Source organism: Pithys albifrons, chromosome 3, assembly GCF_047495875.1.
Source record: "Pithys albifrons albifrons isolate INPA30051 chromosome 3, PitAlb_v1, whole genome shotgun sequence".
Classification (NCBI taxonomy): Eukaryota; Metazoa; Chordata; class Aves; order Passeriformes; family Thamnophilidae; genus Pithys; species Pithys albifrons.
Genome location: NC_092460.1, coordinates 59035927 through 59180105, shown reverse-complemented (window position 1 = coordinate 59180105; position 144179 = coordinate 59035927).

Here is a 144179-nt window from a genome sequence, read left to right as displayed (position 1 = left end):
TTTAATAGAACTGTTCCATCTGAGTTTTGAAGAGAGCCAAAACAAAGAATCTAACTAGAATGAGAGTAATTGTGAAAATATAGCAGGTTATCTCTCCATGCCAGCATCACATCCTCCCATGTCTGTGAAACACGGAGGAATACATGAGATGGCAGCTTTTGGTAGAAACTGAGGAGCAGGAATGGTTTAATAGGACAGATAAGAAGAGAAGCTGAAGATTTGAATTGTTTGCTGAACTTACAGCAACTGACATTTTAAAGAAAACAGATTTTGTGTAAAACCTCTTTTGAGGATGATAAATATCGAGTAGTGATAGCACAAAGAGTGTCCTTTAAAGAAGACATTTTCCCTGACAACTCCCTGCTTGTCCCACCTTTTCCTTCACTCTAGCTTGCTTCTAATGTCCTACTGACATGGTGACCTCTCTGACATGATTTCTTCTTGTCCTTCTAGGGCAGAAGTGAGCTGGGATGGGGAGTGCATGTGCTTTGTGTTCTCTCTGTCTCCCTAAGTGCTTGGATGCATGCATGGAGCCCACTATGGATCCACCAGCACTGAGGTAAATGTTGATACATCAAGACTAAAAGTTAAGGGAAGAGTTCCAGACCTTACTGAAGCAGGGGAAACAGTTTAATTCCAAAAGTAAGAATAAATAATATATTAGTTGAATAATTAAATTTAAAGAACCATTAAGTTACTAATCACTACAGCTAAAATCTCAGTGTCAGATCTCAGCATTCTTTGATAAAGGCAAACCCAGTCTCAAATTCAGAATTGTTTGTTAAGACATTGTTTGGAATAATGTAGTGAGAAGATTTTTATGGATAATCTTAAAATTTGGATTAGTCATTTGAGTAATAACTTTGCCCAGTATTCAAAGGCAGATCACCATTCCAAGTCTATGGGAATTTTGCCTGTGTCAGGCCTCAGTAAAGATTGGGAAGACGAGCCCATGATGTTGCTATTAGCATAAAATATCCTTTGGATTTTTTACAAACCCAAACCAGAATTTATAAAAAAAAGGACACCATGTGTTGTATTTTGTGGTACTAAAGGCAGTGGGTTAAAGGAGGTGTTTCTAATAAAGCTCTGCCTCTAGCCTGCTTACAAGGCTTTAATATCTCCTGCTATGAGATAGGAGGATGTTCAGGCTGTATCCCACTGGGAGCTTACACGTGGACCTAGAACCCCTCTGGGGAGACTTCTATCTTTGCCTGAAGCTAATTAGAAATCATGTTTTCTTAGCGAATTAAGGACAGTGATAGCCACTCACACTCTAATCACAGTTAAGCCTAATGGACAGCCCAGGATAGGTAGTTACCTAAAGTATGCACCCTGCAAATATTTTGACATTTTTCTCCATTTCACATTTACCACTGAGCACTCAGCAGGTGCTCCCATTTTGGAAAGGAAGTGTTAATGCCCTAAATCATCCTCTTATTCTGGTTAGAACACATCTCATTGGTGTCTCACCTCTGGGAAAACAAAGACAGCAAATTCAGGTTAATGCTTCTGAAGACTGGGAGTATTATTAAACCAGACAAGCCCAAAACACTGACACCTACAATAATATCAGGAGAAATTACCAGATACCTTAGAAATACCCCCATGCATCAAAAATAATCTACCCGTAGTTCCAGAAAAAAAGCCTAAGAATAATGTTTGGAATTATTTTTCTCATGTTTAAAGGGTATTTACTTGTAAAATTAAATTAAATACATTTTGTGGAAGAAGCCTGAGTAAAAAACTGAATGTTAAGGCCAGAGGATTGAGGAAAAGTGATTTCTGTTGTTACTTCTAGCTGCTTCCATTGAAGACTAACACTTTTTCAATACTGAGCTGAGTGTGGTGCATTCTCAACACAGACTGAGAAATCCCCATTATCTAACTCTAGGTGCCCATATTTCAGGTCCTGGGGTAGATCTGGACTACGTGTACTTGTCTTGAACCATCTAAAGAATGATAAAGGTTTTCACAGCATAATTTATCAGCTTGTTTCAAGTACCTCCCTAATGATGAGATGTTTCACACTTTGGAAAAAGCTGTTTCTCTCCATTGATTATAAAACTCTGGGCAACTCTTTCAGTTGTGCTCTCTCACTTGTTATTTATTTCTCATCTATTATCAGTTCCTTTAGGAAATCTGGTATGTAATTAATGATACAAGGGTATAGAGAGAACTGATATTCAAGACACAGCTGTAGAGCTAAATATCAGCTGTGCAAACATACCTCACTGTAGGTACTGTGGGCATTTATATTTACACCAACTAAGAAAAAATGTCAGGATGATGTACAGCACAACTCAGAGCCTCAAAGATTTCCGGTCCTCATGAGAAATGTACACCCTAATAACTTCTGTAAAGTACAAGTCTATTATTCAGAAACTTTCTCTTTTGCATTTAGTAGCTTATTCACTTACAATGGATTTCTAGAGTTTAATTCATTACGCTCTAGAATCTAGAAACAGCTGAAAAGTAAAAAGCATGAAATGTTTATTAGCTATGTTGAATTGCCTTTTTATAAAATAAATTTACAGTATTCCTAAAGACAGATGTTCAACATTGCATTACTAAATGGTTCAGTTCCCAGAAAGGATTTACTGATTTATGTGGTTCAAGGTTAAAGAAATCAGCAAGTAGTAATCAAACATCCATAGGAAAAAGGTAATGGGCTACAGCTGACCTTTTGCGCCATGTGTTAAAAAAGCAGTATATCCAGTAAACCAGCACAAAAGTTGTTTAGAAACATGCTCTTTTTGTATGTGAAAAGAAAGGTGCAGGTAACCTCAAAAGAAAATAAGTGTCTCTGAAACTTAAGAAATATTCACTCCCTTGGGTTTCTCTCTCTCTTGAGTAAAGTCAGTATTGTCCCTAATGAATAGATTATTAGCTTTTTGTGTCAGTTTTAGGAAATAATATGACATGCTAGTCATGAATTGCATCTTGGTTTCTTTCAGTCTTTGGGAAATGGACAATGAAATGAAAATCATTATTCAGCTTAGGATAGTACTGTGATCTGTTCCCTTAATCCCTTTCAAATCCCTCATTAAAAAAAAAAATAAAAACTCTGTTGCTCCACACTCACCAAGTCACCTCTGTAGTTTCAGTGTCTTGGCTAGAGATGCATGATTACATCCTCCTAGGTGAGGTGTGCAGTGGTTTAGTCTGTTTGTTTTGGTGGGTCTTTTGTTTGTTTGCTTTGGTGTTATGTTTAATTTGTTTTTCTTATTGTACAGATGCTAGTGTTTAAACTTATTTGGATGAAAAAAAGTTCACAAACATATCATACTGGTATCCTTGGTATTTGGACCTGCTGCAATATAACCTTAAGAAACATTTCACAAATAAGAATTAAACCACCTCTATAATGTTTCCCTGATATTTAGGGGTAGCATTTGACAACAGAGCAAAGCAAGAGGTGGCAGCAGATCTCATCTTTACCCTCACAGAGTTGATTTTGACATTCCGTAACCTTGACTGAAAGAGTGGTTCTGTGTACACTTTAAACTGGCATAAAGTTACTGCTAGTGAAGGGAGCATTCCCATCTTCTGTTTACACCTGCATTTTCTTCCCTTACTGTCTTAGCCCTTTGCAGTGTCACAAGGGCTGGTGTAGCTGAGCAATAAATCAGACTAGAGAATGGATCCAGTTTGTGAGGAAAATGAAAAGTAATGTCAGCACAGACCAGTTCCCCAGTTCAGCTGGCCACAAATGCATTTACCATTCAAAGGGGCAGGGAACAGGAGGATGGGGATAGCTTGTGTGGGGCACTTCTTTCAGCATTAAGGACTTTGAAATAAAACTGAAGACAGCTACAGCCAGAGGTTCCTTATAACTTTATTAAAGTTGATTGAGTGCAAAAGATCAATTCAGAATGTAGATCTTTAATCTTAATGAGAAAAGGAGTATATCTCAGTGCTCCCCAGTAAAGCATGCCTGCACTATTTCCTAGTCATGTGAAATAAATAAGTTTTTGAAGATCAAGTTTTTGTAGCTCTGATCTCTACTACAACTAGTTTGTTTCATCCTACAGTCCATTATTTCAACTCTTTCACTTGTGAATAATTCTTTTAGAGTATTTATTTAATTGAATTTTTTGCCAGTGCCATCATTATTATGATTAGAAATATTTTTTTATTAAACACAAGTTACTTATTCCTATTCTGCATTTTGCATGGGAAAGGTACCCTTCATTAATTTCAACATATGAGTTTTCAGTTTTTGTTCAGTAAGAAACAACACTGAAATCCAAAATAAATGGAAATTTCATGTATGGTGAAATGAAGAAAACTGCAATTTAATTATAAACAAGAAAAAAATCTGCCAAGATTTCTTCATTTATGTTTTTGATAATACTCAATAAATACTCAGTTTGGGTTAAATACAATTAGGAGACTAGGAAACTCTTTTTGTCATCTTCATCAGCTAAAACACTCAAAGACATCCCAAGAGAATTGAGACTCTGATTGAGGAAAATCCACGAAGAACCAAAATTTTTTCATAGAGTAAAGCTGGATAACATCATAGCAACAGGTTCATATTCACCTGTTCAATGAGAACGTGCATCAGTCTTTGGGCTTGTTTATGCTACACCTCACACGCAGGTGTACACACAAATGCAAGACACCATCATGTTTACATGCACAATGTGGTGCATTACTCAGCCCACAGGGATGTTATGACAAATCAATAGCGATGAATGATTTTCAGTCTTGATATGGCAGCTCATATGATTTCAGATAAGTTGGTGTTTGACCTTAAAATGATGTTGAACACTTTGTGCCAAGGCAAATAAAATCACAAAAACACTTATAGGTAAAAATACAAGATGCAAAGAAATGGCCTCCTGAGTGCTGGATTAACCTAAAAAATATAGGAAGAGAAAAATATTACTTTAGATAAAATGGAAATAGATTTTTCCAGAGCTTTTTTGACAAAATCAACAAAACTCAAATGAAAACAAAACCATTCCAACTCCCTCCTTCCAAAAAAATCCAGTTAATTTTCAAAAAAAAAGGATATTTAGACTTCAAAAAAATGTAATATGTGCCTTAAGAACATTATGAAATTCCAGAAACGCTTAAGACCAAGTGGCAATCTGACACTTTCAAGTATTTCCTATCCATTTTAGCCACCCCAATTAATCAGTTCCTCAGAACAGCCATGAATATTCAGAGCTCCCCAGAAACTCAGCTTTCAGAAATAGATTTATTTTTTATTGAAAAATCAGTTTGCTGTTGAATCTGGATCACATCTAAAGTTCTCATCAGTGTAAATTTGATTTTGCAACCCTCCAATATGTTTTTATCTTCATCCATTCAGTAGGAAGGGAGAGTTTGAGACAAAAACTGTATACACTTTAGTTAAAATAAATTGTTACTTTAAAATAGAAAAATTATCTGGTTTTATTTTGCATTTCATCCCACTAGTTAGGAGAGATATAACTAGCTTATTGATGTCATATTATTGGCTGTTTATTAAAATATGTCCTTGTGTATCTTACAATCTGCTAACTTGTCTATTACCTTGAGAAGTACCTTGACTTAGTAATAGATTGCACTGTTCATTGACTACTTTAATGCATAAAGACAATCCCCAAAAATGGATTTTTAGTGAGAACAGTCACAACTAAATTTTTTTCTTCCCATTAGCATTCTGAAGTCACTGAATGCTATACTTGTGAAAAATTAATTTATTAGAATAAACAATTTATAAAACCACTATCTAGATTTTTATAACTTCTGATGACACCTGTTTGCAATGTTTCGAAAAGTTGCTGTAAATGTGGAGAAGCACACTCAGCCAAACAAACCATGACCACACACACCCAAACCAAAATATATCAAATTTCTTTTAGATTCAGTCTTTGGAGGAACTAAGTAGAATCTTCTCACTTAACCTCTGTACTTCTGGGCTGTAAGCTTTATTTCAATGAATAAATGTTGTTCTTCACATTGAAGGGAATAGCTGTTTTTCCCATTCCCAGTAATTCTCTATGACCTTACTAAATATCAGTTAGGAGGAAGGGCCATTTAACAGTAAAATTAAATAATTTATTAAATAAAACAGTTACTGCAAAGAAACAGTAGCATAAAATCGCAGATGGTAGGTACTTTCCTTCTATGAAGAATGAAGGCATTTTTTTCTTTTTGTCAAATATATGAATATGCACATTGTACAAAAGTCATACAAATATATAGGCATGAATATACATATTATTTTACCTATAAATTTCAACCAAGTTATTAATAGAGTCACAAGGGTTTGCAATGTACTTTTCTACAAAAGCTAAGTGAAAATCATTCCAAACCGTAAAAAATGATTGAGATATTTTTGTCATGAAAATGGAGAAAAGGTACTCATGAATTGATTCAAGACAGTACTATCATCAGCAGATAACTTGCAGATTGGAACAGATTGTCTGTCTTCTCCTGAAGAGATGCAGGTAAGATGCTGTAACCTAAATTATCTGTCTCTGCCACCCACCCACTTTCCTGCTATAAAAAGCATTGAAGATGGATCAGGCTGTGAAGGTCACTGGAGGATAAATGAGAAAAACTAATGGATGTGTGGAGCCCTGGTGTCTATAGGGTCTGCAAAGTGCTGGGCTGAGAGTGTTGAGGTCTCAGCTTCTGGCTGATGGGGCAGGAAAATTTATTTGGTGGAAAAGTCTCTAAGACTTTTCTCCACAACTTTCTCAAAACACATACTGAATATTTAAATGCTTTGTTGATGACTTCCAATGACCCTTCTCTCCATACCATCCAATTACTATGCAAAACATTGCACTGCAGTTCTCTAAACTGCCTGTAGTGTGGGAAAACCTTTTACTGGATATATTTATGCTAGTGCAAAGTGGTATCACTCTGAAAGTGGAATCCTGGTTGTTCTGAAATAAGAGTCAAGTCTCACATGGCCTTCATATAGACTGAATTTCACCCTGCAGACTACACTGAGATTAATTGTTCCTCTTTTTGTCTGGAACAACATGATCGGCAACTGTAGGCAAGTTACAGTCTTATCTTTCTTGCTTATCAGACAAATATAGGCATAGCATATATTATACATTTCCTTTCTTATTGTCAGTTTGCATGCATATTGACAACATAGTCCTAGCACATGATAGCTTTTTAAGCACATGTTTAAACATAAGCCAGAACAAAGCCAATTCTCAAACACTTTGGTGAACTAACATCTTTAAACACATCCTCATGGCTATTTTTTAATTTGGATGTAACTTGGCACGCTCTGTGTTCGAGAGGGCCAAATTTCAACTGTTCTGTTACATTTCCCGCCTTTTAGAGCAAAATTATTTTCCTGCGGTCTTGATGCAGAAATGAACTGACTAAGATTGTATTTCCAGACAAAATTGATTCAAAATTGATTCAAATTCTGTCAAAGACATGGCAGAATTTGTCCTGATATGAAAATCTGGACAGTTGCATAAGAGAATAATATTTAGATGAATTTGTAGTTCAATTCTGCTTCTGCCATTCATCTAAAACCAATAAAATACAAGATTGTTCATGGAAGCTTGTGGGAAGGAAGTCAGAATGTGAATACTGCAGCAGCATGATTTTTGTCTGTCTTATTTCTTGCTTAGATGTCCTTATTTATGTTCCTAGGTGTAGTTTAACTGAATTCAACTCCAAAGGGAGAATAACAGAATCTATTTACAGACATCATCTGGTTTGAACAGTTATTATGGAATAACCATTCTAGTCTACTTTGCTTTGCATAAAAACCAGTCAGTCTTATATACTGGAGTAAAAATGGTTTTGTTTCACATTTCCCCTTTGCTGATTGAGCTTTCTGTGCAGAGTTGTTATCTATGTGAATCTACAACACTGAAAAGTTCAGTGCTTCAGAAGAGTTTGAGACTAGGAAATCTGTGTGTCTTTTATCCTCTGAATATGATTAATGATGCTTTGTGTTTTGCAGGACATTATTAAAAACAGAAGCCTATGACTTCATTGTCTCTGAAAACGACTTTGAAGGTGGGGTCAGTTATTCCACTTTTACATTTCTTTGTAAGATTAAAAGAAAGTAAAAACAATTGCATTGGGATGGGGGAACCTCACACAGATGTAACAAAGCAGGATACACACACGTTTTCAATATGCTTCTTCCAATGAAAATTCACCTCATTCATATGATACTGCTGGTAAGCAAACACTAGTGACAGGCAAATCTAACCATCAGGAAAACATACTGGGTTCAGGATTATCTCAAGTACCACATGCTAGAATTGTTGAAAATGTTAAGGAAAGAGTTCAGAGTTTGATTGAGAAAATTACAAGTAACAGATGTAAATTTTTGGTTGTATTCCTGTACATTCAGTGATCGACAAGAAAGTTATTATGCAGAACTGAAGCAAAGTGTGAAACAGCAAGAATTTACGTGAAAATATTAGTAAGCTTTTAAATGTCAGTACTTTTTTATTTTTTCCATAAAACACACTTCTTTCACAAATTGAATGTACTATACCTTTATAAAGTTTATATGCAGTATTGTTTAATGTGCTGGAAATGTTAGGTCTCACTTTAATATCTAAACAGGAAATTATTTGCTCTTTTTGCACTATTCTGTTCATCTGTGATTCATTATTTTATTGAATTTCTGCAATGCAAGGGCATTTTTTTTTAACTGATAACTCCACCTTTCATGAATGTCAACAACATTCCCACTGTACTGAAAGCCCAAAGGGGGAGCTGAAAGCCTCACATAAATTAATGGTAAAATTCAAAATTATTTCAGCAACACTGAGGTTTTGCTTAGTGAGGCTGGGAATATGGTTGCAATAAAACCACCGTCACTATGGCCATTGACAGAGGAATGACTGTTATCTAAGACTGTCGGTTCTCTGCTTTCTGAGCACTCATTCAGAGAAGTCACTAAAAAATTATGACACTTTGTCAGCCAGGTCTGTTTTTCAGTCTTTAATTTTGTTGTAAAAATTGGTCTGTTGAATGAACTTTGCTGTAACTGAGTAAAATAAATACAAGACTCTTATTACAAGCAGTAAATTTATCTTGCATATTATCAATGTTACTTTTCTGAGATCTTCCCTGACCTTTTAGTGTTTCATTGCCCTTAAATAATGTTGTAAACAGGCAGCAAAGTAAAATAAATTTTATTCAGATATGGTCAATGAAGGTGTGGAAAATTCAGGAAATATTGCATTGAAGTTTCTTCTATTTGGATCTTCTCTGCTTTAACCAGAAGACTTTTTTGAACTGCCTGGTTAAACACAAATCAAAAATGTGTCCTGTAATATGATTTACTTTTCCATTTTTTAACCATCTAATGATTTTAAAAAGGGATTCAGATCTCTGACCATTAGTGTCTCAAGAATAACATAAGGAATCATTATTAAACAGTTCATACTTACACTGAAACTTGAGAATTTCTTTAGAGTTAAGTCTTGAAAATCAGTCAGAACAGTGCAGAATAGGAAGACCCTTTTAGTTTCTGTGCAGTAGAATAACAAAGAATTGGTTACTATTGGAAGGATGATTTTACCAGCTGGACTTCTGGAAAATGGGATTATGGTTCTCACATTTGCAGAATTTTTGGCCCATGTGATACAAAGATAAAAGATAAAGATTAAAAAAAAAAAGAAGAAAGGAAGGGAAATTTCACTGCATTTCATTTCACACTGAAATGTGCATCATGAATCTTCATATTTCTGCTGAGGGGTCCCCACCAGCCTGTAGATGTCCCTACAGTGTAGATTTAGAATTGCTTTATTGCATCACTGCAATAAGACTAGACAGAAGGTAGATTTAGATAGACCCTGTTACATTTTTCTATCAATAGAGAAATGTCTGAAAAAAAGCAGCACAAGAATATTTTGCCCTGACACATATATATTTTCTTAAATAGGAGAGATGTAAATGTTTTCAAAAGGAACAAGCACAAGGAGGTGTTATATTTACCAAAATGTAAAAAACAAATGGGATATTTTTTTTTTGTATGTAAAGGATAAATTTTCTATTATAAGCAATGGTTTTATTATATAGTCAGAAACATGTGGCAGCATATGTGATATTGGCATGCTCTGATACTTATAGATATTTCTTTTGCACACACAACTTATATATAAGTATGTAAACTAAATAAAACACATACATGAACAGAAAAGATTATTTGCTTAAAAGTCTAACATAACTGTGTGATTGTAATTCACTGATGGATTATGCATTTACTTAATAATATAAATCTGAAGAAGTCTAGTACATAATAGAGCTAATCTTGTTTCAGTTTAACCAAGAGCAGGCTCCTGTCCATTCTTCCTGGATTCTCTTCATAATCAGTTTCAGAGAATTACTGTTCTAATGTTACATACATCTCGCTGGTTACCAGGCCACAACCTGACCTTAAATTTGTATGAAAAATTAAGTGGAAGGCAGACGACTGAGCTGTGGTTTCTTTCAGTTTCATATCATTGCCCTTGCATCTGGCCAGGAGGCAGCTGCCTGATACCTTAATGTCACTTTTAAGTTTTACACTGAAAAAGCACTAAGCAGGGCTTACTCAGAGTCATTTTTCAGCCAATTCTTCTTCCTGGAAATGTGATGATGTGAAGACAGACAGAGCTGAGGGAAGAAACAGACCAAAAACCATCTCCCTCACTCTATTATTACGAATCACCCCTGTTATAGAAGGAAAACTACACATACCCAGCATGCTTCAAAGAAGGAAAATGATGTGACAAAGCCATGAAGTTAAATTAAACAGATCTGATCTATACAACCAATTTCATGCCTGCATATTTTTCCTTTTAATTAAAAAGTAGCTTGAGACTGGTCTTACAGTATGTGACATCAAGTTAATATAGTAAATCAGAATGTAATATAGTAGCACAAGTGTCCAAAAGAACTTCATAGCTTGAATTTGGTTTATCAAGTTAAATGAATTAAGGATTTTTTTTTTTTTTTTGTAAGGCTAAGGTAAAGCTGCCTTATAAATAACAAGCATTTTGATTTAAAGTTTGTCAATGTTTCAAATGTGTGTCTTAAACCCCAATTCTTTAGGATTTTAAAACATTTGTGTGTCATTAAGTACATTTTAACTACTCAAGGTAGCATGCATTGGTTCCAGAATTAGACAATATGTGACTTAAAGAATGAGACTTCTTGCTTGTCAGTTCATGTTTTTCTCTTTTGTAATAAGCAAATTTTACACATCAGAAATGAGTGCAGTGAAGTTATTAAACAACACATTTCCTCTCAGCCCTCAGTGAGACAGATGATCTGTCAAATAACCATATGGTATTTATGAAAATGTGGGCAATTAACAGGGAACAAAATATTCACTGCTGCATCATTGATGCATTAAAAATTCCTTTGCAATTTATGGAGGAGTATGGTGGGAGACTATTTCAGCCCAAAACCACTTTGAAGAGTGATAGAAATGTTCTCCTATGAGCATTTAAACAGAATTACTGGTAGACTAAAACTACAGCAAAGTGATAGAGATTCAGGATATTGGCAATTGATATGGGAATATGATTTACCTATTCAGGTAAAAAAGGCATGAATTTCTATCCTATTATTAGCTTTGAGAAAAGGTATTATCCTTGGTGTCCCTCTTGCTCCTTCCTTTGGCACAGACTACAGACTAAAGAAGAAAAGGAATCCAGAATTATTTCCTTCGTATACATACACATCATCAAAAAGTATTATGGCTCCTAAAAGAGAGTATGTTGGTAGCTGTGGATACTAAGCTGATGGTAAGGTCGAAATTCTGCCAACTTTCAGGCACTTCTATACCTGAGTTAATGATATCAAGTCCCTCCTCTAATTAAAAGACTAAAATCAGAACCCCTAAGACAGGGTTTGCCTTATTTTAGACTAAGCTCCTACTTCATCGTGGAATGAATATGGCCCATGTGTTCCTGCCTGTCTCTACTGATTTGCATAGTCAAAATAGATCCAAATCAGACAAATCAAGGTCCCAGAGATACCCCTTAACATCGGTTTTGAGGAGACAGGAGATAAACTCTTCTCATGTTGTTGTTACTAGTCTCTGCCCAAATTATACTGTTACACTGAAAAATCTGAACAAAATGCTTTTACAAGGTTTTTTACCATTCCAATGAATGGTAATGAAGTCATCTCAATATTCAGAGAGTGACAAAGCAGTTAGGTTCATTGTTTCTGCTGATGGCTATCCAACTTCTGAAGGCTCTGGACAAAAGATATCTTTGTCAAAATGTCAGCACTCCCTCCCTTCAACTATTTTGCAAGAATTCATAATACACTTTCCTGACTTTCCTCCCTCATCCCCTCAAGCAAATCTAGGGTACATCTCCCCAATAGCTGACTAGTTATTTTTAAAAGAACATTGTTGGGGAGATAAGTTATGATGTAACAGATTGTAAGTTGTAAAGATACAGAACTGTTTGCATACCATTTCTATACAGTATATAGAACACTACTAACACCAAGGACAAGCCAACATTAATATGATGCCACAGACAACCTCATGTTGCTGTCTGGGTCAACTGTAATTATTATTGTAGGTATAACATGACACAAATCCACGAAAAGGTTTACTATCTCTGGTTATGCTATAGCTCTTCTGGCCTTTCCCAGTAAAATTTTAACTAGGATTTTTTTTTTCTCCCGAGCTATTATCTAGCTCATTGACTTGCAAAACACTGCTGACCTTCACACTTTCTCACATATCAGCATGTATAACTTTTAACTGATCCAGCTGAAAACAATACAAATGCTATGCTCTGCAGAATCACTGGCTAGCACTGGGCCACTGACGGTGAACTCAGTGATCACCCAGTTAGATTAAAGTGCAGTCTTTCTGTTTTCTTGTTCACTCAGGGCAACCAACATTGTACGATGACCTACTTTAGCTTGTAATACACAAATAATTAAGATGATTCAAAGTGAAAATACTAAAGCAACAAAACTTGTTCTTTCACTAAACATCCACATTCCTTTCCAATGTATGTGTTACTGAAATCTGAGGAATAGAAAAGGAGATAAAATGTGGATTTGATTAAAAACAGTGTTTGTTGCTTTTTTTAGCAGTTTGGGTATGAAAAGACCTCATAATCAATAAGTTCCAGAGCAATGGTTACTTATTAAATTCATTCAGATGCAGAAAAAAATACTGAGATTATTAATATTAACACTGGGCAAGAGATCTTATTTAGTTGCTAGAAACCCAGTTTTTAACATTGTGGATTTGGTTTATGTTAGTGTGCTTGTTAATAAGAAATTCAAATTAGTTTCATCTGATGCCAGGAAAAGAACATGTTCAGCATTGCTGGGTTACACATATGTGAGGAATAACATTGCTGTTTTATTATACTGTGAAATTACTACTCACTGTTATGGAATAATAAAAAATATATTGTGGAAAGGGTCTTTATGCAATTTCGAGCTATAAATGATAGGTATGTTTTATACTGTAAGCAGCAATATTCGCTCTAAATGTACACCATAAGCACTTTAGTTAAATGAAGGAATAGTCTACCCAAACTCAAAACCATATGCTATGGCTAACGCCCTTTGGAATTTCCAAGCTGACTTTTAGTGTTATTATTCCTATTAAGAGCATTAGCAACGGATAACAGGATTCAATGTATTATAATCTGATAAAGTATAATCTGAGAAAGTAAATTTTGTTCAGAGGAGAGATAGAGACTTTAATTACTTCTATTTATTACTTCTATTTATCTAACTATTTATTTAGAAAGAAACATATTATTGTTTCATTAAAACATAATTTAGTTTTACCTGGGGAAAGTAAGCACTGGAAACACAAATTAAAGAAGATTTTATTATCCTCAGTAAACTCAATATCCTATATTTGAAAGAAAACTGAGTAAGGTTTTGGTAATTAAAATTTGTATTACTTTTAGTGTAAAGGAATAAACTAAGTATTGTATAAATATATAGCATTCAGAACATATAAATCACTAAAATTACAATATTATTTCTAAAATTTCATTGGCAAGATATGTAAAACCAGAGTAAATTCTTTAACATTTTTTAACATTCAGAGAAAATTAAATTTAATAGAGCATGCATACTCAATGAATAAACACTTATTAGCTTTATTACACTCAGAGAAAAGATAAGGAAAGTTGCTCTAGCAAAACTTCTTAATAGCTGCAAAATGCTCTATCTTCAGAGCTCATAGAAATCTGGTTAAAAGTTTTTATAAAAAATTTCATACAATTCTGTTTTAAATAAGATTTTGTGGAATTTTATGTTATACAAATTTCTTAACAGATTTCATTTTTATGCATTATGTTATATCTTTTCCTATCTAGTTAAATTTCACAAATAATGTGAATTTTCCAAGCACTGTATCCTTTTCATTCTACTCAGTGAATTCTGAATTGAAGAGGAAGTATTCACTCTGTTTCAAATACAGCTTAACAGCTCTGAGAAAGTGGAAGTACTCTTGATAGATAGGATTTTCCTTATATTGTGGTAAAAAAGAAACCCTCACCAGATCTTTCTACAGAATTAAAAATTGTTCTATCCAAGTGGTGCTCTGCCAGAAACATAGATGTGGCCTATAGAAAGTGCTTATCACTTGTGAAAGTGTTGTAAAACTCTGTTTTCTTAAGGGTTTGTAGGGTGGGTTATTTTTGATTCTGTATCTCTTTATAAATTACATAATTTATTGGTAATAACAGGATAGCATAAGCTCACAGAAATGTTCATATCATCCTGGTCTGCTTATTATGAATTTTACTTCAGGTCATAACTTAGCTTCATTTGGTTAGTCACAGTTAGAATCCCCCACTGAGGTACAGAGGCATAGACAATAAAAATGGTAAATGTGACAATGTCAACCCTCTGCTGGTGTTTTTTGTCATGTAGACCTGCTTTCTGAAAGGTTAGATGACAATGTATGAATACATACATACATACACATATATAAGCATATTTACCAAAAAAAAGCTGAACTATCCATCATAAGCTAGTTTGTGTTCATCTTTCTGTGACTTTAATTATATCAGTGCTTATTGCTCAATGGGAAATTTTTGCAAACAGAAGGTTTTGAAAGAAAAATGTGTTAATCTCAGTGGGCAGTGCCTTATTTTCAGTTTGATGACTAAATATGACACATGGAAATAAAATGTGTAGTCTTGAAGTTAGTCTAGTAATTTTCTTCTCTAGAATTTATTTAATTAGACTGTCAAACATTTTGACCATTCAGTTAATATTAAGTTTTATTCTGTTTTTTAATTTACAGTAACCAATAGTTCCTTACTAATAGTTCCAATGTTTCCTTGAAAAAATGCAATCTGCATCTAGAGATCCCTTTAAAATATGTTTATTAATATCCAAAAACACTAGGGAGCAAAACCTAAATTATCAAATTCTTGGGATTAAACATTAAAAAAAAGGTTTAGCAGATAAAGGAAAATAGTTGTGAAATCATCCAATGTAGTTTACAACACAGAGGAAAATTGGAACCATGAAAGTTCAAGGTTCACTTAGAAAAGACTTTTACAAAATGAATTATTTTTCTAACCCTATGGACACACTGTCCTCTTACATGAAACACCTTTTCCCTACAGTTCCATTCAGTAAGAGGATTTGAGATCTGCTCACTTCACCAAGTTTCCTACCTTCTTTTTTCTTTTCTTTTTTTTCCTCAAGAAGCATAGGTAGAAGGGTTATTCTTTCTAGGATTTGTTTTTGCAGACCTCTTATCCCTGGAAAGCCACTTACAAAAGTTAAATCAAAATAAAAGTTGTGGGGGTGTCTGTGTATTATTAAAATTTGGTTAGAAGTGATCTATTAGCCATAAATTTGAGGCCTAGCTTAATGGACTGAAATGTTTCTTTAAACACACTTATTTAAAAGATTAATTTAAATGTTTCTTTCCCATCAGATTAACCATATATCTGAATAGTCTGGGTATCCTGTGGAGCTATTTGTGTACTAGTTAGTGATGACTGACAGGACTACCCAGTGTGCCAATGTGCCTCTTGTTTTGGTTTATCAGATAACTGGTGAAATGCAACACTGATGGTGTCAGATTCCTATTTACAGTATTGTTGAATAAACAAAAACTGCATAGGATTGTTTGGGTTTTTTCATTCATTTGAATTCCTAATTTGATCTTTCTTGTAATGTCCCTGTTTCCAATTAACAGCATTTAAGAGTGGCTTAACTCTCTTTTTGCCTTTACCAAAGAGACCTTAGTCAGTTTTACATGTAAGAGGAGCTTTCTACTGTAGTTACAATTTATGCCACAGAAACATAAAAATAAAAGCATACAATGATATTTTTTCCTTTCTTCCAAGCTATTGGCCACCTTAACAGAAATAATTTGTATATGAGAACAATTTAATGCAGTGTGCAGTGAAGTTTTACTGTGTGGAAAGATACTTTTTGTAGTGTAAAATAATTCAAAAGCTGCCTCTAAATAGCTCAAATAGCTATATTGACCAAAAATTCCAGCATGGGTTGGAAATTCTCAGTTTTGAATCTACAAAATTAGGAGCATTTATAAATTAGTTCATTTTACTAATGAAATTAGTTCACCTTACTTTAGATCAAAGTAAGACAAGTAACCCAAAGAAACCTGAACTTAAATTAGCTGCACCGGATTTCCAGCCTTGGTAGATAGAGAGACATGAACTCCCGGAGAACTTTCTTTTAAGAAATGTCTTTACAAGCTCTATTACTTAAAGACAGCTTGAGACATGTTCTTCATTATTTTCCATTTATGATATCATTATTAAAATATAATGTTTGGTATTGTGTATGCCCAAGATATCACTAAACTTCTATCAGAATAAGCAATTATTCTCCAAATTTACACATGCATAGAATTCTTATCCAACAGATCACTAAAGTTTACAGAGGGGCAAGGTTCAAGACTACTGAAATTTACTGATGTTATCAGACTTCTCTCCTTTGTTGTTTTGTCAGTTCCTCAGCTTCCATCAATAATACTTATTAAAAATAAAAAGAAAAGCCTTAGTTATTACAGAAATGGAATCTTACAGATATAATATCCTCTACTAGGAATTACTGATAATTTACTTTCATGCAATCTAGGTAGGATAAATAAATTTTAAACAACCTGATACTTCAAACTACATTTATCCAATAACAATAAAACATCTAGAACTTATGAAAAAGGTGAAGTGCTTTCTTCTCAAACTAACAACCCAATGACTTTAAAACGAAATTCTACAATTTCCATTAATTTGCATTATTTTCTCCTGAAATCTGAATATAATTAAAGTACGAGTCTAGTACATAATGCAGAGTGACATGAATTGAAAACAATCCCTTTGTATTGTAAATACTGCAATGGTTAACATGATGATGGAATGAAATAAGTAAGAGGACTACTGCTGACCTATTGCAGGCAGGCAGGGTGGGGTTAGGATTAGTTTTCTGAAGACCTTACTGAATTCACAGTTACATTTTTCTTATAAGTTAGGCCATCAACTGACATTCATCTCAAATTTCATGTGTTCCAAAGGAGTGGTGAGACATTAACTCTTCTTTTGTGATGTAGAAGATATAACGGGTTGCCTTTATTGATACATGTAGAGTCCTCACATTGAACATCTTTAAAAGAAGGTTGAGATACCCTGGAGCTGGGTATTTGTTGCGTCATAAAAATATGCATTAATAGATTTACAGAACATGCCAAGTTGGAAGGGACCTACAGAGATCATCAAATCCATCTCCTGACTCTGCACAGGACAACCCCAAGAGTCACACCATGTGCCTGAGAGTATCATCCAAATGCTTGAACTGTGATCAGTTCCCTGGGGAGCCTGTTCCAGTGACAAACCACCCTCTGAGGGAAGAACCTTTTTTAATATCCAGCCTAAATTTCCCTTGACACAACTTCAGGCCATTCCCTCAGGTCCTGTCACTGGTCACCACAGAGAAGAGATCAGTGCCTGTCCCTCCTCCTCATGAGGAAGTTGTATCTGCAGTGAGGCTTTCCCTCAGTCTCCTCTTCTCCAGGCTGAACAGGCCAAGCGACCTCAGTCACTGTCACATGGCTTCCCCTCAAGGCTCTTCACCATCTTTATTGCTCTCCTTTTGGACACTCTAACAGCTTAATATCTTTCTTATATTGGGATCCCCAAAACTGCACACAATATTCCAGGTGAGGCTGCCCCAGTGCAGAGCAGAGAGCGAAAATTCCCTCCCTTGACTGACTGGCAATGCTGTACCTGATGCTCCCAGGACACAGTTGGCCCTCCTGGCTGCCAGGGCACTGCTGACTCATTCAACTTGCATCCAGCAGGACCCAAAGTTCCCTTTCCATGGCACTGCTTTCCAGCATCTCATTCCCCAGTCTGTACAAACATCCAGGATTGCCCCATCCCAGGTGCAGAATCCGGCACTTTCTTTTGTTGATTGCCCAGTTCTAGCATTTGTTGAGGTCTCTCTGCAGGGTCTCCCTGGTTTTGAGGGAGTCAACAGCATCTCCTGGTTTTGTGTCATCTGCAAACTTGCTTAATAATCACCTCCAGTTCTGCATTCAAGTCATTTATGAAGATGTTGAAGAGCACAGGGCCCAAGATGGAGCCTCACTAACCCCACTAGTGACAGGTGACCAGTCTGATGTTCCCCGATTCTGTGCTCGACCCATAAGCCGATTGCTCACCCACATCATGATATGTTTATCCAGCTGGGTTCTGGACATTTTGTCCAGAAGAATCCTGCCAGAGACAGTATCAAAAGCTTTACTGAAAATCAGAAAGATTGCATCAACTGGCTTCCTTTTATCAGTTAGGTGGATTACATTGTCATAACAGGAAATCAGATTTGATAAGAGAATTTACCTCTCATGAAGCCATGCTGGCTGTGATCAATTACTGCATTGTCCTCCAGGTGTTTTTCAATACTTCCCAGAATAATCTTCACCATAACTTTACCAGGCACTGAAGTGAGACTGACAGGCCGGTAGTTTCCGGGGTTCTTCTTGCCATTCTTGAAAACTGGGACAATGTTTGCCAGCTTCCAGTCAGCTGGGACTGCTCCATATTCCCAAGACCACTCAAAATCATCAAGAGAGGTTTTGCAATTACATCAGTCAGCTCTTTGAGGATTCTGGGATGATTCCCATCAGGACACATAAATTTTGTAGGGATCCAGCTGGAGCTGCAGATCCTACACAATTTCAGTGTCAACTGGGAGTTCATTCTTGCAGTCATGGTCCTCCAACTCAGGGCACTGAGACTCCCTTGGTTTGTCATCTATTTTGAAGACAGAGGAAAAGGAAGCATTAAATATCTCTATGTTTTCTCTGTCCCTCTTTGTGAGAGTCTTTGTAACAGGATGATGATATTTCTATACTGCCTATTGCCAATAATGTATTTGAAAAAATTCTTTACTGTACCCCACATTTCTGGCCAACTTCAACTCCGCCTGAGCTTTGGCTGCATGAATTTTCTCCCTACAGCAGCAAGCAGCATTTCTGCATTTGTCCCATGCCACTTCACCTTTCTTCCATCAGGCACACTCCTCCATTTTCTACCTTATTTCTAATAGAAGATTCCTGCTTAGCCAAGCCAGCCTTCTGCCTCACCTGTTGGACTTCCAGCATTTGGAAATTGCCTGCTCCTGTGTCCTTAGGAGGTGAAGTTTGAAAAGTGACCAGCACTGATGGATCCCAGCACCTTCAAAAACATTTTCCCAGAGGACTTTAACTATTATTTCCCTGAGCAACCTGAAGTTCTAAGTCCAGAGTTGAGGCATTGCTCGCACTTTTCCTTCTGTCAACAGAGACTTTAAACTCAATCATCTCATTGTCACTTAGGCCAAGACAGCCACCAAACTCCATTTCACTCACAAGATCCACTCTGTTGACAAAGCAGCAGAGTGTCTTTCTGAGTCAGCTCCCTTAGTACCTGTTCCATAAAGTTGTCATTCAGGTTTTTTAGGAATCTTCTGTCTAGAGTTATGCCAGCTGTGTGATGCTTTCCATTAATTTCTGTCAAGTTGAAGTTCCCCATAAGGACAAGGGCAGTTGCCTTGGAAGTTTCCTTGAGTTCCTCAAGGAATAATTTGTTGGCATCATCATCCTGGCTGTGAGGTCTATAGCAGAATCCCACAATGACATCCACATTTTTTGTTTGCCCCTTAATTCTTACCCAAAGGCTCTCAACTGTGCTGTTGCCAACTGTGAGCTCCATACATTCTAACATTTTTATTACATCTCAGAGGACTCAGTTCAAGATACTTGAATAATCCCTTCTATATAAACCTTTCATGACACAGGCTGCACCCTCCACTGTGTTTCTTTACTTTGCAAGTTTACTCACTTTTGAAAAATGCTATTTCAGTAAAGCAATAAATGAGATAATAGGAATCTTGTAATATGCCCGGAAGAAGTATCAACTTAAGCTAGATTTACTTATACATGAGTTATTTTAATTCTGTCTTACATGCATGACCATTTATTGTGACTAACTCTTGTGGGTCATCATTGGTAGGCAGACAAGCTCAATGCAGCCACTCATTCACTTACCCTACAATGGCATGAAGGAGAGAAATGGAAGGTCAGAAGGGAGAAAACTCATGGATTGGCATAAAGACAGTTTAATGGATAAAGCAAAAGCTGCATACATAAGTAAAACAAAATAAGGAATTCACTCACCATTTCTCATCTACACCCAGTTGTTCACATATGTTGAGGAAAACAAGGCTCCATCAAGCATAATGGTTTCTTGGGAAGACAAATGCCATAGTTCTTCAATTCCCTTGTCTTTTCCCCAGCTTTTATTGCTAAATACAGCATTATGTGAGACTGAATATCTCTTTGCCATCTGAGGGTGGTTGTTCTGGCTGTGTCCCCTCCTAACTTCTTGCACTCCCCCAGTCTCCTCGCTGATGGAGTGGTATGAGGGACAGAAAAGGCCTTGACACTGTGTAAGTGTTACTCAACAATACATAAAACAGTAGTGTGTTGTCAACTATGTTTGTAAAAAATCCAAAACTTAGCACTATATGTGCTGCTATGAAGAAAATTAATTATCTGCCAGACAAAAGCAGTGCAATAACAAAACAGCATCACAGAAGATAAATCTCTGGGGAAAAGAACTAAGAAATCTTACAAAGTTAGGACAAAAACCAGAAAAACATCCAGAGACCTATGAAAAGTTCTCCAAAATACTTCAAAACTGAACTTTAATCCACATCAGACAGAACTAGACACAGGGTACCAAATGGCAATGACAGCACAAGTTAATATGCTCCTCATGTAACATAAATTATGGAACATAATCCAAAGATTAAAGTATTCTTTGCTGTCCTCTATTAAATTATAGGATCTTAGAAAGAAAAAAAAAACAAATAAAGCATGACTTCAAAAGGGAAGTTTATTTGCAAAAAGAGGAAGAAATAATTTTCTAAATATATAGGAAGGAAATTTTGGGCACATTAAGTAAATCATACCATTTAGTCACCTAACAGAGTACCCTTCACACAGTACAGCTTTGACCTAGTTTAATTTCTCTTTCTTTATATAAGTTGTCCAAATAAAGTGCAAACTTATTAGCTGGGGTATAAGAGGTACTCAGAAGTCTTAATCCCTTTCTGAATTGCCCGACAGGCAGAGTGGGGCAGAAATTTTCAAAAATGAGAACTGTGTCCACATTATTGATGTAGTAAATGTTCATATGGATTAACTAAAGAGGAAGAAAGGAAAAGTATAAAATGTTTCCTTACAAATCAGAAAACACTTTAAAACTTCCATGACAGAATATGAGTCAAGTTGAGTCACTTCTGTTCTGAAAATGCTGCTCTGGGCTGAGGTGAGCAATGGTGGTGCCATAAAAATATGGTAACTGATTTTGTTTTAAGATTTAATTTTCTAAGCTCTAATTCTTTGAGATTTCCTTTAATACCCAAATGAAATTATAAAAGGAACACTACAGATAGGCTGTAAGAACTGTACTAAGTAGAAGTGTTTCGATGTAAGTTTGAAGTCACATCTGAAACATTGTTTTCCTTGTGATTCTTTTGATGAGACAAACCTGAGTAACTACAAAGCCTGAAAACAGGACTAATTACTGATTAGAAACTCTCCATAGCTTATATATGTAAAACTAAGCTGGTTTGTAGTGAAACCCATTATTTCATCCTTTGCATAAAACATAAGGTTTATAACAAAACTATTCTGATTTTATATTTGAGAAAAGTTATATGTACAATGGGAAATTTTAAGTAGCAGTTAGTAGTAGGTGTTTTCAAGCCATTTTCTTCTGAAGATGCCAGTCATCTGCAATGTATATCTTTCTATGCTGCAGGAGTTGTCTTTTCAATCCTCTTTATACATCAATAGTAATAGTTTAATTCTGTCAGAAATTATGGCCAATTTTACAGTACTTAAAAAAAATAAAAATAGTTATCCTGGAAAAAAAAATTCTCCTGATTTTATTTGGGCTCTGACAGTCAACCTAATTTCATACTAAATAGCAAGCTTAGAAGACAGAGGTAGGAGTACTTTAGGTATGTAGGATGTTTGATATCCCACATATTGCTACATATTCATGGAGCAACAGCTAACATAAGGACCAGATGATCCTTAGTGCTAGTGCATTAATTAATCTGAGGATCCTTCTCACTTTGGAATCATATATTATCTGTAGTGGGCTTATACCAGCTCCAGGATTCCAAGACCTGAAGCAACAAAGGCTACTTCAGGTTTACAGGTCTGCTAGATTTAAGACTGATAAGATCCTGTCCTTTTAGTGACGTTGCACAGGTTTGCCCAATGACTTCAATGAGAAGCAAGATCTGGCTTCATATTTTCTTCTATTTTTAACTGTTAATTTGCCATATCAAAGAGACTGCAAATATGAACATGACATGTAATAGCACTGAACCCTTTGAAGACCACAAAATGATTCTTAAGGGGTTAAAGGCTCCCCACTTCTGTCTTCTAGCCACTAAAATCTGCAATTACAAAAAAGGTCTTGATCTCTGGAAACCATGCCTTGTTAAATTTCCTTAGCAGACAAGATGGTACTGTGTAGCATTGCATGTGGTTACTGTTAGTCACATCCTTGCTGTAAGTTACCATAGTGTAGCTAAGGTAATAAGATATGATAAATGGCAGCATGGCAAGTCTTTCTGTTTAGTTTCCTTTGGAATATAAAAACTATCTAAGAAGCTTATGCTGCTTTTCACTAGCCATTTGTTCATGGATGAAATGAACAGCAATTAACCTGAATTTCAGCTGCACTGACCTACAAGGAGAAAATGGATGATCCTAGGGAATTGCAAGAAACCTATTAGGGACAAATGGAGAAGAAAGGCAGAGGAAGACACTGCAGAATGTGTCTTGGATCATTTATTTGGATACAACTACTTAAAAAATAGACTTAAATACTTCCCCCACCTCCACCCCCTAAAGTGAACCCTGATTTTGCTGCTTAGGCCCATAAAACTCTAGCATACAGTGGCATTTGCCCATGAGGTAAGATTTTGCATTTGGGTAAAGCCAACGGCAACAAAATTATTTGATTGCTCTGCAGTTCTGACCATCAAAAATAAGATTGTAAAAATTGGAAATTGTAACTCTCCTCTATTTTTCCAGCACACCTACAGTTTGCACTTTTTGTTTTGATTTACTGATGCTAGTAGATTTTGTTAATTGCCCTATAAATTGCTGTTATTCCAAAGCCGTTTTGGATAAAAGGAGGAGGCTGAAGGGTATGATAATTTTCATCTGTAAGAAAGAGGAAAATGCACCGTACTTCCTAATGATAGAAAATTAGAAATATTTCAGAACCTTTCCCATAAATTACAGAACTACCTGCAAAAGAAATAGCTGCAGGCAAAAAGTGACTTCAGTGATTATTGGGATCATGGGCAAAATGTTAAAACCTCCCCATAATTCAATTATATTCTGGTTCTTAGATACAGCAATATAAAACAAATAAATGACAATTATTAAGGGAATGGGGTTTTTTAATCTTGGTTTTAGAAGAAAACAACGAAAACATTTTGCTATATTTATTTTCAGACTGCAGTTATATAACCAAAGTAGGCTTAGATTTTACAAAATAATGTGAAAGTAGAGATGAAACTTAATAGAAAGATATGAATTTTCATTGATAATGACTGTAATGGAGCAGAAATTTTTTACAAAAAAATTCCTTTCCAATTCAATAAACTAACTGATATAAATAGTCATGCAAGATAACAGCATGGACATCCTATATGATTTAGTTTACTTTTTGGAAGACAAATGGTAATAATGTAAACATAAATACTAAAGAATTGTTTCTATCACTGCTGATGAATCCACAGAAAATTAATAGTTTCTTACTGAAAACCCTATTCTGTTATTTGGAAAAACAAGCACCACAACTTTGAAAAATGAAACAAAAGGGTACAAATAGACCTTGAAGAGGCATAGTGTATTGTAGAAGTGTGTTTTAGGTGCTTTCTCAATTTTTCTCTTCATTAATTTGGAATTTGTTTTCTGTTAAAGTTATTGCTGAGTGCCATCATTTGTTTCGTGTTTGCCTGTGTAGAACACCAAAAAACCCTTATAAAGGGGTGATATCTTGGCTGTTGCCTCCACAGTTGATTACAGCACTCAAAGTTTTTGGAGATGGGATTTCTCCCTAGTTCTATTTTCAAAAACAGGCAACACCATCACTATTAAGATAAATGACAAGACCACTGTAGTCATGTAACATGTATAAAACGTGGAGAACACTGTTTGTAAAGTATCAACTGCTTTAAAATGGTTGCGTAGGTGTAAAATTCAACCATGTTAGAATAGATTTTTAAAAACGTGAATTTTTCAGTTCTCTTTCCTTTTCCCCATTTTTAGCTAAAGGTAAATTCAGTTCAGTTTATACATGCCACTTATTCTACTTGTTTTTACCCTCATGCAGCCATTTCCTTTAATGAAAAATGAAAGGTCCTTGTAACTTCTAAAGCTGAATAAAGTTGAAAAAGTTGAAAAAGTTACAGTGCAAATTTTGTATTTACTGTTCGGCACTCTGGGAGCTCCTTGAAATTGGAAAAGGCTTTAAAAGTTACCAACTGGGGAAAATGCAATAGAAGCAACCAAATTAGGCATTCCAAACAAATATAAAGCATAGCACTTTACTAGTGAAGCACTGACCATAAATCGGTGGGTCTTTGTTGTCAAACTTTTCACAACTTTTGCTATGTTCAGGAGTAACTTGCCCTTTGCAGTAGCATACCTGTACCTCCAGTGGTGCATGTCCCAGGATATAGGATATAGTCTGGACCATGTACTGAGGCAGAAGTCAAACCAACAACTCCGGGCAGAGGAGGTGACTCCCCCACCCTGTCCAACCACCTGCCAGTTTACTGACCCTGGCCATTCAATCCTTCTCCTCTCACTCATCCCTCATCCTGCCAAGGTTACCTCCTTGAATGGATTCACTTCTCCTAAGTCCTAGGCAGAAAAATGTATCTGCTAAAAACAACAACTCTGTTGACTGTGAAATTGGGACCAGACTAGGGGCACAAATCATTTTACATGGAACAAGGAGAACTAGAACAGTATTTCTGGCTCTATCCATTTTGTACAAAACTGTTGATTTTTTTCCCACTACACAAGCCTCAGACATTCACCATCTGAATACTTATCTTTTACACCTATACTACAGGCATAGAAAGATTTCCAGCCTATACCTACTCTTCTCCTTCCTATGAATTTTTTTTCAGATACTGAGAAGGTATTGATTTTCTCAGTTGCTAACATAGCTGTGAACAGTAATAACCTCATGGAATGTTATACTCTTTCCTCCTCTCAAGAGTTTCTGATTATGAGGAATTTTCTTTGGCTGGAGCATGCATGAATCTTCAAAATATGAACAAAATATTACCATACAGAGTGTCGTAGAATGGTTGAGATGTGTGCCCTCTGCACTCATGGGCTTGCTATAGTCAGTGCATCATGTACATCGAAGAGTTTTGGAACTGCCTTGCTGGGGATAGCCAAGAAATATTAAGCCATTCATAGCTGCAAGAGGATCTAGGCAGAGGAATGTGCTTTCTTGCAGCCCTTTTGCAAGGCAAGAGATGGGAATTTAACCAATCTACTTTTTCTGTTTCCTGTTCTGAAAAGAATAATATTCCTGTGGTGATGTTGAATTTATTAAACATTCTACAGTCATCCTGAATATCTGAGTAGAATTTGTGAAGAAAGTGGTTCTGAAATATTTAATGAAGAAGTTAATCAACTAGGGTCATATGGGATTTTTTTGAATTTTTGGTTTACATTTTTAAAATGTGATTTTAAAATACAGCAAATCTTATCCTGTGTTTAATTTAGTTGCATGAGAAATAAGCTAAAATATCCCACTTAATGTCATCTACCAGTGTATTTGTATGAGGTCAATCTCTGTATAATATGCATACATGAAGAGTCACTGTGTGCTAAAGTCAAACAAATGCAGAGGGGAAAAAGGTGCATTTTAGTCAAAAGCTAAGTTGCTGCCATTTTATAAAAGTAAAATATATAAAACATTTTAGGGATTACATTGAAATGTGTTTTCTAGACAATTATTTCCAGTCTCAGTAACCATATGGAAGCAGAAAATTATTTTAAAAATGAAAATATGATGGTTTACATCACCTGCATAACTTGTTTTGTTCTCTGCCTTCAGGCTTCAAAACCTGCTTCCCATACTTTTCCCTTTCTTTAAAAATAATGTACATCAGCTTAATTTATCCCAGGTCCCAACACAAGGATCAGATTTTAAGCATTTAATGCTGTGGTTTCAAATCCAATTTTACAGTGTTCATCGTTTCAGAAGTGGCAGAATCCAAAATGTGGTTTAAGAAAAAAAAAAGGAAACAAAAAGGATCAAGTTGTTTAGGGAACCCAATCATTTCTTTTAAGGCAGAGTTTTAGTATGGACTTATAATCTGAAGAATGTTTCTAAAGGTGTTAGTTAGGAATAATTCTCATTTTAAGAACTGTTTCTTATTGAAAAGAAGAAAAATTTTGAAGGACAGCCTTCTGTGTATGTGCAATTTTTTGTGTACTTACTCTGATGAGCCCTACTGAAATTAGTGCACAGGAAAGCAGTACTTCAGATTACGAGAAAACCAAAATCCATTTGCATACAGAATTATTCCTCTACTGTTGAAGTATGTAGAAATTGGTATAATATGATTCTTCCTCCTCATGTGATTGTCTGAGCAGTTTTGACTATATTTCAGGATTGATATTATTGGTAGAATACAGGAGCATCTCTTCTATTTTGAAAGTACTGTTAGCAGAACAAAAAAAAATAGCTGTTTCAGGTAATATCTGATGTCTTTGTGGCATGTACCAGGGAACAACTTCTGCCATCTGGGCCTATCTGCACACATGAGTTCACTTTCTTGCAAGTCAAGTCTACTATCATTAGGGGATTACTCTTTGCATTTCCATTGTCTGTAGGGTGCAAGCCCTATACTGAACATCCTAAGCACAGTAAATAATACCATCAAGGACTCATTAGGTAAAAATAGGCAATGCTGCTTTTTTTGCAGGTAGTGTTTTCTTTGCAAGTCTCTCCATGCTCCTTAGTGAGTAGCAAATGCTATTGAAAGGCTTAATTCTATAGAGTTCAAAAATGGATCTCTTACTGAGAGTCAGTGTTTTTCTACAGGACAGACAAACAATGTGCAGTAACTAGTTTCTCAGGTCCACACAGAACTTATAATTGATGGAGTCCGGGGGAACTTGCTGAGAAAAACAAGATCTGGTGTAGGGCTTTAAAAATTGTAAAAAATGACACCCAAATACAAGACTGTGATTGCCATATATCTGTGTAACAGTAACACAAAATATACATTTTAATGTTGCACACTTTTCTTCTCTTCCCAGAAAATCTTGCTCTCCTTTGCTTGTGTTATTTTTTTCATGGAAATTCATTGCTAATTATAAACCAAAAAAAATTTAATATATGAGATGGAAATTGTGTACTTAAAATTGACCATACAGATTTTTTTTAGGACACAAAGTTGTCTGTTGGAGGAATTTTGGTTTTGGTACCTTAGTTGAGTATAAATAACCAGTTGGGGTACCACTGAGGCTCTAGGCATAAGAGTGAAGCAACATCTTCTTTGGAACCATTGTAAAATTACTTGAATTTACTGTCACCTCCTCAGAGACTGTGACAGAAGACCATGAAGATAACCTGATTTTGATGTTAGAAAGAAGATAAAGATGTAATCGAAACAGAAGGTGAATTACCTTCTTCTCCAAGAATGGACTCCTATAGGTCAAGGTTCAGACACATTACTGATGTATTATGACAAAACTTACACTGATACTACTTCTAGGGATGTTTGAATGATGTTTGTCACCTGGATGTCATAAACAAGACTTTATTTTCAAGTGGGTGGAGAAACCTAACATCATCCTTTTTGACATAGCAATCCCTTCTAAAGTATTTTAAAACAAGAGGGTTTAAACTGTTTTTTAACTGAATTGTAGCTTGTTGTTTATATGCAACTTCCCTGTATTATCTTTTCTTTGTAACGTATGTGGAATGCTAAAATTCCTTCCTTCCTTAACTAAGTGTAGCCAAAAATAGCCTGGACATATGATACTGAAGCTGCTCTTGTGCTACCCATTTAAGTTATGTATCAAGTCTAAATTTAATCAAGGCCACATTTTATTTATGTATTTCATGCATTAAACTCATTTAAACTTTTAGTCAGATTTCATTAGGGGAAATACTACCGCACACATCATGCAGTAGTAAAGCTAATGTGCTTCAGGAATTTGAAAGGATTTAGAGATCAGAGGGTCTGATTTCAAAATTTCTTTTTCTTTTTCTGCTTAGTGCTTGAAGCAGGTCTGTATGCTGCACATAGTTTGTTTCCTAGGACACTAATACAGTCAGCATGGTCTGTACAAATGTGTAAACACAGACATTCTCTGTAATCAGTGTGTTTGGTGTCTTAAGGCAAGATTATGTTTTTTTAGGAAATGCAATTTATGTTAAAGATTAAATTTCTTCTCCAGACTGATAACGTCGTGAGGTTGAATGAGATCATAAATATTGTGTCCTGACTTCTTGTTCTCCATTTCAGATCTTCATTGCCTTTTTCAGTGTCTTAGAAAAGGGGAGCTGAAAGAAATGTATCTATAATGAGTCACCTTCACAAAAATATAGCCTACAAGGTCTAATAATGTGCAAATAAATAAAAACTAAAAGTATGGACAACTACACTAAATATCTCTCCTAATTAACATTGCTCTTTCATTTTTATTTCTTCCAATGTTAAAAAAACCATCCCAACCAACCACACAAAAATCCCACACATAAGAAAACCATAACGTAGCCTTAACTGAATTTAACTGTTCTGCTTTTTCAGGTCTCTTTTGGTCAGACTCTCCCTGATGCTTAATCACCCCACTGTCTACAAAGGTGAGGAAACTTCATGTTGTATCTTTTATTTTAACTTAAATAGATTCATGTATATATATATATTTCGGAATCATAAGACAGCTTCATTTTTCTGTGCTGGAAAAAGGAAACATAGGAGAAAATAAGAAAAAAAATTAAATAGGTAAATAACACATACACACATGTGCTTTTTCAGGCAAAGTAATTGTATTTTATTTTAGTGTGGGGCTTTTTCCCTCCTCGTGCAATTTCACCATAGTCCTCAAAAATGAAATTTTATCATTTTTGTATGCATTGTGTCTTACAGTGCTGAAAAGCCTGTACATGGCAAAGCTTTTGTGACCCAGAGCATATTTGAACTAGTGATTCAGAGATGAAAGGTTTCATATTCAATTCCCAGTCCCATGACTCATCCAGTTCCCCAGCATAATTTTGGTTTGGGAAAGAAATTTTTGAATTATGAGTGTGTAAAGAGCTTTCTGACAGAAGTGCAATTTAAAAACAGAACGGCCTGATTTACAGATATGTTGAGCCCTCTGGGTCCCATTGAACTAAGACTATGCAACAGTCAGAAAAGCAGATCTTACTTAGCACCTGCCTTCAAAATACTGCACAAAAGGTAAGCATATTGCTGCAGGACCTAGGATTTGTGATCCCAGAACCAGATACAAGGGCAGGCTTGGAAAGGAATGGCTTTTGTAGCGTCATTCCTTCTCAGCCTGCAAGGAAACCACTACAAAGGAGCTTTTGAAGACTCTGGACATGTGGTGTGTCCTGAAGGACTAAGGAGTCTGGGAGCTCTGCCTTCTGACAGCAGAGGGTATGATTACATCTCTGATCTCTAATTGTATTGCTTTTCTCCTCTATATCTTTTGAGGAAAAAGTATTCTTTGACCCATAACAGCAGTTCTTACAGTGGAAATACATTTCCCTCAAGTCCAAGTACTTTGTTTCTCTGACAGAAAGTTTCTTTTAAACATGGAATCAAATAATGAGAAGGTGTGTGTGTAAACCTAGGGCTGCACAAAAGAAAGTAAGCCTCTCCTCTCAGGTATGTTATATTGCTTCAGTTCTCAAGCCAAACTCATCAGTGTCATGCAAGTCAGCTCACCCTCAGAACAAGCAGCCTCTCCAAGTGGGTAGTTTCAGGCACTCATATTCATGCTTAGATCTGCTTCATATTATTTAAAATACTCAAATCCTGCCTACCTTAGCAGTATGAGCACAGCTTGTGAGAGCTCTGTGCTGTGGTTAATGCAAAGCCCATGTTCATGCACAGCCAACAAAAGCAACATAATTGTTCCTGTAGGTTTTAGATAACCTCTTAGCAGTTGAACTCCCTTGTGACTACACAGTCATACCAACCATTATTCCTCACAGAAGAATTTGTGGAATGTGGTAGCTAAGTTAAAAATAATTTTCACAACAGTATTCAGGAGACACGTTGCCAAGACAAAGAAATAATAAGATCAGAGAAGTGGGCAAAATAACTTGTTTGAGGGATCTCTGCTAACCAGAATCCTTATCAGCTCTTCACCTTTTTGCATCTTAAGCGCCCTAGGCAAAGTTTATAGTGCTTTTATGTAAGCAGAAAAGCAGAGGCTTTCCAGCTAAAATGTAAAGTAAATTACTTCTGGCTTGAGCTAGGTAAAATATGCTTCATTATAAACCTGGATTAGTGAGTACAGACATTATAGCTACTACAGTAAGTTGCAATGGAAATTCTTTACTGGTGTTACTGGGCCTGTTTGGTGAAAATGGATATGTAATTAAACTGTATTGTAGCTAAGAAAGATGTATAATGCAGTCAATTAAAATACAAACAGAAAACACATCAACAGCAGCATTTTATGTACCTGTGTCTCTCCCTCACTACCACTGAATGGCACAATACAGTCATATTGATTTCACATAAATCATCTGTCCTCGAGTTGAAGAAAAGACAGCAAAGTTTCCTATAAAGAACTAGAAAATTCTTATCATATCAATATGAAATTAGATAGTTACAATTTTTCAATAGAAGACTTACTAAAGCACCTTGAAAATACAAGGCTTTCAAAACAGAAGGAAGGATTTGAAAAATTCTGTGCCTAGTCTCAGCTGCAGAAGGATTACATCTTTGGGTCAAATTACCAGTGAAGGTAGAAAGCATTACTTTTTTACCTCATTGTGGGCAGAAGATTTAGATTTCTGAGGAGGTTCTGGTCAGCCCGATTTTGTGTATGCTGGAACTAAGTGTGCTTTTTTCAGGTAGAACACAAATATAATTGTGAGGTTTACAACAGTTTTAGACAAAACTATTACTCCTTCCCATGGTCTTTGGAGGAGAAAGCAGTTATTTTCCAGTTTGATCTGTATTCAAGCACTATTACTACTAAAAGTGAAAACTGTGAAATACCTTGGGCTGACACTGGACTATGCTTTTGCTTTCAGTAGAAATTCCAAAGGACAGGAGTTTCTTGTAGATGTGTATTTTATATCAAGCAGTTTACACAACTTTAATGCACTTTGCATTTCAAAAACCAAGATACAAGCTTAATGAATATTTTTCAAAGCTGGAGTGTTCTTTTCCTCCACTGGGTGTCACCATAAGGCAATGACACTGATTTGGAAATCTCAGCAAAAAGTTTGTTAGATCAGAGATTTTGTATTTGTTCTGGAAGGATGCAGTGGGATAATCATTCTTGATAATTAACTGAAGAAAGACCCACCCAGTCCTGAGATCTTCAAAATGATACCGACACCCCAGTGAATACGAGAACAGACCTGAAAGGGTATACCAAAGAAAACCCACACAAAACAAACAAAAAGCCCAATGACCTGTTTCTAAGAAATAATTTAAATGGATTTCAAAATTCCTTACTGGTGATCATGAAACAATCAAAGAAAAGGGTCTTCATGAAAGAATGAAGGCTTCATTGAAATATTTCATTTGGGAACAGCTGGATTTCAGACATTTCTAGAACAGTTGCTACAGGGAAGAGCATTTTATCTGACTTCAGGGTAATAATCATAATTTCATCTACTTATGTAATTTCAGCCATTCCATTTAAACTCTTATACCCAAGGTGTCAGCCATCTGTCATGGAGCAAAAACTTATGGGAGTCTCAGGTGGGATATAGACCAAAATCACAGCATTTCTCTCGTCACATGGAACAGTTACAGCTGGATCTGATTGTCATCTATGTGACCTGTGGCTACATTTCAGAGAGAAAACATAAATTCAAAAGAAGGCAGTCAATAACCATGTAGTTTTTTTTCACAAATTATATTCTTTAAGGAATATTTTAAAATAAATTCCTCCTCCCTGGCCTACACCCCTGAAGTGTTTATTTAATTTGGTTTTTATTCCTCTTCCTTTTTTCTCAGTTTTTTATCCCACACAATAATGCTTAATGTCACAATCAACAGTCTAGACACTAATTGGTTCTATTAGTTAAATTTTTTTTGTTATTCTGGATGCCTAGCAATAATTCCTCCAGTGTAAAATTTGAGAAAATAGAGAATTTTGGAAAACTTTCTCTACATTCAAATACTGCCCAGAATGCAATTACAAAACACAAAGACAATTTTTGTGGTTTGATTCTTTGCCGAACAATTTTGGTCAAATTAGGAAATTCAGGAGAAGGAAAAAATAATGAAAACATAAATTTAAAGGCTGGCACTTCCATCCCACATTGTTGTAGCACTTGCTTTTTCCGTTGTTTATATTGAAGGTGAATAAATTGTAAAGATGAAGGCTACAAAACTAAAAAGTAAATGCTGTTAAACTAAAATGTATTTTAACACTCTAGATGTGTTCCCCTAGACTAACAGTAAAGCAGACAATATTTATTTGCTATTTATCAACCTTTGAATGGAAATATACCACTTTAAGTGTAACTTCATATTTTCTTCAATCTACCAATCCTTTTTCCTATGAGGACCAGGTGTTGTGTTTTATTTCTGGGAACAGGAGTAAATATTTTGTGAAAACTGTTGAATTTTCATCCCTATGTGACCAAACCAGACTTGAAAAAAAGTGTGTGTGTGTGCGTGTGTGTGTGTGTGAGGGGGAGTAAAGGAAAAAATAAGGCAAAGAAAAAGAATGGAAATTCCATTAACACCCAGTAGGTCAGGACTCCTACCTGAAATATCAGAGGCTTAATATCTATTCTGACATTGGTTCCCTTCCCTCCAACCACTCAAAAGAAGAGCAATTCCTACTCTGTTGAGGTTTTATACATACTGTGGGAGTATACATTCTAAAGCTTTCAGAAACAGTTGTAGATATCTGTCTCAGGGGATGGCCAAGCAGAATTGCATCAGGAAAATGTCACAGAAAGGACTCCACCTTTCAGATGAACTCTTCAGCTTTGGGCTGGGACTTTGTTCATTAGTAATTTGTAGGAATGACTATAATTTCTATTATTCTAATTGAAATTGTAAGTTAGCTCTTTTTTCCCTCTGTACTAGTGAAGAACAAGTGTGGACAACTTGAGATTAGATGATGATTCTTATAATTTTTTTGAAAGGATCTGAATGCTCTGCATGTACTTAACTAGTAGAAGGATATCAGATTACTCTGCTAACAGACTTTTTATAGTGAGGGTTGAGCAAGATCAAGGGAAACACAATCAACACAAACCTTACTTGAACAATTCCTCTGGAAATATCACCTTGTTTAATTTTGGTCAAATTTGACATTCAAATACTTCAGAATAAATGTACTGTTGGGAGTGTAGTCAACCAGACTTTCAGATTAGAATGCAGGTCACTGCTGGAAATTTGTAAGCATTGGAATTTCCAAAGCTACGCATTTGATGTTTCAGTTATTTGCAAATTCAGTGACCTCAAAAATACCATGCAATCCATACTAATGGCAAGTGAATGGGAACACAAAGCTACAAATAACTCTGGACTATGAAGGGGTTATGGGAATTTTCTTTAGGTTATCATGAAGTCTGAGCATGAATTTTATGTAAATTATGCTAGAAGTCACAAAAAGTAGAGAAAATTTAGGCTGCTACACAGGATACATTACTGGTACCAGGCTACTTGTTCAAATAATAAAATCACCTTTTTTTTTTTAAGTTATTCAGGTGTTTTTACCTCTAGTGAAAATATTATGTGTACTGCTACTTGAAAAGAAATAAAAGACAAATATGGGTTGCATATTACATCAGGTTATTTTAGACTTCAATGAAAACTCATCTTCCTGATTAAGAGGGTAGAAGCATTAAGAAAATTTCCCAGCCTGATTGCTCTTGAGTCTTTCTGGCAGTCACACTCCAAACACCAGACTTTCACTTCTGGGGAGGTCCCTTCACAGTGACTCCCTGCACACCCAACTCACACACAGTCAGACCAGGTTTTCTGGCCAGTTCGACTCCAGGTTTCCCATAGCAGAATCTCAGATGTCTCATTCCTTAGAGCTGTTGATTCGTGGCACAGTAACACAGAAACAGCCCCAGCTGGTGCCTCTGAGGAGGAACCCTCAACAAAGGAACCCCATGGCTTTTATATCCTCATAGTCTACCTGAGCACTAGTCTTGCTCTTCCTCTTGGTTTCTCTGTTCCTGATGTGTCTCCCAGTGTCCACCCACCTGACTGGCACCACAGGTCTTCCTGCCTATTGTTAACCAAGGGTTGGAATTTCACAGCCTCTTGTCTTGGGCTCCCACCCAGAGCTCAATCTGCATCTCAATCTGCAGCTTGCAAATACCTGCACCAGATGGATTCCTCAACGGTCCTCTCTTTGTTTTAATTGAGCATATCATTTAATATACTAAAAGGAAAAAATCAAATTTTCGAGGCATTTATCCCTTGCCCTTATAGACAACATTTTTTTACAAGTAACAAACATAATGATTTAGGCTAACAAGTTATTACTCTAAGGAAGTCTTCATCAGCCTCATGCTTCCATGTGCTCTGTGCCAACTGCTTAACATCAGTTTGGAGAGAACCAACTTCTTTTTCTTTGATCTCTGCAGATCTGTGCTTGACTCCAAAGCCACATTCTGAACATGCTGTTTGAGGTGACTGGGCACATTGCAGTTCTTGCAATAGTTTTCAGTCAGACAATGCGTTTTGCTTTCAAAACAAAAACAATTATAAAGCTTCTGGAATCTCTTAGTCTTAGTATCTCCAGGCAAAAGCTTAAAACTGCTTTTTGTAATACAATACTAGTCTGTATTCTGCCTTGAAAACTTCTACCAGTTTGTAAAATGAACAAACAAGACTACTAAGTGTTCCTGAAATATCACAGAACTCTATCTTCAGTAGCCAGTTATTGAAGAATTTATCTCACTTAACATACATAAATTTATTTGAAAACAAAGATAAAAAGATTTGTTGCTAAAGCTGGAACCTCATCAGTTTAACAGTGGACAGTGAAGCTTGAGGTTTATTATTGCCTGCAAATTCCATGATGTCAAGACCAGAGGGCAGCATCACACATTGGAGTGATATGTTCTTTTTGGAAGTAACCAGAGGCAGTTATCAGTAATTATGTCTGATGCTAGGAGCTGAACAGAATTCACAGAATGATCACACATTATATACAAGTGTAGTCAATGGGAATGTTTCTTGGGATTTCTGTGGAGATTTTTTTTTGAGTTATCTGGCCTTTGTCCTAGTGCAGAATTGTTCCACAGGGTTTTTGCCTTTGTTCTTCAAGGCACCAAATGCAATAACCCTCATGTGAAAGATGATTGTGCAAAGAACCAGACTGACCCAGGCTGACTGATTATTCCTGAGTACTCTCTTGCTCATCAGAGAACAACAGTGGTAGCCCTGAAAATGTGGTTAGAACAAATATAAAACAGTATAGCAAAGTACAATACAGGAGGACACGTTCCAATTTTTCCAGTGGTTTCCAGTGGACATGATGTTTACCAAATTCCCTAAGAATGAGTTAGTGGCCTGTCTAGTAAACCTCTTTCCTTGGGACATCCTCCAAGGACAGGCTGAAATAATTCCAGGCCATTTACAACATTAGGAGGTTCATAACAAGGCCTTTTGGCTCCCTACTTGAAGAAGCTCTATGAAGAAAACACAGGACTCTGAAGAAAGTTGGATGGTGTGTTCTTGAGATAAAGGCAACAGTTGTGCTCCTTCTCTCAAAGATGCATTTCTGAAGAGGAGGAAGGTGCAATTTTTTCTTCCTCATCTAATTAATGAGCAATTATGACCTTCAAGTAAGGATTTATGTCCTACTGCCCCAAGTAAAAGAAGTCTGGCTACATCTGACTTCTGGTTTCTCATTCTATGGTCATCTGATGATGAGGTGAATCAAATGCCCTCTGAAGATGAAAGTTCAGCGTTGCTAAATTGTTGTAACCCTAGAGCTCAGACTTTGGGTGGTGATCTTTGCTCGACCTTAGCTACATGGTATAATCCAGCCACAGAAAGATTTCTGTTTACTGGTCATGAAATCGTGATATGTACAGCCACAGGTGAGCATGTGCCAGGTGTTTCACTGCTGCATTTGCTTTCCCTTTCTCTTCCTTGTAAGACACAGTTCCTTATGGTCACCCACAGGCATCTGTTATATAGTAATTTATTTACTTTATTTACCATCACTTGCAGCGTTTTTGTTCCCACCCTGAGAAGTTTTCTCCTCCGTCTCATGGAAGCAGTTGTTTCCACCTTGTCCTGAGCATATATATCTTTTATCTTTTTCACTATAACCAAGGCTAACCATATTGAACAGACAGTGAATACTCTGATCAATAATTTTGAAGAAAGATGGCTACAATGCTTTGGAGCCAAGCAACTCCAAGGTTTTGTCTTCTGTGTAATAGCTGCCAAAATTTGATGGTGTGGATAGCTAAGGAAATTAGTATCAGGTGTTTGGGGCCTTTTAACAGAATAGTGTAGATGTGGCCTTCATTGCTCTGCCAAAACATATATCTTGCCAGCAAGTTTGCTTCATGTGAACCATATCAAAAATACTTTCAGATAAAATGTAATGAAAACAATTGACTATGATATAAAAGGCTCTAAGAGAGGTCATACCCCAAGTATGTGTACTATGCTGATAGGCTGAAAGCACACTAGTCAAAAAGTTTTCAGTCAGAAATGAAAACTTTGTTTAGTTATAAAATTTTAGTAGCTGCTTGCCACATGATTGGAAAAAGACAAAAGCATACTCAATGAGGGGTTACAGAACACCCTGTTGTGCTGTTCAGTCACTCCTCTTTTTCTCTAGTGTTTTTGATTTAGCAAGACATTTACATTGACGGGTCAGTGTTTTGCTGAGCTGAACCCTATATTTCTTATATTGACAACACACTTCATAATTAAATGACCTGCAAAACAAAGCAATTGCATGTACTACCTGGACTCTGTCACTGAGGGTAGCTTCACCGTTTCTCACCAAGATTATTACTTAGAAATACATTTACATTCACTGTCATCATGAAACCGAAAGGCAAACAATAACTATATATGCAGGTGTCTGTAAGCTCAAAGGGCTAAAAGTTTAGACTGCTTCTACAGCTAAGTAAAAACTCAGAGCCTCACTGACAAAACAAAAAGCCTCCTCACTCTTGAAAAACTATCCAGACTACATTAACTCTAATTTACTGTCTCTAAAATGCATACTCAAATTTCGGGCCACTGTTCTTAAAATAGGTATGTAAATGTAGACTCCTCGACGATTTGATCACCTCAAAAGAGCAGAGCATGCTGAACACTTCACCCTTGCAGCCCACGCCTGCCTGGGTGATGATGAGTCTGTCACACCGACGATGAGCTGTGCTGGAACACAGTGCCATCTAGCGAGCCATGAAAAGCGGACTCAGAATATGGTCTAAGAAAATCAATATAAGTTATAAAAATTTAAAACAAAGCTAAGAAAAACCTAAAGCCCTTCTTTCTACACGAAAGGAAAGCTTGTTTATGGAAGCCTAGCCTTCATTTTTTTTCTTCCAAAAATGTTCCTAATGTCTTAAAGTTATTAAATGTAATGATCAATTGGCACTTAATTGAACTGCAGCAAAGGCTTGTAAACATTTAGTCACGTACTATAAAAATAAAAAAGTAGTTTTTAAACTATTAATAATGTTCTTCTAAAGAGTTATCTTTCAAAGATAACAAGAAGAGTGGATTTGGCTGTCAGAAAAACTACTGTTGCTGTGTCTGACCCAATCCAGTGATTTATTTACATGAAAGTAACAAGATAGATTAAAATAATGCCCTGTGTGTTTAACATGATCACTGTTCTCCCTCACTATGGTAACATAAGCTCAAATTTTCCTGTGCAATGTGCTTTGGTGTACTAGGAGCTATCTGTAAGATGGTATCTAAATCTGTCTCTGTGCTTTTCCTCTCCTGTTATCTGTGTTGCTCTTATGACATTTCCCTTGGTAATTTCCCTGAAACTTTGTTTTACTCTTGTATATATGCCGTCTTCCATGTCACCATTATCACGCCTTGAAAATCTATACCAGCTAAAACAATATCCCCTTGGGAACCTTCTCAACAAGAAATCAATTATTTGAAACAAAACAATGCCAATCAGCCTTGAGACTGCCCAACCACAATGACTTGTACACTCAGTATTTTCTCTTGAAAATCATAGATTACTTTCAAAAGTAGGCAGTCTTCTAAACATAAAGCAACCCAAACCAAAACAAAGCAAACAGGGGAAAATATAGCCTCAGGTTCATTTTTGCTTTCATTTTGTTTTATTTGTGGCTTTTTGTTTGTTTGATTCATTTTTTGTTTGAGAAATTATTTAAGACTATGACAAATCTTTTTAAAACACACATCTGTGATGATCCTTCCTGTTAGTACCACATTTGAAGCATTGCAGATGAGAGATGTTTAGAGACAACATTTCATTATGTGAATCTAGAAGTACCTGACAAAAAAACCATAGCTCAATTGTCACAGATACAATAAGCAGAGGTCTCTAATTTACATAACAGGAAGTGGATGAAAGCTTGCAAGATAAATTTCAAGTTCCTCCATTAGTGCAAAAGACAAAACACAGTAGGTTTTCTTAGTAGAGGTTTAGATTTAAAACAAGTGATCTTGAGGAATCATCACATCTGTACAGAAACCTTAGTCTCAGAATTTCCTGGGCTTTGGAGGTGCTCTTTCTACCAAAACCAGACTTTGCTTCTCACAAGGATCTAACTCTATCTTGAAAGAGTCTCTGCTGATATGGGGGTCCAGGAGAAAAAGAAGGATTCAAACAGCTCAGGTCTTGACGTTCATATTCTGATTATTGGCAAATTCCCTAATATTTCTCCACCTTTGCAGAAAAAGTATTATCGTGATGCAGGTGAGATGGAACAAACAATGCAATTATTTGCTAGGAAATTTTTCAAACCCCATAATGTTGATAAAATTGTTCTAGCTTCTATCTATGCATGTTTACCTCCAATCAATAAACTCATGTTCTTCATCATGGAATGCAATCTGTATGTGAGTTATATAGAATAATTATAGATCTGATTTGTTTGGGAAATATATTCTTTCTCATTTGTAAAAAAAAAGTGACTATTTGTCTGTTTTCTTTGAACATTTAGAAACATTGTTAGATCCCCGGATGTTTTCATCAGCTGTGCTTTTTGGCTGATGCCGTGAGAGACCCCACAAAGCAGGACTCTGAGCCAAGTTAGTATAGGATAAGATAAAAAGTCCTTTAATATCAGGTCTATGGCCCACAGGAATACATGATGACATGCACGTGCCCTCCCAGGCTTTAGTTTCTATGGGTTTTATAATAGGATCTATCCAATCATTACTTTACACATCTCTTGGTCCGGCCCCGGTCCCACCCCTGTTCCACCCCTCCAGGAATTTGGCCTGGGGTCGATGAGACCCTCCTCTTCATCATTTTCCTCTTCCTTGGGCTTTTGGAGTTCTTCCAATGTTCTGATTTCTGGGTCACTCTGCCCCAAGTTTATGTTTCATTCTGCAGGCCTTCTGATAGTCTTCTGCTCATTGCCTTGAAGAGAGTCTAAACAACTAAAATAATTTGAGCTCCTGATAAATGGCAGAGGTTATGATGTATAAACAATGAACTTGGGCTGCCAGAAATATTAACCTACTAAAAATCTACTTTGCTACAACTACTGTGTTCCTAAAATCTACAAAATGTGAAAGTCAAAAAATCAAAAATCCTTCCTGCATCAGGGGGATGGGCTTGTATTTTTTTCAGGCATACTTTAGTCACTAAAATGGAAACCCCAAATGAAAAATCTTCTGTAAAATAGAAAAATTACCAATCTTATAAGTTGCTAGCACCTTTATGCATAATTTGGACCATGCTATTTTTGTTAGCATTTTTGTGTCCTTGAAAGTGCGCTAGTAAACATAATGTTATAAAAGTTCTGTGGCTTCATAATATCAGGCCATATGGTCATATCTGAGTGAAATGGGAGAACTGCTCTGCGAGACCTGGGCAAACAAAGCATGGTTTGTCTGTACTTTGATCCAGTTTAGCAGCTTTGACTCTCAGAGAATCACGCAGAGAGATCTAAGAAAAAATGTTATTGCTCTTCTAATGTACTTTCACCAGATCTAGACTCATTCCCTAAAGCATTCTTTTAATGTGGCTAGGCATTGATTCACTAATTCACTGATGCCTATTCTCTTAAAACTATGCTTTCTTACATTTGTTCTCTTCTGGTCATATTTTATACTTACTAGGTCTCATCTCTATTGAAGCTTTAAGGGCTTCTAGTTTTTAGTATGGTGACACAAAAATGACATAATGCCCTCCTAGTAAAGCCAGTTACAAATATAAGGGTGATGAGAAGAGTCAAGTTAATTAACATATTTAAAACAGTTTTCAAAAATTTAGTGTCTGAGATCAGATTCTTAATACCAATGACTGAAATCAGTTCACATATGAAACTAAAGACTACAATGAACAACCATAACACTACCCTGGGCAATTTTTGTGTGGCTTGATTCCTTATTATCTCTTGTGCATTCTGATGAAATGAGATTATATTATACTTTGCCTTTGATGAGATGTATGGATTTCACTATTGCAAAAATCAACATTTACCCTCTCATATGGCATTATACTGATTGAAGGAATTATACATAGGAAGGAATTCAGTGGAGTAGGAATGGGTCTGAGGTATATTTATGGGTATTTATTTTAGATTAGCTCTAAACTAGTGCTAGACTAGTAGGTTATATGATTATTAATAATTGGAACCTATTAGATATGATGCTGAAGGTTATCTAATTTAATATATAGGTAATCATTGAGGACCCCTCAGGACGCAAGCTCAAGCCACAGAAGGCAGCAACATTTAGGAGATTCCTTTTTGCAACACACCAGTCTGAACAAGAATGCTAATATTCTCAGAAATATCCCAATACGTTCCATTTAATTCCTATTCTGAGTGTGTGAGAAATGTGCACTGATTTCATAACTACTTGCAATGGCAAATACTGGAAATTATGCTATTATGAAGTTAGGTCTTTGCCTAACTTCTTAATACAAGATTCTTCATTACCATGCTAGATTATGCAGAGGATGAAAATAAATATTTTGCTGTGTGGGACTTAAGAAACAGAATTTTAATCCAAATTAGTGAAGAAATAAAATTCTGTAGCAAAGAGGGAATTCCATAAGTGCTACTGAAATGTGAAGTTTTTTAGGTATATCGTCACTGTATAATTTCCAAAAATACATGACTTTAGTTCTAACTAAAATATATTCATTGCAACACTTAACAAAGTCTCCTATCTCAACCAGGTGCAGTAAACAGGACCTAAAGATCCTATTTGTAGGAATACATTTTGAATCTACTCAATAAGGTAAAAAATATTGAATTTATTTAAATTTATGCAGAATTTTAAATAGGCAAAAAAACTAGACCTCAATAAGATTTACAACTTCATTTTTAAGTGTGCAGTTCCTAGATTTTATTTTTGTTTTGAGGGATGTGTATGGTAGTTTTCTTTTTTCCTTTTCAAAAATATTTTGGTACCTTTTCCTTCAAACCCACACACATCATCTCTACATTCCACATCACATAAAACACAACATTTTAGAGCATCCATAAAAAAACAATCTTTTAATCAAATGATTAAATTATTTATAAGAAATGTAGAAAAAATCTATGCATTTCACATCTGTTATGCACTCAGCAAAATGTACAATAATGTTTCACCTGCCACCTTGAAAATAGGCTGTTTTTCCTCTGGTACATCCAGCAATGAGTTGAGGAAACATCATGTTGACAGACAGCTTGAGGGAAGAAGAAAATGAGCACTGTTCTTCAACAGCTCTCAAATTTATCTTTGGCAGCAGAGTAAGCAGCTACAATCTAATGGCATCTTGTGTAAGTGAGTTTACAAGATATCATTTTTAGGGATCATTTTCCAGTTATAAAACACATAAGGTAACTAAGATTTTTAGGCAGAAAAATTATGATTATTTTTATGCATAACTCTTATGGTTTCTCTGGCAAAATAAGTTTCATTAGCTTTAACTTTTCTCTTTTTGGAAATGTATTCAGAGCTCATAACTGTCATAAGTGGCCTTTGTGAAAGGCACAGGATGGGAATACTCTCCCACAAATTCTTAGAATATAGCCACTTCCAAAACCTGCCAAATGGGCAAATAACATTTCCCTTTTTTTTTTTTCAACTTTTGTCCTTAGACAAATAACATTCATCATAATTAATGCTGAAAATCATAAACCACCGTGGTACTAGAGACTGTGAACAGTGCTACACAACTGTACATGCTATAAGCTTTGTGAGTTTTTCAGTAACAAAGTGGTGAAAATTTATTTAAAAACTATTTTAAGATGTGAGAATTCTTATTTAAAATATTTTTAAAATATGGAACTGTGTACTGGTAATATTGATATACATAGCTTTTCAGGATGTGTGAAAGGATGTGGCAATTTGTGTATTTTTTGGATCCATCCTTTGCCTCTATGGCTGAGAATAGAAGTTACATTGATTAGCAAAAAAATTCTGAGAGCTTTCACCTTGTTTTTGTTGCTAAGGTAACCATTTCCTTGGCATCAATGCATCCAGCAGATCTGTCTTACTTTCCCGTGAGCTCTAACAGAGGCAGCATTGTGAATGACATTGTGGGGCAAAAAACCACAGAGAGAAACAAGGAGGAAAAGATCAGCAAAAGTAGCTGAAAGTTAATACAGGGATATTGCCTAGTTGAATTGAACTAAGTCTTTTTTCTGTGTGGCTCAGTTAGAGAGCAATATGTACAAGTAAAGATTGAAGGCTCCAATAAGACTATGGCTAAAAGCCAAAAAGAAACAGAAATCTCCACATCAGAAAGCCCCAGCCACAACACCCACCCCTTGTCCTGCCCCCCACTCCCTCCCAAATAAATCAACCAAAAATTTAAAACTAAGAGGGAAAGGTGGAAGCATGTGGTCTGGATACAAAATATTAAGGCAAAGATGTTGTGTTTCCTCATTTGTTTCAGTCTAAAAAGGTACCCTTATATTGAATAGAACACTTTGTTCTACTGCTCCCATCATATAATTTACCTGATGCTATGTCATATGGGGTATTCCAGGAGAATAAAGTCACTATATGTATTTATTATCATAAATTTACCTTTTGTTGGTCTTTATGCAGATGAAATTTATTTCTTAATTAATTTCTGCAATGTATGGCACAAAACCAAGTAGGGAGAATGAGGATACAGGTAAGTGAATCCATTATTCGCTCTTGCTGGTTGACTGTATAATGCCTCCTCTGTGTCCTCTTCCAGCACTGTTCCTTGCAAATAACTTTAACTCTGCTAAAAATGAAGTGAGCAACAAGCAGGATACACCGAGCACCCCATTTGGCAGAAAGCTGGGTGACACATGAAAACCTGTCAAATAAGTCATATTAGTAAGACTGAAGGAAACCCCAAGTGGCAAAATGGTTGATTCTGTAACATAGTAGTGGTATACAATTTTTTTAAATAAAAGAAAAAAAAGGAAAATTGTCAAAGACAGTGGTATGAATCTAGGCAAGAGAAACAGTAAAAACATCATTGTCACCTTACACAGTTACAACAGCCAACCATGTCTGAAGGCTGTTAATAGTCTTCGTACAAATTTTTGTTCAAAAGTCGGGCAACAAACCCCTTTCATTACAGCTAGGAATATTTATAGTCTTAAAATGAAAGTTTCACAATGATTATTGGCATGAAAATATGAAGATACTAAAGACGGTGCCTTCAGAAAGTGAAGCAATTTACCTATCCAGTCATTAACTTATTACTGCATATAAAATATCCATATTTTTCTGTAAATTTCAAGCTTAATTTTAGTGTTTATGAACACGTAATGGTAGACATGGACTTATTTACTTGTGGATTGTCAGGACCTGCAAGAGCGAGGCTGCACCATAGAGAAGCTGAGCTGGGAGCCTAGGGTGCCCTCAGAAGTGCAGGGAGGTAATGCCCATAGCCAGGGCCCAGGGGAGCAGAGCAAGGGAGTAGGGGCAAAAATCTCACTGACACATTGTCAAACAAAGGAGAAAGCTCCAAGGTCAGTTCAGAAAAGTCAAATGGAAATTTAACAGCAGACAACAAGACTGGAATCAGTACACCTGCCATAAAGCTCAGGCCAGACTGGCCCTGAGCACTGACAGACCTCCCAGACCAAAGAGTACATGGGGTTCTGAGGTCAGTCCAGGGAGCTGAGCCTATGTGGGCTTTTAGAGCCCTGACAGGGGTTAACTGTAGAATGATTTGGAAAGTTTCAATTTATTCTACTAACATTGGTAGATAACAAACCAGTGTCTTTTTTATTATTGGAAAATACATCAGAGCTAACCATGATACATGACTTCAATAGAAGTGTTTAATTACACATAATTAGCCAAATATAGGCTCACAAAAAACTGTGGTTTGCCCTCACAGACGGAGGATACAAAGAGACTGGGGATTTCTGTTCCATATGCAAACCTAAGAGCAATAGTGAAGGTATCATGGTGACTTGAGGAGAAGCCACAGTGACATTAAACATTCTCTCTCAAACCTGCATGCTCCAGAGTGCTACACCATACAAAAATGAGTTCCAACTCACTGCAAAACAAGGATGGATAAGTAGGACTGGGGAAAATAGTAAAAGTAAAGCACACAATGCTTCAATTTTTTTAAAGAAATATTGAATCGACCAAAATCAGACACCTACTTAAACTGGCTCCATCCTTGGCACTACCAATGGAACAGAGTAGGTTTCCATTAATGGTCATGAGGTCATAAACACCTAGTTTGTCCTAAGCACCTGGGTAGCTACACTGGAATGCCCACATGAAAATTCCCAGCTTTTGAGTCAAGTTGAAAGTGATTGTCATATCTCAGTCTTCACACTGAGATTTGTTTCTCCATAGCTTTTGGCTCATTTTTGGCTAAGTTGTTTTTATGTTTTCAGCAACTCAACACAAAATAGACACAGAACATAGTTTTAAATTCATAGCTTTGGTAAGATTTGGACTAAGGTTCAGTTTTGGCTCTTATTATCGAGGTATTATTTGCGGCGGTCGGAGGTGGCAGAGACAACTCAGGCAGCAGTTTGATCAGAAGGCTACATCGAAGACAAAGGACTTTATTTTTAGTTACAGTTTCACTTTTATCTACTCCTGTATATAACATTCCGGCACACTATTGGTTAGTTAGTTCACCTAACATACATGGAAACATTTCACTGGTTACAAGGTATCACACATTCTACAGGTGGTTCTCTGGTCTTTAAGTTGCATTCATCAGTTACCTCAGACCTTAGGAGATCCATACACACACAGTCATCCCCTACACTTTATCTTCAGCAATTTCCCAGCTATAGCAACTTCCTGAGGAATGTGTGTGTTTCTGTTCTATTTACTTGTAGGCTTCATCCAAAAAAAGCTTAAATCAACCCTTTATATTCTGGATTTGTGTGAAGAGATAATGTGAGAATTTTCTCCCACCTTGCATTAATTCATATACAAAGCAAAATACTGGAGCTGTAGGATTTATGCAGTGTTACTCCTTTACTCCTAAGTAAATGAAAGATCTTAACCTGAGAAAATAATCTGTATGAAAGAAAGAAACTCCTAGTCACACAGATCTCTAATGTTCATTTGCTGATGATTATGAAAACCTCAGAGAATATATCTAAAAATATGAGGCTACATTTACAAAGAAGGTCTGCTCTATTTCATATTTCTGCTTTAACAATTCAGATAAGAGCATTTCATGAAGTCTTCTGTTTATCAACAATCATCTTACATTTTTGGTATCTGATAAAGTTAATAGTACTGGTTTGTTGTGCATTTCTTAAGTCATAGATGGACAATGTAGCACTTATCTCCAGGCCAGATGTTTTTATATGAAAATTAAAAATTTATAAGATAGTAATTTCTTTACCTGTCACATGAGAATGGCAATGGGCTTAGTGAGAAACAAAAGGCTTGCTGTTGAAGATATTATATGTTGTTACTTCCAACACAAAATGTCCTGGTATCTCTTTCATGCCACCAGTAACCAAAGCACATTTCAAAAGGCTCAGAATAGAGATCTTCTTTCATATGGGTGGATTTGCTTAGAAGATTTTGCTTTTTATTCCAAAGCACTCCAATCATCTTGGAATATCTGCAAGGTTTAGCTGAGGGACTCAGTTGAAGAGAATGAATTTTAAATTAAAGAAATGAAACAAAAATCAAATAACTACACATTTGATTTTTAATTCATAGTTATGTGTAGCTCCTTAAATTGGCATTGGAGTCCTCATGAAAAGAATTGTGAAGTTCTGAATGAAAAAGTGAAAATACCATCACTGATGTGCCCATTCCTGTACAACCTTCAACTGAAGATCTAAGACAATTTATCCTGGCAAATATATAGCACCTATGAAAAAAAAAATCTGCTGGATTCCTTCCATACATATATGGAGCATAGTAATCTGCTTAGGTTAGGGTGTGTAGTTAGGCATTTGTCTAAGTTTACAGAGAAAATCTCAGACTGAAATACACAATACAACAGTATTTTATGGCCCCAAAGTGTTTTCCAATTTTTGAATACTCCGATTTCTTCCTTTTCCTCATTCCTCTTTGAAAGTAGTATAATAGAAGATAGATGAAGAAAACATAAATAATCCCAAATAATGTTCATAATAAGCTTGCAAATGTGTGCATAATACTTTAATTAGTAAAATTCAGTGGCCTTTGCAGATAATTTGTATATAGGAAAAAAAATTAAAAAACAGATCTCATAAAAAATTCTAGTTTTTTGAAAACAAATAGAGCATTTTTGCAACTGACAGCAGGAAATCTGAGAACTCACTCTTTCTAGCTGAAATATTGGAGGCATGAAACTGATATGTATTTCTGAAAATATCTAACCCAAACTTCAATATATGGCAAGGGAGTTTCAGGTTATGACATATTCCAAAACAAATATTATAAAAAACAAAATACATGCAATCTCTAGATAAGTATCTTCTCATTCCTTCCTACTATACATGCTGCCCTGATGTCAGCCAGAATGGTGAACTAGTTAGTTGTGACGGCCACAAAGTGAAGGAAAAGAAACCTGTCTCTTTCCATTTGAATTACCTCCTGGATCCTGGCTGATGAAAACCAGAGACATCAGCCTCAGAATAGTGGGGAGGTGCTGCTATAATTCAGGGTATTTCTGAAAGCTGCTGTTCTTAAAACTGAACATTAGATTAGAGAACTTCAGTAATAGCTACAAAATGGCAGTTTGAGGAAGAATTTTACACTCTCTGAAGTACCAGTCTTGCAGATGATGCTGAGCCCCACGGGCCACAGTCTTGAAGTAGCCTTCAGACCTTTTGTCCCTCAAATACAAATTCTTTGATGGCTCATCAGATGATGTGTAGTGAAACATGTCTCAAAAATATTGAAAGAAAAAATGTATCTACAGTTCTATATAGAATAAAAAAAAAATCTTTCTAAAGTCTTCTTTTGTTCATCTGAGTATGACTTTGGTAAATCTCCTACCCATGTAAGTAGAAAAACAGAGAGGAATACTAACACATGACTGCTTGAAAAAGAGTAATGTGTCTTGAGTTGGTTGATTGTTTAGTTCTTATTTGTCTCTGTTTTTTATACATTGACTTGAAGTGGCACTTTTCAAGGAATAGCTATAAAGGTAGGAAGTTGCCATTTTCCTCTGATACCAATATATGTTGGGAAATGTTGCTTTGAGAAGTGTTCAGTAGTGACAGCTGTTACAACCCACCCCTCAAGGCGGAAGCAGCTTTTGGTTTTTGCTAATAAATCCCTTAGGGTGAGTTAAAGTAAATCAATACTAGATGATCGGTGTTCGCACACACACGCGCGCGCGCGCGCGCACGCACACACATATGTATATATATGTACGCATGTATATGTGTATATATATATATGTAGGATTTATTTTAGAATAATTTGGTTGCAAGGGAAAACAGGTATGGAGCCATTTTGGTTGTGATTATCTACAGTAATATGGCAATATAGAAGCATATAAATATCATCCAAGAAAATATGTAAGGAAAAAGAGAGAAACAAAAAGAGAGAGGGAAAAAGAGAGAAAGAATAAAAGTTTATAGGCACCACTGAGAGGCCTTTGACAAATTTGTTCACTGTTACTGTTGTTAGTGTCTTTGTCAGTTGAGGAGTGATGGGGGAAAGAAGTTTGATGGGTTTATATACCCACGAAATCTTCCTGGTGCCTCTTCTGTATGTGTGAGGGGTGGTTGTTTTGCACAGTTAGGCTGGTTTCACAGAGAGCTGGAGGTGCTGTTTTTTTGCAAAGTCATTATAAGCTTGGGGTGGCGTTGCTTCAGATATCCCTGCTAAGAGCGACACCTTCTCCAGGGTAGTGGTGGGTGTGTGCACACAGGGACTTCCTTTGACATGACCTGGCCAATGGTAGATAAAGATCATACACCCAGAGAGTTGCTACTGCTCCCCTTGAAATCAGCATCAGGCACCCAGAGAAGCACCACACACCTAGAGACTTCACCCCAGGGCCTTCAGAAACCTAAGCTTGTAGGCTAACTCCTCCTCCTCTCAGCATTACCTTCAATCCCCTGGTGGGAGGTTTGCACAGCTCCCTATGGTGGCAATGTTTTAAGGCAATTAAAAAAGTCCAATTCCTCATGACAGGCTTGACCACAACTACAGGGAGATCAAAAGTGAAGAAGGAGGGTGAGGAAAAAAGAAATAATCATCTAATTTAAAAGATTTGTATGGTAACCACATCACTGACTTATAAAACAGGCAACATGATGGGAGAGCAGGCTTAGACATAAAGAAGCTGTATAGTAAACTGCTCTTTCCCAGCAGAGTGATCTTAGTTGGATGAAACATTAGTAATCTAAACTACACCTTACTATAAAGAAGACTGAGTCTTTAAATAAGCTGTTCTCTTAGTCATCAATTAAATCACAAAACATCTAAGTTTACTAATTGACATCTTTGTCAAATAGTAGTTTAACTATAAAGCTTTAATCTTGACAATGGCACTTAAAACTTTTAACTCTGGTCAGAAGTGTGTATGTTCTCCTCACTTGCTAATAACACTTCCCTTAATGAAGGTATTTCCTTTTCTTAAGTAATTTGCATGTTTGACCTTTTATCCATTTTTTGTATGCACTTGAGAGAAATATGTTAAAAACAGTTTTAATGTTTGTTTATTAGCAATTTAGTAGTAAAATTCTAGAAGATTAATGAATTTCTAATGGGAAAAGAAAAAAAGAAGAAAATTAAATATTCTTTATACCTATTTAGGTATATAAATATGTTTTCTTTGGTCATATTTCTCTGAACTCTAAAATATCTCAGAAATTTCATTCTTTTGTAGAATGCATGGGGTAATAGAAATATCATAGCCTTGATGGTATCCATTATCTTCTTGCTACATTTTTCTATCATTTGTTATTACTTTAAAATTATTTTATAGTATATTTGACTGTATTTTGCATTTATTCAGTAAAATAACAGAGAACATACTGCTATACAATATATAAACAATATATAAATTTCTAATAATTAAAAATATAATGTATTATTTAAATTTTAGTAGTATATTACAAAATTTCTATCTTTTTAGTTTGATTTTCATTACCTATTGTTTTCAGTGCTGAATAAACAAAAAGTTATTATAAAGGCAAAACCCGAAACTGATGGTGCTTTCTCTTGCAAGGTATTCTGCTAAAGATAGTAAAGTTTGGCTGTGTCAAAATTCCAAGGTTTTGTGATATTACAAAATGTTTGTAGCTGTTTGCATTCATGTTTGTAGATCAACATCTAAACAGAAGAAAACATTTCTACTGGAGAAAGACGTCAGCACAAGAGTCTCTTCCAAATCATGTGCAGACTTGATGAAGTGTCCATAGCAGAGATCCTCACCTTCCCGTCTTTCAAGCTTCTTACAAGGACACAACATTTCTACAGTCTAAAACAGAAGGAATCTTCTCACTGTTAGATAAAGGGGCTTTAAGGAGGTATAAATGCCAGCACCAAGAGGGTGCTGCAGTCTCTGCTATCACAACTTTCTGGCTGAGTTTAATCTGTGTCTAAGGGACCTGTGCAACAAAAGATGGCACCGAAGACCAGGCTGTAAATGCAGTATAGCAGGACAGAGCCCTATCCTGATTAGCTCTGTTGTGGATCCCTCACTCCTCCACAGTCAGGAACTCTGCAGCAGCTCCCATGGCACAGTGTGGAAATATATCTCTTAGCTTCAGATGAGGCCCAGAAATTGTGCAGGTTACTCAGCTTTTGGAGTTTCAAAGCATGGACACCATTATTCCCACAAAAGAAACTAAGTTCAAATTTTCCACCAGTCAGTAGTGCTAGAAATCATTTTACCTATTTAACTCCTCTGAAGCTTTATAATACCCTCTTAGGCATTCTTGACTGAGGAACTTGTGATTGGAAGAGTTGGGAAAAATGCTTCCTTTGTTTACTGTAGAAACTCTGGAAGTCTTAACTCAAAATTGAACAAGGAAGAGATAAGAAATACCATGAGGTAAAAATATTACAGGGATATTCAATTTATTAAAGATACTATTCTTGTCATTACAAAACCCTTATCTTAAAAAATCTTTCCATTTGACTAAGCTTCACTGAAGAGTTTTGGATGAAAAAATAGTACAAGAACACAGTTTTTTGTAAATGTTAATGGTTAAAATATTCACCCAGTATCCAAGAAACAATATTTGGTTCACTCTTCAGTTTATAGAGTAAGCCTGCATATTTCTTTAGTTGAGCAAATTTCCTAGCTACCACAGTAAAAAAAAAAGTGCTCTGGCCTCTACTGTTAACGATGGTGCATTTAGTTTAAATACAGATTAAGGAATGGAATTTGTATGCTTCAGTAAACTTGGTAAACGAACAGTTTACTTTAAAACCACCAGACAGGAGAATTTTTTTCACTTTTGTTCACAATTATTTCTTCTGAATAGAGTGCAACCTTTCTTGGGACATGTCAGGATTGTTCTATTTCTATAGTCAGTATAAAGAGAACAAGTTCATGGTCATCATATGACAATAGATAAAAATTTCACCAAGCAGTAGAAGTAGTATGTCTCCAAAAGTTTTGCCCTTTTTCTTTCCTTGTCTTCCTCCCTTTGCTCTCCTCTCATGTCCAAATTTTAGCAGAAAAATTGGGTTCAACTGGTGAAAAGAAGAAATCAGTGGATTGTGAAATCAGTTTACATATCTTTAGACCTGTTTTTCAAATTATGAAGCTAAGATCAAAAATCCATATTAGTGAACATTACACAAAACCATAAATACCTATGCCTTTTCCAAATGATGTTTTCTGTTATCTGTTCAGCTGTGAAAGAAAGAAAACAAAAGCAATAAATTTTCCTTACATATCACTTCTATTGCATAAAATGGGAAATTACAATACAGTTTTGGCTACTGTACACATAATACGTGCTGTATTCCAGCATCTTTTTCTCACATTGACTGGCTTATTTATGAGAATCAGAAGGGAAAAAGTAAAACCAGTACCACTTCCCCAAGATCCTCATCCTCAAAGCAAAGACTGTCTCAGACTCAAAAGAATGGAGATCTCAAAATATCTTTGATATTCCTGGGTCTTTGAAGTGTTGGGTAGTGACTAGGTGGCCATTCCATACCAATGAGTTATTGCTTTGACCTGACTTGGACTCCAGATACACATCTTTCTTCTTTTTCATAGTTTTCTGAAAACTTGCACTTTTCAATGTTTAATGTATGATCTAAAGTTTGAGATGATGGAAGTCTGTCACAGAACATTTTTATTTCAGATCTGAATACTTCCTCTACTATAGATCACTTATGCAATAAGTCTGTTAAACCAAATTTCTTGTTTCTTTTTCAATTGTATACCAATTATATTTCCTATTTGTGCTCTGCATCCCGATTTACATTGGATGCACTAAAGTGAATACATCAGAAGTTGTGCCCCTGGTTAAATAATTCACAAAGTTGTAGGTTTAATGACACAAATACTAAGTACAAATTTCTTCTACTTTGATTCCTATTATAACACAACTGACTGTAAGTCTGGAATTAACTTTTTTTAGAGTTTTGCTTTGAGGGTGTTTCATTTTTGCAATTTCTTTCTTGACTTCCTAGCACCTAGTCCAATAAAGAGACTTTGCCAATAAATAAGATTTTCTTTTTCATAAATGACAAGTATTTTGACCTTTTTTCCCCTGAAATATCATTATAAATAAAGTATTGTCTGGGCACTTAATTAAAATAAATTTGGAAAAAAAGATAGGTATTAGCTTTTGGAATTCTGTAAAAAGCACAAACTCTTTAATTAGATGTTTTTGAATATTCTATCCAGGTTTAAAGACATAGTTTGTTGACATTTTTTAGAATCAGTTTTTCAAACATTTATTTTCTTAGTGTGCTTTAAAATTATATAAATTTATTAGTGCAGAATTTCTATATAAAAAACTCTTGAAAATTTGAATTGACATTCAATAGTGACATTTACCATAACAAATGCTAAATGTAAAATACGTATAAAACATTCCAGATTTCTATGAAACTATTCAGTTACATTTTTTCTTCTTAATACAATTATTATTCAAAGTAATTTTAAAAACATGAAACTAGTTTTTCTCATTTTTCTGCAAGGAAATAATTCAGTTGTTTTCAAAATCCTTTTGTTGCCCATTAAAATTAATGTTCTTGTGGCAGTAACATCCACAAGCAAGCTTCAGGTAGACAGAACTGTTCTTCTGAACATTCTACAAAAAAACTATTGACCAGCTCACGGCCCTAAGAAGGTGAATTAGATTTTTGTTTAGAGACTACACAACCATATTACAAGTTTCTCTAAACTTTCCCAGAAGAAATAACAGATGTTTTCAGAGCCACCCCTAAGGACTCTGATGCAAAGGAAAAAATTCCTTTCCCAAATACATTATCATGCAGTTGAATTCACATAACACACTTTGACTCCACTGCTATTTCAATGTTTTATTTATTTTCAGTTTGTTTTTTCTGCCATAATTGTGAGCACAAATCTCCTTACATTTTTAACAGAACATCCAAAAATAAGAAAAGAGAGCTAAGATCTATTAAGTGATTTGATGGTTACATGAAATCAAACTTATGGCAAAAAACAAACCAGAAAAGCAAACCTAGAGAGATGAGGGGCTGATTATATCAGTCAATGTATTTAAATATATTTATTTCATCAAAGATAAAGTAGAAAACTGAACTATTGGATTGGATAATGTGGTCATCAGAAGAAAATATGAAAAATATACTAATCTATATGAGAATAATATCCTAGTATTGTTGTATGGCATCTAAAATTAAAGTCAGAAACTTATATATTTGTGTATGAATATCTGTCATGAAGGTTATTGCTAGTAAATATGTCAGGAAAGTAAGAAGTGGATTCTATATTTCTTGGTGTTTCAACTTAAAATCTTGTGATTCTCTGGAAGAAAGCTAAACACTAAATATTGACTTTGGCTGAAATTCTACCATTACTAAAGAAACCAATCTATGTGCAAGATTTAAAGTTCCTGATAGGACGGTGTATGTTTTTCATAGAATTTCTCAACTTTTAGTCTGGTCTTCCCTTGGGAAAGTCTTTCCTTTAGCCATCTTTCACTGCAGGTTTTGAAATACTCATTTTCTTCCTCTAAGTGAACAAAATCTTGTCACAATATTCTTTCATGTGACTTTTGTTTACATGCCAGTAAACTATTTAAGTAGAGGAATATCATTATTTACCTAATTGAAACCTAAGACATAGAATCATAGAACAATTTAGATGGAAAAAAGTCTCTAAGGTCATTGAATCCAACCATAAACCTAGCCAAATCAACCACTAAACCATGTCCACAAGCACCCCACCTGAACTGCCTTTTAAACACCTCCAGGGATGGTGGCTCCACCATATCCCTGGGCAATCTGTTCCAGAGCTTGATAACCCCTTTGATGTAGATTTTTTTCCTAACATCCAATCTGCATCTCCCCAGGCACAATGTCAGGCTGTTTCCTCTTGTTCTGTCACTTGTTACTGGAAAAAGAGACCAACATCCATCTGGCTACAACATCCTTTCAGGTAGTTGTAGGGAGCAATAAAGTGTTGTATGTGTATAAATTTATGTATATAATGTGTGTCCTTAAAATCTACTCATATAAATGATTTTTTTTTAAATTTAAGCAGTAGTCTTTTTACAAAAGCTAGTTCCAGGTTGCTCTTATTCTTTAGTAATTTTTGAACTCTACTGTATGAATCTTTAACAATTTATAAAATATTTGCCATGTTATTTGGCAAAGATATAATTTTATCATTTATGCATTAAAAAGAGAATGGCATAAATCTAAAAAAAGGTAATATAATGAAGATGTAGCTATGCTCTGGCAGCATGCATTTAGTATTTCAATACATAAACCTGTTGGCTGATGTAAAGAATTTTGAAAACAACCTAGAGTCTGATTTTTGTTAATTCTAATGGACACTTATATCCAGGTATATGAGAAAACACACTAGGATTGTATACTCTATTCAGCTACTGAGGTTTATCCAATTAAGAAACTATCAACACTGGTAAATCATATAGTGTTTTTTTTTTTAATTTTGAAAGATTTTCTGGATATTTTTTCATTTCTGGAATAAAATACCATTAGTAAATTTTACATCAAATTTTTTAGGCTGTTTCATGAGAACTTTTGGTTTATATAATGTCTTACCTACAAACATCTTAACAAACGTCATATAAACCATTCCTGGAACAAATAACTTACAAATAAAGTCTGAACTGAAAGAAAATTAAAATTTCTGTTTCTTGGCATTTTTTTAAAACTGTGGAAAGCTTACTGCATGAAACCTAAGAACTCAGTTGGAGAAAACTGTTAGTTTTCAATGTGTTTTTTTCAATGACCTTTGAAGGTCTCAGAAAATCTGATGTTACCCTTACTTGGGAGGGCCAAAACTTAAATACTTTAAGATGAGTGCAACATTCAAGATTATTCCAGCTTTGTGGAAGGAAGTCAATCCCTTTCTCATATGTAGCTAGGTACTTTGTGTATGCCTGAGACCTAACATGATAATTCTCTGTTCTCATTTGCAAACCTATCTGTAACTTATCTGCTGTTAGTGCCATCACTAAGCCTGACAGTAACTTTGTTTGCTAGTTATTTTAAGATTACAGTCCCATATTTAAATTATTTACTCAACATTTTGAATCTTATTTGGTTACTCCTCGTCCCATTATTTTCTGCTTTCATATTGCTAATATTTCCTTGTTCCCTTTGCTTGTTTCATGTTCCCTGTTCTGCTCCACATTCTCTTTAGTATAACATTGTTTGCAAATCTAATTAAAGTGTTTTTTATCTGTTCCCCCAGACAATTAATGGGTATCTTAAATATTATGGGGTTTGTTGCACTCTCCTTGCATACTTTATTGCAGATGTCAGGTCTAGCAGTTCATAATGTATATGTATAGCAGTTTCTCTGTTTGTTCTTTGTGTAGTTTGCCTTGCAGGTAAATAAACACTTTAAAATCAAAAACTACTTGAAAACAACAATTTTTGGATTGTCATTGCTTAACATTATTAGATTTCCATAACCCAAGTATCCTAAGTATGGTTTCATGTGCAGACTATGCTACAATTGAACACAGTCCTTGTTGGAAAACATAAGAGCTATTTCTTCCCACCACATACATTCAGAGTCCCAAAGCATTCCTAAACAAAATAGGATATGATGGTGTAGAGAAATGATGAATGTTTTGCTCCAGCAGAATATTCCACGCAACAGTTCATAGTAAGAGCATTTGGAGTCAGAGAACCCTATAATTAAATTCAGACAAAGTATGCTATGATGCATATTCAACATCTCCTTCAAGGAGAATGTATATTTAAAATTACTTTTGTGCAATATTTAAGATGCCATATTCAGCTGTTTGTTCACATTTTTATTCTGTCATCAGGGGACAATAAATCTTAATTATTTTAACTGTGAAAATTGATTAGTTCTACTTCAGGCGGGAAAAGATAGATTTAAAATGGTGTCTGACTGTGGCACTAGATGGAGCTATCTCTTCGAAATGAGTCAATTCTGTTGGAAATTCAATTTCTGTTTCAGGTGTATCATACTTCAAATTATCATGTTAGGTAGAAAGGAAAAGCAAAGGGGAAAAGAATAAAGAGGGGAAAACCCCCAAGATATGAAACCAAGTAATATAACTAAATAATTATAAAAATGATTCCAAAATAATTTCAATTTAATATATTATTTTAATACATTGAGAATTTTTTTCCACAGTGGTAATTTTTATCAAAGTACTACTGAGAACTTAAGGTCTGAAGTAACATTGCTATCCTTTTAGTAAAATGAAATGCATTAACAGCTGGTTGCTTTGTTACAACTGATGCACTAGCAATATATAATTTTACTATCATTCCTCTACTCATCACAGAGGTAAAATGACTAATTCTTTAAAAATTTCATATTTTGTTCACATCTTCAATGTGGTTCTATGCTGCAGCTATTACTCCTTGGAAGTTAACAACTCAGTGTAACTTCTCCATGCTCTCAGTTGAAGGCATTTGGTTTTCAGATCATAAGATGATGTGGAAACACATCATCTAAAGCTAGTTCCATTAGAATGAAAAACTGAGTATTTGATGGAACTTTTCTTGCAAGAGGTTACTAAAGTTCGTTAATTAAAATAATTGTGAAAGATTCTTTATATTAAAGTTCAAAACAATTTCTGTGGATTTATGGAGCCTTGGAAGAAATGACTTTTAGCGAGACTCATGCAAAATTTTCTGTAGGATGTTTGAGTTTTACAACATACTGTCAGAAGGATAAGACCAGAAAAAAGAAAGCTGGCTAAGAAACAAAAAGTATGCACAGTAAGACTGGCTTTCCCATGGATTACACAACCCCCTCCTTTTTTTTTTTTTCTTCTTTGAGCTTCCAAAACAGACTTTCCACAAGCTGTGCCAGATGTCTTTCTCCAGTACCACATCAGCACTTTTTGAATCCACTGAATAGTAAGACCACACTCAGCTAATACTGAGTGCTATAGCCTTTAAAAAAACCCCAACAACAAAGAAACAAAGAAAGAAAGAAACAAACAAACAAAAAAAAACCAACAAAAAACACCCAGGAAAGATAAGGAAACCTGAAGCTCATTTCTTTACATTCCAGCCAACAACGGATGTACCATGTAATGAAATGCCCTGATTTTCACGAAGAATGTTTTTTCTTTTCTGAAATGTCTAAATATGTCTCCTGTGCATCTTCCTTATCCTGTATTATTTCCAAATAGGCCGAAATTTCCCATGGCATTGATTTATTTACCTTGGAAAACATTTTGTTAATCACTCTGTATTTCACTGTCCATCTTCATGGTTACTCCATAGGTAAAATGAAGTACTTGAAAGGACTTTGGGTTAGCAGTGAATGAAAAGGAACAAGCAATATACGTTTGCAGACCAAAAAGGTTATCATACCCCAGGCTGCATGAAAAGAAGTGTGGCCAGCAGGTTGGTGATTCTTCTCTTCTCTACACTTGTGAGACCTTGCCAGGAGTACTACATCCAGATTCAGTACAGAACAGATATGGATTTGTTGGAGTTGGTCTATAAGAGTGCCACAAAGATGATCAGAGGAATGGAACATCTCTGCTGTGAAGAAAAGCTTAGAGAGCTCAGTTTGTTCAGCCTGGAGAACAGAAGGCTCTGGGGACAATTTATGTGGCCTTTGAATATATAAAGGGGACTTGTAAGTAAGATCGAGAAAGACTTTTTACTAGAGTCTTGTGACAAGACAAGGGAAGGGACAACTAATTTTAAACTGAAAGATGGTAAATTTAGGTTTGATAAAAGGAAGAAATCCTTTACTGTGAGGAGAGTGAGGTACTGGAATGGGTTGTCCAGAGAAGCTGGGAATGCCCCATCCCTGAAAATGTTCAGTGTCAGTTTGGGTGGCAGGGTTGAACTAGCTGATCTTTAAAGATCCCTTCCAACCCAAAACATTCTATGATTCTATTATTCTAAGTACGTAAGTTTGTAATTTAGTTATGATGGCAATCCATCATGGGCACATGATAGCTCTCAGTCCATGCAACAGGATTATTAGATGTCTAAATCAGTGCTGCCTGGGAAAAATGGGTGAACCTGAACTAGCAGGCTTGGTGAATATACCTTGAAAGTCCATTTAATCCATATTCATATATTTGCTCAGTATCTAAACTTCTAAGAACAGGACAAAGCAAAACTTATTTATCTGAACAGCATAGATTTTAGATGAACATTGTTGTAAGAAAACCAGACCAAGATATGTCTTTCTTCTATTTACTATACTAAAAGAATACATATTTTGTCTTTAATACAAGTTGTTATACTACTATATACAGAAGAAAGTAAACAATGATAGTAATAACAATAATTTCAACAACAGTGGACATTAGTGCCCAGCCTAATCAATATCTAACAAATACATGTATGCTCTACATTTTTGAAAAAAACATGGAGGCAATAGATGTAAAATTTCCAGTTATCATTCATAATGCAGTGCTCTATCCAATGATAAAGGAGTGTAATTTCCTCTGTTTTGGAGTAAAGCAAAATATGCTAAAATATTTATAAAAGGAAAAACTCCACAGAGTTTGATCAAGTCTGTTTGGAATACTCACAGCCTTCATCACTACAGAAATCATGAAATTATTTCTAGAATATACTATTGCCTTCTCTGGCATATTCTAATATGAGATAGAGAAAAAATCTGCATCTTGCCTCCAGATGAATTATGGTTTGTCACATTACTTGGAAAAATAAGACAAAATTTCAAGAAGATGCTGAAGTTCATTAATAATGTGCAGGGAGTGGGAATTTTAATAACACAAAGAACAAATTTAAATTTCACAAATGGCTACCACCTGAATTCTGGGTCCCAAATATAGTCTGTCCTATTTGAATACTCATTAATAGAAATTATGAAGCAAATTCATGAACTTAAAACAACATCAAAAATTGTTCACATCCCTGACAGTTGTACTGAAAGCATAATGCATGCTACTGACAGTCCTGCATATATAAACTGATTACATTTATTTGCATTTGTCTAGGTTGTCTAAGATGAGTTAAAACTGCAATACAAATTGATTTTGGGGACTGTTCCATCTGCATCAGTGTCAGCAGAGATCTAGATTTTGGTTAGCACTTGTTAGCAGATTCTTGGAAGGTAGCCTATTGAAAGTTGAAAGGGAAAAAAAGGAGATGGGTAGGGAAAGCTTAGCTGTACTGGAAACACAGATGAAAGCAGTCTTGTATTTTCAAATACACTGTATTTTCTGAGAGCAATGAATAGCTCTCTGAGAAATAAGACATTTGTGAGAGTGCAAAAAGGTTTCTTTTTTTTGTTGCTGTGACATTAACATAACAAACTTTAAACACTGGAAGTAGGTTAACAGGATTAATGTTTAGTTTTAAGCGATTAACAGACTATTTGCAGAGCAGTCATTTCTGGTATGTGAGAAAAAATGAAAGTATAATGAAGTCATGCATGAAACTGTTTCTCCTTGAGGAACTGACTTTTAATTAACCATTTAAATAGTATGTGATGATTAAAATACAGTGCAAATCACTCAAAATTCTCATCTCTTTATACTCAGATATTAAATCGGTTGCAAAGATCAGCATGGTTATCCCAGTGACTGGCACCAGATAAAAATCTGAGTACTGGTGAGATTTTTTTGGTTCAAATTCAAAACTGAAATGACTGGGTTTCTTGCCAAACCCTCTGTTAGAAGTACCATAAATCAGTCTTGGAGCTAAAGTCAGTTTTCTAGGGGTTTTGTGTAATCAATACAGATTTAAACATGTAAAATGTAAAGTCTTATGTGCAAGTAGAATACAAAATGGAAACACTAGATGAAGTAATGTAACTGGTATTAATTCTAATTGGGATAGAGAGGTGCAGCATATATGGAAGGTAGAAAACAGCATGAAAATAATTAGCACTGTTTTAAAATAGGTGATTTTTTTCCCTTTGCACATTTCTATGAATTTCCTCCCCTGCAGTGCTTATACCACTTATTTTCTTACAGATCTCTTACAATTCATACTGTAGCTGTATGAAAGAATTCCCAGTGGTGCACTGAAGCTTTTAGTTTTGAACTTTCCTTACCAACTCAAATGAAACAAAATTTTCATTTTTTTCCTCACTTAGTTCTTAAAAAATGTAGTTTTTAGAATGTCACCATAATTGTTTCTAGATTATCCATATCTTCATTTCCCTCCCTTTTTTCTATACTGTCCTTTAAAATTTAGTGTGAGACATCATCCTCTTTAGAAAAAAGAGTTAGTCTGCTAAGTAGGTCCCAAATAACTATATTCCATTTTTTCCAGGAACTGTATTATAATTGTCTTGAATATCTGTGGCTGTCTATAACTATAAATGAACCAAAGCCAGATAGAACTGTCAGATATTCACTGTTCTGGCACTACAAAAAGTTGGGGTAAAATAAAACCTTCTTTTTGCCTTTTCCATAATTTTTTAAGAGCTACGGTAGTACAAAGTGAGCAGGAATTTGTTGTCTTTTCATCCCAGAACTGAGGATATTGCTTAGTTTCCACACACAAAACTAGCTTTAAAAATAGGAAAATAAAAATAGAAATTGAAGCTTACTGAAATAGTTGAAATAAATTATTTTTTACTGAATCTAGTAAATCTTTTATTACATCATTAAATTTATGTAAATTTATGGTAGAATAGGAAAAGTGCAAGTTAGTGACCTCAATAACTAGCACATTTTCAAACAATTATCCAGATGAGTTTGTTATAGGCTAGTTATGGAACCAGCTGAAGCAAGTCTCAGAGATCTCATACAGAAACTTATAAAGTATATATAGAAAGTATAAAGTCCAGAAAATTTGAAAAAAAAGAAAGAAAGGATGGGATGAAATTTTTGCAGCTCTCCTAAGTAAATAGACATCATGCAACAGATGTCTGCACTGAGTGTGAGAGCAGCTGATGCCACCTGTGTATATCTTCTAACACAAAAAGAAAGATTTGTAAATGGTAGGAAATGCTTAGGAAGTGTAACCTTATCTTTATAATACATAACTTTTTGATTTTTCCTCCTAGTCATTCCTTTTTTTTTTCAGTATCACATCTATGTACAAAGAGGGAACATACTATATTTCTTACTTCTATACTTTCACATGTGCAAAGATATATCCCCTGAGCTGCCTAGTGAGTAACAATAAAAATCCAGCTCTTTCCTGTTTTCCTTATCATACATTCTTGCCTTTAAATTGTTCTCTGATCCCTCTGTTATTCCTTGAGGTCTTGCATGAACATAGCCTTTTTTATTGAACAACTTTCCTCAAATGTTGCATAACTTCCTGTGCTGCTTATGTTTTACTTTCTTTACTAACCAGAAGAAAAGGATTATGCTATAGGTCATAATGACACCAATCCAGTTTAGCCAACCCACAGTTACATTTGCCTTTTCCACCACAACATAACATGTGCAAGTTCAGATCAGTTCTTGTGCAATCCCTGCTCTACCAGGGACACAGACCTTACCAAGACAGTTTGGTAACTACTTTTCAACACCATTTAAGTGTGTTTGTGTTTTGAACACTATTTTTCATTGATTTCCCATTTTTGCAAAGTCCTTATAGTAAGTTCATATTTTCATGAGGGCTTCTGAATATTTCACATAGGGCAGAGTCTAAATATTTATTGGAGCCTGAATATTTACAGCACACCTCAAGGCCTTTTAGCTTGTCAAAGAAGGAGGTCGGATTGGTTTTATATTATTTGCTCTTTAAAATCCATTTTGACCATTTCTTATTACATGGTTACCCGTTAAATATTTGTCTACAGCCTGGTTATCATTTGTTCTCATAGTGTTAGAAAAATGTAGGTTTGTAACTCTAACGCCATTCACTATGCCTTTCAAAGGTAGACATGTTAGGATATATTGCAGTCTAAGTTGTACTTAAATAAAATACTGAGTTTTGTTGTCTACCTAGAGAGGTATCCAACTTTCTTATTATTTGACCTGGAAGTTTTCAGTGTCTAAATTTAGGAGCCTTTACATGCTCATAAATGCCTTCCTGGAGTCACTCACAAAAAATTTCATGTCAAAAAACATCTGAATATTTCTGGGACGATTTGTTACATTTGTTGCTGGAAAGCATTTCACTTCTCTTTGAATATTCACTACTGTCATTAATCTGCCCTAGAGCCTGAACTCAGGGTTATGTGAGTATGGCAAGGCTTTCCATGGCTAGTTCTCCACCACTTCTTGGATTTTTCTGACTTAGTTTTCCATTTAAGAGTGTTGCTCAGGCAAATCCTTTCCACTGTGCCTGCACATTTCATCCAATTTGACAGGCAGATAAAACTGTTCAGGTGAAGAGTTCCTGAAAATCTCTCTTTTTAGTATCCATAAGAGTCTCCCATAATGACCCATTCATATATAAAGATCCACGCTGTAGATGCCTTAGGTCAGATGAGATCCATATCTGTCTTACTTGCTGGAAATAAATGCAGAGATGGCTGTGAAAAAGGAGTCTGCTAAACCCAAACAGTTCAGATCCCCAGATTGGGAATGGTACTTGTTTTATCTGCACATTTTTTTTCATTTAACCTTTTTTGATTTTTTTAAATTTTATTGTTGAAAATTAATATGACAATGTCAACTGGAAACGAGAAAGAAGAAACAAGTACCTCTTTCAGGAAAGGATATTGCCTATTTTATATATTAAGAATATGTCATAAAACTCATGTCTGTGACCTTCATGGTACTTGGAAGAACTTATAAAATCACATTTCACATTCATCTGAAAAACTATCTCTGTTTCAGTGGGTTTGTATTAGAGTCCATGGGTGGATTTACTGAGGTATTTATTTATTTATTTATTGGCTTATTTATATGGTTTCTGGAAGACAGTGTGTGCTAGGGCTTTGAAAAAAGCTCATTTCAGTTCTCAGAAACAAAAAACCCCTGTGCTATCTATTTAGCTTTTTTTTACTGTATTGTTGATTTAAAAACTGTTGTACTTTCTAATCTCTTTTATGAATGAAATAAGTTAATAGGGATGGGATACGTACAGTACTTTGAGCTACCAACTATTAAAATCTCCCCAGAATTTTACTTTTGTTGTTGACTTTGAGACTTGGACTTGGAACATAGGACTTGAAAGAACAACTTGCATGCAGGACTCAAAGGAATTCTAAATAAGTGTGCCAATGACACTAAATTGGGAGGACCTGTCAACTCCTTTGGGGGCAGAGAGGCTCTGCAGAAGGACCTTGATACAACATCACTAGCTGGTCAAGGGAAGGGATTGTTCCACTCTGCTCTGCACTGGTACAGCTTCACCTTGGATATTGCGTGAAGTTTTGGGCAACATAATACAAAAAAGACATTAAGCAATTGGAGAACGTTCAAAGCAGGACCATGAGGATGGCGAAGGATCTGGAGGAGAAGGTGTATGAGGAGTAGCTGAGGTCACTTATTTTGTTCAGGAGACTGAGGGGAGACCTCACTGTCGTCTTCAACATCTGAACGAGGGGAAGCAGAGAGGCAAGTACCAATCTCCACTCTTGTGACCAGTGACAGAACTGGAGGAAATACACAGCTGTTAATGGAAACAGGGGTCATATGTTGAAACCAGTTAACTTTTGTGAAAATTTCAAGGCTTTGGTTTCTGTACTTTCCAAAACATTCTCATAAGCTCTTTTCAGAGCCAGCTGATATATGCCTATACAATATCTAAAGAGTAAGTTAGAAAGATACATTGTGAAGATGTTTCAAATAATTTATAAAGGAAGAATACACAAGTGTATATGCTATTAATTTCCTGCCCCTTTTAGGCATACCGACTGAGTTTGCACAGAGATTAAATTATCTTCAATAATTACAACAATTTCATAGAATTTGTTCATACATGTAAGCTTATTCTGCCCTGTCTATTAAGAGTTGAAACAAATTTTATAGCACAGAAATTTCTCATAAGCTATTCAATCTACATACAATATTTTGTAATAGGAGTAAAAAAATGTTCGTTTGTCTATTTGTTTTAGTCAGGTTCCAGTTTAAATTGTCTATGGGGAAATAATAATAAAAACTAAACCCCAGAAGCTTTGTTGCTGCAAAGCAGGGACTGATGAATAGCTCAAATTTCTAAAAAACAAACATTTGTGGACATAAAATACTTTTCCTCACATAAATCAGAAAAGGTCATAAACACAAAGCTCTCGGATAGAGAAGACAGAATTTATTTGCTGATTCATCCAAAACGGAGATGCAAATATACAGAGTTTGTATGCTGGCAGGTAAAAGCAATTACCACAATTTAGGATATAAACAAGGTAGTAATATGTCAGGTAGTGAGGGAGTAGAAGGAAAAAACAATCCTAAGAGCATTTATGTATTTTTTTAGGTGAGGGTGACATTTTTTTTTTTTTAATTTTTTTGTTAGTGTTGAAGTTTGGATAGTCTGTGATGATGAAGACAGTCCTTTTTCCAGTTTAAATGGGAGTTATTTCTTGAGGGATTCTAACAGGAATGCTCATTTCTTCATTAGATCTAAGAAAGAAATGCCCATCTTACTATGGTGTGGTCTGTCTTGGCACAACTAGACCTAATGTTTCCTGTGTGTGTCCTAGTTCAGCAGGAGGGACCAGCTAACCCTGTGTGGGGGTGATCAAAGCTGTGTATTCTACCCCCTCTATTCATTCCCCAAGGTCAATGGGCCATTAGCAGCAGCTGCCCAGGGAGCCATTATCACCTTCACACCCAGCCTGAGGGGGGCGGAGCTGCCAATGGGCCATCAACAGCTCAACACCCCCTGGCTCCCAGAGTTAATCACCCATTGTGTGAGTCCCTGCCCAGGGGGGAGGGACTGGGTGCTCCCTGAGGGTACATAAGTGGTGGGTGAGAAGACCTTGGGAACTTCTCGTCGGATCCAGAGCAGCAGCAGGACCTTGACAGGAGGAGATCACCGCTCTCGCCCAGACCACAGCCCTTGCCTGCACCAACAGGTTTTTCTTTTCCTTTTGCTCTGGACTTGGGGGAACCACAGGGGTCTCAGCACAAGGGCAAACAAACCCCGTTGGGTTTGTGCCCCAGGACACTGGGTTATACTGCTGGGGTTTTGTGAGTTGAAAGCAATTTCCCTTGTGTGTCAGTGTTGTTATTGTAATATTATTATTAAATTTTAGCTCTGACTTATATTCTCTCTCGTGGTGAGTTCATTTCCCCTGCTGGTCCACCTTTAAACCAGCACAGTGTGCCAAGCTGATACTGGAGTTCTGGTTATAAACACATTTGTAGCTTCTTTCAATTTCCCTGCAATATATTGGTGTTGCGCTAGTATCTAATTGGAAGCTGTAGGTTCTCCTATAGCCTGGTATCCCATGCATTTATTGTACCAAAACTGCAACTGAACTGGATACTTGTGTTTTCTTTCTAACTTAATATTGAAAGCACAAATGAACAAATCAGGCCAGGGTTTTCTGTTCATTTCTAATTCATGTTTGTCTTAACACTGTCAAATTCAGGGGGTAGGATCTAAATATATTTTCCTAAAATTTTCTTCCTTCTAGGAAATGTGGATCATTTGTGTAATCTAAAGGCTATGCGCCACTAATGTTTCTGGTAATAAATGGGAAGCCTGCCAGAATGGATGAAAGACCAGAGAGCTGGAGGAAGGTTGATCATGATGCAATTGTTCCCAGCTCTAGGATTCTCCTTGAATAACATAAGATTACTGCATATTTCCTATACACTATCAGTTTCCCATCTTTTCATTTATTGAGGGGAAGAAATCAGAGAAAAGAGTAGTGAAAATATGTGAGAGAAGCAACTATGCAGACACCAACATCAGTGAAGAAGGAGCAAGAAGAGGTGCATCCAAGTGCCAGAGCTGAGATTCCCTTGCAACCAGTGCTGAAGACCATGGTGAGACAGCTGACCCCCTGCAGACCATGGAGGTCAACAGGAGTGCAGATATCCACCTACAGCCCATGAAGGAGACCCACACCAGAGCAAGTGGATGCCTGAAAGAAAGCTGTTGCCCCCATGAGAAGTTCTGGAGCAGGCTCCTGGCAAGGACCCATGCTTCTCTGGAGGGTAGCCCACACTACAGCAGGAGAAGTTTGTGGAGGACTGTCTCTCATGGGAGGCACATCATCCTGTTGTGGAGGAAAGACCCTTCTCCCTGGGCAGCAGCAGAAACAACATGATGAACTGATCACAACCTCCATTTCCCATCTCCCTGCACTGCTGGCAGTAGAGAGCCGGTAGAAAATCAGGAATAATTTATGGCTGTGAAGGAGGGAGAAATGGTGAGAAGGTTGCTTAGGATTTGTTTTAGTTCTAATTATTTTGATTTTAATTGGTAATAAATTCAAGCAATTTCCCTAAATCAAGTCTGATTTTCCAGGACAATAACTGGTGAGTGATCTCTCCCTGTTCTTGTTTCAACTCATGAGCCAGAGTCAAAACACTACAACTATCCTCTCATGAGACCTCACCTGGAGTATTGTGTCCAGCTCTGGGGTCCACAACATAAGAAGGAAAAGGACGTGTTGAAGAGAGTCCAGGGAAGGGCTGTGAAGATGATTAGAGGGCTGGGGCACTTCTCCAATGAAGGCATAGGCTGTGAGAGTTGGGATTGTTTAGCTGGCAAAGAGGAGGCTTTGGGGAGATATTATAGCAGCCTTCCAGTAACTAAAGAGAGCCAAAAAGAGAACTGAAGCAAGACTTTTGACAAGATCACGTTGGAAGGGGTCAAGAGCAATGGCTTCAAACTGAAAGAGAATAGGTTTAGATTAGATATTAGATCTTCACTGTGAGGATGGTGAGACACTGGAACAGGTTGCCCATCAAAGTCATGGATCCCCCATTCCTTCAAATGTTCAAGGCCAAATTGAATGGGTCTTTGTGCAGTCTGGTCTAGCGTAAGGTGTCACTGCCCATGGCAGGGAGATTGAAGCTGGATGATCTTTAAGATCCCTTTCAAGCCAAACTGTTCTATGACATAGCAATCCTAAACCTGAATCAGTTTCACTGTCTATTCTGGCTTTTTCAGCACTGTTTGAAATTTTCTTACATACAACACCTGCTGTTGGGCATATGGTGCCTGACAATAAGGATTCTTCTGAGATTTGTTTTCAGTTATCAAATGCCCAATTGTTCCTGAAAACCCAAGAAATCTACAGTGCTTCTGGGTTAGGCCATTTTAATCTGAGAAGTTTCATAAATTAACCATAGGGATTAGCTTCTTCTTCCCAATATTATTGAAACACTATTTTATAAATATAAAATAATATAATCAAGGAAAGCTAGTTTATTCCCTGTCTTTTGTTATTTTTTAATTAAATTAAGCATTAGCACCCGAATGAATTGAAGGAAAAGAGAGCAAGGACAGAGAATTAAAGAAATTAAATCTTATGCTTGTTGTTTCATTTGAGTGTTCAGATGTTGTATATTGCATAACATTTTATTCTTTCTGTGTAGGAGTTGTAAAACATTATATGAATTCAGCCATGGATTGTGTAGATACTTTGTTAAATTAGTTAGTTCAGCCCATCATTTGTTAAATGATTCAATTACAGGAAGTGATTGTTGTCCTCTTGCAAAGACCTTCTCTGTTTCAAAGAAGCTGCTTTCAAAGAAGCTGAACACAGCATCCACTTTCTGTAAGTTTTTATCGCAAGTCTTTACATAAAAAGATAGACACAGCCAGCACTAATAAAGGAACATTTACAAGAAAAACTAAATTATGCTAATTGTTTTGAAGAGAAAAATAAGAATTTACTTCAAGGAGACTGTGGTGGACTACTGAATTCATAGAAATCTGGAAATGACCAGGAGTGAAAGTGGTCACAGATCACTGACAGAGTATCACTTACCCATTTTCTGTGCTAATACTTTTTTCTTAGCCATCTCCTTTGCAGTTGAAGACAAAGTACTTTGGCTGGCAGGATGGCTGTTTATCTCAACGTGACCTTCCTATTTCTGATGGTTTTAATATCCCTTTCTGTTCAGCACTTATTTTTTGTTAGCTTTAGAAACTCTGTTAGACACTTGAGATCTCAATCTAAATGAGATCTGAGCCAAGAGACTAAAACAAGATTTTCATTTTTGGTGACAGGTAGCAATTTTTTTCTCCATTGTAGTAAAACTGTATCATAATATATCTGACCTATAACTGAATATCAGCATTTCAATAAAGATGTAAAAACAGAATGGGAGAAGTAAGGTACTCATTAACAAAACAACTTTATTAAAGAAAGAGTTTCATTAATTTTCCCATTATCCTTACTTTTCAAACTTGCGGTGTTTCAAATCTGAAGGAAGGGGAAACAATCTTGTTTATTTAAAATACAAACTCATGCTTGGAGAAATACTTTTGTTTGTTTGTTTTTGGGGGGAGGGGTGTTTTGTTTGTTTTGTTTTTTGCTTTGGGCAGATTTTCTCTAGAAACTCTTCTTAATTAGAAGCGAAAAGGCAGATATTCAGTATTTCATTCAAATCCCTGTCCAATTTAACTGACTTTACCTAACATACTAGAGGAAGCATAGAAAAAAAAATTGGAGTTGTAAATAGGAGTATTCTTAAAGCTGCTATTTACCATTATCTATAATTTAGAGGCATTATCAGTTGATAGTTCAAAAATGAGGGCTTTGTTGCTATGTAATGTATGTAATGTGTCACTGCTTATAGCCCAAATTTACACCTGTGACTAGCATGCCATAGAAGTCAGAATAAAATACAGTCATTTATTTCCCAGAGGTCACAGAATGTGCTCATTAATGAGTATTTTCAGGATGTAAGCTAGAGTGTTGAAAGGAAGAAAATAAAGTATATCCTAGCCTGAAGTTAAAGCTAAAGCTTTGCCCTATAGTAGCTCCAGGTACAGCCCAAATACTGTGTAATTTGGTATATATGTCTCTTTGGACAGACTGCACTTTGTGCTTATCTGTGTGCTTGTGTTGAACTCCAAGCATATCCTTGTGGCTTTGCATGTACATACAAACATGTCTCTTTTGGAAGTCTGCTCTTTTCTGCTTGTCACAGATTGAACACAGATTTTTATTCCTTATGGTGAAGGTGCAAAATTCCTCATTTTAACATGTAGCATATTCATTAAAAACTCAAAAAGAAAATAACATTAAATATATTTCAACTCAAATCACATAACAAGTAGGTTAACTCTTAATGCTGAAATGGTCATTGAGAGCCCTGGCTTAAAAGAGATATTCTCAGTAAAGTCCTGAGCCACTTGTAGTTATTGTAATAAGCAGTCTACTTCTTTTTTGTGAGATCAAAAATTCACTATAACTAACATATCCCTTTTTAGAAATGTCTGTCAGATATTACTGCAGTTTAGAATTGAGAAGCAAGTATAACATTATTTAAACAAAGTTTGTAACAGTCACTCTCACTACATGCATTTATTTTAAAGCCACTTTTATAATGTACTGAGTCTTGCTTGAGAGAATTCCACAGGTTGTTAGTCATGTTAAAAAGCAAAAATTACTATTTAGACAAATAAGATCTAAACTATTTGTATAACTTTGCATTTGCTTCCTGTGATTCCATTATGAATTTAGGCCATATGCCTTCTTGACTTCACCAGACCCTTCTTTCAAATCAAGGTGACTAACTCATCCTTTATTTTCACTGAGTCAGATCCCATCTTTGTATTTTAAAATCTAATTAATTTTAACCTCATATGCAAGTCATACATCTGTGGAGTGTTTCTCAAGTTTATACTTGTTCTTCTTCTCCGGGGACACCCCCTTGTCGCGGGGGAGAAGCTTGCGTGCCCTCATGAGGTTGAGAGCTATGCTGGAGGTGGTTTGTGCCGCCGGTAGGGTCTCCCATGCCAGACAGATCTCAGCTGAAGGGTCAGACAAAGTGTGTCCACGGGCAGGATAGGCTTGCTAGCCATCTGGCAACCATCCAAGGAGAAGGACATCTCCAACTCCAGACTCGGGCAGATGGAGCTCGTTAAGCCCTGTAAGGCCATCCATCTAAGAGAAGGATACTCTAACTAAACATGCATCCTGAGGTATTCGCTGTCACCGTCCAAGCTCGCTAGGCCGTGGCAGATGAACCTTAGGAGTAAAGGGTGGGGTCAGTTCTGCGCACGCTGTGCCTCACCTAAAAAATCCATTGCGCAGGCTTGAAGGATTCACCCACATTGCAAAGCCCTGTAGCAACAGGTGAGGGTCGAAAACGGCAGGTGATAGGAAGCAGCTGGAAGTTGCAGACCCAACCCTGCATGCAGGCGGTTCAGGATATGGGTCATTAGAGACTTGACCCCGGAGATGACAGTCTCTTGCGGCAGCATCCTGAATGACCAAGCAGCCTTTTCTAGGGACAGCACTGCTTGCTCCACACGGAGAGGGGCCTAGCAAAGGTGGCCTTAACAAGGCTCATCTCCACACCCGGTTGGGTAACCGCGGCCAACCGGCATCTTCCATGCGGTCAAACAAAAACAAAGAGATTTCAAAGGCATACACCTGCCTGCAAAGGTGTGCTCAAACTAACACTCGCATGTTGGAACATCAGAACCATGCTTGATACTGGGGATAGTGGACGTCCTGAGCGTCGTTCTGCTCTAATTGCCCACGAACTGTCATGGCTCAACATTGACATTGCTGCTCTCAGTGAAGTTCATCTTCATGAGGAAGGCAGCCTTAAAGAACATGGTGCTGGCTACACACTCTACTGGTCAGGCAAACCCAAAACCGAAGGACACCTTTCAGGAGTTGGCTTCATGATTAAAAACTCCATTGCCTCCAAACTTGAAAATCTGCCGACAGGTCATTCCGATCGCATTATGTCCTTACGCCTCCCTCCACACAACAAGCACCATGTTGTTCTTTTTAGTGTATATGCCCCAACTCTCCAAGCTGACCCAGCGGAAAAAGACAAATTCTACACAGACCTGCGCCGCCTCACCCAAAATGTTCCTGCAGATGATAAGATCATAATCCTTGGTGACTTCAATGCCAGAGTAGGTAAGAATTCTGAAGCCTGGAAAGGAGTCCTGGGCAAGCATGGTGTTGGAAACTGCAACAACAACGGACGCCTCCTGCTACAGTTTTGCGCAGAACGGCAGCTCACCATCACCAACACTGTCTTTCAACAGAAAGACAGCCTGAAGACAACCTGGATGCATCCTCGATCCAAGCACTGGCACCTCATTAACTATATCTTAGTACAACAGAGAAATGTCAGTCATGTCCGTCATACTCGAATGATGCCGAGTGCAGAATGTCAAACAGACCACCGCCTTGTGCACTGCAAACTTAACCTCCACTTCAAGCCCAAACCTAAGAGAGGCAGCATTCCAAGGAGGAGGCTCCAAGTCAGCAAACTTCAAACAGCCACAGTGAGAGACAGCTTCCAGGGAAACCTTCAAACTAGACCTAAAGATAATCCCATAGATCCCTCTCTTGAAGCGCTTTGGCAACATATTAAAAGTTGCATCCTGCAGTCCTCTGAAGAGTCCCGAGGGTTCTCCTCCAAGAAAAACAAAGACTGGTTTGATGAGAAAAATCAAGGGATCCAGGAATTGCTGAAGAAGAAGAGAACTGCTCACCAAGCACACCTTGCTCAGCCATCTTGCCATATAAAAAAAGTCGCCTTTTGTCTTGCATGCAGTAAGCTCCAACAGAAACTTCGAGACATCCAGAACAAATGGTGGCTCGACCTAGCAGAAAAGACACAACTATGCACAGATTTGGGTGACCAAAGAGGATTCTATGAGGCCCTGAAAGCAGTGTACGGACCCACACACCAGGTTCAAAGCCCCCTACTCAGTGCAGATGGTCAACTGCTTCTAACAGATAAAACCTCCATCCTGAACCGATGGTCTGAGCACTTTCAGACTCTCTTCAGTGCCAACCGTGTAGTCCAAGGCTCAGCAATTCAGCACATTACACAACAAGCGGTGAAACATGAATTGGATGCAGCCCCTACTATGGGAGAGATACTAAAGGCCATACAACAGGTAAAAACTGGCAAGGCAGCTGGGGTTGATGGAATTCCACCTGAAATCTGGAAGCATGGAGGTCAAGCACTCCATGCCAAATTCCACGAGCTTGTTGTGCGTTGCTGGGAACAATGGGAACTACCACCAGATCTCCGTGATGCAGTCATTATCACCCTGTACAAGAAGAAAGGAGAAAAATCAGACTGTTCAAATTACCGAGGTATTACTTTGCTCTCCATTGCTGGTAAAATCCTTGCAAGAATACTTCTGAACAGATTAGTACCCACTATTGCAGAAGATCTTCTACCTGAAAGCCAGTGTGGTTTCAGAGCCAATAGGAGCACCACAGACATGGTGTTTGTTCTCAGACAACTGCAAGAGAAGTGTAGGGAACTGAACAAAGGTCTCTATGTAACCTTCGTTGGCCTCATCAAAGCTTTCGACACTGTGAGCAGAAAAGGCCTGTGGCAGATCTTGGAACATTTAGGATGTCCCCCCAAGTTCCTTAAAATGATCATCCTGCTACATGAGGATCAGCGTGGACAAGTCAGATATGGCGATGCACTCTCTGAGCCCTTTCCAATAACCAATGGTGTGAAACAAGGTTGCGTTCTTGCAACAACTCTATTCACAATCTTCTTCAGCATGATGCTCCAAAGAGCCACAGCAGACCTCGATGAAGAAAACGGCATCTACATCCCATATCGTACCGATGGAAGCCTATTCAACCTAAGGCGACTGAAGGCCCACACCAAGACCCTGAATCACCTTGTTCGTGAGCTGCTTTTTGTTGATGATGCCACCCTCATTGCTCACACAGAAGCAGCTCTGCAGCACTTAACATCCTGCTTTGAGGAGGCTGCTGAGCTCTTTGGGCTGGAAGTCAGCCTGAAGAAGACGGAATTCTCTACCAACCTGCACCTCAAGAAGTCTTCCATCATCCTCACATCACCATAGGCAATTCAGAGCTTAAGTCAGTTCAGCAGTTCACCTGTCTGGGAAGTATCATTTCCTCAGACGGTAAGATTGACAAAGAGATAGACAACAGGCTAGCAAAGGCATACAAAGCCTTCGGAAAACTCCATAAAAGAGTCTGGTCCAATAAACACCTGAAGAAAAGTACAAAGATTAGTGTCTACAGAGCCATTGTACTGTCTACTCTTTTATATGGGTCTGAATCCTGGGTCATCTACCGTCACCACCTGCGGCTTCTCGAACGCTTCCATCAGCGCTGCCTCCGTTCAATCCTAAACATCCACTGGTCTGATTACATGACCAATGTGTCTGTTCTTGAACAGGCAGGGGTCAGCAGTATCGAGGCCATGCTGATGAGAACGCAGCTGCGCTGAGCAGGGCACGTCTCCAGGATGGAGGATCACCGCCTCCCGAAGATTGTGCTCTATGGTGAACTCGCCACCGGTTGCCGCGAGAGAGGAACCCTGAAGAAGAGATACAAGGACTCCCTGAAACAACACCTCAGCCTTGGCCATATTGACTGCCACCAATGGTCCACTCTGGCCTCCAATCGGGATTCATGGAGACACACCATTCACGACGCTGCTGCTTCCTTTGAGAATGCACGGAGAGTCAGTCTTGAGGAGAAAAGACAACGCGGAAAGAACTGTTCCTTGCCAATGTCACCTAGGAAGACGTTCTGTTGTGCCTTTTGTGACCGGACCTGCCTATCCCGTATCGGCCTTTTTAGCCACCAGCACGCTTGCAGCAAGCGTGGGTCGTGCCCTTCTCAAATTTCCGTTCGCGAAGCCTAGCCATGATGATGACTTGTTCTTACTTTGAGTGCAGTTACTTCTCTGTAGAATTGTAGTATCATAAAATAGTTTAAGTTGGAAGGGACCTCTCAAGGTGAACTAGTCCAACCTCTCTGCCATGCACAGGGATGTCTTAAAGTACATCAGGCAGCTCAGAGTCACATCCAACCTTACCTTAAATGTTTCCAGGTATGGGGCTTCTACCACATCTGAGTAATGTGTTCCAGTGGTTTTCCATCATCATTGAAATAATGTTCTTCCTTATATCTTGTCTGAATTTACTCTTTTTCAATTAAAAACCATTATGGCTTTTGTCCTGTAACCCCATGTCCTTGTAAAAAGTCTCTCTTCATTTTCTTGTAGGCTCCATTCATGTACATGAAGGCTGCAGTTAGTTCACTGAAATCTTCTCTTCTTCCAGCTGAACAATCACAATTCTCTTAGCCTTTCCTCTAGGAAACATTCTCCATCCTTTTGAACACCTTCTGGCCCTCCTCTGGACTCGCTCTAGCAGGTTGATGTCCTTTCTGTGTTGGGAACCTCAGAGCTCCTGTGATCTCATCAGAGCAGAGGGGGGAAATCACCTCCCTCCACCTGCTGCCCATGCTGCTTTTGATGCAGCCCAGTACCCAACTGGCTTTTGAGGCTGTGAGTGGACATTGCTGGCTTATGTCCACTCACCAGCATCCCCAAGTCCTTCACAGTAGGTCTGTTCTTGTTCCTTTCATTCCCCAAACTATGTTGATTCCAGAGCTTGCCCTGACGCAGGTGTAGCACCTTGTACTTGGTCTTGTTAAATTTCATGAGGTTCTCACGGGCCCACTTCTCAAGCCTGTTCAGGTCCCTTTGGATGGCATCCTATTCTTTGTATGTGTCGGCCTCACCACTCAGCTTTGTGTCCTGTGAAAACTTGCTGAGACTGAACTCGATCTCATTAGATGGATTTGATGAAGATATAAAACAGTGCTGGACCCATACAGACCCCTGAGGGACTCTGCTTGTCACTGATCCCCATCTGAACATTGAGCTGTTCACCACTATCCTTTGGATGCGACATCCAAGCAATGTGTTTAGAAAACATTGTTCCTCTCTTACCGTCTTCACAGCTCCTGGGAGATCTTGCTCAGAAATAAAAGGGATGATCACAGGCCACTCTAATTCATTTAATGATGTGTAGTGGGGAAAAAAAAAATCTCACTTGGCCTGAAAGCAGTTCAATTAGGTCCTTATTGAGAAAATGCAATGAGCAGGCTATGTGTGTGTGTGTGTGTGTGTGTGTGTGTGTGTGTGTGTGTGTGTGTGTGTGTGTGTGTATATTTGTGTGTGTGTGTGACTTCGTCCCATAGAAGTATCTTTTTACCTCTTGTTTAAAAAGTCCTTCCGAGTTCACTTTGGAGATTGATGAAAGGAAACAAATGGGTTGGAAAACATGGTCTCCCACTGCTCAGACATAAAAGTTAATTTTTTCTCATAGTGCAGTAAGCCCAGTTTCCACTGACTTTGTACAGTTTATACTGATGAAAAATTATGTGAATGCCCTGGGTAGACGGCACTTTTTTGCTCTCGACTAAACAGGGCAGAAGAGATTGTTTTCTTTAACTGTTTTTGCAGATACTGATCATTCCAATCCAATGTAGTTTGTGAATTCTGGCATGATCATAGTGCCTGAGGTGTCTGTTAGTTTTGACTGTGATATGCAAAACAATGAGTGATGGTGATACTGGCACTGAGGATGAGCTTGTGAAAGAGGCCTAGGGAAATGCAATATCCAGTTTGCTGAGAAAAGACAAGAAAGAAAAGAAATATTTTCTGCTGCTTAAAGTAGAAATAAATTCAGAGAAGACAAAATGATGTAGGGGGATGTAACATTAATAAGTGTCTATTTTTTACCATCTGTCTTAAAGTTTCATTTGAAAAGACTTGCCCCTTTCTGGAACAAAGTTGTTACCACTCTTGAATACTTGAAAGGAACACAGTTAGAGCCTCAAATCTGACACAAATATCACACTTTGATGACTAACAGGAAAGTAATCATATCTTCTTAAATACTTTGTGCAAGCCTGAGCTCCTGAGAGAAATAATCGCTTGCATATTAATAATTCCAATATTTTTCTGAGTCTTTTTTCTGCTCTCTTCCCCTAGTTAGCTCTAATAGTATTAGTGAAATTTGTGACTAATATTCAGATATCTGAAACAAAGAACACTCTTGAAAAGCAAAAATATTAATACTTTTATATCATACATCATAAATACTGATTCATCTTTATCTTTTTTAGAAGTGGAACGAGAAGTTTTGAAAAGAAAATAAGTGGAGCTCATGGTAGCACAATAAAGAAAGTTTCATTGAGTTATATTTGAGTATGAGTAAAGTTTATATGGCCTGTGCATCTGAGACTTATAATATGTTTTATTAAAAGAACAAAAGTAGATATGATTCCCTCCCTAGGAATTGCCTCTTACTATTTCTGTTACATTTGTCACAACCCAAGTCTTTTGATGCAACTGAAGTATAAAGAGGAGACTTCCATAAGCATGTTTGTCAATTATTGGGTCGTGAACACGAACAAATGCTTGACTTATGCAGAATGTTTGCTGCAGCTATACAGCTGTCTAAACTTATTTTCTAAATAGCAGCCTAGCTCAATTCTACTGTTTATTGGAGAGGATAGGCAAATATTGAAGCTGTCAATGTACATAAGAATTCTTAAAATGAAAAGATCCCCAGAAATAAAAGGGTTTATGTATACATTGACTGGTACCCCTCCTCCCTGCTTCCAAATTTAATATTTAGATATCATTCTGTGGTTGCTAAGTCCAATATATGTACTTATTGACATTGATGTTTTTATTGCAGCATTGTAATTTTGTCCTGTATTTTATTTCTCAGTAACTTGTTTCAGACCAGGTTTATTTTTTATTTGAAGTCACTTATGACCATATCTTCTATTTTAGAAAATTAAAAGCTGAACACATTAAAGAAAGCAAGTATAGTAATTTGAAAGGAAGGTCTAGGATGAAGTGAGATTGTTCAAGAAGCTCACTCAATTTTCTGCTGATCAAGCAGATGATAGAAGAACCCCAATCTTACCCTCTGCTGAACTGTAATACAGACATAGCAATAATATGTCAATCATACTATCAGTAATTGCTTGCCATGGCATTGTATTTCTAGTGTACATTATTTAAGAATCACATGCAGAAGAATGGAAATTAAATTAATGTTATTCCCTTAACACTAGCTGATAACCTATGGGCAAATTCAGTTCTGAGTAGACTTTGTGTTGCAGACAAAGTTCACAGAATATAAGTATAGATAGGAGCACAGTAAGAATCCAGCCTGATCTTCTACATAATATAGGTTATAGATTTTTTCATCAATTCTTGTTTTGAGTTGGAGCATATCTTCTGAAGAACACATAGTTTCAAGTTTACTATTTATAACATTGGAGTACTTATCCTAGACCATAATAAATTGTTTCAAAGATAAGTTTTTCTCAGTATTAAAAATTCATTCTTTAGCATGTTTAAAATTGTTTGGTTGTAGTTTTCCATCATTAGATGCTATAACATTTACTATTGAATAACACACAATGTCTAAAAGAGTCTAAGTGAACTGTCGGGAAAAAAATAGCTTTAGGAGTTCACTTGCATGTAACATTACAATATCATGATTGTTTTCAACATAGTTTCACTTCATAAAACATGAGTAAATATGCAAAGAAAAATGATAGTTCTCCTTTCAGATAATATGCAGACTTCAGAAATAAAAACTCTTTTGCAAACTTTTTTTCTATACTTCAAAGTAAATTAAGTTCTCAGCTAGTCCTTAGGGTAACCTATCACAACACAATAAAGCTTCTACAAATTCAGTAGATGATATTGTCATTTCACAAGCATCTTAATGTGAGGCTTTATGTCAAGAGTGGAAACTACTGCATTCAAAATATTTCAAGAACACTTCTGTCAAGATTCCATATGCTGAATTTTCCTAAGGTAGTCCCAAATGAAATCTTCATTGCTAACAACACTGGATTTTAAGAAAGTTTGAATCCGAGCATGATGTTGTGGCTTGGAGAATAGCGTTAGGCTACTTTGTAACTCGATTAGTATTTATTAAATGTTCTAAGAAATACAGTGTCTCTCAAGAGAAATTCACTTTTAATTTATCTGGCTGAATATATCCAGTTCTACTAATATGGTTATATTTAGATGCAGATAACTTGATTTAACTTTCACAGAATCATAGAATCGGTTGGGTTGGAAAAGACCTCCAAGATCAAGTCCAACCCTTGGTCAACTCCAGTCCGTTTACTAGATCACGGCACTCAGTGCCATGGCAAATCTCAGTTTAAAAACCTCCAGGGATGGTGAATCCACCACCTCTCTGGGCAGGCCATTCCAATGCCTGATTACTCTCTCTGTAAAAAAATTTTTTTCTGATATCCAACTTAAATTTCCCCTGGCAGAGCTTGAGCCTGTGCCCTCTTGTCCTATTGCTGAGTGCCTGGAAGAAGAGACCAGCCCCCACCTGGCTATAACTTCCCTTCAGGAAGTCATAGATAGTGATGAGGTCACCTCTAAGCCTCCTCTTCTCCAGGCTAAACAACCCCAGCTCCCTCAGCCTCTCCCCATAGGACTTATGCTCCAGTCCTGTCACCAGCCTTATTGCTCTTCTCTGAATCTGCTCCAGCACCTCAACTTTAATACTATTTACTAAATAAAATGTATCATTGCTGTAGTTTCTTAAAACTGTTCCATTTTTACTAGACTTTTACTTCACTATTAAATATTTTATGTCAGTTCTTTAAAAAAGAAGAAACAAAAAATTAAAATGTTCAGGTTTGAGTCTAGAATTTTTTGATAGTAATTATCAATAATGTGTCACTACTCAAAACATTCAGAAAACCTGTATAGCAAATTTTAACAAGATAATACTGACTATTCTGACTATGGTGATCTCAAGAATTCATGTATTAACTCAATTCTTTGACAGACATCTTAAATGGCTGTTCAGCTCTCAGATCTTTGAAGTTAGAGTTTTGACAGCAATTTTAATGAATGTAAGAGAAAACTGTCATTTTATTACTCACCTCAAATGATATTAAGAGTGTATTATAAACTTTAAAATATTACATGTTGAACAATAGAAACTACAAAATTATAAGAAGAGAAAAGAACAAAGTTCTTGTACTGACAGAGTACAGATGGGCTCCTACTACCCAACAAATAGCCACTGCTACATTCCACTAAAGACAGTAAAAGCAGATCATCTCTATATTGGATGAAAAAAAGAATGCCACTTCTAATGTGATATGGAGAAAATATAATGTTATAACTCAAAATTCAAGCGATTCAATTGCATGAACAAAACACACTAGCCAGGTGGCTGAGAGATTTTTCAATGTCTCTAAAAGTACCAGATCTCCTAATCCTGTATCTCTTCTCTAGAAGTAGGCAGTCTCCAATGGTTCAGAGGATGGTGGGAAAGGGAGAAACAGTAGGCTCTAAGGCATGGAGTTAATTATCATCAGAATAAACAAATCAAATTAAACAGTGAATAAGTTACCTTCTCGGCCATCTGCTGCTTTCATTCTTAAACAGCAAATAATTAAAGAATTAAATACTTAGCAAAAAAACCCAGCCTGCAGATACAACAGCGAATATTGATAGTACACCCATGTAATTGCTGGAGGACAGGATGTGTCATACAGTCTTTTGTGCCTTGTTTTATTTATGGCTTTTTAAATTACTTTAAAAAAAAGAAAAAAAGACTCAATTTTTTCAGATAACAGGTATACTATTTCTTAAAAATACAGCAACAAAACATTGCATCTTCTCCACATATTGAGAGATGAGCAACAGACATGCTCAGGACTGATGTCTAAACCTGGAGGCTTCCAGATATTGGTATAATGAAAATCTGCAATTATAGGCAATAAATTATTTCAGTGATTTTTTTCCTCATCATTTTTGAAGAATTGCAAATGTTACAGAAACTTGAAGACAGGGATGGTAAAATTAATGCTGATTCAAAAGCTGAAAAACCAGCCAGTACCCTACATAAAATTACTGCTATATATAGATTCTTCTTATATTGTAACTAAGTGTTGTGGATTTACCTTGGCTGGACACCAAGTGCCGACCCAGCCCCTCTGTCATTCCCTTTCCCCATCAGAAAAGGGGAGAGAGAATAAGATGGAAAATGACTTGTGTGGTGAAATAAGGTATTTTACTAAAACAAAAAGCAAAAACATCCCTGTGCAAAAGCAAAGTGAAAAATAACAAGGTTTGTTCTCTACTTCCCACCAGCAGTGATGTCTGGCCTCTTCCCAAGAAACAGGACTTGGGCATGTGTAATGGTTTCTTAGCAGGCAGCCTTAGCTTTTATGTCTGAGCTGACATCATGTAGTATGGAATGTCCCTTTGGTTAGCTTGATGCTGCGCTCAGCAGTAGCCAAAACACCGCTGTATTATCAATACCCTTCTAGCTACCAATGCAAAGCACTGCACTGTGAGGACTGATATGGGAAATGAACTCCATCTCAGTCAGATCCAATACTTTAAACAACTTTTTGGCTAGCACAGGTTTTGGCTTCTCTTGGTTTTAGATAACTTTTAAGTACCCATGGTCAAGGGTCTACTGAGGTCCTATGCTATTCTGAAATTTTCAAAATAGTCTTTTATCTCCTCTCCTGGTTTCCAAGCACAATTAAAAACAAAATAAAAACCAATTAAGTTTGCTTATTCTTGGCAAGATAAAGAAAAAAATGAGTTGAAGTTAAATATTACTTTAAAAATGGCAATCAATACTATAGATCATTCTTTCAGATAACTGGTCTCACATAACATTATATAACTCTTCTACCCAGCAATCACTCCTCAGCTTCTTATTTCTGAAAGTTGAAAAGTATCTGATTGAACACCATTACATTAGATCCATCATCCTATTTTCTAGAAAATATTCACTCAAAATTTACTTTCTCCACTACATTTTACAGGCAATGATAAAGTTATTATTATATCAGCAACACCATATGTGGAGTTAAAAATGTGAGGTTTTGTAAAGAACATAGCCCCACATCCATCACATCATATCACTACAGAATAAAATAAAATAAAATAAAATAAAATAAGTAAAATAAAACATAAAATAAAATAAATAAAATTTAAAATAAAATAAAATAAAATAATAAAATAAAATAAAATAAAATTGTAAAATAAAATAAAAGTCTTGGTGTGATGATTATTCTATTGTGAAAATATATTATCACCACTTTGTTATGTTCAAATATTAAAGTCAATTTATCAAGTAAATAATAAAAGGAAACATTTGCATTTCCAGCTTCATTGCTCAAATTTTAGTTTTAGTACAGTGGAGTACTGGGTCCCATAGAGCTGTTGCCTAAAATTGGCGTTTAAAACCTCTAAGACTCAGTTTGTATGTTTTAGCAGGCCAAGTATTCAGTGCCAAGTAGACTAGTAATCATTTTGCCAAAGTGCACACCGTGACATCTCAGCTACAGCTTATATGTTTGTATTAAATGATTACCCATTTTTGTTTCCTGCAACCCTGTTACATATTCATAATATTTCCCAACACTTATTAGCATATATCCATATCCTTATAAGGTCTCTGAGGGGCTTCATGAGTATTTCTGGTTGCCATTTCTCTCTGGTGCCCCCAAAGTTCTGAGTGACTGCTTTATGAACTGCTTTAAGACAACACACTGGGGTATACAACAGCTTTGCGTTACCTGCTTGGCTGCTTTGGTCCTTTTCTTTATCGTTTTACTTTGCTTGGCTGGTTTCTTTAAATTGCTTGGCTCAGTTATAAGTTATTTTCCATGGTACATTCTGTTGCAAACACCGTTAGTTCTTGTTACATCTCTAAACCCAGATGTCAGAGCAAGTAAAACATGAGATCAAAAGGCATAAGATCAAAATATTGTAATACTAATGGCAGTAGCAAGTTACAAAATAGGTATTGAACAGTGAAGGATTTAATATGGATGTTCTTTGGCATTCTACAGCAGCGAATTGGTCATGTCATGAGCAATTTCTGTTGCTCTAGTGAAAGTTATCTCACCAGTACTTCTCGCTTTGTAATTATTCTTACTTTCTGAAATGGTCTTGTCAAGATTTACAAAAATAAGATTTATAGTCTAAAAGAAGAAAAATCTTGGGAAAAGGCAAAAAAAGGAAACATTGTAGAGACTTATTTTTTCCTTTTATTGAAGTATGCATAAATAATGTCCACATTATGCAGATAGCCCATACTAATAAATATGGGGTCATATATTATCTCTGATGCTTGGAAATGTGTGCTATACCATGTAGGAGAGTGGAACATTCTACTTAGATCTTTAGCAATATCCTTCTGCACCATAGTTCCTCCACTGAGACTGAATATTTTAGAAAATTAGAGAAAGGCATTAAAATTAATTGATTTTTTTTATGGGAACAATAGAACTAAAATTTAAGAGGGCAAGTTTGGGACACAATTTCCCCTCCTTGCTGTTTCCTCATTGCAACATATAACCATTCTGACATTTAACATAGTGCTTATCTCAAAGCAATTCAACCTTAATGGCATTGCAGAAAAATATCAGTGTGAGCTTTAAAATTATCAACCATGAATAATCAGATACTTGGAATCAGTGACAATTGGCAATGACTTTTTCAGAAATATAGTTTCCCATTTTTCCATTGATACTACTGTTTTTTTCAGTCCTGTGAGCTTTCATTGAAAATATGAAAATACATTGAAAATAGCTCTTCAGCTTTCATGCTATTTTTATTCCCATTGTTGACCTGGTGAGTTGGCCTCATCTCTTAGCTTGTTTTTCTTTATTAATAGTTATATTTCATTTACAAATATTGATCAAATATATGTGTGTTACCATCAGTATGAATTTGCTCACGATTCCAATGGGAGTAGGAGTAGGCCCTGTCAGACAAACAAGACTTTGACTCTTAAGAACTAAGAACATACTCTGCTTTTCAAGTAGCAGATTTTTTCCCAGTATATAGTTAATCATTCTCACACTTATGGTTGTCCAGGTCAGGGCACTGAGACACCCTTGGTTCATAAACTATGTTGAAGACAGAGGCAAAAAAGTGTTAAACAGTTGTGCCTTGCCTCTGTCCCTGACCCTGTTTGTGAGGTGATCATCCTCATACTGTACTGCGTATTGACATTAATGTATTTGAAGAAACTCTCATTATTGTCCCCACATTTCAACTCAGTTAAACTTTGGCCACACAAATTTTCTCCCTACAGTGGCAAGCAGCATCTCTGTACTCTTCCCATGTCACTTGACCTTGCTTCCACTGGGCATACACCTTCCTTTTTTGCCTTATTTCCAAGAGAATATTGCTGCTCAGCCAAACCAGCCTTCTGTCTCACCTGCTTGACTTCCAGCATTTGGGAATTGCCTGCTCCTGTGCCCTTAGGAGGTGATGTTTGAAAAGTGACCAGCAGTGATGGATCCCAGCACCTGCAGAAACATTTTTGCAGAGGATCTTATTTAGTATTTCCCTGAGCAGTCTGAAATCTGCTCTCCTATGTCAGAGTTGAGGTTTGCTGGCACTTTTCCTCCTGTCAACAGAGACTTTAAACTCAATCATCTCATTGTCTCTGTGGCCAAGACAGCTACCAAAATCCACTTCGCTCACAAGATCCACTCTGTTGAGAAGCAGCAAATCAAGAAGGGCATTTTTCCAAGTCGGCTCTCCTAGGATCTTTTCCATGAAGTTGTCATCCAGGATTTTTAGCAATCTTCTGGCCTGAGTTGTACCCAATTAATTCCTGGCAAGTCGAAGTCCCCATAAGGACAGCAGCAGTTGCTTTGGAAGTGTCCCTTAGTTCCTCAAAGAATAATTCATAGGCATCATCATCCTGGCAAACAGGTCTATAGCAGACTCCCACTATGACACCCACATTATTTGTTTGCCCCTTGATTCATACCCAAAGGCTCTCAACTGTGCCATTGCCAACTGTAAGCTCCACACATTCTAGCCCTTCTATTCCACACAGTGCCACCCCTCCCCCTCTTCTGCCCTGCCCATTCCTCCTGTAACCATCCAACAGGGCACTCCAGTCACAGGTCTCATCTGACCAGGTTTACTCATGCCAATAATGCCAAGTCTCTAGAACTGGGTCAAAGCTTCTGGTCCCTCTTGTTTGTTCCAGATGCTGCATGCATTGGTGTAGAAACATTTCAGGTGTGGTACATTGTAGGCAACACCTCGTGAAGCAGAATAAGGGATCCCATTACTGCTCGTTTTCTCAAGGTTTGGCACACCATCCAATCACTCATCACTGGAGAGCCTGGTTTTGTCCCCTTCCCCCTTCCAAGATAGTTTAAAGTTCCATCAGCAAGCTCTGCTGCCTCCTGTGCTAGAACCCTCTTTTCCCTCTGAGGTAGGTCCATCCCATCAGGTGTCAGTAGACCAGTTGTTGAGTAGATCACCCCATGGTCAAAAAACCCAACATTTTTCTGAGTACACCAACTTCAGAGTCACTCATTGGCCTGATGGATCTCCCAGTTCTTATCAATATTATTCCCTGTTACCAGAAGAATCGAGGAAATCACTACCTGCGCTCCTTATCCCTCTACCAAACATCACAGGGTCCTGCAGTCTCTTTTGATTGCCCTCGGACTTCTCTTTGTTATTTTGTTGCTCGCACTTTGAACAATTAATAGCGGACAGTAATCAGAGGGCCTTACTAGAGCGGAAAGTTTTCCATTAATGTCCCTTTCCCAAGGCCCTGGGACACAGCAGACTTCCCTGTGAGCTGGGTCCAGTCTGCATAACAGGCCCTCCGTTCCCCATGAAAGGGAATCTTCTAATCTTAACAGACGAGGTCTTGATGTGGGGTACAGGTGTTGTTTTAGGAGTCCCCACTACTCCAGAAGAACCTGTCTCTGAATATAATCAGTCTGTCTCTTGCTTATTCACTCAAATACTGTTCACTTCTTCCTGTAGCTCCTTCACCTGGTGACACAGCTCGACAGCTATGTCACACTGGCTGCAAAAGAATTGTTTGTCCTGAAGTTGTGCAGGGGAGGTTTAGGTTTGATATTAGAAGATTCTTCACCCAAAGGGTGGTTGGGCACTGGAACAGGCTCCCCAGGGAAGTGGTCAGAGCACCAAGACCACCAGAAGACAAGATGCATTTGGACAGTGCCCTTGGTCACATGGTGATTCTTGGAGATAGTCCTTTGAAGGTCCAGGAGTTGAATTTGATGATCCTTGTGGGTCCCTTCCACTCATCATATTCTGTGAATAGCCCCTTGATGTAAATTTGCTTGCAATATCAGGTCAGAGCCAAGAATTTCAAATGGAGGGATGTTTATTACAAAGGTAGATACTGAAGTAAGATCCCATTTGATCAAGTCAGTCATTCTGGTTATACTTCCAAAATTTAGGTGGAAATTTTATGTTTTAGTGTAAATCAAGCTCTATAAGAAACAATAGCAGAGTTGATATTACAATATTAAATAGGGTTTTATGCATTAGTTTTAAAGAGTATTTTAGCGTGTTAGTGGAATGTTCTTTCTGGCACAGATTTTTACCAGATTTTCTGCATCTGATGTTTCTTCAAAATGTCTTGCCAAATAAAGCACAAAGAAGTTCTGTGGAGAAGAAAACTAATCCATAATCTATTTTGGGTTTTCTTCTGTAAGTGCCCAAATATTGAATTTCTTAAAGAGAAATTCTTTGAAAAGGAAATTCTGTGCATTTGCGTCAACTTCTCCTGCTGTCTAAAATCTTGGATTTGACCTCTTCTGATCTTTACACTGTGCAAATTTTTCTTTTTCTCTGAAGGAAACAGAAAAGCAGATGATGTTCCAGGTTGTTCTGGGTTTGTGTGGCCATGCTGGGGGGCAAGGGGGCCAGACTACAGGGTGGCTTCTGTGAGAAGCTTCTCCCATATATGACAAAGCCAATGCCAGCTGACTTCAAGACAGATGCAGCACTGGCCAAGGTTGAGCCATCAGTAATGCTGGTAGTGCCTCTGGGATAAGGTATTTAAGAAGGGAGACAAAAGTGTCAGGCAACAGTAGCTGGAAAGAGGAGTAAGGATACATGAGAGAAACAGCCCCGCAGACACTAAGGTCAGGAAAGAAGGAGAGGGCACAGGTGCTCCAGGTGCTGAGGCAGAGATTACCCTACAGCCCATGGTGAAGGCCATAGTGGAGCAGGCTCTGCTTTTGCAGTCCATGGAGGTCCACAGTGGAGCAGAGAACCACTTGCAGTCTACAGAGAACCCCTCACCAGAGCAAGTGGATGCATCCAAAGGAGTCTGTGACCCTGTGGAAAGCCTGCACTGGAGCAGGCTCTTGGAAGGACTTGTGGACCCACGGAGAACGTAGCCCATACTGGAGCTCGTTGGCTGGTAGGACTTTTGAACCCATTGGGTATCCATTCTGAAGCAGTCCACAGAAGGGACCTGCACTGGAGCAGCTTGTGGAAGCCAGTCTCCCAGAGGAGGGACTCCATGCAGAAGAGCATGAGGAGGAAAGTATGGTAGAAACAATGTATGATGAACTGACCTCAATCCCCATTCCCCATCCTCCTGCACCACTGGAGGGGAGCAGGTAGAGAGACTGAGAGTGGGACATGGGTATAGGGGAGGGGTGGGAGGAGAGTGTTTGAAGATTTGGTTTTATTTCTCATTACCCTGCTCAGATTTGATTGGTAATAAATGAAATTTATTTCCCTGAGCTGAGTCTGTTTTGCCTGTGACAGTAATGGGTGAGTGATCTCTTCCTGTCCTTATCTCAGTCCAGGAGCCTTTGGTTACATTTTCTCTCCTCTCTGCTGCTCAAGAGGGGAGGGATATATCAGCTTTGGTGGGAATCTGTCATCCAGACATGATATATGTTTTCAATGAGTTATTTTTCTTTTATTGAAATATAACCATTAAAATTCCACAGAAAATTATGCTTTTACAGACTATCTGCTGGCTTTGGAACTATGCATTAACAAACTCTATGGGAGATAACAAATATACATAAATGAGTAAGTGAAAAACTAGACATAGCGGTATACTTGTTCAGAATGTTAAATCTATTGTCAACAAGTGTATTTCAATATTATCACTGGAAAAGCATTATCAATGAGAAAATAAATACTCTTCAAAGTTCAGTTATATGTTATTTTTAACAGCCAGTTCATATTTTACACAGACTCTTCAAGTATTTATTTGATAGTAAGTCATGTAACACTTCAGGACTGAATGAACAGCAGTGTTGCAACAGACAAGCAGGCCTTAATTTTCAAATTCCTATTATAATATCTCTCTGCATTACCTTATTTGCCTTGTTTGTGATCCTCGGAGTACAGGCTGCAGTGCTCCTGACTGGCATAACCCCATGCCTGGAGGAGTAAGTGACCCTGAGTAGAGGCACCTTGAGTGAGAGCAGGCATTGCTGTGCTCCATGAATGGTGTGCAGCATTGTGCCACAGAACAAACTCAATCAGTTCACCAAAAGAGGGTAGCAATCATGCAGCTTCTGCTCAGCACTGCTGATTATACCTCCTGTGTGACCTTGCCTTTTAACTAACAGTGCAGCAAAAAGTTCTCTTGGGAACATCTTTTATATTTGATTTTATAGAGTTGTTTTCTCATAAGAAAATAGTTTGAAGGTGTCTTGGTTTGAGCTAGCAAAATGCCGACCCCCCAATACAGAGAGAAAGCTTTCCTCCCTCCAGCTGAGAAAAGGGAGAAAGGGAAAAAATACTTCAAACTAGGTTTATGCTTAAACTAACTACATATATTTATACAGAAAAGAGAAAAATTAAACTACAATATAACATACACTTATACAAGTTAAAAATAACTAGAAATAACTTCCCTCTCCCCAGTAAACACAAGTCCCACCATTCTAACTACAAATCACTTTAGAAACTCAATCCCCAGAAAGACAGACTTAAGCAGAAAGACTAAGAACAAACATTTTACTTCCCTAAGATAACATGGTGGTGAGCCAGTGCTAGGTCTGGGCCTCTGGTCCCTCCTGGGACAGCATGGAGTGTCCTGCTGGGACCACAGCTGTGAAGCAAGTGACCCAAGCCACTCCCACACTGGAGATGATGTCATAATATGGTATGGAATACAATACTATTGGCTAGAAGAAGTCAGCTGTTAACTAGCTCAGCCCAGCTCAAGTCAGCTGACAGCCTCAGGCCTACCCTGAAATTTAAAGTCTAAATTTAGGCCTACCTAGGTAAACCCATAACAGAAGGACAAAAGGAGAGAATATCTGCTATGGACAGGGTCTTCATATTTGCTGCTCAGGGGTTAGAGTCCTGTTTGATGCTACACTATTTGGGGCTTCCAGCTTCTAAGGGGACATAAGATTATTCATGTTACTCTCTTCCTCCAGCATTAACTTTAATGAACAGCCTTTAAAATAAAGGATACGAGTACCCTTTTTTACATGGGTCATAGTGGATCACCTCCTGGGGTAAAACAGGCCCATCCAGATTTTTTTTTCTTAGAGTGTTTCAAAATGTCAATGCCTGTAGTCTGTCTTTTTTTCTTCCCTGCAAACATTTTGAAAGCCCTGGCTCTACAGAAGTTGTTCTGATTCAGAGTTCAGGTCAGCAATATGGGCTTTATTTGTTCTATAATATTGTCCTGGCAAAGCAGAGCAATTCTTCTACCAACAATAAAGATGATTGCTTCCATTAAGATTTCCAGTGTCACAAATTAGGTAACAGGATAGCTTTATCTCATTTACATTCATAGGTAGGCCCTGTTCCAGACCTATTTAAAGTCTCATAACCACCTGCTAAAGAACTCTGAAGAAGTAAGGAGGCCTTAGATTCACATCCCGCATCTTGGTTAAGGACTCTGGGTAATGCCTTAACTATCAGCTGTCAGGTGTATAAGGATCATATAGTCAATCATGATTGGAAAGTAATTTCATTAAATATTACTTTCCTTGTTTCATGTAATAAAACAGAACAGAAAGGAATGAGAGAAGCTTGAGAATAGGTGGATGGAATATTTTGAATAAGGAAAGAATTGCATTTCAGAACCTGTTCTGAAAAATAGTCTATAGAGAATTGATAGATTGAATTGGAGAATCTGGAATCCTCTCTGTCCTTACTGATGTTCTCCTGATAAATAAGAACGCAAACATTCTTAGGCAACACCAAAAAGTTGTTTCCAGCAGCTTTGGTGATTAATTTAATCTGAAGGTAAAACTCCTCATTGGATCAAAGTTCCTACCTAAATATTTCTAAGGGTTTGAGTGGGATGCTGACTCAACAAAGGTTTTATTCAGCAAAGGTTTTCAAAATCATGGAAGTTTTGAGTGACTAGAAGAGTCTGCATAAAGTTTGAAGTCAAACAAGGAATCCAAACAAAACATGAAATTGGTCCTAGTCATTTTCAAAGCTATTAATCTACATAAATTAACCTATAGCTTCTAGAGTAGTTCATGTTGAGTATCAAGGGATAGAACCACAGTTACTGTTTAGTAGTTTATTCCTAAAGTTTTTAGGTTACATGCACTTCACTGTTTTACACAGAACAGACTCTCTTTGGATGGAATTTCTTATTCCCAGAAGGATTTGAAAACTCTTTCCGGCTGAGTGAAAACAGATCCTCAGCTGTTAGCATCTAAAGGGAACAACAGATGAATAACCATGTATGCTGCACATGTTGTGTTGAACATTAATGATTTTAGTCATGTCTCTGCATTTAATGTTCTCTTTCCACACACATAAGTGATATTTAGACTTTTCAAACCAAATGTATCTGAGATTGTAAATTTTATTTACATTTTTTTTGTGAAAACTTTAGCAAATTAAATTCTCACCAGAAAGAAACCAATTCTGTTTTTGTTCCCACCAACACATCCCCTCCCCTAGACCATAATTATTAAGAAGATAGCACATACATGACAACTGTGACTGACTCGTCCATCCCTAAGATGGAATTTGTCTGCATAGTGTGGCAAGTGTTCCTGAATTAGACACACATGCACAGAAATTGGTGATGTACAAGCCATTCATGAACAGGAAAAGGCTAATCATTTTAATTGAAATATTCCTTCAGCTGAAGATGCAATTTCATTTTTAGGTTACTATTTAATTACTGTTACAAGCAATTAATGAAAATTTGTCTGAAGGATACCATGTAGAAGTCTACAGTGGTTGATGAAAAGCATTATCTGCATAGCTGACTTTTCAAAGGTGTTGTGAATCTGAAATTTCTCTAGAGCAGTAGACCCTGAATTTAGTTCAGTTTCATTCTGTGTGAACAGTTTTACAACTGCTAGATGGACATATATTGAGCTTACAAACCTTATGTTTTCCAGATAGTTTTTATTTTTTTCAGGGTCCTGTCCCATCTGACTTTTAATTTGACTTCAAAAATTTCCAGGGGAAAAGCAGCAGAGATTTTTTTAATTAATAAAGTACATTTATTTCTTTGAAGGAAGAAGGAAGTGTATGGGCAATGATTCTGAGAGGGTTAAGCAAAAACATTTATCACACTTTTTCAGGGATATGTCATTACTAAATGTGTTTGTCTAGTAGATGATAGAGCAAGACTTTTTAACACTTAGTGATACCTAGAGATGATCCCTGCTCCATAGTATATCCAATATTTTGCTGGACTTTCATACAATGGCTTCAATAACAGGACAGGAAGTTTCAGACAACAATACAATATACTTAAGCCATCAGTTTACCTTATCTTGTCAATTCAGAAATTTTTTTTTTGAAAACACACTTGGATTTCAATGTAAACAATTTTTTTAGAATATTCTGAGACTGTATAAAGAAAACCTCTGAAGTACATAAAAAGGGAGAAAAATATTTCCCTTGAGAAGTTGCTTCTAGCAAGGAAAGCATGGCCGGAATCTTTGTCTCCTGTCAGAGGCTTTTCCATTACTATTTTTGAAGGGAATATCTACATATTCTTGATGCCACTAAAGCCAGAATTGTTTTCTATGAACTTCATGGAATAAGAAAGTCACATTCCAGTAGAAAAGCAGAATTGTGGCTGAGGCTATTGACAGTTTGACATACAGGGCTAGTGAGTGACTCATTGCAGCTGCTAAAATATCTGCTGTCTGAAATACCTGCAAATCTGAGTGCTGCAGTGCATTCTGGCTTTTTTTGTATGCCATAGTGCATACATGCAACAAATTATTCACACAAATGCAGCATTATTTTTTCCAGTCTTTTTGTCTCAATGTTTTCCTTGTTTGTTGTGCATCATGGATGATCAAAGCTTACATGTTTGCTCACTGTAGTATTTCTGTCAGTAGCCAAAGGTGGTTAAATTCAAATATTTCTGGACTTTGAAAGCACACTCTTTGTCTCTGTCTACTAGAAACTGCTTTTAACTGTTCCGCTGAGCCATTCTTCCTATCAGATAAACACCTGAAAGAGTATACTTATAATAGTCAATAAAAGCAATTGACCTTTTTGCCTTTCACTAAATATTTAGCTCTCTTTTTGAAAAGACATACTTTTGATTACTTAACTTTTTAAAATTATATTTGGCATCAAGGGAGACTTAAGTTGTTTGTTTCCTCTTACCATCTGTTATTTATCATTTAAAAAAAAAAAGAAAGAAAGGAAAATGCACTACTGGACTTTACATAAAAGTGATCTCCAAACCAAGATTGTCTGTCCAGTTTTAGTTATCTGACTCTAAAGTTCCTTAATTTAATAAATAAATAAGTATGCAGAGTTGATATTAGCAGACATGCCAAATGTCTTTATGGCATGCCAAATCTTTAACTGCTTAACTAACTCAAAACTTTTTGTTGAAGCTCATGAATTTGGGTTAGGACTTAAAAATCAGACCATTTTTAATTTGAATACCTTAGTTACTGACAAAAAGTAAGTGTGCTATTATTTTTAAAAGGAGACAGCTTTACAGTGGGGAGACTTCCTACTGAGATAAACTGAATTTGTCAGATAAATTGGTTTTATTCATACCTTCTTTTAGAAGGGAAATAGAAAAGAAAAAAAAAGTATTGTATTTAATCTTTATGAAAAATACCAAACAACTATAAGGCAAAAACCACTAAAGATCCAGATGCCCTTGTGGCACTCCAGTCACTAGTAGGTGACTTCTGCATGGTTTCTATCATTTTATTAAGTGGATAGTCAATCACCCAGCAGCTAGATACAGGTCCTAGGAGTCATTTAGATGTCTTTACATTACAGAAACATAGAAATAAATTGAACCTTAGTTAGCATCCAGATCTGTAGCAACCAGATCAGAGAGTAAAGTAAATATGATGGCATAAATCCTGTGATCTGATGTCAAACACTTACAGCTAAGCCCTTATCAGCTTCAAAAACAGTTCAGATACTTCAGTTTTAACCATGGAATGAGGTGAGAATTCATTCTGTTGAAGGGAAGAAACTGGAATACTTTTGCCTGACATATTCTCAGTGACTCTACTGACCCACAAAAGGAGCATGGGGATTGACTAGAATGGAGTCATTTGACTCTTATTCAGTTTCTTTCTGAAATTAAATTCCTAAAGAAAGTTTGAACAGCCCTTAAACTGGAATGACAGAAAAGAAAGGTTAGGTCTCTGTCTCCTGCTTAGTACCTTCTCTCTGGGTCCTTTCTGGGCACAGTACTAAACACCTGCTCACAGCTTGCCCCTGAGAGAGTGTCTTGTTCCATTAAAGGCTCTTTTGCAAAGCAGAGTACGAAAGAACACCTGACCTGCAATCTAAAAGCTACAAATGGTTATTTCAGAAGTCCTGAACTAGCTCTTAGCCTTACTCAGTTCCACCAGTACGTAGGAAAACATTTATGTTTTCAAGGTGCTTTGTCATCACAAATGACCATTAAGAGTTGCTGCTTCTTCAGATTTGGGAAGGGTATATCAACATAACCATTTTCCTATCTGTCTTAGCTTTTTAAAGTTTCATTTAGAGCATAATTAGAACAGAAGATATTTCTATTTTCCTTATAACTAACTATGACAAAAGAGGTAAATAAAAAAGGTGTGAGTGAACAAGTTATAGACTGTAGATTTCTACGTGAGCTACTTCAAAACCCTTAAGTCTGGTGTACTTTGACACATAGATTGGAAACTATAGAATCAAAGAGTTAGAAGACATCAGTATTGCATTCCTTATTCTTGCAAGTATGTAAAACACCTCACACTAGCAATTTAAATTGCTTTCCAATTCATGTGTAGGAAATATTTGGTATAAATAATGATGTAGAACATTGTCCAGATAACTGATAACTCTGGAATCATGAAAAATGGAAATTACTAGTCTGAAATAACCAGAACAGAGAGTAAGAGAAGCTTTGTTTCAGGCAAGAGAGATCACTACAGCTGAAGTCACTCTGCAGTTGAGAAACAGCATGAAGCAAAAATCTAAATTTCATTCAGTGTTATTTAGCTCCTTAATCAAGTTATACATGAAAATTTACATCTTATATTACTGAACTGTCCAAAATTTAGGCATCATGAAGTTATCTATGGTACCATACCAAATGAAGCAATTTATCTCCAAATAAAAAAGTATTTTTAAGATGTACTTGCTATTCTGCCTCATTTAATTGATCTGGTTTATAGTCTTACTATCACACAGAACAGTTGCAAAGATTCCTGATGCACTGTAGTTTACAATGACTAGCCAGATAAACAAGTTTTTCCACTAAACAAAACATTTGTAAATCCCTAGATTGTGAAAGCTATGAAGCAGTGTCCGCCTGTGTACCCACTAATCTGTATATTATCTACACACATTTCAGTTCTTTGGCACTATCCAGATATCGCAGAATCACAGAATAATTTAGGTTGGAAAAGGCTTCCAAGACCTTTGAGTTCAATCTTTGACAAAACACCACCATAACAACTAGACCATGGCACTAAGTGCCACATCCAGTTGTTTCTTGAACACCTCCAGTGACGGTGGTTTCATCATATCTCCGAGCACCCCATTCCAATGTTTAGCAACCCTTTCCATGAAGAAATTCCCCATAATGTGCCATGTGAACCTCCCCTGGCAGGGAGGCTATGTCCTCTTGTCCAGTCTTGTTGCCTGGGAGAAGAGATCGATCCTCACCTTGCTACAAATTCCTTTCAGGTAGTTGCTGTAGAGAACAAGGTCCCACCCAAGCCTCCTTCTCTCCAGGCTAAATAACCTGATCTCCCCCAGCACTCCTCACAGGGATCAGTCTCTAGACCCTTCACCAGCTCCATTGCCTTTCTCTGTAGCGAAGGGCCCAGAACTGAACACAGTATTCAAGGTGCAGCCTCACCAGTGCTGAGTACAGTGGGAAAATCACTTCCCTACTTGTCCTGCTGGCCACACTATTACTGGTACAGTCCAGGATGCCATTGGCCATGTTGGCCACCTGGGCACACTGCTGGCTCAAGTTTAGCTGGCTGTTGACCAGTATCCTCAGGTCCTTTTCCACCGGGCTACTTTTCAGTCACTTTTCCCCAGGGCTGTAACTCTGCCTGGGGTTATTGTGACCCAAGTGTAGGACTCAAATTCTGGCCTTATTTAACCTCATCCCATTGGCCTTGGCCCATTTATCCAGCCTGTCCAGATCCCTCTGCAGAGCTTTCCTTCCTACCCTCCATCAGGTCAACACTCCCACCCAACTTAGTATCATCTGCGAACTTACCAAGGGTCCATTGATCCCCTCATCATGATCATCACTAAAGGTATTAAACAGGGCTGGGCCCAATACTGGGCCCTGGGGGACACCACAAGTGGTTGCCCAACTAGATGGAGCACCATGTACTACAACTGTCTGGGTCCCGCTGTCCAGCCAGTTTTTAACCCAGAGAATAATGTACATGTCCAAGGCAGTGCCTGCCAGCTTTTCTAGGAGAATAGAATATAAATGTTGTTTCAGAACATGCTTTATAAAGCAATTTTAACTGTGGTACTGCTGCAATTTTGTATGCACTTATAATTTATAGTATTTCTTTTTTGTGGGCTTCCTGAGTATACTAAGAGTCTCTAAGTAAAAGCAGTGGAGTAGCTGTTGAAAAGCTACATATTTTTCCTAACGAGAGCACCTCTATTAATACTATCTTGTAACAAGAACACAGGTCAAACAGCTTCTAGAATAACCACAAAAATACAGAATCATAAACCAGGACATATTTCTCAGGCACTTGGCTTTTTAATATCGTAATCAATATTTTCTTATTTACTTTTTTTTGGTGTGTGTTTTGTTTTTATTCCTGAGAACCAGCTAACTGGTGCTCTGAAAATACTTGCAAAAATACTAGTGTAGATAAATAAAATTTAGCAAATCTTTAGAAAAATAAAAGTAGAGACTTAAAATAGAAAATGCATGGCAACTTATTTTCTTAGTGTCCTTCCCAGTATCGCCTACAGTACTATAAAGGCAAAGGTTTTCTCCCTACCCTAATTTTAATTTTTGATTCTTTTATAAAATCTCTCACCATCAAGAAGACAAACAGTGCAACTTGTTAGACTCACAATTTCTTTTAAATCTGGAGACTGGCACATTTATGCTACTTAAATAATTGTGCAGTTTTGACAAGGAGTTTAAAATGCATGTCAATCAAACAACAAGACTGTATTTTTCTCAGCTACTTCCACTGTGGACATATGGCATGGGAAAAAAAAATGGGTTGCTTGTCATAAGGCTACACCCACTGGTGTTATTTCCTAAGTAACAGAGCTGTAGAACATAGCTTTCAAAATACTGTGAATTTTCCTTGTTTCTCTTTTTGGACTTGATGATCAGACAGATGTCACGCTGTATATTTTACTTAGATTAACTTATACCTAGAATTTATGTACTAATATACTAAAGAGAAAGCCCTGAGTGCATTAAAAAGAAAGAAACTTCTTGTGATTCATTGGGATCAGTAGTCCATCAAAAATTAAATGTTTAATGCTTTGTGCTTATGAATTGTGCCTGGGAACACCATCCTGTGCTGTACCTCTACTGAAAGCACAATAATAAAATAATGCCCTAAAAAGCTTATAATCTAAAGCTGCCCATTATGGAAGTGACTTTCCAAAACGAAGTCTGTTTTAACCAAGGGCAAAGTTTTAACTCTATGAGCTGACAGAATGAAACAGCTTGTCTTGACCACTTTTGTGCTCTGAATAGTAACCACTGGTGAACCCCTAGGAATAATATAGAAAAATAATCAGGTACAGGATGGTTCTTATACCCTAGCAGTGTGTAATCAGCAATTTAGGCACTTTCAAATGTACAAGTTAAATCCACCAGTGTTCCACTAACTTCTCCAGACCTATTTTGAATCTGCATACTTTTTGTGTGCCTTTTATAACCTATGGCATTACCCCATAAATATATTTGTTTTATAAATAACTCCTTTCCATTCCTACTTCTAGTAATAAACCTATAGAACACCTGATTAAAAGATGAGCTTGATGTTTTTAAACAGATTATCATTTTAAAGTCATCGTCTCAATAGAGTTGATGGTTTCATAGACTTTTACCATTGCCTTTCTCATTATGTGTTTTGGGGCTACTGACTTATTTGATCTCTATTTCGATGGAAGTTTTTCCTTGCCTGTGACTATACTGCATACCCTCCCTCCTCTGCCCTGTCCTGTTGAAACAGAGTGGAAAAAAGTATTCCTGTACAACCATTTCAGAGGCTTTCTATTAGGTAAATTGAAAGATAGGACAAAGTGGTGGTTCCAACTTATATAGGTATAGGAAACAGTCACAGCAATACTGGACACCATGTTTCTGTGATTTTCCCCATCCTTTCATGATTCCACTTATGTCCCTGCAAACCCAGGAGCATTAATAGTTGTTATATACTATCTTGTTCTTGGAATTAGAAGTTATTTACATGTGCTTCTGATAACTTGAAAACAAACGCTCCAAGTTGTCAAGAAAGTTATCAACAAGACTCACTTATGGCAGTAGTTTTGTAGTCTGAGTTGAGAAAACAGGTAAGGAGCAAAGCTTACTGTGAAGATCTAGGTGGAAAATCCATAAAGACAAGGAAAGAAAAGGAAATTCAAGATGTATTATTCAGAGCTTGATTGAATGTAGCTGTTAATGTTTTGCCTAAAGAAGCAGTTTCCTATGATGCAGTAGAAAAATGAGCAAGACTCATCTCTATGTGAAAGATCAGCAAACATGTTCAAATAAATTTGAAAGGACCAGCATGTCAGTCATCTTATGAAGGTGACAATTCTCATGCTGAGTTGTTTACAAGTGAAAACATGCAATGTCTAATGCATATATTTGGGTGTGCAATCATCTCTATAGGCCTTAACAACAACAACAAAAATCTAAAAGAGACAATGCAGCACTAGTATGCAGTGGGGATTAAACACGTTTTGTCAGAAAAAACATTTTAATTGATTTAATATTTCTAGGACACCTCAGAATTCTCATTATGACTGTCTGAAAGCAACGGAGCATTTTCAGACAGACAGATGATTGTACTTACCCTTTGGAAGGAGTAAATACCTTTTCTTTCTGAGAGAAAAAAAATTAGGACCAGTATACGAGCCCTAAGGAATTTGTTTTTGTGGCTTCAGAACCATTGTCAGAACTGAAGATATACAGACAGACGTAGTCAAAGCTCTGTGGCTATTGTGACATAAATACATATTTTTATGCCTATAGTTTCAAGGCCCTCGACTTGTAAATGCAGCTTGGCCTAGTTATAGTTTTGTTTCATTTGTACTGGAAACTCAGGAGGACAATGGGCTACCTAGCACAGGGATACATGAAAAAAAAACTATTTTTCTCTGTATTTTTTGTTTTGGTGCCAAATGCAGCTAAACCAGAACAGATACTTTACCTAATTAGATATATTTAAATAAATGCTTTTCTTTATTAAAGGCTTTAGAGCTAAGCACATAATTAGCGTATGCTGTAATTAAGCTCCAGTGAATTATAGATCAGTTAGCCTATAGCTAAGAGTGCTGAGAATATTAATTTATATATCTTTACCTGCTTATTTTTATTTTTTTGTCTGCAGCTGAGTGTATTTTCATGTGTAGATATTTATAGTCAGAAAATATGAAGACCTACCTTTTGGATTATTTAATTTAATTGGACTTTAATCAGAGCTGTCCGAAGGGCCAAATTCTCAGTTAGCCAAACTGAACATGTAATAAATGGACATCTTTGACACCAGATAATGTGTTGGGTCCGATGCCTAGGACATTTCTAATGTTAGCTAAATCCTGATTAACATTTCATGGGTTATCAGGAAATGCAAACTTATTTCCTGATATTACATTACTGACTGCAGGACAGAAAGGGAGGAAGGGAGGGAGAAAGGGAGGGAGGAAGGGAGGAGGGAGGGAGGGAGGGAGGGAGGGAGGGAAGGAAGGAAGGAAGGAAGGAAGGAAGGAAGGAAGGAAGGAAGGAAGGAAGGAAGGAAGGAAGGAAGGAAGGAAGGAAGGAAGGAAGGAAGGAAGGAAGGAAGGAAGGAAGGAAGGAAGGAAGGAAGGAAGGAAGGAAGGAAGGAAGGAAGGAAGGAAGGAAGGAAGGAAGGAAGGAAGGAAGGAAGGAAGGAAGGAAGGAAGGAAGGAAGGAAGGAAGGAAGGAAGGAAGGAAGGAAGGAAGGAAGGAAGGAAGGAAGGAAGGAAGGAAGGAAGGAAGGAAGGAAGGAAGGAAGGAAGGAAGGAAGGAGGGAGGGAGGGAGGGAGGGAGGGAGGGAGGGAGGGAGGGAGGGAGGGAGGGAGGGAGGATGTAAAAACTCACTTCATATTAAATACAGAAATAGTCCTGGAAACATGAATCAGATTCAACGTCTTCCAAGGCAGTCTATCCACCAAACTATAAAGTCAATTTTACCCTGTACCTTCACTCTAATCTGCCTGGGGGCATGTTCCAAAGAGACTTGCAGGTTATCTTCCCATACATCAGAAAACTATTGTCTGTTTACTAGGACATGAGGTTTGAAGGTGGAACATGCAGATTGGAGCTTTAAGAAAAAAGGATGGGTCTTTATGTGGGTGTCCAGCCTGCTTGGTGGATGCACTAAACAGTATGCCATACTGTGAGAAAAAAGGGAAAGGCTTAACTTCTCTTTGTCTGTGGTCTTACACCTACATAATTTAGATTTGTAGTGTGCAAAGGGCATGGTCCTGCCATGATCTGTGGCCTCTGGAATTGTTTAATGGATTGAGTTTTGGGGATGATTCAGTCTTCACTGCTTCTAATTTCTCAATCTAACCTGAGCTCAGACATGATCTAAGTGCTGAGCTGCTTAAGTCTGCCAAGTATAGGACAGTTCTGGGCACGTGCAGTGACTTAATAGGTACTGAAGAGATTTAACATCAAATGTTACAGGGTTTATAGAGATTAGGTGTCTCCAGCTCAGAAGGTGAGTCAGGACTTTGCAATTACAATTTCTCCTCAGCAGCCCAAAATTTATTTTAGTACCTAAATCTTGTACTGTAACCTGCCTTGAATGCCCTCTGTATCTGAAATAAAACAACTTAAATCTATCACTGTAAAGTAGTAGGGTTCTTTGTTTCCAGTAGTTAAGTTCAGAAAAAAAAGAAAGAAAACATTTTCCTAAATTCCTTATTCGTTTTAAAATATGTATTCCCTCTGCAAAAGACATGGTGCAGGTCTCAGTTGTGCAGTTTGCCATTGCCACTGCCTTCACTATTATCCTGAAACCCATGCACCTAAGTGGTTTATTTTGAGGTCATTGGCTTGTGCTGATGGAAAATATTAAAACATTAAAGAGGTTTGTTGCAAAAATCAACCTATCTCATACTTTCTCTCGTATTCTTATAATGTTCTTTAAAAGAGAGGCAGTTAGATATCAAAATATAAGTGATCTTTCTATGTTCATATATATTCACATGCCTATAACTTTCCTATTTATTATGCCTGTCAAAACCAAACCAGTAATTCCCTGAAAACTAACAGTTCTAATGAGGAAGTAACATTTATCTGTAGGCAGAGATGGCTCCAGAAGATAGCAACTGGCACTACATATTAATGTATGCAAGTTATTCAAATGCAAATTAAGAAAAATTTAAGTGGCATAGTATGACATTTCATCATGTAGTTGTACTAAGGAAGTAACTGCTCCTATTCTCTCTTCCACCAAACATTCCCCACACTATAACAGTTAAAGCAGTTGTAGAAAAATACCCTAATAGAGACATTAGTCCTTAGACAGTAGACTATCCTAGTAGAGTCATTAGAGTATATTAGTCCTTTTTTTTTTTTTTTTTGCAGCTACATGCTTTATTAAAAAAAGAAGGAGTCTTGGCTGGAATTTCTATATCCTGACAGTTACAAAAATTGAAGGTTTTTATTGGAAGTCAGAAGAACTGACCTAAGTTGGACATTGGGTAATAAGAATAGTAAGACAAAATGAAGGGAAATTGATGCAAAAAGCCACTAGAATTTTATTTGGACAATTTATCCTCGCAGCTTCATTCAATCAATCTTGTCCTTTTTATTTTTAATGCCATTTAATTACATGTTGGTTTAGCCACCACATTTCATTGCTGTTCTATAGTTCTAAGGTTATGACATTAATTATTTACTTGTAATTTTAAGCTGAAGCCATTTTGAATCAGATGCTTTATAATTCCTTAATGTAAGAAGGAGACTTTTGATTTTTGTGCCATTTTTGCATAACAATGATTGTGGTAAAATGAATACTGCTTACACTAAGTTGGAAGCATAGAAAGTCAAATAAGTGGTATTCACATCCTGTGGCTTCAGCCATTTAAAAGGCAGACAGTGTCTTATCTTCTAGCTTTCCTCTGTGGTCAGTGATACCTTAGATAGCAAAGAGAACTTTGATTGCATGTTGCTGCTCAGAAATGGCACTTTTTGGTTGGCATTAGCAGGCAAAATTCTTTTCCATTACCTCCAGCCAGTGAATAAGGAACTCTTGAAACCAGCTAAGGGTTGTTTTTTTCCCCTTGTTTATGGCTCAGTCATTATTTTATACAGCTCTGGTGTGCATACAGCATCACCAGTTAATATATTTGATGACTAAACAGTACACTGCAACCCTTGCAATTCATATCATTGCAAACCATCACTTTAGTAATATCAACATAACAAAAAAGTATTTTAAAAGTAAGATGAGATAATAAACAGAACAAGCCCTCCCTGTTTATACTGCAGCAGTCAGTGCTTATTACTGTTCTGGGTAAAATGCTAAGAAAACAACCTCTTCCAGGCTGCATTAAAGCAATGTAAATATCAGCAGGTGTATTAGTGCCATTAACATGGCTGTAAAAAGCTTATTTGTGTAAAATGGTCAGGAAGAAACTCTTATTACTTGGCAATGTTACTGGACCATAATCTTTATGCAGAACCTAAAACCATTAGCTGAAACCATGTATTGAAGCAAGTATGTATACTCAAGAGTGCTTAAAAGCTTAGTAAAACAGACTCAACAGGAGCAGGCATCTTTCTGCTCCTTAGTTAGAGCAGAAGTAACAAACCCATGCTAGGCAAATTGGGGTTCTTCTGATGAAAGCTACCCCTTCAAGCTTCTTGGAGACACAAAGATACAGGTGTCTCTGGATACAAACCCATTTACAAGAAGGCATTTCATAACCTGAAACAGAGCTGGAAATTGAAGGACTGAAGTCAGATTCATCAGATAGCTGTCGCTAGCAGTCTGAATTTTTGATTATCTAACTTATTAGTTCTATTGTAATCAATGAGAACTGGTCTGCAGATAAAATTTTACACTGTCTGTATTTAAACAGCTGGAACTGGCTATAGTTGAGTAACTCGGTCTTGTGCAATTCCATTGTTGCTGCACAAGAAGTTCAGACAGAACCAACAGAGAATTTAGATAGAGGGAATTGTGAGGCAATATTTTTTGCTTGTTTGTTTCCCTTGAGAATGATTGCCTCAGTAATTAGAGGGCTAGAGTGAAGGAAAGAAGTAAAAATGGAAAGAGAAACAATGAAACACATACAAATTCCAGAAATTCTGGATAAAGAAATTCTGTTGGAAAATGGAGACATATATGTAATACTGATTATACCAACGTGCATATTGGCCATAACTAATAGATAAATAAGCAACAACAGGGAGAATACAATGTGACACCGAACACAGATCTTTCCTCTTTGATATGATATGTTCACTTGGTATAAAGAACTCATAATTTTTTCAGCTGGAATATTTTGACATCCAATTTTTTAAGATTAAAAAAATAAGAAAACTTTATTTTTAATGAAAAATATTAAATCTGGAACTTGTTCATTTACACTTGAATAAGTAAGATATCTGAATAAACTATTCCTGACTCAATCCTAAATCGAAGATAAATAATGGTCAAGGTAGTGTGACTGAATAATGAACTACCTTTTATCTTCTATTTAAATATATTAGAATAGCATAACAAAATATAACAATGCGATTAACCTTTAGAAAACCAGTGGTAACTGTAAAATAGCATAAAAACAGATTAAGAGAAACATTGATTTATAGTCAAACTATAATCTGTTTATATTGAATATGGAGACTAAACCTTGAGCCAAAACTTTGGTGTTACTGAGCACAAGAAAAGGGAAATCAGCTGCTAAAACAAAAACTAAAATGAATGAATGAAGATGAAAATCCTGAGGTATGTACCTGGCTTTTGGAAAACAAAAAGGCTACTGAAGGTGAGACAGAGTACTTCAAATTAAAATCGGACACAACACATCCACTACTCTCCCCCCAAAAAAACAACCAAACAAAAAACCCCACAACCCCAACCATAAAACACCTTGAATTTACAAACTAGAAAAAACATCTGTGAACATGAGCTTTTATTCCCTGTGCTTTGTATTTTTCTAATAAATAAAAAAAAAGAATTTAGATGAGACACCTTCTTTGTTCACAGACCAGGATAGTTTAAGTCAGTCAATACTCACTCCTAGACATAAACTTTTTTACTGTTGCTTTGTGTGGTTTTTTTTTTAAAGCTATACTGTCAACCATAAATAAATCAATTATCAGGCAACTGCAAATAATGATGGAAAACTTGGAAAACTTCATAAGTAGACTCCTGAAGCAGTTCAAAGTTATTAGTTACCTGACAGCTTCAAGCATTTTCATCCATGAGACTTGACCATGAATTTTACAAAAGAAAATACTTTTACAACAGTTGCAGCAATAGACTATTTCACAGAAATAATAGTCAAGATCTTCAGTCTCTCTGAGTAATGGATTTTAAACTCTAACCTAAGATGTCAAAAATGGATTTTTCTTCTCCCCCCCCGCCCCTCATCTAAACAGCAAACAAAAAGATATCTTGAGTAAACACCTGGAAGCTAGTGCATCTAAATTATTAGAACCATTATAAAAGCCTTTACCTAGTGAGAGGTAAAATTTACTTTTACAACAGGTAAATGCAAATGGAACAGAATATAGAATTATTTTTGTGATCTGCAAACATAAGAGGAACCTGTAAAAAGACAGATCCTTGTCCTTCCTTAGGAGTCAAGTAGAACATCTTAAGGTCAAAGTTGCTAAAAGAGACGTGGTTAAGATGTTGTTATATCTTGACCCTCTGTACACCCAGTTTTTCAAAATACCAAGAGATAATTTTGGCGTACAATTGCCTAAAAGAGTTTTCAAGCAGTTAAATGTAGTTAGAAGCCATTTTCTATCATTAAAGCATCTCCACTTCTGATTTCAGGATAAATTTGGAAAATAGTACCTGTGTGAAATGATGGAAGCTAAAAGGATGTTTTGGAACCTTAGCCAAACTTTTACTTGAATATAGTTTTATGAGGAGTTGACATATACCTATACTGGCTTCATCTGACTTTAATCTGGAATGTTATTTTTGTGCAACCTAATGTACTTTCCTCACTGACAAAGCATTCACTTTTTTTTAATGTCTTATGCAGAACTATTACATCAGAAAAGGAAAACAAAAAGGGCACATAATAGTACATTGCTATTAGAAGTTGACTTAAGATGGAAGTCTTGAACCTGATCTGAAACATACAAAGATAAGGGGTTTGGTATGTTTTTGCCAGATTAGAGCTTTTTTATGAGATTCTTGACTGAGCCTGGCTCATATCTGCAGCCCCTCAGTGCTCAGGAAACAGATGCTAACCAAGACAGACTTCAGGTAGGAAAGATGTATAGAGGAAAATAGGGAAATAATAAATTTATTTCCTCTGTCTATAGTAATGATATCCTGACTTTCTCTAGTGAGAAAGTGCTGAGGTCTCACATTAAGGCATCAAGAGTAACGTGAGTAGTATCAGCTACTTCTCTGGCTGTTAAACTCAAGCATTTAAATAAAAGCTTAAAAAAAAAAAGAAAAAAGAAAATTAGGTTGGAGTAATTATCGAAGCTTTGTAGAGATCTGAACAAAAGCCTCTCCTCAGAGAGGTATGCAGAATCTAAGTTCTAGTGGCCAGGGGCAATGAAATAACTCATAAAATTTTGGCTTAGCATAAGAACAAACTAGGTCAAAATAAATTTTTTTTCTCTGTGGCAGAAAATAATCTTTGGTGAAAAATAGAAGTATATGCAATACATATATGGCAATATGTATATTCATAAACTTCTCTTTTTCTCTTACATAATGATTTCATAAGAAAACATTAAGCTGGATGGAAGACTGGTCTGAAAAAGAGCATTTTGATACATTGTGAAATAATTATTTTTACAGCTCCTTATGAAATTATTGTCAGTTATCTGACGATGACCACTGAGGTTTGTCTTAGACCAGCATCATAACTGTTATTAACAAATTTTGACAAACAATGTCAGTACAGAAGATGTTGCAAGTGAATCAGAGAATAAAACTTCAGCAATTCAAAAACACTGTCCAACTTTCAAAACGCTAAATAAAATAAGGAATGAGAATGGTGAAATAGCAAGAAAAAATAAATAACTGTGGGAAACTTGAAAACTGTCTTATCTAGGGGAAAGACAAGAAAAAGGCTAGAGAGGTCTGAAAAGGGTGATGCTGAAATGATCTGTACTTGGTCCAAAGGCGCACCTAACTTACCATTCATGTTGTATCTAACACTAGCCAATAAAAACTGCTTTGGAAAGACTATATGAAGGACAGTAAAAAGGATTGACTCCTCTCTAGTATATTCACTGATATTTTGCTATTAAAACCATCTTCCAGTGTATAGAAGATAACTTAATGAAAGAAAATTAATGTAATATTCTCAGCATCAGCTATAGATTCAACCAGAAAAATCTGTGGCCAAGTCTCAAATGGCAGATTTGGGGTAAATGCCAAAAAGAAACCTCCAACAGAGTTCATCGAAGTTTCTAATCACTGTCAGAAGACATTTCCGTAACTCTTAAATTAGAAAAATGTTCATGAGAGATGAAAGCTGATCCTGGAATGAGTCAGGGAATGAAACAAATAAGGACTTAAAATCCTTTCAGGCACATTTTCTATGCTTCCACATCTTCTCTGTAATCTTCCAACCATCTTCCAGGTGTTTTTCCTTTCTTTGGCAGAAAGTATATAATGTATTTTATGAATAAACCATGTGCAATATTTGGCTGAGAAAGATGAAGTGAAGAGTTCTTCTCATGTGGAATATGATTCAGCAGCACAAAGTCAGAAATAGACTGAAAATAAAATAATCTTGTTGGAAAACTAGTGAACTTCAATATCTGTACTGGTGTTGCCACTTGAATTTGAAAAAAAAAATGAACAAAGCCCTAAGAGAAATTAAATGAGAACTTATACTTCACATGGGAATATGTCACAGCAGTATCTCAGTACACATTTTAAAGAGAAATATTGTTTTCAAATGATAAATGAGAATCTTTTTCTCTCCATTATGCAGCACATATCCTTGTATTTTATTATCTTCTTTCACCTACTTTTTCACCTACAGTGTTAGTAAAATCTCTCCTCTTTTCTTTTACTGGTACCCTCTCAGATGTAGGACCAGACATGGTACATTTCTCCTGCATCATATGTCTTCTTGCTAATAAATTTAGTTATTAAATTAGAAATCATTTATGTATAGGAAGTCAGATGAACAAGGTTGCATTCATCACACTACAAGTATGTCATAGGTATTACCTAAGGCACCACTAAAGAAATGCAGCAATATATAAGCTGAAAATCTTAAAGCTTCATATAGGACATTTCTTGAGCAATTGGCAACTAGCCAAACAGCAGATTTACAGACTTCTTGATCTTCTTGTATGGAATGATGCAAAGGGGCTGAGAATACTCAAAGAGCTGGCTGATCAATGTGAGGTCTTAGTGATTTTTGAATGGTCTCGGGAATCAGAAAATGTCCAAGTTTTCTGGTAGCTGGATAACATTGTCCATATTTTCAAGAAGAGCAAGAGGGATTACCTTGGAAACTACAGTTTTGTCAGTCTCACTTCAGCACACAGCTGGATAAACACATCATGAGATGGGTGGCCAGCTGGCTTCCAGGTTGAGCACAGAGGGTAATAGTGAATGGGTGACATCAGACTGGTGACCTGTCACTAGTGGGGTTCCACAGGGCTCCATCCTGGGCACTGTGCTCTTCAACATGTTCAGAAATTACTTAGACACAGGACTTAAAGGGCTATTCAATGTTTGCCAATGATACAAAACTGTGAGGAGCTGTTGGCTCGCTTGAAGGAAGAGAGGCCCTGCAGAAAGCCCTGGACAAATTAGAGGGCTGGGCAATCACCAACCACATGAATTTCAACAAGGGAAAGTGCTGGATTCTGCATCTGGGATGGGGTGACCCTTGATATTCATACAGACTGGGGAATAAAATACTGGAAAGCAGTGCCACAGAAAGAGACCTGCAGGCCCTGGTCATTGGCAAGTTGAACGTAAATCAGCAGTGCCCTGGCAGCCAGGAGGGGCAACCCTGTCCTGGAGGGTATCAGGCAAAGAATTGCCAGCCTGTCAAGGGAGGGGATTGTCCTTCTCTGCTCTGCACTGGTGTGGCCTCACCTTGAATATTGTGTGCAGTTTTGGACAGCACAGTATAAGAAAGATATTAAGCTGTTAGAGAGTGTCCAAAGGAGGGCAACAAGATGGTGAAGGACCTTGAGGGGAAGACATATGAGGAATGGCTGAGGTCACTTGATGTGTTCAGCCTAGAGAAGAGGAGACTGAGAGGAGACCTTATAGAAGTCAACAGCTTCCTCACAAGGGGAAGAGGAGGGGCAGGCATTGATCTCTTCTCTGTGGTGACCAGTGACAGGACAAGGGAATGGCATGAAGCTGTGTGATGGGAAATTTAGGTTGGATATTAGGAAAAGTTTCCTCATCCAGAGGGTGGCTGGACACTGATACAGGCTCTCCAGGGAAGAGGTCACAGCACCAAGCCTGTAAAAGCTCAAGAATAATTTGGATAATGCTCTCAGGCTCATGGTGTGATTCTTGAGGCTTTCTTGTGCAAGCCAGACTTCAACGATCCTTGTGGGTTTATTTCAACTCAGAATATTCTATGAATAAAATTTAAAAAAATAGAAAAAGGAACTGAATTTTTTGTTTTGAGATTATCTGTTCTTTAAAAATCCATGGGAAAAAATGTTGTGGAATAGTATCTTTCTTTATCTCTCGTTTCTTCTAAAGAAGTTTTTTCTTGCTTCCATAATTATGGAAAATCTTGTGCCAGAAACAACGAACTAAACCTCACCTTCACATTTACACATTGATGCTAATCATGGCTAATCAGGGTTGTCCCTGTAGCACTTAGCAACATAATAGATTTTCTAAACAGAAGTACTCCCTACAGGTCTTAATTCATTCTTTTAGAGTCACTGACATGTCAAGGTTAAACTAGTTATGCTTTCCTCAGTTTGATTTCTACAAATTGAAATTTTATAACTAACTGAATAAACCCTATATTTACTTTAATTGATCTTCATGGAATAACAGAATATTCTAAGTTGGAAGGGACCCACAAGGATCCTTGAGTCTATATGTCATCTTGTCCATTTTTGCTTCGCTTTCCTTGTGAGTCTAAGAATTTTGTTTGATCTCATCATTCACGAAAAATATTCAGTAGTGAAAACTACTTCTTGACATATTTCTTTTTTCTTCCATGTCTATTATCTACTTTTTGTGTCCACCAATCCTTAGCCAGCTGACAAGTAATGCAGGATCAACCCTTTCCCAGATATCTTACACAAGCAACTTGTACATGATGAATGTTTCTTAAAAAAACGGGTATCTGTTACAAGTCTCAATATTGATCATAAGATGACACATGCAGGAAGTTCCACCTGAATATGGATAAGAATTGCTTTACTCTGTGGATGACTGCGCACTGTAACAGATTGACCAGAGAAGTTGGGGAGTCTCCCTTAGTGGAGCTAATAAAGAAGAATCAGGACACAACTCTGTGAAACGTGTTCTAGTAAGACCCTGCTTGAGGAGGGGGTTGGACCAGATATCTCACCGTTATGCCCTCCAGCCTTACATGTTGTTATTCTATGACATGTATTCATGTAGGATCACACTTACTTTTCTGAAGTGTGGCTTCAGACTTATTTGTGCTATTCTTTCCATGGAGCCAGATTAAATTGCAAAGTATGAGGAAAATATTTCATAAAGTACCTCTGCAGTTGTTCCATATCTGTTATAAGTATTACCTACTCAAATCCATTATAACATTATCCTATGTGTTAGATACTGATGCTGAGCAGTAGAAAGATTGACATGCTTTTGAAAGTGTATATATTTAATTGTAAGTAGTGGTTTCACTTAAAATGCATTGAACAAGTTACAACATTATTTTTCTTTTTTGAATAAAAAGTTAATAAATTTCCCTTGATCATCTACAGTAGTTTTCAATATCATTCAACTTTATTCAGTAAATATTGTTTCACTGACATGACTGCGATATAAGTGTAAGTGAAACAACCTCTGTTCATTACAGAGAAATCTGGAAAGCCTCACATTGTACTCTGTGTTGAGAGCTTAGACATCACTTTCCATGGAACTTATGACAAGGTGGTGGAAAATTTTAGCAATATTTTGGCTGTTACATCTAGGAAAAAAGATTATCATTGCCAAAACCAATTCCCTCTGCAATTCTTTACCTCTGTTATCTGCAGTATTCTGCCTGTTTTCTGTTTTCTCTTCTCATTGTTCTGATTGGCAAGGGAAGTACGGGTCACTCTGCAGTGGCACCTGAAAACAGCTGCAGAGGCTGCTCCTTGTACCCGAGAGCTCATTAGACAATAGTGAGAAATTGAAATGCACATTTCCTGGTGAGCTGAAAGGTATCACTTTCAACAGAAGGGTAACTTACGCAAAGAGGTATTAGAATCCTTCACAGTCATATCTCTTTGTAAAAGGAACTATTGCATAAGTTGTGTCTATGGCAAAATATGTTGAGGTCTGATTAATAGAGAAGCTGACACAACAAGAGGAAAAATGTTTTAGTGGATACAAAAAAAGTGTTCTGATCAAATGAAATACAAACCCCATCAATAATGGCTTGAAAGAGACTTTTTACTGCCTGCAGCAAATGTGTGTTTTTTGAAAAGTGCTTAGGTAAAAGTGAATTACCCTGCTCATGCATTGAATGATATATTTTTCTATGCACCACTCGGTATAGATTAGAACAGTGAATGGAAAACATAGCCATAGTGATCTGAGGGATATTAGTTATAATTTTCTGGCTAGATAATATGAATTTGTTTCCCACACAGTTGTTTTCTATGGAATAAGAGAAGCAGAAAATTATTTTTGCAAAGTGGAATTGATGAAATGCCTTTTTCTAAGCCACACATGCAAGCAATTACTGTTTAATTTATGTGTTAAAATAATGAGTGAATTATTTTCACTTATTTTGTTGGGGTTTTTTTATGGGTTCACTTATATTTTATAGGCATACTGGGTGATATGCTCTAGCTCTGAGTGTATAATCATTCTGTTTAATTCAGCTGTGAATTGCCTGAAGAAATACATCACCAAAATCTTTAAAGAAATATAAATTTGAGATTTAACCTAAAGATCTCATTTCAGAAAAAAAAAAACAACCAAAACAAAACACCAAACCATGGACAATTTGTGAGGTAATTTTTGCAATTTAGCAAAATCAGGTTGAAATAGAAGTATGTAGGTTCTCATGCACTTATGGTGGTTTTCACCTGACATTCTCTAAATCAAATCTAGCTTCATTTTGTCTTTCTATTAGGTAAAGATACAGATATGTCTGAGGCTCATTATATCTCTTCAAAACCATCATTATTAAAGGTTTGTAAACTACAACCATAAAACTCTGTTTATCTGCCACAAGTCTACATTCATATTTAGAGCTTGTCTCCAAAGGACACTTCCTTAAGATTTTGATTTGTCCAGGTATTTCTTGTTGTACATTTTTTAATCTTTCTTATCAACTTAGTTTTGCCATGTGAGCAGGATACAGAAGCTACAGATGCTATAAGAAAGATTATATCCTTCAGAGTGGATCATTATAGGAAACTAGAGATTTTCCAGGCATACAAGTTTCAGAGGTAATATAAAGAAAATATTATCAAGAAAATGTCTTTTGTACTTAATTATTCCAATAATGTAAGGGGACAAGTGGCTTGAAGATTCAGGTCTATCATAAAATAAATGTTAGCCATCTGTATCAGAATGAATGTACTGATATCTTGGTCATTGCACTTGCTTACGGATGCTGGGGAGAGGGTAGACAGGCAAGGAGCACAAGTAGATTTCAGAGTCTCAGAGTGAGAATGCTCCCTGAAAGCCATATACAGTATGCTTTCAGAGGTTATATAAATATTTAATCTTAATTTCCTTTTTCTTTTTTTTACATAATATTTTCAGAAAAAATTTGTTATGGTAAAAAATCAAACCCCCGAATGTAATTTTTATTTTAATTTGTCTTGTATGACTCATTTATTCCATTCTGTCTTAAGGCTTGAAAAAAGTAAAACTGTGCATAAAATTATATAAATACACTTTGTGAGCAATATATTTCCTTTTCTATATTTACATTTGCTTTCTGTTTTTCACACACAGCCTTGCTTTCTATTTTCCTTTATCTTCACAAGGAAATAGCATACTATTCTAACTGCCTGGTTAGCATGAGAATTCCAACTCTTAAAGTACCGCTACACACTTCTCCATAGATTGTTAAGAGTTTTCAGTTGCATTAGATCAGTCTATCAGGCAATGCTTCATGTTAAAGATGTGCTAGCAATTCTCTTCCAGCTTAGGGCACCTAAAATTAGGTGCCTACAATGTGATCTGGTGCCTAATTTCCCTTGGTATATCTTCATTGCAAACTGATTCTTATCTATACTATTTGTCAAATATCAAATTTGAGAAACCTTACTGTGCCTCTCATTTTTCTTCTAAAATTTGAAATTAAACCCTTGAGAAATCAATATGTGATTGAAATATGGGGTAGAAATGCAAACCCCTTTGTATTTCAGGCAATTTGAGTAGTTGTGATACATTGTCTTAGAAAGATACATCCACTTAACCAATTCTCCTTAGGATAAGATACAGTGGGAAAACGTGTCTCTCTACATACAAGCAGCTAAAAAGCATTTTTTTAATTACAAAGAAGACTTTACCTTGCAGTTCCTTAACTGTTTTCATTTTGTAATCAGAAGACAAGAATCAGGTCATTCCATGGGAGTTAAAACAAACAGCAAGAGAGATTTGGAGGGAACCGTTCCTGAAATTTTTCCAGTATGATTACACAGCCAAAAATGTTAAGCTAGCATTATTTAAAAGGCTTTCTAAAATAGTATACAATTGTAACACGATTTTTCCAATAAACATATTGAAATTAAACCTCCTATAACTGAATCAAAACATTTAAAAATTTATATTCAAGTTTCCCCTTATTTAAATAATGAACTATTCCCTCTTAAAATTCTTACCAGTTGTGGCTAGCTGAAGCAAAATAATGGAAAAATAATAGAAATTAGTACTATTTTTCTAATCATAAGACAAAATTATCAGCATAATTCTTAAATTTGCAGAATATTTAGAAGTGTACAAGAGCTTATTAATCACCACTGAAGCCTGATTAGGTGAGCATTCAAATCAGCAAAGCATCCAAGCAGACTGTTAAATATTTAGAGTACATGTAGTGATGTTCTATTTCAAGTCATGTCTCAGACTCATACTGATATGCAATAGACTGAGAAAATTTTTTTACTGTCTTGCAGAGATGATTTCCACAAGGTTCAAATTGGAGATAAAATAGATTTAAGGGGCCTCCTGAACAGACTCTAGTTGATCACTGAGTTAATTGGAAGTGTTGAAGCTATTTTAACTGATAGGAAAACTAATCAAGATTTATTAACATAGGTAACAAATGCATTTGGGAGGGCTCTGGAGAAGTAGGATAATCTGATTTGATCATGTCTTGGAGAGGAAGGCTATCACTCACAACACATTTCCTTTCAAAGTTCCCATTTGTCCTCCACATTGTAGTTATTACAGGTTTATAGAAGTTCTGTGATCTGTCAAACTCTACTCCTTCATCTGGACAATGTAATTCTCAAATAAATTTACAGTGAAAAATTTTCATCTAAGTCCATCAGTAGAGAACAGGCACATTAGACTACTCATATTTAGCAGACTTCTCTTATCCTCTCATTACTGCTAATGATGTATAACACTTTAAATGCTCACACATACAGGATTAATAAAAAGGCAAATATAAAAACTGTTCCAGGAATACTCTCAGAATATCCAGGCCTTTTTCTGAAGACAAGTCTGCCATAACTGACTCTAATGTATGGGTTCCTGTTCCTTCTGTCTGAAGAGAAGTAGCTACTTCTATATAATAATACATTTTTTTGTTCTTCATATATGAAAAGGAGTTAAAAAATGTAGCCACTCAACATTGTTCTATTGTCCATCTCTAACATTACTAGGGTTTTTTCCTAATGTGATTTGTTTGGTTCAATTACTTTAGATCACTTGCTTCTGTAATTTCTTTAGACTTCAAGTAGTGTTTTGTTTCTGCTTTTGAAATAAGTTTATATGTTTCAGTTACCTTCAGGGTTCCCTTTAAAACAACAGATGTTTGGATAATCATATAGCCACTGCATCAGCAGAGATGAACACCAACAAATGGATTGGAGGATCAACTGGGAGGTTCTACTTTAGTCAACAAAAGGTTTCTCATTGTCCACATAATACAGTTCTAGATAATAGTCATCTATATCTTCAGTATTCCAATATCCAAAATAAGTTTTTAAAATCAAAGATCGATATGAGACAGAATTTATGAAAGCAGAAAATTATGAGGGCTTTTTTCTGATGTTTTGTTCCCCGCTAAGTTAGTGCTTTCATATTATTAAATCTATCTTCATTATGTGGTTACCTGAACTATTATTTATCAACCATGTTATTAGAAATTAATCTCATTGATTCTATGGTGTAGTGCCTGATTTTCAGACAGAAAAGGTAGTCTTGTGAGAGAGATGCTGAGGGTCTGTAGATAGAAAAACTTCACATTTTCTAAGAGGTATTATTATCAGTATTATTATTATCGCTATGATTTCAGTCATCCATGTGATGACACATTACTAAGCTTAAGGTGTGTTCATACAGGATATGATTGGACTCAGTGTATACACTGAACATCCCCTAGCTTTATCCACTTTTCCATGAGTTTTTTGATGATGCTTTAAAATTTGTAATTCTTTTCTGCCTTAGATTGACTGGCAAACTGCGAACATGACTGCAAGGCTCTTACATAAATGTTCTTGGCAGCTTCTAACAAAATCCCTTGGTGAGAGTGTTTATCTTCTTGGAGATAGTAGGCCCAAGCCATAAATTATAGATTTTTTTTTGTTTTTTTTTGAAATTGTTTCTGCTGTTGTGTATAATTTTCTTATAGAACTGTAAAAATTCTTTATGGAGTCAAGTTATATTTTTTAAAAAATAGAGAGTTACAGTCAAAAAGTTGGATTTAAGAAGTAGTAATAGGGGATGGAGGCTATCTCACATTGAAGCTGCTAAGCGTTGGCATTGATTTACAGAAGCTGTGGGCTGGACTTTTAAGTTGGGGAGCTAAGGAATGCTTTTCCAAACATCAGATACTGCAGCACACACAGACAGACACGCACTCAAAGAGGATGTTTTCGAGCTTTATTCAATTAAATACATTCCGTAGCTAGAACCCTTGAAAGCGAGACCCAGGAGATGACAAGTTCAAGAGAAAGGACCAAAAAACACATTCAATGGAATATATGGAGGGCAAAATGAAGCTAGCAGATTTGTTCATCACAAAAGACAGAAAGAGCTGCCAAAATACAAGTGAAAACAAGACTTGAGGAATCAGTCAGGGATGAAAGATATGGGGAGGGTCATGAGATTTTGATAAGAATTTTAATAAGGGATTTCTTCTGTATTGTGAAACACATTGTAATTTCCCTAAATTTAAATTAAACTGATATTTTTCTCTCAAGCAGAATTTTGGAAAAATATAGCCACAAAGAGCAAGATGGATAAATTTGAGGAATGTGATTTTATAACAAGGCTATACATTTCATATTTGGGGCTTATCTACAATTTACAGTTATACAAGTTAGAAAACAGTCTTTCAAGTTCTGAGAAGATAGTGGCTCACCCCTATTATTCTGAAGCTGTCTTAATAAATGTCATGGTATTATTTGGATTTTAAGATAAGTCTAATACATTGCATACCTGTTGTTCAGTATTAAAAAAATCTAATTCAATTATCATCTTAGAGATGGACACACACATCAAATATTAAAGAGAGATGGAAGCCTAATTAATACTATGTCTTTCTCATAAATTTTGTTATTGAAAGTGAAATTATGAGCAGTAGTTTACACAAATTAAATTCCTGTGCATTTATGAATTATGTACAAGATGAATTTACAGCTCCAAGATTATTGCTTCTCTTTCAAATATTTAATTTGTGGAAATCTCTTTTTTCATTATGTAGACACATACATTTTATGTAGAGCTCTTGCATATCGGCATTTGAATCTTGGAGAATAAATCTTGAATAATCTTGTTTAAAAGTCAGTTACAGAATCTAATAAAAAAGAAATGTGAAAATAAACCAACTGATTATTGTAATAAGATGACCAACTGACAATTATTATAAGCCCACATAACTGTCTTTGTATAGTCTAATTCTGGATGTAGCTAGAATTGCTAGATTAATTTTTTTAGATGTAAAAACTTATTTGGATTAACCTTGGGGTTTTAGCAAGAAACTTTTAAACATTTTTTACAAGTAAAATTTCTGAAACCGTGGTTTTGAACAGTCTGAAGTTCCTTAAATGTGCCTTTTTTTAATATGTCAATACAGAAAAGGTAGTGTTATATTAAAGTTACCCAAGTTAACAAAGTACTTAGATCTTGAGCATGTGAGTAGTTCTGAGAGATAATAATTACTTCTCTACTTAATTAGCCTTGATACACCATAATTTCAACAATCTGTGGGGAATTATAAGTTCTTTACATTGGAAAAGAATATAGAGAGAGACACTGCTGGACATAGGTTTCACATGAACATTTTAACAGTTTGTACACTTCAGAGAAAAACACTAAAGCTGCGACAAGGATGGTAGTCACAAGATGAGTGGTTGAAAAATTTTTGCAGGTGGCTCAAGTACACAACAGTGAGGCAACACGTACCTGAATAAGGTGAACAGCAGGACATTCATGCTACCATAAGTTCAAGTGTTTCTAAACTGGCATTAAACCTTTGAGGGACAAAAACGAGAAACTAAAAATACTCTGAAACAAGCCATGAGTAAATTTTTGTTTAACTTAATTTAAAAGTTAAAAGACAAAACATTTTCTTAACTCCCAAATTAATATTATATTTTTCACATTTTCTTATCAAGCGTTGCATAAGTAACTTCCGTTTGGCTGAACAAATATTTTGTAGTGAGCCTTAAATACTACCAAACTTTTTTCAGCCAGCCTTAGTTTGAAAATATCAGACAAAATGATGGGTTATCACAAAACTTTCTTTAAATCTCATCACTTTACTGCTTTACTGGTTTCCGTTTAGTCTATTGTACCATATATAGCCAGTTATCTCGTGGCTGTACATGTCTGAGGCTTGGAGCTTCTGCTACAGTGTGAACACAGCAGGATGGCAGTAGGTTCCCTGAAGAAGAGCACTTCAGGGGGAGAATATGATGTGGGAGAGTAGCTTCAGAGCTACTAAACAACTCAGCACTGACCAGTCAAGGTCACTTTTTGCACCTAAGATGTTTGCACCTAAGATGTTAGCATCTTAGATGCTACTTTTTAGTAACATGTTGAGGGCTCCTTTTAAATACCTAATTTCCTTGACAGTATATACAGATGCGTATTTCAATGCATCTACAATGCACAGAAATTATTTTCATTGGAATTTTCCTCAATTTTTGATGGAAAGTCAAAATGGTAAGTTTACTTTTTCAGACTTATGAAATAGTACATGTCTGGACTATAGTACCTGCCATTTTCCTGTTTCCTCACTGTCAAAAAACTCCAAATACTTGGACATAAATGTACACTGTGTGCCAAGTGCTTCATTAGCTTATGTTAATTCTTTGCAAGGTCAACTGTTAATGGCTTCAGCCTTCTGTGCTTATTTATAGGAAGTTGATGAACTTCCTTTTCCTGGTGGTTTCCTGTAAAACTATAGCACTGGAGTAGGCGAGCCAGACTGGCATTTACAAACTGTAGGCAGGAAACTCTACTATTGTCTGGCCTGTTGGAACTACAGAGTATCCCTACAACCTGTGCCCATGATCTTCATGATGTTTCCAGTTGAATATTTGGCCTCCCTAACCCCATAAAATGACACAATGTTGTATTTTGCAGCTCAGACTTATCCACATAAATGCTCTGCAAAGGCCTAACATAGTTTGGTAAGATCACATATTTTGAAATCCTATATTTTTTTATTCTGTCTTTCACAGAAGGACAATAAATATTGTCTTCAAAAATTCTATCAGCAAAAGCTCTTGTTGCCTAGAAAGTATTGCCCAATAGCATGTATGAATTTGACTTCATGAAACTATAGACACATGAACAATGTAATATCATCGCAGTACTGAAGGACTGAAGCGAATTCATCTTCTTATTGCAAGAATACGTAGGAATTTTCTTAACTTTCTAATGGTCATTCGACCATGTGGCTTAATTGATGACAGATTATCTACATTGAGGGATCACAGTGATCTGGAGCTAGGCATCCTCACTGTTCACGTCTGCAAGTGAAGTGCAACATATATGCAGTCTCCATGATTTCTTTAAGAAAAAGATGCCACCTCATAACGGCAAGCATTATTTTACCTGCACATATTACTATGTTAACTCATTTTGCCCCCTATGTTTTAAATCAGCTTTTTAATATTATAATTTCAAATAATCCACAGTGGGGGCTTCTAAATTCTCACATCAGGATTTAAAAACACAATCTGCAGTTTGTGTTGCAGTTTTGTATGTCACTATTTGCATTTGAAAGAACACATCAGTGAAATTGCCAGTGACATCCACTGCAAGCCCAAGTGGTCACTGTCAGTGGATTGTAAAAGGCCCACTGATACAGTGGAGAGGTTTCTGCTTCCAGGAGCAAGGCTAGGAAAGCAGCCAGTGGGGCTCCCTAGGATCAGGCCCCTTAGAAGCTTAGGTCGGCTCCTCCCGCTCTCAGCCCGGCGACCACCCCCCACAGAAAGAGTCCACACAAGCCGAGAGTCCACGAGGAAAAGCCAAGTTTAATGCCGTGCGCTAGCTTTTAAGGAGACCATGGGAATTCCCCGGATGTAGGCGGGGAAGAGGGGCGGAGATGGGGCGGAGTAACGCACTTCATTGGGTGCGTGCAAACGAAGGGAAAGAGGGAGGGGAGGAGCGGCAAAAGGACCAATGTGAGAATGAGGTGGGCGGGGAAATTCTACGGTAGGGCTTCCAGCACTCCGGGGCAGGGACAGCCCCCGCCAGGGTTCCAGCGGCGACTTAATGGGTGGCCCTGCTGGCAACCGCCCCCATGGCTGGGGCGCGCCAGGACAGGGGGCTGCGACCTGGAGGGTTTTGTGGGAAGAGGAAACTTGGATAAGGAACGACTAAGGGAAAAATAACCAGGGTAGCCACATTAAGGGTATAACATTTAAACTGGGGAAGTGTCCATCCGAAAGCCCCCACGGTCCCAATCCAGCCGCTGCATGCGCTCCCCGGGGTCTCGGACCTCCGCATCTTCGTCTACCCAGCATTTGTAATATATCTGTCACTTGGTGAATTCCTCATCAGTCTGGTCTCCTCCGACAAGTCACATCCCACCTTTTTGCCTCCAGTCCTGAGGACTTCACTGTCACCGTCCAAGCACACGCATCTGTGGCAGATGAACATTCGGAGCAAAGGGTGGGGCCAGTTCTGCGCACGCTGTGCCTCACCTAAAAAAACCACTGTGCTGCTGGAGAGCCCTTCGCAAATCTTTGTTCACAAAGCCGAGCCATGATGATGAAAGGGTACCACAAGCTCATTGGAAAGTATGGTTCTGTTAGGTAACCTCTCTCCCTTTTTCAGTCCTTTGAGGTGTCTAGTAGCAGACCTGGTAAGGTTCTATATCTCATTGGGTTTATCAAATTTACTGTCAGTTCTTTAGGAATAGAAGGAAAAAAAAAATCAGAAGATTATTGTGCATATTAATAACCTCCTTAAATTCAAAGCTTTGGAAATCAACATGTCTATTTTACTTAAAATTCAGTGAGCATGCACAATGTATAGCTTCCAGTTTACTGTTTCTTCTCAAACTGTTGGATTTCCCATCTTTTTTAATCCAAAAAATTTAGGAGTTGCTGCACAGCAAACTCACACCCTTACTATAGAACTGAAACTGAAATAATGATATAAACTGATAACTGCATCAATATACAAAGACCAATAAACATCTGTAGTAAATACAACACCTCACTTTGATGCCCTTAATCACCCATAATTATGTTTTTTCTGTCTCCTGCTTTATGCAACCTGCCCTATATGTTTTTGAACAACTAAAATTTTTTGAGTAAATAAATAACTTTTTTATAAGTTCACTTTTAGACAATATGAAGAAAATCTGAGAACTCAATTGAATCCAACTGGTATCATAATTTACTTTTTTATCTTGTTCATAGGGAAGTACTCAAATAATGTGTAAGTAGCTGATGATGGATTTTTGGGCACCAGCTTTTCCCTGTGATTAGCTGAAAATGTAATGCTCTTAAGTGGTTAAACAGTTAGTACTGTAGGGTTGGTGCAGGGCAGTACATAAGCTTCTAAACTTGGTCCTCTCATCTTCCCACAAATTTCAGCAGAATATTTGATTTTAAGTGGTTTCATTCAAAAGCATAAAAGTACTCTTAAATCAAGTGATCTAACTCACAAGCTGCTGAAAAATATATATTTTCAGATATATATGTTTTCAAACCCCTAAGTAACTCGCACAGCAGCTTGTTATAAGACCAACTTATGAGAATGATGCTGTTCTGTCAAGTAGGTCTCACTGGCATTAAGTTCATAGTCACAGAAGATCTATGTGTAGAAGAAACATCTCTTAAACTAAATCCTTATTAGGGTAAGGCCAAGAATACAAGCACGCTGTGGTGACTCAAAATCACATTTTTCAGGTATGTTAGAATTACAATTTATGTCCTTTGGTGATATCAGAAAGCAAGAAAATGAAACACAGAGTCAAAGAAGTAACTGAAGTTAACTTTAAGTAACTGAAACGAAAATAAACGATTTTCCCCTTTCTCAGACAGAGTATATAACTTAATAGTAAGCTGAGAAATGTATTTGTTTTAGAACTTTGACTTTGGTATATTGTTATTTTTCTTTAGCCACTATGATTTGCCCTTATGTGGGAGACATGCCACTGCTCTGGGAACTGACTGCAGTAGAACTGATTGCAATAAGAGACCAAAGGGCCTCATATGAGCCACACCAAGAACCATCTGCATGTTATTGAGGCCCATTTAAAACTGCATGGAGATAGGAAGTGGTTGCTGTATGATTTTTTTTAACCTGACATTTGCAAAAATTGTATAAAATCTGCTTTAGATGACAGAAAAAGCTGTAAGCACTGGAAGCACAGGAAGCTTTGAGGTGTGTCAGGGCTGCAAGCTCTAATGATATAAATCCTTTCATTATAAGCAACTATTCTGTCAGATTGTAGATGAAGCTCATGAGCTTTGTTTGAGAAATTCATCCTGAAGTCATGAATTCTGATTTCCTAATATTTGAGTCCTGGGGCTTTCTAGGGCATGAAGTGACAAGGCCTGTTCATGTTCTCCCTCTCTGGCTACATTCCATTTCATGAATTCTGTAGGCACACAATTATCTCCATTTGAGAAAAACACAAGTGAAAATAAAGAGTAACTTCTCTGTAGAAAAGAATGAAACAGAAAAGTTGCATCTGAAAGAAAACAGTCATCCACTAGGTTATGCCAGGGTTACTGAGCTTTGAGAATAAGACCACTGACTAGTCAATACATTATTTAACGCTTGGAAAATAAAGGCAAAAAATGGATTTTCCACCTTAATGTTAACTGTCAAGGCACTTGTTACTAATAGATACCAGTATGTTATTGTTACCATTCTGATGTTTCCGTCTGTTACCTAATACTGGCTTTCTGCTCAGATTCTTAGGTTTCACAAATTGGTACAGAGGGAAATTTAACTTGAAAAGACAAAGCAAAAGCACTCGTTTAAACTGCTTTTTAATTCCATAGTAACTTTGAACCAGCATTCCATTATGGAGATACAGAGAATGGTAATGATGGAGTCACTTTAGGAAAAAGTTTGAACTTATTTGCAGTTACTAATATAAGCAAAACCAGCTCTCTCTCAACAAAAATATTTATCCCAGCATCTCAGATGTGCTACATTGCTGAATACATTTTCTTCAGAAAATAAATTCAGTTCAATGACAAAAATAAAAGCTGGGGATTGGTTCACAGTATCTCAAAAACATTTACATTTCAGAAGCAGGCTAGTGAGTATTTTTTTAATTAGCATATGATACAGCTTTTAAGAGACACAAATCAATCCATAAGGACATAACAGGCAGAGAAAAACATTCTTTTCCTTTCAGCAACTTGGGCTTTTTTATTTTTAAGATTTTCAGTAATCTAGTTTTTATCATAATAAAAATTCCTCTTTCTTGCATTTAGAAGATCTTAGTTGTGGTTTGAGGGGTACACTATATGAGGAAGATCTTGGTCAATTCACCTTAAAACTCTGGCCAACACCTTGATTTCCCATCACACGACTTTAGAGAAATTCATTTGTACATAATTTAAAGTAAATGCTAAAGATCAACAAATAAAACAGACTAAAAGACATGTTCATGCAGCTTCTAAATAATACTATTACTTTAGTTTCCTGAGTTTACCTTCAGCTGAGTCCATACAGTGATAGTTTTGCAACTTTCAGATGACTGCAGTCTTAATAAAAATGTAAGCTGTGACAGTATTAGATAGATACAGAAACTGACTCTATAAAGGACACAAAGTGGTGATCATTCATGTCATACAAGAGTATGCAAAAATTTCTGTTCTGTTATGTTTCTCTTATCAAAAGTCCTTGAGATACGTGAAAAGTCTTTTTCCCTCTGCCATGGGACTAGTATAAATGACATAGCTTTTATTTCCTGTGAAGTTTAGTGGAGGAAATGTTTAAGAGATGTAGATCATATGTGGGGCTAACCCTCTGTCTATCTTCTTGCTGTGCAAATAAGCTTCTGAAGACATCTTGGTGTTAAGCTTTCCATTTTAAACTCCCTGGTGTTTTATAAACAATACGGTTAAAGAAAATTTCCACATGGAAATGTAGCTGAAAATTCTGTTTGGCCATAAAAGAGCATCTTACATTCAAGTGGAATTGATTACAGTCACGATTGGTTTTCATTGTTTGATACTGCAAGATTGCATGTATTTCAGTATTGGATCAAAGACATGTCTAATTTTGGAATAAACAATTATAATTATTATCAGAATTTAAAATTGAAAAATGAATATCAATAAAATAGAGCGATGTTTAAGTGCAGAGAACATATTTCTATTATTAACTAATTGTCAGACTTAAAAGAAAGTGGATTTACTAGTCAATGAGCAGACAGAATAGTCCATTTTGCTAAATTTCACAGTTCCTCATCTGAAATGCCTATTAAATGGTCAGTGATTTAAAAACAACAAGCAAACAAGAAAATATGTAAAACTTCTATTATGAATCTAATAATATTTTAACATTAATATAAGAAAATATATGCTCTTTTACTTGGCCTAATTTATCTACTCTATAATTTGAAAATCACAGTGGGTCAGAACAGATTAAGTGGTAAACACTTTAAAAGTTCCCATGTGAAAGGTGATTTTTTTGTTTGTTTGTTTTACAGTTATGGTTTTCATTAGTATAATAATATGAAACAAAATCAAAATGAAAGCAAGATTTTTTAATTTATTTTTAATTTTCTTAGGAAAATGCAATGCCAAGCACAAAGGTGTCATTGATAAATTTTCCTCTCTTCATCTTCTTATGAAGAAAACAATTTGAAAAGAAAACCCCTGAGAATATAAAGAAAATTACAAGGATTATAATGTTAGTCTGTTACCCTTCTGAAATGAAACAGAAGGACAAGATCAATAGTGGAAGAGAATACCAAAATAACCTTTTATTTATAACAACCAGGTAAAATGTAAAATGTTGTTCCTTAATCCTTTCAGGCATTTATCCTTAAATTAAATTTGCATCTTATAATTGTACCTAATTTGCCATACAAAACTTTCCTGGGTACAAATCCTTGCAGGCAGTATACATGAAAAATCATAGTCAATATCTGATGCTGAATTAGAACAAGTGAATCAGAACCCTTTGAGAAGGAGAAAAGGCAATTTTCTGAGAGGACTTTAGAGGTGCTACAGTGATTCAGAAATATGTTGAATTACCCATAAGAAAATAGCATTGAAGTCAAATGCACCATCAGCGAAACAAAATTTTTCTGATTTGATTGTTCCAATAAGAATGAAGAGATAGAGATCAGCTTTAATCTCATCATTTTCAAAAACCAGCCACTGGTCCTACCTTTTGGATTCTCTAATGGCTTTTTGTTTTTCAAAATGCACCCTTGGCTTAAATCTTCATCTCCAAATGAAAAAACAGTTTCATTCCTACATGCTTAGGCTTCTTGATATTCATTGACATTATTCACTTCTTATAAAACTTATATTTTATCAAGTAAGATGAAATATGACTAAAAATAGCCCTATAAACTATGTAAGTTTAGTTAAGTCTTTTCTAATTTATATAGCTTTCCTTAGGTCAAGTAGTAACTTGCTTAATCCCCAGTCCAATACCCATTTAAGCAGAGAGGTTTTTGACAGAACAATTCATAAACCTAATAGAACCTCATATTTAATCCAACCTTTTGTTCAAATTCCAGGAACACTACAGATGTGCCTCTAGTACTTCATGCAAACATCATCTTACTCATTTGGCTCTCCTTTTTACAATGCTTCATATCAAATGACATTTCCTTTTCTCTCAAGGCTCACATTGAGTTTATTTTCCCCATTCTGTTTTTACAAGTCAATTTGTCACCACAATCTGCTTACCTTTGGTTCCATTCAAAAGAGTCACTGAGGGGTGACTAGTGCTGGTTTTGTTTGTTGTACAAATGTATACTTTATAACAAAGTCGATACAGACATAAGTCTGAAAGTACTGGTTTTGTAAGGACCATGATAATTGAGATCAAATAGTAAAATAGTGGTAAAATAGTAAATAGTGGTAAAATAGTTTGCCACAAGAAAAAGGTTCAGACTTACAGGGACTTCTAGTTTAGTAAAAGACACATTATTCATACTCATGATATCTGGAAATATTACAGGTAGAACGATGATGGTATGGTTCATATACCACTGACCCATTTCAATATGATTTTGAAGCTTATTAACAACAGCCACATTAGAGTATGAACGTCTGCAGAACTAAAATTATACATTAATATCCAAAGTGCCTAAAGCCAAAACCAAACTAAGATCTAGGTTATATAGATTATGTGATAATTGCATATATTTTTAAGACCAGCACAAACCAGCAAACCAAATTATGCTCTCCCTTATTTTTGTCAATTTCTCCATGATGTGGATTTGTATATAATAGGAAATTGTTAAATATATATTACCAGCTCCTTGTTTCAGAGGTATTTTCTTTCCTTATACTCAGGACAGCCTTATATTCATTTAGGGAACTTTGTCAGCAAATCAAAAAGCTATCATATTCAATTATTCAATTGCCTTTGAAACTTGCACATTGTTTTCAAATTCACTGGCAACGAAATGTTTGGAATACTTATGTAATCCCTCTTTCCTGGTTTCCTCTGTACCTACAGAAGAAAATAAGGGCTAGGCATGCTATCTCTAAAATATTTTGGAGTTTGGAGCAAGACACACTTACCTTGTTGGCTGACTTGTAGATGAAGACTGATTGCAAGCTAACCATTGGAACGTTTCCCATCTATTTTAACAGCTTTGGTGTCAGACACAAATCACTGAAAACAAATCATTACAGTATATCTGATGAGAATTATCACTTCTGTAATTGACAAAGGGATGGTTTCTTTGGAACATATTGCTTACTTTTGTCCACTAAATTTTGTCATCAATCATGACTTGTGTCAGCTGAAAAAACAACAACCATGCTTATTAAAGTGCATGTGCATCTGTATTTACATAGCCATGACTTGTAGCTTTTAAAAGATGAGAATAAAAGAATGTTAACATAGTCCTCTCAGATTTGACTGAAACTTTGAGCTTTTAATTAATTTAATTATTCTTTATAATCAGAATTTGTTGAGCTGATGTCATTGACTATATTTTCATTAACATGTGATGCAGTTATTGCTAAGGACCTGATGCCATACCGTTATCTAAGAGTATAATCTTGTTAGAGGTATTAGATGTTCATGAGGGATTGGAGTGGATTTTTCTGTTAAGTTTCATCCACAGTCAGGTCACTGCAGTCTGGGAATTCTCCTTGCCACAAATCACATCAGTAAGTAGGAACAACTGAAAGATTCCCTTAAATAGGCTCACTTCTCTCCAAATGAACACACTTTGGGAGAGAAGCATGTAATCTTTACAGCATTCAGGAAAATTGAATCTACAGGAAAGAAGTAAGAAAAGCAGTAACACAGAATATATACCATCCTCTCCACCAGAGATTATGGAAACAGAGAGTTTCTTCTGTAACTAAGGAGTCATCAATGAGATTTCCAAAATGCCTATAATCCCAACTTTACTAATTAGTAAAGGCTTAAACAGTACTCTGCCAACAAAGATCAGTAAGATTGTGTTCTGGTTCAACTACTGCCCACAGGCAAATCACCTTGAAAATATTTTTTAAAATTATACTGGTACTGGAATTTTATCAATGTTAAATTCACAGTAAGCTTCCAAATCCATATTTTTCAATGTTCAAGTTTCAGATGGTAAGTTTGAAATGTACATACAACTTCACACTATCATCGAAAGCAAAAATTATCTAACTCACTAGAAATAGCAGGAAAGAGCGCAATACTGAAGTTTGGTGGTTTGTTGGTTTTTTGTTGGGTTTTTTTTAAAGCCAAATGACCATTTAGATAAAGTATTGAAGTACTCCTACATTTACAAAAACAGCTGTTTATGTATTGCTTGGTCAAAGAGAGTAGATAAACACACATCTGACAACTTAAGATTCTCAGGACCACTTTTAATGCTTTCATCCTCAATACTGAACAAATAACATGATCAGAATTTAAAGTAGGAATTGCTTTCACAGCATCACAGAATATGCTGAGTTGAAAAGAACCCACAAATCCAACTCCTAGACCTGCACAGGACCATCCCCAAGAGTCACACACTGTGTCTGAGAGTATCATCCAAACACTTGAGCTCTGCCAGGTTTGGTGCTGTGACCACTGCCCTGCAGAGCCTGTTCCAGTGCCCAACCACCCTCTGGGTAAAGAAGCTCTTTCTAACATCGAACCAAAACCTTCCCTGACACAGCTTCAGGCCACTCCTTTGTCCTGTCACTGGTCACCACAAAGAGATCAGTGCCTGCCCCTCCTCTTCCCCCAACAAGGAAGTTGTAGACTACAGTGATGTATCCCCTCAGTCTCATCTTCTCCAGGCTGAACAGACCAAGTGATCTCAGATTCTCCTCATATGGATTCACTAGGCACTTAAGGAAGATTGACAGGCCTGTAGTTTCTGTGGTCTTCCTTCTTGGCCTTCTTGAAAATTGAAACTCATCAGTATTGTTATATCCAATTGAGGTATAGTTTTCATCCTAACTTGGAAGCTGTAATAGAAAAAAATATTGTCCCAGTGAAATAATATTTATATAAAAAGCATCAGACTTTCAAAAAAACCCAGACTTCCAACTTCAGTAAGGCATTATACTCACAAAATAGTAATGTATTTCACCCTTTAACTCCATGTACCACAAAGAATTCAAATTGATTTTGATGATTTTGCTACCAGGTAGCAAACTAGGAACTAGGCCGAGAAATATATGAATAGACATATATTTTTATATTTTCTGCATATCTTTACTGGTAAAACAGATAACATTGCATTCTTTTACTTGTTCATGAATGATTTCTCAGTAAGAAATATTTGATCATTTACCTTCCAATTTTTGTAGAATATCCCAAAATATGTATGACAATAGAATGTCACCTGTAATAATTTTGTAGAAAATAACAACTGTCATTTTCATTTGAGGTTCTCTATTATTTTACCTGCCAAATTATTACTCACAAGATCATGTATGGTTGAGATAATCCTTATGTGTCTTTACTATTACAAACTGCAAACTTGATGAAAAGTTTTTTCTTGGATCCATAGTTTTTAAAAAGAAAAGAATAATATTTCTTAGCCTAAAGACCAAGTGTTTCAGTCTGATTTACCTCCATACCAGTTAACCTCATTGCTTTTCCACAGTCTTTCTTTTTTTGCATGAAAATCCAAAAGTATATCATAAAATGTATTCAGGAAACCCAAACATTTACATTATTCAACCTTATAAACAAGGTAAACTTACTTTTTTCTAGGATTCTGTTTTTCACTGTCTTTTCAAACCTCAAATTTTTTGACAAAAATGTCTTCTTCTTTGTCTCTTCCAAAGAGAGCTTTACAATGTCAAATGTTATCTAATTTTGAAACTCCACTCCACTGTTGTGGCTTGGCCTTTGCTGGCCACCAGGTGCCCACCAAGCTGCTCTATCACTCCTCTCCCCAACAGGACAGGAGGAGGAGAAAATAAGGTGGCCAAACACCCTCATTTTTCATGATGAGGGCAGTTTAATAAATCAAAAGCAAAGATCTTGTGTGGAAACAAATGACAAAAAATATTCTCTGCTTCCCATCAGCAGGTGATGTGCAGCCAACTCCTGGGAAGCAGAGCTTAAGTATGCATAACTGTGGCTCCAGAAGACAAGCATCATAATAATGAATGCACACACACCCACACACACCCTTTCTCTTTATTTTAATTTTTAAGCACTATGATGGATGCTATGGGGAAAATTATTTGCATCTCAATAAGACCCTATACATCCACAAACAGACCCATAAAACCTTATTATCATTCATCACGTTTAGAGGTTGACCAGGAGAACCTGCAGCTTCGTACCTGCAAAATGATGTTAAAGCACTTGAGAAATAAAAACATGTTCTCCAAAATATAGGCATCACTGATGTCCTCAGAGAATGAATGTGAAGAAAGATCTAAGACATATTACCAAATATAAAAAGGAAAGGATACACTTATGTACCAATCTTCAAAATGTTCTTATAGCTGCTTCTATAAAGCAGTCCAGAAAATCTACCAGCATGTAATAAATTTTGAGATCTTCATCCTGCTTCACAGAAGAGAGACTTTTGATTGACCAGGACTTTCTACAGGCCTGTGCACATGGCTAATTGTACAAGTGTTCCTAGTATTAATGTCACCTGCCTCACAGATGAGTATAAGGTTCATGAGAAGATGAATGAGATGACTTTAATCACAGTATTTTGTTAATAAAACTTCACAATATTTTAATTTCTGTTACACATTTCAAAAGAAAAAAATTGCAATCCTGTCTTGGTGGAACAGGTTTATGAGTAGAATTTCCAGATACTGCTGAACATGATAAATACCCTCAACAAAAAAACAATCAATCAAATAAATAGATTAACTTAGCTACAGAAAAAAAGAGTAAGAGAAACCAAAACACTGGACTCAGGAAGAACGTACCCATGTTATTTGTATTTTTTCTGATCATCCCTATCATCAGTGATCTTTGAAGTCAATAAATTCTTCCATTCTGACTGGGAAATTGTCCAGTTATATTTGTTATAAAGTAAAAAAAAAAATTAAAAAAAATCAAGTTAAGGTATGGCTGGTAGACTTAATGATCAGGTTGTCTATTTCATCATATACCCTGCTTTTTCTATTTAGAATGATCTCACAATCAAAAGGGTTTACTCCATTATAATGAATTTAATTGCATTAGAATATTTATTTATTTTTATTAATGTAAGTCTAAAAGAAATTATGAGCATTTCAAGGATGTTTACTTCTGGATCTTCTGCATCTGGATCAGATCTGTGGTATTGCACAAGTAAATAAATTACTTCCCTTCTTGTATATGGCCAAACTTTGTGAACGAAGATTTGAGAAGTGCTCTCCCCACGTGGGTGTGCCCTTCCAGCCTGCACAGTGGATTTTTTAGGTGAGGCACAGCGTGCACAGAACTGGCCCCACCGTTTAAGTCCTGAGGTCCATCTGCCATGGCTGAGCGAGCTTGGACGGTGACAATGAAGTCCTCTGGACTGTCACAGCACTCAGTACTAACTGGGGCTGACCCTGCTCAGCTTCCGAGATCTGACGGGATGGGACAGCAGGGAGGCATTTAACTGCCAGGGGACAGTCTCCAATGAGACTCGAACGCATGACCTTGGGATTCAGTCTGGAGTATTACACTACGGGACCACCCCCACTTCCCTTCTTACAGCTAAAGCAAATCTACAAAAGTAGAAATAGATGTTCAGATTAGCTGAAAAATAATTTACTTCTTTTAAACCTAGTTCAGAGAACTAGATTTTTTTGAAAAGTGCGCAGATTTAAAGCTTTTCAGATCCAGGACAGTGTTTCTGTTTCCTTGTTATTATAATGTCAGGGGGCCTCTGAAACCTCATTTCTATTCAGTGGCCCTGTCCAGGCTAGATCTAGTCAACATATTCTAGAGTATACTCAAGAATAAAAAAAAAAAAAAGAAGAAAAAATAGTCAAGAATATATTTGATAAAAAATTTAATAAGATTTATTTGCTTTCATGTGAAACACAAAGCAAAAAAATGACTATGATAGTTGAGAAATATAATCTGAATATAGTTATCCTAATTTTATCAATCTGAAAAATATTTCTTCCTAAAATGTACTCCAGTCTCAGAAAGGCTTGAGATTTGTTGAATAAGCTAGAGTTACTCAAAGGAATACTCTTTAAATCTGACCTGATACCAAGTCCTTTAGTTTAATCCATTTTGCCTTAAGGAAAGCAATTAAAATTCAAGGAAAATTTCAAAACGCTGGTAATTTGACTCACTCATGTCCTTCTGTAAAGACCCCTTCCATATGGATTTTCTTTCAGTCTTATTCGGATATTCATAATGGCTTAGATCACAAGAAGTAATGATAATTTAAAAAATACCTACCAAAGAAAACATAATTTTTGTTCTATTTATAGATATATAGAAACAATTGAGTATCTGAAAATAACCTCCAGTTTTATATATAAGGTAATAATATCATACAGTGGTCATTAATTATAATTTAATATTGATCAACTTATAGAAAATAGTGCAAAAATTATTCTCATTTTACTAAAAAGGAAATTATACCATTTTTTATATGATGTTTACCATGCAGTTGCCAAATTACTTAAAAAAATAAAAACAAAACCAAGAAACTCTCTCAAAATCTGTATAATTTAATTTAGCTTCCTTATCAGATCAGAGGGATTGTTTCCTGTGGTTCAGGTGAGGAAACCTGTGAACAGGCCTTAGTTAGGAAGAATATGAAATCTAATCTCTGTAGCCCTTTAAATTGCATTTACAGTGTATGCTACTTGATTAGAACCCTGAACAATTATTCTTTTTCTTTCAAACTGATGTTCAGTGCAGGATTGACCTAACTTGGATATAATATGTATTTCATGCTAGAATTTATGTAAAACAATACAGTTTTCTTAACACAATTGAGTTACTGTAGTGATACCTCTGCACTGATAAAATGAAGTGGGAGTAAGGAATGGTTAATTGAAAGTAATACCTTTTTTCTTTTTTTATTTGTTTAAATGGTGAAAGCAACAGCTGGTCACAACAGCTGCCAGTGTTCTGATTTTTGGACAGATGTGTTTTCCATGAAATTTTAAGTTCACAAATACCAGATGCTTCCCATGGTTGCTCAAACTAGTTTCTTTATGTTCAGTATTCTGTGATTTGCTTGGAGAAGCTTTTCTTCTCTTGAATGTTTCACTGTTTATAAAGTTTTCAGGCAAGACAAGAGATGTTATTTTCAAAATTGGATTCATTTTGACATCACATTGCTATTTTTGATATATTTTATTTTTCTTTTAGATGCAGAGGTACAATTGTCACACATAGCACTATATATAATGTGCATACACTTTTATAGATGATTTAAAGATATACAAAACAGTGTTTCATGTAAATGCTTGTTAAAATGTAGAAATTAATATACTTTAGAATGGTCTGTAATTCCCAGTTTCAGTCACGTTGAGGAAAATGTGAGTGTATCTATTTGCTCATATGAAGTTTGAAGTATTTCCTAGAATTTTACTGGAAAACTGGAAAAGAAACAAACTACAGGATTGAGTTCTAAAATTTTCTCAATCAAATCTTGATCTTACAAAATGCTGAGCATGCTGTCACTGATCCAACAAAATAAGTAGGCCTAGCAATTACAACTGTTTAGCCTCAAGGATGAGAGAGATGTCTCATTGGCTTTAGCTGGACAGTTCCAATGTTTAGCTCTGTATCCAAGAGCAGATGCTCTGCTGGAATGCGTTCAGAGCACTTAGCATATTGTTAGATAGACACTTAAATGAACCACAGATTGATTTTGTCCTCATGTTTTGGGCTGTGCAACTCATTATTTTTCAGCATAGGCTGAAGTGATGACAGACAATTAAAGAGAGGTAATTGCAATGAATTCTGCATATTTCATATGTGATGGGACATAAGGAGGAGCTGAGTTCCCAAAGTTTGTTGCCAGAGCCCTGGTATAGAGGTAGTTAAGACACAAAATGTCAGACCACACCCTTCTCAGTGAGAACAGCACATCTATACAGAATTATTTTGGCTGTGCTGAAAGAAGAATTAAGAACAATCTTTTGCCTACATAGCAAGGGAAATTAAGATTAAACAATTTAATCTTCATGATTTTATGTGTATGTTTTATTCAATTACTCATTCTGTCCAAGAAATTTACAGCATGTACATCCTCAGCTGTTAATAACATTTTATCTATCTGTTCAAGAAACAGAATAAGAATGACAGAATAATTAAAATTCCTCAGTTTTAAATGGTTAATGGTCACAACTGATGAAGTAAACCTGATTCATACAGTTTTCAAAGAAAAAATATTTTCAGTACTGAAATAATGGTAACCTTTTATTACTTAATCCATGTATGGAAAATATATATAAACTCCCTAACTTGTCCTTAAACCATTTTTATTTCTACTACTTTCATGCATTTTGTCAATTATTTAAGGATTGTACTATATACATCTAACTTAGAATCACAGAATTGATTGAGTTGGAAAAGATCTCCGAGATCATCAAGTCCAACCCTTGGTCCAACCCCAGTCTGTTTACTAGATCATGGCACTCAGTGCCACGTCCAATCTCAGTTTAAAAACCTCCACAGATGGTGAATCTACCACTTCTCTGGGCAGGCCATTCCAATGCTTGATTACTCTCCCTGTAAAGAATTTTTTTCTGATATCCAACTTAAATTTCCCCTGGCAGAGCTTAAGCCCATACCCCCTTGTCCTATTGCTGAGTGCCTGCCTTGTATCCCTGTGACTTATGTGTTTCCTGTTATCTCCTGGAGGTGACTGCTTGTGTGTTTTTGCCTTGCACTGTCTTTTTAGCTTGGAGGAATGGTGTGTCTTTAAAAAAAAATAGAAAAGTTTTTTTTTTTAATTAAAAATTAATTTAAATTCTGAAACTCTGTAATTTAAATTTTTTTCAAAAAATGTGTTCTGCTTCCAATACTCTTGCTGCTTTGCAGTGCTCTAACTCATGCATATAGTTCTTGGATATATTAAAATGCTTTTTTTTCCTTCTCTTTTTAACAGCTTTGATCTCAAAGCATGTCCATGTGTTAAGTATGTCCTGACTGACAAGGAGTTTATGATCTTTGAATTTTCCTCAGTGGCCTTTGTCAAAAGCATGGTCATGCATAATGAAGTCTCTTGGTTAAGCCTGACTATCATTATATCCAATAGTTCTTGTGACACCTCATTAGTTTTTGGTTTGTTTTTTTTTTTTTTTTGCATCTGTCTATCTCGATACCTGCTCTTCTTTCATAATTAGTCTCAGAATCATTCCTTGATCTTCCTGTAGGATTCTAAAATAAGCTTGTCTTAAGATGGATTGAGCATGTCTTCACATAATCATCCAGATAATGTCATATGGTGGGTAATCCTCCATATGCTGTAAGAATTAGATAGAAAGTAATTTAGTTTCTTTCACAAAAAGTCCCACATTTTATAAAAATGCACAAAGACAAATTAACTAACTAACTAACTAACTAACTAACTAACTAACTAACTAACTAACTAACTAACTAACTATCTTCTGCTTAAATAATTAATATAAGGGTAATAATTTAAAGAAAATCTTGTGTCAGGAACTCAGTGTTCGTATGCGTCTCAACAACATAACACTTCTTTTCCCCCAGTTCCTTTCCTGGTTAGGTTGTACTGAATGAGACAGATTTAATTTCTCTGGAGACACTGATTCATAGAAAAGAGTGTAATAATGAGATGCCACATGACATAAAGCAAGTTTAAGCACAGGTAAGTTTTTTGTGGTTTTTTTTTTTAATTTCGTCGTTTGCTTTTTTTTTTTAATTTAAAACACCCTTTTATTATATAGGATGTATTTATTATGGTTTAGTGTATTCAAGAATAGAAGTATATAGAAAATATTATTTAAACAAAATAGCATTTTTATAGAAATCTTTCGGGGATCCATCCAATTTTAATAAACTAGAATTTGATTCTAAAATAGTTAGCTAAGGCAAGCTAATGACATCTTATCTGACTAAGAAGAGTATTAAATAGTGAGGGACTAAAAATTCTAGGAACTGTGAGCATGACCAGATGCTCTCATCCAAACGATGGGAGTAAATATAAATCCACAACCGTTTACTAGAAATTCCTGCAGTTTTAACATGATTTCCTAAAATAAAAAGTAGCTCTATTGTGGAAATTGACTGTTCTTTATTCTTTCTGTAGGCAGAACCAGAACCAGAAAATGGAGACATTTGTATGTGCTTAGAGGAATGAAAGAGTTATGAAGGAGTTACACTTAGTTGTAAGTAGGGGCAGTGGTAATTTAAGAAATGCTAAAGGGGCTGTAGGCATTAAATTAACTTTACTCAACTTTATTTCCATGGTACAAATCAGGGGATGCTGCTATGAATATCTAATCCCTTCTACCATTCAAGTTTTTCTTTTCACTTTTCGTAGAACAGCTGAAGAATGTTCTTCCTTGTTTGCTTTTTCCTTTCTGTCTTTTTAGTGTATTAACTGAGAACAGTCCATTAGAGAAGAATACTTCAATACATTTTTAAGATTTCTGACTGTTCTATGTATTTGACTTGCAATATGAAACTGTATGTCCTTATATCACACATCATTGAATTTTAAAAGCACCTAAGAGTATTGAACCACTAGGTTAATGTTCCCACAGCTGTAGAACATCAGGTTACTATTTCAAAAAGCATTACCTACCACATGGTATGCTCAGTGAGCTGTGTGTACATAAATTGGTAACTACTGTTGGACTCACAAAAGCAATCAAAATTTGCTCATTCAATCCATTTCCTAGCAACTACAATGATTCATTGGTAAATTGCCTGCCTATAAGCAATCCATAAGCACAGTTTCTTCTCAAAATTGTTTGCATTATCTGGATTACCTTCAAACTTAAATAGGCATTTCATAAAGTACCAAGAAATTGAGTCGGGTTTATTAGGTTAATCATATGATAGCACACTTTCATGGTTGCATAGTCCAGAGGAACAAATGGATGACTCAGTTTATGCCATTTCTTCATACAATGTTCTTTCATGAATTTAGAAACCTCTTACTCTGAGTAGAAAAGACAGGTAATAAAGCAGTCCCTAGCCATACTTTCAGCTGAAGATGACAGCTTTGTGATCTCACATTTTCCAGGACAGTGATCTCCAATAGGTTAATAACTCTGAAAGACTTCATTGTCTTAGGAAACATTGCCCCTAACTACTATGCTAATAAGTATTTAAGAGAATTTCACTCTTCATCCTTCACCAAAAAAGCTCATACATCAAAAGCAGAATTTATCTGCTCTGTATGCTGTACATAGATTAAATTAAAACAATGCTCAGTGTACATTTCTGTGATATGCAGTTACAGTAGAAAAGTGGAGAATTGAAAAGAATTTAAAGGAAAAAAATCAAATACATAAGGTATTTTGTGTAAGACAATCTAGCCAAACACACTTAAATTTCCCAAACTTTTACCACAATAACATATAAAATGTAGATTTTCCAGCCTACTTACTTCTTGAACCAGTGTTAATGCAGCACATAAAATTTGCTGTGTTGTCCCAAGTTTCTCACTTACTTTTTTTTTCTTTTTCAGAGTAAGAGAGTGAAAAGCTACTCTTTTGCTCTAGGTTCTTGTAGGACCTATGAATACACATGGGCCTTCACAAAATGTATTCTTGCATTTGTTATCTTTGGTCAAGCAGCCCTGTTTCAAAAGAGAACATGGCTTAAGCCACAGACTCATTTCATTATAAATTTATTTGTGACTTGGCCAGACAAGTAATGTAATGAGAAACAAAAAAATAGAATCTCTTCACTAATCCTTCTGGCTCTGGCATGTACGTGACCAGGCTGATCAGGAATCACTTGCATAGGGAACAACAGCAAAATATGGTTCTGCAGGCCTTATCCAAACACAGTGTTGTGATGGAACCAGCTGCTGTGGGAAGTTGACCTTTGTCCCTCCAATTCCTGCTGCTTTGTGGGGAGAATCAACACATCACATTGCTCCTTCTAGCAATGTGATAGAGGATGTGATTGAGCTGGAGACTCTCAGAGGGCATTAGGCAACTGATAAAGCTTGCCACATTATTCTTGCTTAGGTCCAGTAAAAAAGTGCTGCCACTGCAAGCAACCTGAAATCCTGAGCTACTGCACTGATGCCATGAGTCAGCATCTTTATTTCCTGAACTCCAAAACAGGCAGACAAATATTACCTTTCTCTTTCACTTAAGATCAACTTCCCTTCCCTTAGGATCTCCTTCCCTTAGATCAACTAAGAAAAGTTCATCTTATGTGTGGGTGTTTTGTTGTAGTTGTTGTTATGTTGCTTCACTGGTTTTGGCTTGTTTGTTCGCTTGTTTTGTTTTCCAGTTAAATCACAGCCTTTCCAGAAATTCTTTCATTTACTTACACTGGTGATGCGCACATCTTCATGTAGATGAGGCACATATACCAAGCTTGTCATACTTGCCAGTTTGAAGTTAAGCTTCTGAAAATATGTTTCAGTTCCTGAATAAAAATGCCCTGTGAAATTCAGTGTTCCTTGTCCAATTTATCCAAATGTATATGCTTGCCTTAATGAATTTAACAGTCTGGGGTCTGTTCTATGATCATGAGGCCAAATGCCATGGGTAACATTGTGTTCACACAGCAAAACTTTCCAAAACAGGTAGATTCTTTTGTGTTGCCTTCTGGGAAGGACTGTCCCCATCTCTTCTTGATGGCTCAGTATTATGCTCAGGCATTGCCTGGGAGAACATTTGTGGCCCTGGGCCAAACATTGCCAGGAACTGTGCAGTCAAACAACACTGGATTTTTTTGCACTATGTTAACAGTTTAATGTAAGTCATTGTTGCTTACATAGACAGCTACTTGTGCAAGTGTTCAAGTCTGTGTACTGGCCCTGATTAACTTATAGGGCACTTATAATCAACACAGACAGGTTTTGGGGGTTGTTTAATTGCTTTCTTGTTTGTATATTTTGCTTCTATCACCAGCAGAGCAACAAATTATAGAATATTACAATCTGTCCTTAAACTGAATATTTGCACACACAAAGGTTAAATGAGAGAAAGGATAACTCAGTGCATTGGATGCTTACATGTGAACTTAGAAGGATTATAGTAATTCCTCAATCTATCAGATCTTCTGTGAGATCACTAAATCACTTGACCTCTCTGTTTCAGTTTCACACCTCTGAAGCTGTACTTTTCATTCCTCACAGGAATCCTGTTAAAATTATAAGACTGTCTGACTGTTTTGCAATTGCATCTCCATCACAGTGCACAGATAGAGTGTTCCTACCTCTGATTGTTAGAATAAATTTAATTTATAACTGTCTTGATTATTCTGGAGTTCAGCTATTTCCATAGCAATCTGTTTTAATAACTTCCAAACTGCAGAAAATAAACTAGAATTAGGTTAATTCTGTGGGTAGGCACTGTACATATGGAACTATTTGAATCCTCATGGAGAGTACAAGGATTGCACATTCCAAACAGAAACTTAATCTACAGATAAAACCACCATTCCTGCCAATGAATTAAGATTTCCCCCTCCTAGGCAACCCAGAACTTGCACAGGATCTGCTGTTCCAGCTGGATCCCTACAGGTCTATAGGGCCTGATGGGATTCATCCCAGAATCCTCAAAGAACTGACTGATGTCATCAAGAAACCTCTTTCAATTTTTGAGTGGTCTTGGGAATTCACAGTGGTCTCCACAGACTGGAAGATGGCAAAGGTCCCAATTTTCAAGAAGGGCAAGAAAGAAGACCACAGAAACTACAGTCCTGTCAATGTCCCTACAGTACCTAGTGAAGTTATGGAGATGATTAGTCTGGGAAGTATTGAAAAACACCTCAAGACAATGCAGTCATTGGTCACAGCCAGCACTCCTCCATGAGAGGAAAGTCCTGCTTGTTCAACTTGATTTTCTTTTATGACAAGGTAACCCACCCAGCTGATCAAGGGAAGTCAGTTGATGTAATCTCTTTGGATTTCAGTAAAGCTTTTGATACTGTCTCTCACAGGATCCTATGGACAAAATGTCCAGCACAGCTGAATAAACACGCTATGCAGTGGGTGAGCAATTGGCTCATGGGTTGAGCACAGAGGGTATTAGTGAATGCGTGACATTAGACTGGTGACCTGTCACTAGTGGGATTCCACAGGGCTCCATCTTGGGCCCTGTGCTCTTCAACATCTTCATAGATGACTTTGACATGGGACTGGAAAGGGTATTAAGCGGGTTTACACACTAGACGTAATTGGGAGAAGTTGACTCCCTTGAAAGCAGGGAGGCCCCTGCAAAGAGAGCTCGATAAATTAGAGGACTGGGCAATCACCAACCATATGAAGTTCAACAGGGGGGCGTGCTGGATTCTGCACCTGGGATGGGGCAACCCTGGATGTTTGTACAGACTGGGGAATGAGATCCTGGAAAGCAGTGCCATGGAAAGGGACCTGGGGGGCCTGGTGGACAGCCAATTGAATGTGAGTCAGCAGTGCCCTGGCAGTTAGGAGGGTGAACAGTGTCCTGGGGGGCATCAGGCACAGCATCGCCAGCTTGTTGAGGGAGGGGATTGTCTGCTCTGCTCTCCTCTGCACTGGGGCAGCCTCACCTTGAATACTGTGTGCAGGTTTGGACATTGCAATATAAGAAAGATATTAAGTTTTTAGAGAGTGTCCAAAGGAGGGCAACAGAGATGGTATTAATTGCCCTTATCACTTGAAAATATTATGCTTCTGGATGAAAAACAAGGTTATCCTTTTCTACACTTTTATGTCTCACCAAGTACAAAATCATTGTAAGAAAATGCTCTTTTTGATAATAAAGTTTGTTCATCTGCAAAGGATAAATTTTTCAGTTTCAGTTTTGTTTTCATTTAACTTGAGTAGGCTTTTTTTAAACCCACTATCTTTTCCTTTGGATCACTGATATTTAAGAACTAGAGTAATTAGTACAGATAAGTAAAGCATTGGAAAGAATTACTTTAATGACTACATACCATGAGAAAAAGCCGAGAAAAAGCCAAGAAAATTCCCATTTGCTCTCACTGTAATTCTTTTAAAAATAAGACAGTAAGATATTCATAATATAGCATATTTATTGCCAATCAACTTTCTGCATGCAAATGTCTTTTTAGCCTTTTGATACCAGAAACTACACTCAGATAGCTGATCAATGAAAAAAGTGTAACAGAAGTAGATGTAAAAGCTTCCTTTGCCTTCATTTACACAAACACATACAAAATACAACATTTTCAGAGGTTTCACATGTTACTATATTTTCCCCCTACTTCCTATGATTTTACAGAATCCAGTTTCATGTCCCCTTTCGAGCCATTTAGATGTTTGTGTTACTTCTTGGAAAAGTTGTTTGACTCCTACAGTCAGTTTAGAAAAGAACAAGAAATATTATCCAGTGAGGCATATAATTTTGCCAATCCACATGAAGAATCTTATATTCAACCTCAGGTTGAAAAATAGATAAATGAATTTTGAAACAAAATGGTGGAAGAGATAACCAATGGATTGTATCAAGGCAGCATAAATGCAGACGTTCAAAATTGTGAATTGTTAGCTTTTAGTTTTTGTGTGTAAATGTACATACAGTTCCTGATATTTTCCTAACATCTTCACCCTAGTATGTTGTGCTAACTCTGTCCTTAAAAAGGTCAAAAAAATTTTCTTGGTGAACACTATTTTCAGCCTTGACTTTTGAATCCATGATTAGGACTTTGCCAGAAGGCTAGGTATGTTCTAAAAAGCTAAGTCACACAAAGAGTCACTTTTACACTGATTACTTCCTATAAATAAATGCATCTTCTCTTTTCTTAAATATGTGTTGCTCGCTATTTCATCATGGCTAGGCTTCGCGAACGAAGATTTGAGAAGGGCACTACCCACTCTTGCTGCAAGCGTGCTGGTGGCTAAAAAGGCCGATACGGGATAGGCAGGTCCGGTCACAAAAGGCACAGCGGAACGTCTCCCTAGGTGACATTGGCAAGGAATAGTTCTTTCTGCGTTGTCTTTTCTCCTCAAGACTGACTCTCTGTGCATTCTCAAAGGAAGCAGCAGCGTCGTGAATGGTGTGTCTCCATGAATCCCGATTGGAGGCCAGAGTGGACCAGTGGTGGCAGTCAACATGGCCAAGGCTGAGGTGTTGTTTCAGGGAGTCCTTGTATCTCTTCTTCGGGGCTCCTCTCTTGCGGCAGCCGGTGGCGAGTTCACCATAGAGCAAAATCTTCAGAAGGCGGTGATCCTCCATCCTGGAGATGTGCCCTGCCCAGCGCAGCTGCGTTCTCATCAGCATGGCCTCGATACTGCTGACCCCTGCCTGTTCAAGAACAGACACACTGGTCACGTAATCAGACCAGTGGATGTTTAGGATTGAATGGAGGCAGCGCTGATGGAAGCGTTCCAGAAGCCGCAAGAGGTGGTGGTAGATGACCCAGGATTCAGACCCATATAAAAGAGTAGACAGTACAATGGCTCTGTAGACACTAATCTTTGTACTTTTCTTCAGGTGTTTATTGGACCAGACTCTTTTATGGAGTTTTCTGAAGGCTTTGTATGCCTTTGCTAGCCTGTTGTCTATCTCTTTGTGAATCTTACCGTCTGAGGAAATGATACTTCCCAGATAGGTGAACTGCTGGACTGACTTAAGCTCTGAATTGCCTATGGTGATGTGAGGATGATGGAAGACTTCTTGAGGTGCAGGTTGGTAGAGAACTTCTGTCTTCTTCAGGCTGACTTCCAGCCCCAAAAGCTCAGCAGCCTCTGCAAAGCAGGATGTTAAGTGCTGCAGAGCTGCTTCTGTGTGAGCAACGTGGGTGGCATCATCAGCAAAAAGCAGCTCACGGACAAAGTGATTCAGGGTCTTGGTGTGGGCCTTCAGTCGCCTTAGGTTGAATAGGCTTCCATCAGTACGATATCGGATGTAGATGTCGTTTTCTTCATCGAGGTCTGCTGTGGCTCTTTGGAGCATCACGCTGAAGAAGATTGTGAATAGAGTTGGTGCAAGAACGCAACCTTGTTTCACACCATTGGTTATTGGAAAGGACTCAGAGAGTGCATCACCATATCTGACTTGTCCACGCTGATCCTCATGTAGCAGAATGATCATTTTGAGGAACTTGGGGGGACATCCTAAACGTTCCAAGATCTGCCACAGGCCTTTTCTGCTCACAGTCTCGAAAGCTTTGGTGAGGTCAATGAAGGTTAGATAGGGACCTTTGTTCTGTTCCCTACACTTCTCTTGCAGTTGTCTGAGGACAAACACCATGTCTGTGGTGCTCCTATTGGCTCTGAAACCACACTGGCTTTCAGGTAGAAGATCTTCTGCAATAGTGGGTACTAATCTGTTCAGAAGTATTCTTGCAAGGATTTTACCAGCAATGGACAGCAAAGTAATGCCTCGGTAATTTGAACAGTCTGATTTTTCTCCTTTCTTCTTGTACAGGGTGATAATGACTGCATCACGGAGATCTGGTGGTAGTTCCCCTTGTTCCCAGCAACGCACAACAAGCTCATGGAATTTGGCATGGAGTGCTTGACCTCCATGCTTTCAGATTTCAGGTGGAATTCCATCAACCCCAGCTGCCTTGCCAGTTTTCACCTGTTGTATGGCCTTGAGTATCTCTCCCATAGTAGGGGCTGCATTCAATTCATGTTTCACCGCTTGTTGTGTAATGTGCTGAATTGCTGAGCCTTGGACTACATGGTTGACACTGAAGAGAGTCTGAAAGTGCTCAGACCATCGGTTCAGGATGGAGGTTTTATCTGTTAGAAGGAGTTGACCATCTGCACTGAGTAGGGGGCTTTGAACCTGGTGTGTGGGTCCGTACACTGCTTTCAGGGCCTCATAGAATCCTCTTTGGTCACCCAAATCTGCGCATAGTTGTGTCTTTTCTGCTAGGTCGAGCCACCATTTGTTCTGGATGTCTCGAAGTTTCTGTTGGAGCTTACTGCATGCAAGACGAAAGGCAGCTTTTTTTATATGGCAAAATGGCTGAGCAAGGTGTGCTTGGTGAGCAGTTCTCTTCTTCTTCAGCAATTCCTGGATCTCTTGATTGTTCTCATCAAACCAGTCTTTGTTTTTCTTGGAGGAGAACCCTAGGGACTCTTCAGAGGATTGCAGGATGCAACTTTTAATATGTTGCCAAAGCGCTTCAGGAGAGGGATCTATGGGATTATCTTTAAGTCTAGTTTGAAGGTTTCCCTGGAAGCTGTCTCTCACTGTGGCTGTTTGAAGATTGCTGACTTGGAGCCTCCTCCTTGGAATGCCGCCTCTCTTAGGTTTGGGCTTGAAGTGGAGGTTAAGTTTGCAGTGCACAAGGTGGTGGTCTGTTTGACATTCTGCACTCGGCATCACTCGAGTATGACGAACATCACTGACATTTCTCTGTTGTACTAAGATATAGTCAATGAGGTGCCAGTGCTTGGATTGAGGATGCACCCAGGCTGTCTTCAGGCTGTCTTTCTTTTGAAAGACAGTGTTGGTGATGGTGAGCTGCTGTTCTGCGCAAAACTGTAGCAGGAGGCGTGCGTTGTTGTTGCAGTTTCCAACACCATGCTTGCCCAGGACTCCTTTCCAGGCTTCAGAATTCTTACCTACTCTGGCTTTGAAGTCACCAAGGATTATGATCTTATCATCTGCAGGAACATTTTGGGTGAGGCGGCGCAGGTCTGTGTAGAATTTGTCTTTTTCCGCTGGGTCAGCTTGGAGAGTTGGGGCATATATGCTAAAAAGAACAATATGTTGCTTGTTGTGTAGAGGGAGGCGTAAGGACATAATGCGATCGGAATGACCTGTCGGCAGATTTTCAAGTTTGGAGGCAATGGAGTTTTTAATCATGAAGCCAACTCCTGAAAGGTGTCTTTCGGTTTTGGGTTTGCCTGACCAGTAGAGTGTGTAGCCAGCACCATGTTCTTTAAGGCTGCCTTCCTCATGAAGACGAACTTCACTGAGAGCAGTAATGTCAATGTTGAGCCATGACAGTTCGTGGGCAATTAGGGCAGAACGACACTCAGGACGTCCACTATCCCCAGTATCAAGCATGGTTCTGATGTTCAAACATGCGAGTGTTAGTTTGAGCACACCTTTGCAGGCAGGTGGATGCCTTTGAAATCTCTTTGTTTTTGTTTGACCACATGGAAGTTGCCGGTTGGCCGCGGTTATCCAATCGGGTGTGGAGATGAGCTTTGTTTAGACCACCTTTGCTAGGCCCCTCTCCGTGTGGAGCAAGCAGTGCTGTCCCTAGAAAAGGCTGCTTGGTCATTCAGGATGCTGCCGCAAGAGACTGTCATCTCCGGGGTCAAATCTCTAATGACCCATATCCTGAACTGCCTGCATGCAGGGTTGGGTCTGCGGCTTCCAGCTGCTTCCTATCACCTGCCGTTTTCGACCCTCACCTGTCGCTACAGGGCTTTGCAATGTGGGTGAACCCTTCGAGCCTGCGCAATGGATTTTTTAGGTGAGGCACAGCGTGCGCAGAACTGGCCCCACCCTTTACTCCTAAGGTTCATCTGCCACGGCCTAGAGAGCTTGGACAGTGACAGCGAATACCTCAGGACATAGGTTTGGTTAGAGTATCCTTCTCTTAGATGGATGGCCTTACAGGGCTAAATGAGCTCCATCTGCCCGGGTTTGGGGTTGGAGTTGTCCTTCTCCTAGGATGGTTGCCAGACGTCTAGCGAGCCCATTCTGCCCGTGGACACACTTTGTCTGACCCTTCAGCTGAGACCTGTCTGGCATGGGAGACCCTACCGGCGGCACAAACCACCGCCAGCATAGCTCTCAACCTCATGAGGGCACGCAAGCTTCTCCCCCGCGACAAGGGGGTGTCCCCGGATAAGGCTTGCTATTTAAAACTATGTTTATCATATAATTTTTTTTATTTTATTGAACTTAATCAAGATTTTCATAAAAACACAAGCTTGACAAGCCATAACAATACCAAAATTTCCTACGTTAGTGTACCACCCGCTGAGAATGTTGCTTTATATCTCATTCAGACAAGAATCAACATCTAACAATTATTTAGTAGGGAATAAGTTGGCAAAATGCAAAGCAAAGCTTATTATTTTCAGTAGCCACAGAATTAAAAGTAATATTTTAGGTCATTGTAATTTGCTTTTCGCTTTATTGTTTGATTCCAAGGACTGGAGGATGTGGTTCACTTTTTGCTTATTTGTAATTTCTGTCATCAAGCTATGATTAGTCAACACAGTTCTCATCATCAGTCAACAATGAACCTTGAAGTTTTGTTGCCTCACCCATAGACCCAGGCAGGTGTAGACTAGAATGTTTAC